Genomic DNA, 123558 nt, shown 5'->3' with positions numbered 1-123558 from the left:
AAAGAAAAAAAGTTCACTCAAATAGTGGTATAGTAGCATATTGTCGAAATGGCCGAAAAAATGAGGGTAGTCACGTCTCCACCTATGACTACCATGGAGCCTCATGTACCCGAAAAGTAAGTGCTTGGGAGCTGTTAAAATAAAAAGAACATAATCATACAAAGACTCATCTTCAAAAAGTTCATGCAATTCAAGGAATTGAAATCCAAAAGTCATGACAATATATATACTACGTGGCCAATGGTTTCTTCACAAAATGCGCCTCTCTACTCTCGGTTATCTCGTCTAGTCTAGACAGTGCGAAAGATAGCACAATGTTCTTCTGATGTGCAGTAGAAGGGCAGGGCTAGGGCAGTGGTAACCAACGAATGGTGGTGGGGATACCGTACGTTTAAGCGTACTATGTTGTTTGTTTTCGTGAATGGCTTTAGTCTTCTTCCGCTTCTTCTTCCTCAACTTCTTCTGCGACTTCTACCTCGGTCATCCCTGTGTCTACCTTCTCCCACGTCTTTCTTCATCTTCTGGTCCAAGATTTATTTATTTATTTTTTTTAAAATGATGAAAACACATAATATAGCTGTTTTTCGGAAACCAAAGCACGGGTTTTGAAAACTATATCACTGGTTTTCGCCAGAAACCAAAGCACTGGTTTCTGCCAGAAACCAGAAACCAGTGTTCTGGTTCTAGTGTTAGTGTTTTTATTTTTATTTTTATTTTTATTTTTATTTTTTTAATAGCACTCATTTTGCTTATTTATATAAATAATCCACCAATGTTCTTTTTTATACATGTCTTATATTCTCCAAGAATTGCTTGGATAATAAGAATGTTTGTGTTTAAAGATGAGTGATTATAATAGACAAAATTAAAATGTTTAATTATATTATTAGAATATTAGTATAAATGTTGTTAGATTTTAAACAAAACAATTAGAATAATTAATTATATAATTTTGTTCATTTTCAGAAAATAAATCAAACACACGAGTTCTCTGCAACGCAATCAAAAACGAAAAAAGAGAATGTTTTCTGGAGAATGATTTATGATGGATATATTAGGAACGACCCGAACCTGGGAGGAGATTTCGCGACACGAGGGTCCAAGGGCGACCCCGGCACGGGTCGACCTCGGCCCGGACAAGGTCAACCACGGCTGGGGTTGACATCGGCCCGGCCAAGGTCGACCAAGACTGGGGTCGACACCGGTTGGGATCGACCACAGCTAGGGCAGCCACGACCCGGGGGCTCGTAGCGGAAGGCGGCTTCGGTGGAGGTGTCCTAGGCCCCGGGTGTGCACGTGGACCGGTCAAAGGTGATCCAACCGCCCACCATATTCTCATGGGGCAGTTGGATGGGAGCTTGGTATAAAAATAGGCATTCTTGTCATGTTTGGGGCATCTATTTCTTGGTCTTAATATTACATTCACCTTGTAATTCTCCTACAACAATTATCAATACAAAAGTTGTTCCCGCGACACACATTGATACGCTAGCGTATCATTGTACCTTTCGAGCAAGTACGGCTCCTTAGTTACGAGCTTCGACTGCACGTAAAACTCCAAAGACAAGAATTAAGAAAAACAATGCTTGAATTCTTCTTACTGCAATAAAACAAAGGTGCATACAATATATAGAAAACTTATTGAATGTAAACAAATTAATCTTTCCTTGCTAGCATGATTCCTTCCTTTTCTGTGATACCATCCAATCTTCTCAATCCTTTAATTATAGACATAATCATTTGTCATCCATCCAGCCTTTTTCTTTTCTCAATTTGTCCTCCTCAAATTAATGTTCTTTCCTTGTATAGTGGATCTTTCCTTGTCTGGTTCAGAAGGTTCACGAGCTTCTGTCATGGTAGTTGGCGTAACACTCCCGACCCCATCGGAAACCACCTTGTCCTCAAGGTGTTGGTTGTCAAAATACTTGGCAATGACTGCGGCAGGTTCCCACGTTGCATCAGCAGGACCACCATCGCTCCATTGTGTTAATATCTGCTCTTCATGCCTTCCATTACGCAACACAGTTCGAGTATCTACCAAAGCCACAGGTTTGGAAACTGGTTTACCATCCCAGAAGTCTGCTGGGAGAGGAATGACTGTTGGTAGAGGTGCGGATTGTCTGGACCGGACGTAGCAACGACACATGAAACACTGGGTGTATCTTTGATGTTTCAGGCAGCTTTAAACGATACGCTACAGCCCCAATCTTTTCAATTATTGGAAATGGCCCATAAAAACGGCATGCTAACTTTTGAGATGATCGTTTAGTCACTGAGTGTTGATGGTATGGTTGGAGTTTTAACAAGACTTCATTACCTATTTGAAAAGAGACGTCTCTACGCTTGGAGTTTGCCCGTTGTGTCATCCTGTGTTGCGCATTTAACAGATTGGCCTGGAGTTCTTTTATCAGTCCATCCCTTTCCACAAGCATTTCGTCAATTGTTGCAATTTTACTGGTATTTGCTGTGTAGCGTGGGATTGTGGGTGGTGGACGGCCATATAGTGCTTGAAAAGGAGTCATTTTGAGTCCCTCATGGTAGGTAGTATTTATACAATATTCAGGCCAACAAAGGAAATCGTACCAGCGCATCGGGCGGGCATGTGTAAAAGCTCAGAGGTATTGTTCTAAGCCTCGATTAACCACCTCCGTTTGCCCATCAGTTTGGGGATGATATGCCGTGCTTCGTTTGAGTGTAGTTCCGCTAAGACGAAAAAAGCTCTCTCCAAAAGGAGCTCATAAAAATCACGTCGCGGTCGGAAATGATTGAGTCTGGGAAACCATGCAATTTTACCACCATGGTTGTGAACAACGCTGCAACTTTTGGAGCATCAAATCCTGTTGGCAATGGACCAAAATGAGCGACTTTTGACAACCGATCAACCACCACTAATATGACAGTGAATCCTCGAGATGACGGTAGATGGGTGATAAAATCTATTGTAACTTGCTGCCACACCATATCTGGGACTGGTAATGGTTGGAGAAGGCCTGCAGGCGGTTGAGTGGAATATTTTGTGTGCTGACAGGTAACACAAGAAGCCACAAACGGCCTAACTTCGTTATGCATATTAAGCCAAAAGAACGTTGTTAACAGTTTTGCCAGCGTCCGTTTAACCCCTGGATGACCTGTTGTTGGTGCCGTGTGGAATTCATGCAAAATACTATTCTTGAGCTTCGAATGGTGGCTAATAAAGTAACGATTGTTGTGGAAAACTATACCGTCATGAACCGTGAAAGGAGGCAACAGTGTACCAGCACGTGCTTTAGTGTGTAGAGCTCGAAGATCCTCCAAAGATGCATTTTCAGCTCTAATATCATCAATCAGGGACGGTAATGGTTGGCAAAAAACAGAGAACATGGTAGCTGCCCCATCATCCTCCCAGGATTCCACTCGTGACAAGGCATCCGCTGCTTTATTTGTGGTTCCTGGCTTATATTCAATGGTGAAGCGGAACCCCAATAACTTCCGAATATAAAATTGTTGATCTGGTGTGTGTACTAATTGTTGCCACAACTCCTTGAGACTACGGTGGTCGGTTCGTATGATGAAAGAACGACCTATCAAATATTGACGCCATTTATGCACTGCCTCCACAATGGCATAGAGCTCGCGATGATAAGTTGAAGCGGCTTGTAATCGGGATCCTAGCTTTTTGCTGAAAAAAGCTATGGGTTGGTTATCTTGCATGAGGACTGCACCCACCCCTGTGATTGAGGCATCGGTTTCCAGTACAAATGGCTTTTCAAAATCTGGCAATCGCAAAACAGGGGTCGTGGACATAGCATGTTTAAGGGCCAAAAAAGCCTTGTGTGCTTCCTTTGTCCATGTGAAAGCATCTTTCTTCAACAAATCAGTGAGGGGTGCAGCAATGTGAGCATAATGACGTATAAAACGCCGGTAATATCCCGTCAACCCAAGAAACCCACGTAATTGTTTAATAGTCTTTGGAGTTGGCCAATTGTTCATTGCAGCTACCTTTTCCTCATCTGCATGAACTGCCCCTTCACTAATAATGTGTCCCAAATACTCTACGGAAGTCTTGCAAAAAGAGCATTTTGTGAGTTTCACATAAAATAAATTCAGCTCCCAGAGTCTTGAGTATGATATGGAGGTGCTGCACATGAAGCTCCATGGATGGGCTGTAGACCAAAATGTCATCGAAGAAAACGATGACAAACTTTCGTAAGTAGGGAGAGAACAGACGATTCATTGTGGCCTGAAATGTTGACGGGGCATTCGTCAACCCGAAGGGCATTACTAGAAAATCATAATGGCCTTCATGTGTCCGAAATGCTGTCTTGAAAATATCTTCATCGTGCATCCTAATTTGGTGATACCCTGCTCGAAGATCAAGTTTAGTAAAATATTTAGCACCACCAAGCTCATCAAACAGTTCGTCAACGGTGGGTATCGGAAAATGATCCGACACTGTAACTTTGTTTAGGGCCCGGTAGTCGACACAAAACCGTGTACTCCTATCCCTTTTTTTGACCAACAACACTGGTGAAGAAAACGGGCTGAGACTTGGGCGGATAATCTCTTGTTCGAGCATGTCCCGAACCAACTTCTCTATTTCTGTCTTTTGATAGTGGGGGTAGCGATAAGGACGCACATTCACTGGTTTCGTATCAAGTAACAGATGGATTTGATGGTCGGTTTGTCGTCGGGGTGGGGGGCCCGACGGAGTCTGAAACACAGTTCTAAATTGTTGTAGCACATTTTGAATTTGAACAGGAACATCATCAGGGAATTGAATGTCGTCGTGCACTGAGGAGCTGGTTGTGTGCAAAAATAACTCGTAACCCTCCATGATTTCATTGTCTGAGAATAACGCTTGCAGGTGATGAAAAGAAATTTGTGTGGGCAACATTGGTTGGTCACCTTGCAACAAAATATTCTGCCCCTGCCAAGAAAATTCCATAGTTAGTTCGGAGTAATCATGTGTTATCTTTCCAAGTTCCTGTAACCATTGAACACCGAGGACAACATCAGGTCCTTGAATGGGTAGAACAAAAAAATTGACAGCAAATTCATGGCCCTGCAGCTTCAACGGGGTTGATTTGCAGAGCATATTACATGCCAAAGAATCTTCATTGCCAATGTAGACCCGAAACGGTTTAACAATAGTGAGGGGAAGAGCTAGATTCTCAGCTACGGCGGGCTGAATGAAATTGTGGGTGCTTCCACCATCAATGAGGACTTGCACTTGACCATTTCCTATGAACCCCATGAGACGTAATGATCGTGGCGTGCCCGATCCGGATAGAGAGTTCAAACTGGAAACGTCTCCGGTCAAAAGCTGCTCATTAGATTCCATGGCCTCCTCAATGTCTTCCTCGTGTGCTTCAAACAAGAGGAAACGGTTGGGGCACTTATGATTGCGGGACCACTTCTGATCACAACTAAAACAGAGGATTCTGGTTACTACCTTCAATGTCAATTGGGGGGGGGGTTGAGTGGTGTTTGAAGTTGACATGGTGGGTAGGCAAAAAAGAAAAAAAAATGAGAGGTGAGGACAAAAAATGAAAGCACCAATTGATACGCTAGCGTATCGTTGTACCTTTCGAGCAAGTACGGCTCCTTAGTTACGAGCTTCGAGTGCACGTAAAACTCCAAAGACAAGAATTAAGAAAAACAATGCTTGAATTCTTCTTACTGCAATAAAACAAAGGTGCATACAATATATAGAAAACTTATTGAATGTAAACAAATTAATCTTTCCTTGCTAGCATGATTCCTTCCTTTTCTGTGATACCATCCAATCTTCTCAATCCTTTAATTATAGACATAATCATTTGTCATCCATCCAGCCTTTTTCTTTTCTCGATTTGTCCTCCTCAAATTAATGTTCTTTCCTTGTATAGTGGATCTTTCCTTGTCTGGTTCAGAAGGTTCACGATTTTATGTTCATAATTACTGAATTATATGTTCATAATTATAAAGCTATATATTCATAATTTTAGAACTTTATATTCATAATTATTGAACTCTATATTTATGATTACAGAACTCTATGTTCATAATTACTGAATTATATGTTCATAATTATAAAGCTATATTTCATAATTTTTGAACTTCATATTCACAATTATTGAATCTAAATATTTATAATTACAAAATTATATGTTCATAATTATGTTCACAACTATATGTTCATAATTTTTGAACTATATATTCATAATAATGAACAATTTTACTATTGATTGCAATGCATCTTGGGTCATCTACTAAGTTGCTTATTCAAAATTTAAGAGATAGTGGATGAGATGAATTAGTTGCAACTGTGAAGTCTTTTTGTGAAACTGCAAACATAATTGTGCCGATTTTTGATACTCAATATATTGTAAGAAGAGGAGGTCTAGGCATCAACAAGATGAATTAACAATTGGGCATCATTACAAATTTGATATTTTTAAGGGAAAATGGTCAAATAGACCCTTTAACTTTTGATGAAAAAGCAATTAGGCCCTCAAACATTTCTTCAATTACACCCTTGAACTCTTTAAAGTTGTACAATTAGACCTATTTACAGGTAATCAACAGGTTAACATGTAAAAAAATTTAAAAATATATTTTTTTTTAATTTAATTTTTGCCTGCTCGTCGCCGGCGACGTTCTGGAAAGTGGCCTACGTCGCCTCCTTCCAAGTTGGAAGGAGGCGACGGCGGTTGCCTCCTCCCTGACTGGAAGGAGGAGGCAAACGTCAGCAATATACGTTTGATGATAAAACAATGGAGTTAATAATTCTCAGTTCATCGTTAGATCCAAAAGAGATGCGTATATCATTCAGAATTGATGACGTTTGCAAGTTGGTAGAGAAATTTTACCATCAAGTTATGGAGTTAATTATTCTCAGTTCATCGTTATTTTCTCTCAAATTAATATTGGTCCCCCGCACCAACAAATCCTGACTCCGCCCCTGGGTGGAGATAATGCTCCACCGACTCAGCTCGAAGCAGCTGCTGTATTACCTAATCCTCAGTATTACCATGTGCCTGCAAATTTGAATTTTCCTCCACCGTCATGCATGCATGCATGCATATATGTTTCGGTTTTTACTGTAATATATATTAAAATTAAACCTTAATTACATTTTTTTTTTGTTGAGTAATTCAGTTACATGTACCTTGAATAGATAAAAGAAAAAAAAAATTGACATCATAAAACAAATAAGATTATCCAAAACGTTCTCAATTCAAAGGTATAGACTAAATTACCTGTAGTTAATTACACAAAATCTCCCTTTAGTTCTTAATCCAATCAGGTTTCAATTGCGGTCTGTGGCAGCTTCAAGAATTCACGAGCAATCTTCAATCTAGCGTGTCTCACTACGCAATTGAAGAATCCTTCCTTCCTTCTTAAAAAGAAGAAGCTAGCCCTAATCCCACATTCGAAAGGAAAATATATTTACACTTGTATAAATACAAATTCCTTTTTAAGGGAGTTTCAATTTATAACATATATAAGGCTTGATCACACTTTGTCTCGTTGAGTGTTAATTTTCTTCTTCTTGCATGATGCGTGATTTTGTCATGCACTATTAGTGGAGTACAAGGTGACTAGTTTATAAGACAATAAAATTCACACTATTTAGTATGACTTTTGTCATGTACTACTATTAGAGTATAATGTCACTAGCCTAGAAGGTTAATAGAGTATTTTATTAATTTTGTTATCTTTGTAATGATGTGCTTACAAAGTTTCACTTTTAAAACAATATTTTACTATATTGGTCATATACAGAGACATATTGAACTTGTTGAAATCTCAAGTTCAATTAAGGGAGGATGCTCAATTGTTTAGAGTATCGTGCTGATAACGTGTTCTAAAATTTGGTGTATCCTCGCGTGAAAAGTTGAATTATCATATTCTATAGAAGTAATAAGAATAAAGTATAGTAAAAAGAATGACGAGATAAAGTGATGAACGTGTATCCTTTATTAATCACCCTTCATTCTTCTAAAAGCTGAACCCCATAGTAAAAAGAACGACGAGATAAAGTGAGGAACATCTATCCTTTATTTTTAAAACCCTTCATTCTTCTAAAGGCTGAAACCCGACCCACCGCTGGTGAGACTCGATCCCTGATCATTGTTTTAAAAATTTCACCTCTATGACCAATTGAGCTAGCCATGCGGGTAATCACCCTTCATTCCAATATATAGATGATGTACAGAGTTTATGTAAAACTAATGGCACGTTTGGTTAGCGAAATAGGTCTGGAATGGAATAGCATGTCCAGTTATAGGTCGACCTATTCTTTTGTTTGGTAAAAGCTTCTATTCCTAGGAATATTGTTCCTGGGAATGACCTATGCAAGGGGAATAGAGATTCCTGGCCCCCCTAGGTATTAGGATATTCCCGAGTTATGAGAAATAGCCTAAAATTGCTATTTCCTATTTTATCTAGCAATTAAATCTAAAATTTACATCTCTTTTAAGTACAAACTCTTCAGCATTCACAAGATATTTATCGGATTCCATGGTGAATGTATATGGTGTTTAATTTTTTATATGATTTTTCCTATTTATTAGATTTTTTTTTTATAAATAAATAAATAAATATACATACATGCATACATACATATATACATGCATACATACATACATACCATAGCATGCCTAACCCTAACCCAAAAAAATCGGATATTCGGACGGGTTGGATATAAAAATATCCTACCCTACCCGACATCCCTTATCCGGCGTCGTTCCATGCCACGGTTCGGATATTGAATTTCGGATGCAGATCGAGACAGTTGGACTAGTTTCGGGGTTCGACCGATCGGGTTTTTCAGGTTGGGTTTGCACATGCCTACTCTTCTCTAGCTTTCAATTTCTAATTTTACTCTTTTTTAATACATTTTTAATTTATACATATATGTATGAATTTATATATAAATTGAAATCCAATGAATTAAAGAAGTCATCATCATGACATGCGTTGCCATCTCTAACACCTAGGTAGCTTTAGTTTCATATATTTCGATTTTTCTTTTCTTCTTTTTTCGTTTTTTCCCCAACTTGCATGGATTCTTTTTCAAAACATGATCGGTGATTTCTTTACAAAATGAGTTTAGCATTAGCTAAAGCATCGAAAACCAACCTCAAAAAACTAACTGCCGGTGACATCCTCGGTCTTAGAACCGCTCCACGGGGCCACCGCCGCAGTGAGGAAAATTCAAGGAAGAAGAGCCATTATCAACATTATATTATATTGCTGGTCGACATCATGAATTGCTTCAAATTAAGAAAGCTAAGGTTGAAGTGAGGTAGTAGTAAATGGTGGCGGGGATTTAATATATTGCCCTCCACCTGCCCTCTTCATGCCCTACCACTGCACACGACAATAATATTTGGAGGTCAAAAACAAGTTCGGTCTCGTGGACGAAACAATTCCGAGTATAGGAAAATCCGGTCAAAAACAAGTTTGATCACGCTGGCCTTCTTCCAAGTAGTGGTAGCACATCTGTTATTGAAAACGTGATTATATTAGAGAAGACTCCTCTCCATGCACGTCTAAGATAGTGCCTCATCAATGTTCCTAGAAATCTTGAATTGCTTCAAATTAAGAAAGCAAGTGTATGTTGTATTAATTACCAGTGATGATCAATGAATGGTGGTGGGAAATTAATATGAAAGGATGGAAAGATTTGTACTTTGCTAGCCTATAATATATTTAAGCCAACTATGTTGTTTTCGTGAATGATTCAAGACAAGAATGATAAAGATGTCCTAGGTAGCATAAGTTCTATTTTTTTTCACAATATACATGCATTATTTTTCCGTGGTCAGTGGTTCTCTTATTTTCTAGTATTTTTTTTGTTAGAGATGGCAACTTGGCAAGGCCGGCATGTCATGATGATTTCTTTAATTTATTGAGTGCCCATAGGAGTTGGTCAAAGACGACCCTCAAATCATATGCCAAATCAACAGAACTCCGAGTAAGATGCATAAATTGAGATATTCTACTCCTCGAATGGTGTGCAGTGGTAGGGCAGGGGGAAATTGACTGTTATAGGACCGTCCGCTATCTATTTGACAAAAATAGGAGGCTGAAAAATTATTGACGGTCAAGGGAATCCAAATTTGAGAAATGTTGTTGGGCAGAAAAATGCATTTTCCAAACTCGATTGTAATATTTATTTTTCTTGAAATTGTCAACATCATACGCATTTGGAGAATGCGTCTGATGTATAAAATACACCAAACACATTTTCCAAATGCGCTTTTCGTATGTTGATACGTGGGTGTAATCCGCATTTTGGAGATGCTTTTCTCTTATAATACGAGAAAACGCATCTCCCAAATGCGGATTGCTCGCCAAGTCCAGATTCAACAACAACATTGGGCGCTCAGGGCATCGCCGATCAACCCCGCTTTCATATCTTACTGGTATCATTTCCCTGCCAAGGCCACGTAAACCCATTGCTTAGGCTGGGAAAACGGCTGGCTAGCAAGGGCCTCCTCGTCACCTTTACTACCATAAATTGGTTCCATTTCCTTCGGAATCAGAGCCTGAAATTGATGTTCAGTTGCGGAGTATGCCGTTGTTGAAGTACGATGAAGTTCCTAGTATGTGGACTGCCACGAGCAGATCCCCATTTGAGAGATGCGTTTCTCGTATTATAAGAGAAACGCATTCCCCAAATGCGGATTATGCCCACGCATCAACATAGGAAAAACGCATTTAGAAAATGCGTTTGGTGTATTAGAAATGCATATGATGTTACAGTTTCCCAAAGTCGGATTTTCCTTTACCGTTCATAATTTTTCAGCCTCCTATTTTTGTCTAGATAGATGACTGTCCTATAACAGTCAATTTCCCTAGGGCAGGCGGATAGGACTTAGGAGGGCAATATATTTATTCCACGCCGTTCTTCGTTTTTTTTCACTGCTACCTCATTTTAACCTTTGCTCTTTTTATTTGGAGCAATATAAGATGTAAAAATGCACCGCTACCTCCTTCCATGCCTGCCATACCAGAATCATATCTGTGGCGTATGTGGGAGGCGGTTTAACCGTCGTTAAGCACTCTTCAGGTACATGAGGCTCCATGGTAGCCCGAGGTGGAGATAATGCTTTGTCGACTTAGCCCGAAGGAGTTACTGTATGCCTGTATTGTAATGAAGCTCGGTACAACCGTGTATCTTATCTGAATTTTTCGAGTAATTAATACTCATATATATATATATATATATATATATATATATATATATATATATATATATATATATATATATATATATATATATATATATATAATTAGGTTCAAATACGGTTGGTGTGTCTAGGCCGGTGTGGTTGTACGGTGGGAGGAGATCCATTGATTTTGATTAAATCAACGTCCAGGATTATCAAAATTTAAATAATAAAAAAAAAAACGCCGTGATAATTCGTTAATTTTTGCATCTAGGTCAAATTTAAGGTGTGGGGTTTTTGTGCTTAAGGTGCGTGAGTTTTGTGTTTAAGGTGCATGGTTGTGTACTTAATGTGAGTAGTTGTTGAAACTTAAGGTGCGTGGTTTTGTGCTTAAGGTGCGTGGGTTTTGTGCTTAAGTGACGTGAGTTTTGTGCTTAAGTGACGTGAGTTTTGTGCTTACTGTAAGTAGCTGTTGAAACTTAAGGTGTGTGAGTTTCCTTCTTAAGTTGCGTAATTATATATATATATATATATATATATATATATATATATATATATATATATATATATATATATATTCAGTATATTATATTCATATTCATTATTATTATTATTATTATTTTAATTTGTATAAGGGTATTTATGTTTTTAAAACTTATTCCATTTCTATTCCTTTAACGAACCAAACACTAGAATGCAATTACTAAAGTCTATTCTTTTAGCCAACTAAACAACAGAATACAATTCCTATTCTATTCCTTACATATTCTATTCCCTGTGGAATAGCATTCTTATTCCCTCCAAATTCATTCCGTGAAACAAACGTGCTGTAAATTTCTAATCCTCCCCTAGGTTAGTCATACTTTTTGTGTTGATTATTTTTATTATTCTTGTTTCCTTATAGCTTTATTATTTTTATTAGACATTTTATTGAACAATGCAAGATATTCAACTAGTTCCAAGTAAATATAGATAATTTTATTTGAACCAAATACATATAAATGAAAATTGTCGGGTAAAAATTTTAAGTTCGTCCCGGACCAATTTCGGTGGCGGTGAACAGAGACTCTCCGTTGGCGGTAGGAATTTCGGTCGGCGAGTTATTGTATGTGGCAGTTCCGTTCAGCAGACTACGGTCGGTGGCGACATCGAGACATTTCTGGGCAGCAGCGATTCTCATACGGCAAACATTTGTTCTTTTTATTCTCAATCATTGCTAATTTGCTTTTTTTTTTTTTTTTTGATAGTCATTGAAAGAGTATGTTTTGTGATTGAATTACTGTTAATCCCAAATTGAATAGTTAATTGCATTTGCTTAGAAACATATGATCTCGGCAAATTATATTATGCACCGCGGTGCATAATCCATTATGCACCGAGGGTATGAAACGACGCCGTTTACCATTAATTAGGGCGCGGTTCAGACGTCGCCGTTAATTGTTTCCGGACGGCTAATTTCTATCAGTCGTCGTTATTTTCCTATTTTGAAGTCGTATTTCTTTCCTTTTATTAGATTTGTCGTTCTTTCCTTTTTCCTTTCTTTTTCTTATGATTCTTCGATCTGTTCCTGATTCGATTCGTCGAATTGATATAGTTTTGGTATAAGTCGAATTGTTGTATTGTTTTCTATGATCGGAAATATGAATAAAATAGTAGTTACAAACAGGATTGAGGAGATTGATTCGAATTCAATGATCGTTGATGAGAACAGTTCAGTATTTGCAGGTGTATATCATTATACTATGTATTACAGTCTTGTGTGATGTTGTTATTGTTTGAGTATAATTTGCCGATATGTTATGGTTTTTTTTTTTGTTGCAGGTAAAGATCATATTCCGGTCGCCGGTGAATGTATTTCGCCGATTGCGTTTGATGTTCCGTGTACAAATTTTGTCGACGATAATGAGTATATTCCAGGTATTAAATGCATTAATGTTCTTGTTCATGTTCTTATTTGAGTTTTATATTATTCAGGACCATGTTACGCAGTTTCATGCTGATATCGCTGTAGTTTCGGTTATTGAACAATATAGTGTCGGTTTTAGTGACCTGAAGTGTCAGTTTATATTTTATTTGGTTGCAGATGATTTTGACAATTCGATTGCTGTTGATGGTACATCTGAACATGTTATTGTTGAAGAGTCAGCTATTCCAGGTTAAATGTTTAGTTCGATTCTTAACTGATTTTGAATTTGTTGTGTTAAAGGGATGTTTTAATAAAATCACAGATAATGAAGAATTGTTGGGACTGTCTGTTGGATCAATAGAAGATGCATTTGGTAAATACAATGATTATGCGTTTCGTATGGGATTTAGTACTAGAAAGGGCAAACAGTATTATGTTACTGGCACTCGGATTTTGAAGACGAAAGTGTTTTGTTGTTCTAAGTCTGGTTTTAGAATAATACCAGACAATCCTAATAAGTGTTACTCAAAGATAGTTACTAGGTCTGGATGTAATGCAATGTGTCAATTTGATATAGATTCAAATGGGAAATGGGTTGTTACTAAACATGTGAAGGAGCATAACCATGAACTGTGTCCGGCTTCATCAAGTTATATGCTTAGATCGCATAGGAAAGTGTCTGAGAATCAGCTGACATGTTTAAAAAACATGAAGAGGAGTGGGGTCCCCTTATCGGATGCTATTCGCTTCTTAAAATGTCAGTCAGGAGGGTTACCGTTTGTTGGATTTACTCCTAGGGATGCGTATAACATGATATATTCAGATTCGTCAAAGCATCTAGATGGCACTGATTCTAATAGCTTGATTGAGATATTTAGAAGGAGACAAATGGATGAATCTGATTTCTATTTTGAATTTGAACTTGATGAGGATGCAAGGTTGTGTAACTTTTTCTGGAGGGATGGTCAAATGAAGGCTGATTATGATTTGTTTGGTGATTTAGTTGTACACGATACAACATACCGTACAAATAGATATGATATGATATGTGCCCCTTTTGTAGGAATGAATCATCATTGCATGAATGTGATGTTTGGTTGTGGGTTTTTACTCAATGAGAGGATAGAGTCGTTTGTTTGGTTGTTCAAAGTATTTGTACGATCAATGGGGGTAAGCATCCTCAAACAATAATGACTGATCAGTGTGCTGCCATGGCTGCTGGAATCGCACAAGTATTTTCGAATTCAAATCATAGGCTTTGTATATGGCACATTGGGGAGAATTCGAAGAAGCACATAAAAAGTCTGAGAAATAAAAAAGGTTTCTTAGAGCTTTTCAATTTTCTTTTGAAGTACACTGACACCGAAGTTGAATTTGAGTTTTATTGGACCAGGTATTTTTACTGATTTTTTCACAATGATATTATGTAGTGTTTTATATTCTGGTGAATTTGTGTTCTGTATGTTGATTGATAGTACCTTAGCTATTAAATGATATTATAGGTTGTATGAAATGATACTGCTTATTTGATAAAATGATACTGTGTTAACAGTTGATGATTGTATTTGTTTGTAGAGCTCAGCTGGATTTATTCGGCATTCCCTATACCCCCTCTACTTAGAAATATGATCATCAACTTAGAAATATACAGTATAGGTTTAAATTCATGTTCTTTTTGTTTCTTTATATTTTTTTTTCCAGGATGATGACAGAATATGGGTGCCATAAAAATGTTTGGTTAAATAAGCTATATTCTATTAGGGAGAAATGATGTCCTGCATTTAGTAAAGAATATTTCTCTGGTGGTATTTTATCATCTCAAAGGAGCGAGTCTACGAATCATTCAATATCTAGAAGATTATCAAAAACAGCTGGGTTGTGTGATTTTTATAATTCATTTGTTAGTGTAGTTTCTGAGTGGAGAAGTAGGGAAACCGGTGAAAATGTGCGTTGTTCACAAGGGTTGGCACCTATGGTGATGAATCATGTGAAGCTCCTTTCACATGCTAGGGACATATACACTATTGAGATATATTATCTTTTTGAGGAACAGTTTTTGAAAGGGACTTCATGCCATCAAGAATCTGTTGGGGGAAGTGGTAATGAGATAAAGTATCATGTGTGGCGTCCTGACGTTGATCTCATTCGTCATGAAGTGTGTTTCAAAGTGAATGTTTTGGATATATCTTGTAGCTGTATGTTGTTTTCAGAGATGGGTATTTTATGCTCACGTTCTTTACGCATTTTGAATGTCCACTGTGTTGCAGCAATACCAGATAAGTACATTATCAAAAGATGGACCAAAAAGGGTATTGAAGATAGAATAATAAGCAGTGATAGTTCCTTGAATATTCTTAGCACTGCGTCATCTGTTTGGGTTATTCAAATGGGTAGGAAGTTTCAGCAGTTAGTTTTATCCAGCCAAGCAAATTGCCAGGCTCGGGAAGTGTGTGAAAATGCTTTTGAGGATGCTAGGAGGAAGGTTGAAGGTGATATTGGTCCTATTGTCATTGAAGATGGTGAAGAACAGATAGCTGGTGTAATTCAAAATCCAGCACGTAATAGGGCGAAAGGTGAACGCAATAGGAGGCATATTAGCACCATTGAAAAGAAGTATAACCAAGTGAGAGGGCGGAAGTTGGGTGTCAAGATTGCTGAAATGAGTACAAAGGCTGCAGTGCAGGCATCTGTTGAAGGAGTTGTTGCTAATATTGTTGGCAGTGGTTATTTTGTTCATCCCTCTAGCGGCAGTCACGAGTTAGGTTTGGTTAAATCTAGTTGATAGGTCAATTACAATCATTGTAATTTTGGATTGGATCGGTTTGGATATTAGATAGTATGTGTGTTGTCATGGTAGCATAGTTTTTTGCAGTATGAAAGTCTGCTGCATGTTTGACATATTATTTTTTTATGTTTTTAAATGAAGTCATAGATATTTTTAAATGATACTGTAGTGTATATAGAATGATACCACAGTGTATGGAGAATGAAACTAAACAGTATGTCTCTCACATTTTCATATATATTATAATGTAACTATAAATATAATGAACTGATACTGTAGTGTATACTAAATGATACTTTAGTTTATGGAAAATGAAACTGAATATAATATCTTTAATATTTTCGTATGTTAGTAAATGAAACTATAAGTGTAATGAACTGATAATGTATAAGATACGAACTTAAAGTGTACGTGTAATAAACTGAAACTAAAAACATTTATATGGAATTGCATCATTATACTTGATTAACCAAAAAGCTTGAAGTTAAGAACCATCAGTGTGTTCAGTGAGAAAACTTTACAACCAAACAACATCGTCTTTCAGTCAACAAAAATTGTAAACAAGATGATAATCTACCCAAAATATCAATGGTATATGTCATTTGGTACCCAAAAATATTGACACCATTTAGGCGACTTATGTTCTTGTCATATCAAAAACAAACATTCACATTTTCGTAGCTGTTCCGTTTATCATAGTGATCTATTTGTTGCTTTCAAACGCTGTCTTGGCGTTCTTCAGGACTTTTGCTCTGTACTGATTGGTTGGCATCATGATAATTCTGGCTGCATATGTTGCTCGTAGAGACATCAAGTAGAGATCCTGCATTTTGTTGGTACACATCAGTTAACTATGTTTTGTGTCAGAGAATTTGAGTAGTATAAATATGTAAAGTATTATATGTACATACATTTTGATCCTGTTTCTTTGGAACAAACCCACATTTCCAGTTCTGATCCCCCATGTAGGTTTCCATATGTCTCATTGCGTACAAACCACAGTCAATCTTGTTAGCTGATGATCTCCAACTCATTTTAACTAGGTCAACAGTTAGTTTTTTCACATTTGCCTGCATATCTTTCATTCCATTCTTTCCAAGGAATAATGCAAATGCATTTTGCTGCATGTCAGAAGTAATTAGATATGAATTATAGGTGAATTGGTTTTGAGTATTGAAGTAAGTAACTAGATGACTTACAAGCAGCTGTGGACAGTCACCATACTTGCTTTGAATTTTCAGCCCTTTGAGGAGTGGCAGGTTGTCAATGATTTCAAGCTTTGATGTAATGAAATTTAAGCACAAGACAAAGAAGTGATGATGCCGGTAAATGGGAAAGAACACATGTTTTGATTTTTTAATGTTTTTTTTAAAGAAAAAAATTAGAAAACAGTAGTAGTATGTTTAACTGTAAATATAATATTTTGAAAAAGAAATGATTACCAATTTTGCATCACTAATATCGACATTCCCCATGTTCTGTATCTCGGTGGTTAGACACTGCTCAAAGTCTTCTTGTCTATGTGACTGGTGGTGTGGTGCCCAATCTGGTGGAGTGTCAAGTTGGAGCTGTAGAGTATACATTGTACATTAAAGGATGTTATTCATAAGTAAACATGCATAACGTGAAAAATAGTAATGGTGTTTGCTTACAAAAGATTGTGTTGTGAAGTATATCCTCTTTGGCTTATCAATCCCACGGCTTGGTTCCAACATATTCAGTCTTAGACACCAAACATCTAAGAATATACTCTCAAGCTCAGCACTTCTTAAGGTCTGGAATTGCTCTCTATTGATGTAGTACCCCTCATGGCCAAATAGTTGTTCACTGTCATATTTGAAAATGTATATAAATAAAGTAGGTAGCATTCAAAATTGTATATTAGAGAGTGGGTGTTAAGTGTGCTTTATACATTAATGGTTGTTCTTCTGTTGGGTCAAGGAAAGCATAGTCTGAAATCAACTTTTCCTTTGGACCGACATTCTTCAGCTTTTCAACATTTGTTGTCCAGTATGGGGACCTTAGGCGCAACGGCAGGTTCCTGATCCTCTTTGTCTTATCAATTATAACATTTTCATTGTTGTCATCAATGTCAGGCTCAGAAATCAAACTGCAGTTTCATGGAGGATCATGCATGCATCAGCATATAGAGATACAGTGCATATAATGCAGTATCACTTGATAAACAAGTCAGTTTCAGTTATATATATATATACAGTTTCAGTTATGTACACCTACAGTATCAGTTATGTACACCTACAGTATCAGTTAATTGTAACTTCGGTTTCAGTTCCTAATATATATATATATATATATATATATATATATATATATATATATATATATATATATATATATATATATATATATATATACAATATGGTGTCACTTTATGAATAATACAGTTTCATTTATAATAGGTTGCATTTCAATTGAAAATGAGTGGAAGCAGTGTAGATATAATAGGTTGGAGCATACCTATCAAACAGATTGTTTTCAGTTCCAGGTGGTGGGGTTTCCAGTTGTGGTTCACCAGAGTCTGAACTGTCAATTTCCTCTTGAATATCACTTGTATTGTTTTGGTCTTCAGTATCATCTTGTGCTTGCGTATCATTCATTTCTTCAGGGATATGTTGAGGTTGTGATGAGTTTATAGGGCTAATTCCAAGATCAAAACTTGGTGTTTGAATCGGATGTGGCGTTTGTGATTTAGCAGGAGCTTGAGTCGGGTAGTCTTTGGTGGTTTGGTAGAATGCCTGTTCAAGCGCATTGACTGCTTCAAGGAAACTTGGATGATTGTAAAGCTCATCATCATACAATAAAGTCTCATCTCGTTCTGGTTGTGAAGAAGAGACTGAAGTAATCATGTCAGCAATGTTCCCAAAAGTGATCTTAATTATTTCTCCACCAGTTCTTGTGTTTCCTATAGCAACCATCACACCAGCAAACTCAACAACTGTGTCAGCCATCCTATTCAGTACAGATGTAATCCTCCCTAGGGACTCATTTGATTGGCTGCCTTCCACTTGAGCACCGCTCTTTTCAGGTATGTTATCTTCCCTGGTCGCATGTTCTTGATGTTGAGCTCTGTCAAGTACCTTTCCCCGTCCAAATCTTCTAGACAATACCTCTGCCTTGATTCTTTGCTTAACTGCTTCTTCAGTCCAAGCAGTTATTGCAGGGGAATCCCTTTGAATCTTCTCACCCTTGTATTGTACTCTGTCAAGGTATGTTAACTGTGTTTGAAAGAATAAAAGTTATAATTAGCAGTTATGTTATCAGTAATTGTAGTAGCATATAGTGTATAGATTAATGAGAAAATTATTACAAGTGCATACTAAAATATTACCAGCAAGAACAGTGAAGGACCAGTGAAAAAGCTCTCTTTGTTATTCTTCCAAGATTCAACAGCATTTACCAAAGATCTGAATGTGTATTGACACCAATTCAAGTCTTTCAGCTTTGAAACATCAAGCATGGAGTATAAAATCTTGTAGGTTGCTTTTATGCTCTGGTTGCCCTTTACCAAGCTGGATACAAGCAGCACAATGAAGTCTCTCTTGAACATATCTCTACTGTCTCCTCTCTCAATAATGGCCGCTGGCATTGTATTCGTCACCGGAGAACCTTTTGTTATTCCCCACCTCTGTCTCCAAGCTGCCAAGAATTTCTTGTATTCAATAGATTCATTCTCAGAAGTAGCCTCAATAACAGGGATTTTCCCTTGGGGAAGGTTCATTGTGCTGTGTACATCATCCTCCGACAGTTGCATGTCATTATTTTCCAACATCAGTATGCACTCATAGACATCAAACCTTTCGACAAGATACCTAGTTAGTCTGCTATCCCAGTCAAATATGGTCAAGTTTAACATAGCAGCCAACCCAATATCTTGAACTGCTCTGCGTTGATCTGGTGATAGAGACGAAATGAGGGTCCGAAAATACTTTGGTGACATTCTGGTTTGTAGATATTGCATTTTACTCATCTCACTCTTAACTGCAGATTTCTTTATCCTCTTGTGTATTTTCTTCTCAACATTGGGGCTTGCTGTTGCTTTGCGCTTGATCCCTGGTCCCTGGTCCTTTGATCCCTGAGCAGCCGATTTTGATGCAGTTGCGTTTGTCTTAGGTGATCCCTGAGCAGCTGGTTTTGATGCAGTTGTGTTTGTCTTAGGAGCAGGAGCAGATTGTTTGGTGGCTTTAGCTCTCTTTGGTGATTTTGCTGTTGATTTGCGTTTGGGTGCCCTTTTTTTGTGCCTCTCTTCCACCTGAACAGCTGGTTCGAGTTCATTTTCAGGTGGTCCATTTTCCTGTCCATCTTCTTCTTGCACAGTTTGTTCTGGTTCAGATGGAATGGTTGGTTCATTTTCAGGTGTTGGTGGTTTATCTGCAGGTTGTCCTGTGGCAGCAGGTGTTGGTTGAGATGGTGGTGTTGGTTTGGCTGCTTGTGAGTCCAAGTCAGCCTTGGTTCTTTGCTTTCTTGTGGCTTTCTTCATCTGTATAGGTATGGTATGCAACAGTATGATAAGTTTTTAATGATGAATATTTTATAAAACAAAATGCGACACACATATGAGCACTTTCAGTTCATATACAATGCACTTTCAGTTCATATACATTATACTTTCAGTTCATATAGAAATCACTTTCAGTTCATATACAATGCACTTTCAGTTAATATACAATACACTTTCAGTTCATATACATTACACTTTCAATTCATATACAATGCACTTTCAATTGAAATAATATTTCAGTTCATATACAAATCACTTTCAATTGAAAACAATATGAGACACACATATAAGCACTTTCAGTTCATCTACGATACACTTTCAGTTCATATACAATACACTTTCAGTTCATATACAATACACATACAATTGAAATAATATTGTAGTGTTGATGAACATTTTTAAAACAAAATGCGACACACATATAAGCACTTTCAGTTCATATACAATACAATTTCAGTTCATATACAATACACTTTTAGTTGAGAATAAATGCAGTTTAATTTAAGAAGAAATAGAGTTTCATTTGGATATAGTAGTTTCATAGGTAACATATGGGACCACACATTCCGTATTATTAAACACACTTTGCAGTTTTATTTTATACACAAACATCTGGGACCACATTACATGAAAAAGACAAACATGTGTTTCTTATTTAGGGTTTACAGTAATATTATAGTTTTGTTGACTGCATGTGTTTCTTATTTAGGGTTTACAGTAATATTAAATGCATTATAGTTTCTCAATGCATGTTTGTGATGCAAAATTTGAATGTTGCTTTCGGAATGTTTGAAAAAAAAAAACATAGAATGTATGTACTGTAGAACATATTTTTCTTTGTAGGTAAATATAACATCGCATTATATACAATAGTATTATTACCTTCTCGTTGAAACTGAAATATGCAGAAATACGAAGAAGAATAGCGATGGAGACGAGAGGTAAAAAATGGCGGTTGAAGTCTAAGCTTGGAGAGAGTGCTGATGGTAAGTGTGGGTTGTTCGAGAAGAAAGTGACGACAAGACTTCCCTTTTTCGTTTTTATATTGATTTTAAAAAAAAAAAAAAAAAAAAAAAAAGGAAACAACGCGCTGAAAGTAATCGACAGCGTTAAAAGGCGCCGTTTCATTTAATTAATGAAACGGCGTCGTTTATGGGCCGCGGTGCATAATCGATTATGCACCACGGTCTATAATATAACAGCTGTATGATCTCAATTTCAATTCACATAATTTGTTAGTATATTTCAATTTCATTTGGCTTAGGCAATTTCTCTTACGGTAATTCTTTAATCCTTGTTTTTCTTCTTTGCTAATTTATTTTATGTTTAGTCTTTGTAAGATGAAATTGCATGAGACAGTTGCTCCTAATTCATTTATGCTTTGCTAATTTCTAAGTCTGTAATTTGCCATTCATGTAAGTTCTATTCTATGAATTTAAATTGCGATTAGTTGTATTGAATTTGGCCATTTGATTAATGTTTTTAGTCTTTATTTCATGCTATATTTTGTTTCGTCAATTGTCTTGCTTACTTATTTTTTTACCTGCTTTTTCATTCAATTTAATTAATTTCAGTTGTTGATTAATTCTGAGCACTTTAAATTATGAAGTCAATTACTTTTTTTTTTTTTTGGAATGAAGGGGGCTGGGTGAACCCAGCGAGCCTAAGCGAAGGTGTCAGCAGTGAAGAGCACCCTGTCCCTCCTTAGCAGCTCCGCAATGCACTCAGGCAACATTGAAGTCAATTACTTTCAAAGTCATTAAATTGCATTGTATCGATTCTCTGTGGGTTCGACCCTTGCTGTTGCACACTCTCACTACAACCGACTCGTGCACTTGCGAGGACATTATATTAAAATTGTCCATCACCGAGCCGAGCTACATGGGGCTCGAGTCGGATGGCACGACCCTACCCGAGCTCGGCCCATAGCAGGCTCGGGTAGGGGAGCTCGGTACCACCCGAGCTCGGGACCCGACCCGACCCTGTCCACCCGGGCCCGGTCAAAGTAGTGATCTAACCACCCCCGATTTAGGGGGAGGCGGTTGGGGGGTTTAGCTTGTATAAAAACCCCCCTCCTTGTCCTAACAAAGTGCATTATATTCTATCTACATTCTACATCTATTACACACAATTTGTCCTGAGAAACATTGTAATAGCCAATTTACGGCATTTAATACAATATACGGTCTCACGGCCTTACGACATCGTTTCGTTTATTTATATATTATTTATATTACGTTCTTATCCGGATTTATTGATTCGGGTTCACCCCGGGTTAATTAAATCCATCAATAAGAAATAATCGGTGAAGGCACTTCTTAGAGCCTGATCGCTGGAAGTTGAAGGAGTATTAAACAAATCCTCTATTCTCCCCTCAAATACCGAGATTAAGAATTGCATTCTCTTACATCCTCCCAGATGCTCTGTCGGGCCGGGGTGTGGGGGGCCCTTGAGGTTGGGGATTTAACCTTTTGGAAAGAAGAATTGCATTCTCTACCTCCAAAAGATCAAAGCAATAGTTACAAAAAATTCAAAACTCAAATAGTTATAAATAAAATATCAAATATGAATAATATAGCACTTAATTACCTTGGACTTGCGAACAATGACTACGGATCGGAGCTGAGGGCACAGCGGCGACCTTTGCCGATGACGACAATGGAGGCCGCAGCGGTGACAACGGCGACGACCGTGACTTGCTGTACAAAGATCGATGACGAATCCGGCGATTGGGCTGAGTGCGAAGAAATTGTTGGCGAATTCTGCTATCGCTATGTCTCAGAGATTTTTGGGATTTGCATCAAGGGAAGAAGGAGAGACGGGATAAGAGATTGACTTTTTAGTGATTTAGCTGAGGAGAAAGGAGGATATATACATCATACAAAGAGAATTTTATAAGAAGAGACACTTATTTTTAGTGACGGTTTATATAATTACCGCTAAACACTTATTTAGTGGTGGTTATAACAAATCGCCGCTAATATTTTGTTGCTAAATGACTGATTTTTTGTAGTTTGTTGGTCAAGATACTTTTAAGTATGTACACAATTGGTGTGAATAGTGAGATGGATCCAATACAGTGGCCAAATATGTAATGTTCATTACATTTTTTTTTGTAACTTTATAAAATAATTATTGACAACTCATAATGACTATGATATACTCCGCACAAAAATTACTATTATTGCATGTGAACAAATTCTAAAATCTAAAATAATATGATGGTACTATATAAAAACACACCATGCACATATGCACGCACGCACGAACGAAACACAAATGATGCACGAGTCACTGAAACAACACTTTTTAGCCGTTGGATGCTCCTAGTACTCATCAATGGCAAATTATATTATGCACCGCGGTGCATAATCGATTATGCACCGCGCGTCTTTTTTTTAAATGAAAATAAACAGTGTTTGTTTCCGCCGTTTCGCACCCTTTTGCAAAAAGTAACTCTGTTATTCAGTGTCATTTTGTATACATTGCAGTTTCAGTTGAACACAACTACAGTTTCATTTCGATATTTATAGACTCAAATATGTGAAAATGTTATTTAATTTTATTTTATATACACTATAGTTTCATTAAAACACAACTACATGATCATTTTGATATAATTACAGCTTCATTGTACAATATACACTCAAATATATGAAATGTAATTCAGTTTCAGTTTATATACACTGCAATTTCATTTCACTATAACTACAGTATCATTTTGATATAACTGCAGTGTCGGTTTGGATATACTGTAGTGTCAGTTAGTGTTTAATACACCAAACAAGCAGACTCCGTAACTCTAACGGCGGGCCATTTCTTTACTTAAAGAAACGACGTCGTTTTTTACCGCGGTGCACATGCACCGCGGTCTATAATATAACGAGTGCTCATCAATGGGGTAGAGAAGCTTGATTATCTAGTCTAAATAATGTACTAAAAAAATCTAGTCTAAATATATTTGCGGTTGTGTATTGTTGAGAGATTAACTCTTGAAATCAATCTATTATTATATTTGATCAATTAAATTTTTGACAAAAGATTTAAAAATTTTCAAAATCTTTATAATTCTATTCACCCTGGACTTATTCATTTTAACCCAGATCATCAAGGCCTACTTTTATGTGTTGGGTTGGGCTTCCCTCATATGTGGTAAATAGCTCATGTTTGGACCAAGCCAATTTGTATCCACTATATTTTGTTGGACTTTCTCTCATATTGAGCCCTAATTATTATTATTATATTTATATAATATAATAATATTTAATTAAGAATATATGGATGAATTATGGAATGGTGCGGTAGTTTGTTTACCAAAGTTGTGAAAAGGAAACTTCTCCTTTTTTTGGTTCATTCTCCATTATATATATAATGTAATATATGTGAATTGTTTTGGTTGGTGAATGCAAGACAAAGATTAAAAACGTGAGAGAGGGCAGTTCGGCGGCAGTGAAGCCTCTTCAGCTTGTTTCTTCATCCTTGACTCAAGTGATGAATTTTAGTCGTGAGTTTGTCTAACTTCTTGAGTGGTTTCTTCATCAAATATTATTGGAGGTCAGCTTATTTGTTCCAGGCATCTTTTGGGTATTCTCGTACTATTTGTATTCTTTTCATCTTGCTTGTGGTGGTTGAATATTTTAAGTACGAGTTGGTATTCTGTTTAGGCCTGTGGAATATAATAGAAGTCTTTGGCCTAGAATTATTACATTTGATGATTTGTGGATGTTTGGCTCGTGTGGTAGCCTGAAACTTTGTACCCAAGATTTATTATAGTGGATTATTTGGTTGGTGGTGGTCCCGTGGTTTTTTCCCCGATTTGGGGTTTTCCACGTAAATCGTGTGTTCTTGTGTTTGATATTTATTTTTGGGCTATTGTGTATCATCTTGTGTTTGTGCTCCTGTCGGTTCTGTGATTTTTCATTGTCACAGGTAGTGGGATTTTTCCCAACAAAGTGGTATCAGAGCCCAGGTTGTTGATTGGGTACATTTGACATGGAGACAAATATGAGTAATATGGTACGATTGAATGGTAGAAATTATCACATTTGGAAGGCCAAGATGAATGATCTTCTGTTTGTGAAGAAATTACATCTACCTGTGTTTGCAACTGCAAAGTCAGAAAGCATGTCAGACGAAGAGTGGGACTTTGAGCACCAACAAGTTTGTGGTTATATTCGCCAATGGGTTGAAGATAATGTTATGAATCACATTATCAACGAGACACATGCCAGAAGCCTGTGGGATAAACTTGAGACCCTGTATGCTTCCAAGACAGGCAATAACAAATTGTTTTTGCTAAAACAATTGATGAATCTAAGATTCAGGGAAGGTACATTGATCAATGATCATGCCAATGATTTTCAGGGTGTTCTTGATCAGTTGTCTAGCATGGGCATCAAATTTGAGGATGAGGTACTTGGTCTCTGGTTGCTTAACACTCTACCTGATTCTTGGGAAACACTTTGGGTTTATTTGACCAATTCTGCTCCCAACGGTGTTGTGACCATGGAGTATGTCAAGAGTGGTATCTTGAATGAAGAGTCAAGAAGAAGATCTCAAGACACCTCCACTTCTCAGTCAGATATTTTGGTTACAAATGATAGGGGGAGAAACAAACAAAGGGGTCAGAAGGGTAGAGATAAAAGCAGAAGTAAGTCAAGGTCATGGCACAAGGATGTTGAATGTTATCATTGTGGCAAGAAGGGTCACATCAAGAAAAATTGCTTCAAGTTGAAAAGGGAACAGAAGCAAGACAAGAAAGATGATCACACAGAGAACCAGGTTGCAACAGTTAGAGCAGATTTGCTTCTTGCTTGTGATGAGAACGCCGTCAACGTTGCATGCCATGAGACAACTTGGATTTTAGATTCAGGCGCATCTTACCATGTTACACCAAGGAAGGAATTCTTTACTTCATATACTCCAGGTGATTTTGGAGAGCTAAGAATGGGTGATGATGGTCAGGTGAAGGTGATTGGTACCGGTACAGTTTGTCTTGAAACCAGCAATGGCACAAAGCTGGAACTTAAAAATGTAAAGCATGCACCGGGTATCAGACTGAATCTCATTTCTACAGGAAAACTCGATGATGATGGTTTCTGTTGTTTCTTTGGTGATGGACATTGGAAAATCACTAAAGGCTCGCTGGTTATTGCACGAGGTAACAAGTCTTCTAACTTGTACTCTTTACAAAGCTCTATTTCTGGTGATTCAGTGAATGTGGCAGCAAAAGAATGTGCATCAGAATTGTGGCATAAACGACTTGGCCACATGAGTGTGAAGGGGATTGATTACCTTGCCAAGAAGAAGAAGCTTTCAGGAGTAAAGGAGGCTAGATTGGACAGATGTGTTCATTGCCTGGCAGGGAAACAGAAAAGAGTTTCTTTTATGAGCAACTCTCCTTCGAAGAAGCCGGAGCCACTTGAGTTGATACATTCTGATGTGTGTGGACCAATGAAGGTTAGATCACTTGGAGGTGCATCTTTACTTTGTGACCTTCATTGATGATTATTCTAGGAAACTCTGGGTTTACACTTTGAAGCACAAAAGTGATGTGTTTGGTGTGTTTAAAGAGTTTCATGCCCTTGTTGAGAGACAGACAGGGAAGAAATTGAAGTGCATCCGTACTGATAATGGCGGTGAGTACCGTGGCCCATTTGATGAGTATTGCAGAATGCACAGTATTAGACATCAGAAAACTCCTCCTAAAACTCCTCAATTAAATGGCTTAGCAAAGAGGATGAATCGAACAATTATGGAGAGAGTCAGATGTATGCTTGATGACGCAAAGTTGCCTAGTTCTTTTTGGGCAGAGGCAGTTTCCACAACTGTTCATGTTATCAACTTATCTCCCCCGTTATTGCTTTGAATAATGAAGTTCCTGATAAGGTTTGGTGTGGAAAGGAAGTTTCTTATGATCACCTCAGAGTCTTCGGTTGTAAGGCATTTGTGCATGTCCCAAGAGATGAAAGATCTAAGTTGGACTCGAAGACTAGACATTGCATTTTCATTGGTTATGGTCTTGATGAATTTGGCTACAAGCTTTATGATCCAGTTGAGAAGAAACTTGTGAGAAGCCGTGATGTAGTGTTCTTTGAAGATCAAACCATTGAAGGTGTTGACAAAGTGAGAAAACCAGAATCTCAAGACAGCGGAAGTTTGGTTGACTGTGAGCCAATTTCCAGCGAAGATACACATGATGTTGATGAGGTTCAAGAGAATGGCCAGAACGGTGATCTTGTACCAGACAATCAGGATGATACAGCTGATGTGGATGGTCATGTTGATGATGTTGTGCATCAGGAACAAGAAGTTCCTTCGCAGGTTCCAGTTGATCCTCCTAGAAGGTCTAACAGGGAACGGAGACCATCTACTCGTTACTCTTCCAGTCAGTATGTGCTATTAACTGATGGGGGAGAACCTGAGTTCTATGAAGAAGCTATGGAGAGTGAGCAAAAGAAACAATGGCTTGAGGCTATGCAGGATGAGATGAATTCCCTATATGCAAATGATACCTTTGAGTTGGTAAGGGCACCAAAGAACAGGTGGGTCTACAGATTGAAACATGAAGAGGGCACTTCAGTTCCACGATTCAAAGCTCGACTGGTGGTGAAAGGTTTTAGCCAGAAGAAAGGTATTGATTTTGATGAAATTTTCTCTCCTGTTGTGAAATTTTCATCCATTAGAGTTGTGTTGGGCCTAGCAGCTCGTTTGGATTTAGAAATTGAGCAGATGGATGTAAAGACAACTTTTCTCCATGGTGATTTAGATGAGGAGATATATATGGAGCAACCTGAGGGATTCGAAGTCAAAGGGAAGGAGGATTATGTTTGCAGATTAAAGTAGAGTTTGTATGGATTGAAGCAAGCTCCGAGGCAGTGGTATAAAAAGTTTACTTCCGTTATGAGTAAGCATGGGTACAAGAAGACTTCTTCAGACCACTGTGTTTTTGTAAACAGATTCTCTGATGATGACTTTGTTATATTGTTGCTTTCTGTTGATGATATGTTGATTGTTGGTCGCAATGTTTCAAGAATTCAACAGTTGAAACAAGAGTTGAGTAAGTCTTTTTCTATGAAGGACATGGGACCAGCAAAGCAAATTCTTGGGATGAAGATCATTCGTGACAGGCAGAACAAGAAGTTGTATATAGAGAAAGTACTTGAGAGATTTAATATGGATAAAGCTAAGCCAGTGAATACACCTCTTGGTATGCATTTCAAGTTAAGTAAGAAGCAATGTGCCTCTAGTGAGAAAGAGAATGAAGAAATGCAAAGAGTTCCCTATTCTTCAGTTGTTGGTAGTTTGATGTATGCCATGGTATGTACGAGACCAGATATTGCTCATGCAGTGGGTGTTGTTAGCAGATTTCTCTCAAATCCAGGGAGAGAACATTGGGATGCTGTGAAGTGGGTTCTGAGATATCTTCGGGGTACTTCAAGTCTGAGTTTGTGTTTCGGTACAGAGAAACCTATTCTTGTCGGGTACACTGATTCAAATATGGCCGGGGACATTGACACCAGGAAATCTACTTCAGGTTATCTAATTAACTATGCAGGGGGAGCAGTTTCATGGCAATCAAGATTGCAAAAGTGTGTTGCTTTGTCTACCACTGAACCTGAATTCATAGCATCTGTTGAAGCCAGTAAAGAAATGTTATGGATGAAGAAGTTTGTTCAAGAGCTCGGGTTTGTTCAAGACAGGTATGTGCTCTATTGTGATAGTCAAAGTGCAGTTCATCTTGCAAAGAACTCCACGTTCCATTACAGGTCAAAACATATTGACACGAGATATCGTTGGATTAGAGATATCTTGGAGTGCAAGATGCTTGAACTTGAAAAGATTCATACTGATGATAATGGGTCTGACATGATGACTAAAGCATTGCCGAGAGGGAAGTTTGAGGATTGTTGCTCTATCGCCGGGATGGCGATATCTTCCACATAGTCGGGAGGGGGAGATTTGTTGGGTTGGGCTTCCCTCCTATGTGGTAAATAGCTCATGTTTGGACCAAGCCAATTTGTATCCACTATATTTTGTTGGACTTTCTCTCATATTGAGCCCTAATTATTATTATTATATTTATATAATATAATAATATTTAATTAGGAATATATGGATGAATTATGGAATGGTGCGGCAGTTTGCTTACCAAAGTTGTGAAAAGGAAACTTCTCCTTTTTTTGGTTCATTCTCCATTATATATATATAATGTAATATATGTGAATTGTTTTGGTTGGTGAATGCAAGACAAAGATTAAAAACGTGAGAGAGGACAGTTCGGCGGCAGTGAAGCTTCTTCAGCTTGTTTCTTCATCCTTGACTCAAGTGATGAATTTTAGCCGTGAGTTTGTCTAACTTCTTGGGTGGTTTTTTCATCAAATATTATTGGAGGTCAGCTTGTTTGTTCCAGGCATCTTTTGGGTATTCTCGTACTATTTGTATTCTTTTCATCTTGCTTGTGGTGGTTGAATATTTTAAGTACGAGTTGGTATTCTGTTTAGGCCTGTGGAATATAATAGAAGTCTTTGGCCTAGAATTATTACATTTGATGATTTGTGGATGTTTGGCTCGTGTGGTAGCCTGAAACTTTGTACCCAAGATTTATTATAGTAGATTATTTGGTTGGTGGTGGTCCCGTGGTTTTTTCCCCGATTTGGGGTTTTCCACGTAAATCGTGTGTTCTTGTGTTTGATATTTATTTTTGGGCTATTGTGTATCATCTTGTGTTTGTGCTCCTGTCGGTTCTGTGATTTTTTATTGTCACAGATAGTGGGATTTTTCCCAAACATTATGATAGCCACACTTTTTTACCATTTTAATAAATTAAAAGTCAAATCAAATAATGTACAATATTTTTTTAATGAATTTTAAAATTAACTAAAATTGGATGAACATTTGCTGGGAATGATTAAAAAAAAAAAGGGATCGTTTTCATCATAAGTCAAAATAATTATACTAGAAATATATGTTTAATATTTCATATAAAATTTACCTCTAAAGTAAAATTTATAACCAATGATATTTAAAATTTAAATTTAAAACGAATCAGACTCAATCTGCAGAGTGGTGAATTATTAACCTCGTCATCGCACTGATCTTGCACAGAAACGAAATTTGATTTACATTTTCACAAAAAATTTAAAAATCTTCAAAATCTTATTAATCAATATGTCTATCCACCTTCTAGACTTGTTCGTTTCAAATGGGGTCACCAAAAGGCCCTACTTTTATCTTTTCCTCCCCAACTTAGTAATGTCATTGAGTAACACATTTAAATGTACTAACATTTACATACATTATACCTCCTTTAAAAAAAAAAATACATTTACATTATACTTAAAATTTTATTGTACATTTTTTTTTAGTACTACTGGCTCTACAGTTTTATTGTATATATACTTACAAATTCTACAATTTTTTGTTTTATTCTTGATGTGTTGATTAATTATTTACTATTTTGTATTATTAGACATTTATTTTATTGAACGATAAACGATATTCAACTAGTATCCAAGTAAATATAAATAATTTTACATGAACCACATACATATAAATTATTAATTGTTTCAACATTTTAATATATTCAAAATTAGATTTGGATAAGAGTTATGCGATGGTGTAAATAGTGAGGTGGATCCAATACAGTGCTCAAATATGGAATGTTAATGAATTAAAATTTTTAAATTTTATAATTAATTAATAACAACTCATAATCATCACATACAAAATTTCTATGATTGCAAGTGAACAATTTCGACGGCATTTATAATAAAAATTAAAATAATGAATATTGTTGTTTTCTCCGCTGACATAACAATAAAACTATTTTTATTTATTGATCATCCTAAGTAAGTAGACCCTTCTTTGTGTTTAAAAAAATGAATTTACATATTAATCAAATTAAACAAGAATATAATGTAATCAAACCATTCAAATATTTTCGCATAAGGATGTGAATATTACGAGAGTGGTGTAGCATTCCTCTAAAAAAAAAAACGATAGTACTAAGAAAAATATTTGTGTATGATAATAATTATTTTAAAGTTAAAAATTTCATACAAAAACTTGAAATAATGTCACAATTGATTATCAAGTTGAAATTAATAATAATTTTCAAATTTACATAAAATTAATCGGCTATTTCATTAAAGTAGAGTTAAATGAGAAAATAGATATTAAAAGTACAATAAAATATAGTATGATATTTTGCTAGGTGAATTTAAAATGTAACTAAAATTGGACAAATGTTTATAGTAATTTCATATTGGATATAATCATTACAACAAGTTAGTTTGAATCGTTTTCATCCTAACTCAAAATAATTACACGAGAAATATATATATATATATATATATATATATATATATATATATATATATATATTCTAATTAGTGTAGAGGTTAATTGGGAGAATTGAAATATAAAATTAGTGTAGGGGTGCATGGGAAATAAGGGTTTCTATTTCCAAAGTTTAGCGAATAAGTTATACTACATAGACTCCCAAAATTTATTCATTGGTGTGACGAGCACTGATAAGATACTTTTTTCCATAAGGGTTTCTATTTCCTAAGTTTGGCGGGTTGAGCTGTTTAGCCTGCTAGTATATGGGTTGGGTTCATGTTCCCAACATTGCATACAAAAATGTCCCGGGTCGGACCTGACCCGTTTTACAAATAACCGTGGCGGACAGCCTACATGGGTCGATGTTGGTTTGTATTGATAGCTCTGGTAGAGAGGAGTTCACGTCCAACCCGTGGAAATCCACTATGAAATGTAATGGAAATGACTAATATAGTGATTTGCGATGTGCACGCTTGGCGATAAATCCAACAAATGTGAAATCCATCGCTCTGAGATCGATCTCCACAATCCAACCCAACAAGATTAATTAGGGTTTAAGCATTTTACGGTGTTAGAAGGGCGTATTATTCATTTCATATTTTTAACCAGCTCGATCAACAACACTTGAATTGAACCTACCGCACGTGGAATGCACGAGCGGACACAACCTTTAAAGAATTCACATAATCAATCGGTGGCACCCTTTCTGTTAAGGCAACGTATCCCCCTCACCACCAAAATATAATAATTACAAAAAAAAAAAAAAAAGAATTACGCGCCTAAACTCAATAAATCACGTCCTTAATTTCATTCCCATCGCTTTATATATTTCATTTTGATCTCCCATTTAACCTCCACACTGATTACAACACTCAACTCCACTCTTCTTCATTCCTTGCCTCTTTTGTGCCCTAAATTTCCAATAGCTTTAGGAAAGAAAACCCTTGTCGCTTCTTCGTCCATGGGAAAGGGAAGCGGAGCTTCCCAACAGGTAGCTGAGGGTGTAATGGTAGCTATTTGACTATTCAGATATACTATTAGCTTTAAGAAAATTTATATTTTATACTCCTCACAAATCTGCCATTTATCAATGTCACCCATGAATTATTAGTGGTGTAAACGATGCCTCTCAATTTTTAACGCATGACATATATTGCCCCTCCCCTGAATTATTAGTGGTTTAAATGTGGTTACTGGCTATTTTCCTTTATTGAAGACCACGTTTTTCCCTCCATTTTTCTTTTTTTTTTTTTGGTTTCACAACAAGAAAAATTGTGAATTTCGACCGATTTCCGTCGCAAAATAGTAAAACTCAATCGCGAATCACGTTTTTCGACGAAATTCGTTCCGTCTTCTTTCGGCCTATCGTATTTTTGTAGGGGCCGAAATAAATCCGTCACAAAATATTGCGACAGAATAAGAGGTCACAAATTTGCAACGGAAGTTTTTCCGTTGCACTTTGGCTACGGAAATTATTCCAACACTAATTTTGTCGCCATATTTTTTTCCGTCGCATTTTCGAAATAGAATTGTTTTCTATCTCAATTCCATCGCATTTAGTGCAACAAATTTCCATCGAAAAACTCACATTCTGTCGCGATTCCGTCATATTTGTTATTATTTAAAAAAAAAAAATTAATTATAATTATTATTTTTTATTACTAATATGAGCTTTTAAAATATTAATATAAAACTACAATGACATACTAAAACACAAATAATTCTAAAACAAAATTAAAATTCTAAAACATTAGAAATCCACATTAAGTTTAAGCGGTGTTGCAAAAATCGCGCCTAGGTGCCAGTTAATCGGCGCCTAGGCGCCGCCCGGCTGCGGACGATTCGTTCGGAATCGGCCTCTTCCGCGGCCGGGCGGCTAGGCGGTCTAGGCCACCTAGCTGGTCAGTTCGGCCGTTTAAATATAATTTTTAATTTCGTTGTAAAGTGTTAAAAGTTCGGGAAGGCATAACGTTTGACTCGGTTGTCCGTTTTGGACAATTTTTTTTCAAATCGCGTATTTTTTTGAGATCTATCCACTGCAAATCCACTATGAAATGTAATGGAAATGACTAATATAGTGATTGACGACGTGCACGCTTGGCGATAAATCCAACAAATGCGAAATCCATCGCTCTGAGATCGATCTCCACAATCCAGTCCAACACGATTAATTAGGGTTTAAGCATTTTACGGTGTTAGAAGGGCGTATTATTCATTTCATATTTTTAGCCAGCTCGATCAACAACACTTGAATTGAACCTACCGCACGTGGAATGCACGAGCGGACACAACCTTTAAAGAATTCACATAATCAATCGGTGGCACCCTTTCTGTTAAGGTAATGTATCCCCCTCACCACCAAAATATGATAATTACAAAAATAAGAATTATGCGCCTAAACTCAATAAAACACGTCCTTAATTTCATTTACATCGCTTTATATATTTCATTTCGATCTCTCATTTAACTTCCACACTGATTACAACACTCAACTCCACTCTTCTTCATTCCTTGCCTCTTTTGTGCCCTAAATTTCCAATAGCTTTAGGAAAGGAAACCCTGTCGCTTCTTCGTCCATGGGAAAGGGAAGCGGAGCTTCCCAACAGGTAGCTGAGGGTGTAATGGTGGCTATTTGACTATTCAGATATACTATTAGCTTTAAGAAAATTAATATTTTATACTCCTCACAAATCTGCCATTTATCAATGTCACCCTTTTATTATTAGTGGTGTAAACGATGCCTCTCAATTTTTAACGCATGACATATATTGCCCCTCCCCTGAATTATTAGTGGTTTAAATGTGGTTACTGGCTATTTTCCTTTATTGAAGACCACGTTTTTCCCTCCATTTTTCTTTTTTTGGTTTCAGAACAAGAAAAATTGTGAATTTTGACCGATTTCCGTCGCAAAATAGTAAAACTCAATCGCGAATCACGTTTTTCGACGAAATTCGTTCCGTCTTCTTTCGGCCTATCGTATTTTTGTAGGGGACGAAATAAATCCGTCACAAAATATTGCGATAGAATAAGAGGTCACAAATTTGCAACGGAAGTTTTTCCGTTGCACTTTGGCTACGGAAATTATTCCAACACTAATTTTGTCGCCATATTTTTTTCCGTCGCATTTTGGAAATAGAATTGTTTTCTATCTCAATTCCATCGCATTTAGGGGGGTGTATTCAATCAAGACTTTTAAAGAGTTTCAAAGACTTTTAAAGTGATGGATTTTAAATGACTTTTGTAGAGATTTCGTAGACTTTCCTAGAATCTTTTAAACTTTCATCAACTTTGTAAGAGTCTTTAAAAATCCATAAGACAAACATTTATAGACTTTTAAAAACTTTTTCATATTAAAAAGTCTACAAAAGTCATTAAAATTCTAAATTGAATACACCCTTACAAACATTCTATAACTTCTACTAATACATTATATTTATAATTTTCGTACAAAAATATATTTATATAAATCATAAATAAATTAATGCATTGCAAAAAAATAAAAAATAAATATTGATTGTCACAAAAATAGATTATATTATACATAAAGAAAATAGATTAATCAATTAATATAATCTATTTTCACTAAATATAACCAACAAAAATATTTCTTGTACTAATTAAACAACTAATATTGAGTAATATAATTATCAAAATGTCTAAAATGAAAAAGTACAAATTAAAATATTCATCTTGTTAGTACAATTATCTTTGATTGGAATTGTTTTCACCTTGTTGGGTGTCTCTCCACATATCCAAAGCTATTTTAGCCCTCCATTCATTGGCATGCTCTCGTTGTTGCTCTTGAGTTTCAAATAGATGTTCAAAATTATCTACATCATTCGTCGGTAAAGGTGAAGGAGATTCATCATCATTTAGCTCAATTGGAAACTCATCGCTACGACACTCCTTGCGAAGAAAATTATGAAGCCCGGCACAAGCTAGTACAAGTTCTGCTTGAGTCTTATAAGGGAATGGAGGTGCTGACTTGAAGATCGTAAATCTCGATTTGAATATACCAAATATCCTCTCAATTACATTCCTCAAAGAAGAATGTCGTAGATTGAATAACTCAACATCATTTTCAGGGTCACGACCTTGTCCGAAAAAATCTTGAAGATGATAACGTACACCTCGATATGGAGCTAAAAATTGCTGTCGGTTTGGAAATCCACAATCCACTAAAAAGTATTTACCTACACACATTTAAAATATTAATTATCCAATATGTAAAGTTATTTAATATTATTTAAAAAAAAAAAAAAAAAAAAAAAAAACTAAACTAAACTGACCTTGTGGTACTTTAAGGCCATTCCTCCTTGATAAACTGTCACTTAGCAATTTTGAATCATGTGCTGAACCCTCCCACCCGCTAAGAACATATATGAATTCTAAATCAAAGTTACAAGCAGCCAATACATTTTGTAAAATTATTCCATGACGATTACGATAACTGCTTACATCACGCCCAGTTACCATTGCTGGAATATGTGTGCCATCAATAGCTCCAACACAATCCTAAAGTAAATTCAACACATAAATATGATTTCATATTCACATTTATAAGAATATCTATGACACGCATAAAAAATAGAACAATAATTAATCAAATAGGGTGATTTATTGCTTACCTTAAAGTATGGGTAAAACCTTGTACTTTCTCTTATTCGTGTAGGCACTGTGAAACTAGGTTTGACCATCATCTCAGGTGCTATTGTGTTAAGAGCCTTTAAAACTTTGTTAAAATTCTTACTTGTAGCAAAGTGTGACCGATAAAATGTTTCACGAGTATGGCAATATCTAGAGTTCTGGCCAACTGTTAGTAAAAATGTTGCAACCATTTCTTCAACAGTAATGTATCTTGTATCCTTTAGAAGTGTTTTCTCTCTTATAATATGACATAACTTTAAAAACACATTTGGATACATTCTGTATACTTGCCGAAAGTTATCAGAATCTTCAGCCAATACGTTTTGTATGTAATTGTATCCACGTGAAGTAATCGGTCGTCGAGCTAGTGGATGTTCAATTCGTTCACCATTATTATCAATAATAACCTCTTTTAATACTTGTATAATCATAGAAATTATTTCCAATAAACGTTGAATGATTTCATAAAACTCTACTTCTTCAATTTCTTCATCTACTTGTTCTTCCTCCACATCAACCATCTCAAAGTCGTCATTGCTATCAATACTAGAGCTTGACATTATATATCAATCACCTAAATGGTATTAAATAGTACCTACAAACAAAAGTATTTATATGAAACAATAAAAAATATTTTTTTTAAAAAAAAGTAAGTAAAAGAATTTATAGTAAAAAAAAAATAGTAATACTAACAATAATTCTATCAAACTTCATGTAAAAAATCCAACACAAATATTGTTAATGCATGGAACAAAATTTATGAAACTAATAATAGTACTAATAATAATAATAATACTATGAACTCTCATTTGGACAATTTGAACATTATCCACTTATAGCGATCTTGGGGTGACATATTTATAAATGTATCTTTCTTTGATTTCGTGTTCAGCCATTCCAAAACCTTGAAACAAGTATCACTATCCAAGTCAGGGAGTTCGTTAATAGCATCCCAACAACCACTTTCTTTTTCCCTTTTTTGCACCAAAATATGGATATCAGCCGCAATCGAATCAAGAGTATTAGATAATTTATCTAACACATTAGATCGATTTGTTTCCTCTGTTGAACTACTATTTCCTTCATATTCAGTTCTATTCCTTTTTCTCTTATAATACTTTGTTGAAGTTGCTTCCACATTTATCTCTTGAGGTGCTGATGAAGTATATTGTGATAATCGTGGATCTTGAGAATCTACTTGTATATCATTTTGTGTAAATCCATCGTTAGCAAAATCAAAGTGTAGTTGATCAATTCTACACTGATTATCTTCTTCAACACTATAGATTCTTGCATCAGTTTCATCACCCAATTCGATAGAGTTTTTTTCTACAGCAGTACTACTTCCAAATACAAATGCTAAATCGTCATAGTCAGCAATCGTATCTGTCCGTAGATTTTTATGAGTAGGATGAGACTAGAAAAGGAAAATAAAATAGTTAATAAATTATTTAAAATATAAAATTTAAGAAACATCTATGTTAATTAAACGATATAAAAATCTCACCTTAAAATAATCTTCCCACACCTCATCGCTAGCAGTAAACCTCTTTGTGATTGGATCCCAACCAAATCCAGAATTATGACGCATAAGCTCAGAAAAATTGTTAAAACGATGCTTGAACCATTTCAATCTACTTTAGTATTGTGCATACGATCTTTTACAACCAAGCTTTTCATTAAGAGCCGGAAGTATCCTCTTCTCCACAGTTAACTTGCTTAAACCCCCACTACTATCACGCCATCCATTTTTTATCGCATCAACCATAAGTTGTAACAACTCATTACTCTCCTCAGGTGCCCATAATGCATAATTTCCATTAACTTTACTTTTACCTTTACTCCTTTCTTGATCCCCCATTACTATCAAATAAATAAGAACCTCAAATAATTCAACTTAACACAAATACAAATATTAATAATTAATGAACATATAATAACATAAAATTATATTAATTATAAAAAAAATTGTAAAAATTTGAGTATATTAATTCAATTCATTACAAGAAAAATTATAGAATATTTATGCTGCGAACAGCAGCAGAGATGCTGCTGTTCGCAGCAGATAAGCGTATTTAAAATCTGCTGTGAACACCCTGCTGTTCGCAGCAAAATTCTTGGAATTTTGCTGCTGTTCGCAGCAAACAAAGTTGCATAAATATTAAAAAAATAATAATAATAAATTACAACGTATAGACGTACCGAAAATTTGATGAAAAAGATGTCTGGTTGATAGAGGAAAAAAAGTCTGTAGAGAAAATTGAAAAGTTTGAGGTTGGAGGGTCGGATTTCATCTATTTATATTAATGAAGAAAAAGTCTACAGAAATTCTATTCTGATAAAGTCTATGAAAGTTGATAAATATTTGAATACCAGTAGACTTTTAAAGACTCTATAAAAGTCTGAAACGAATACCTGTATACTTTTAAAGACTTCTGAAAAGTCTGAATCGAATACAGGTAGACTTTTAAAGAGTCTTTAAAAGTCGAAATTAAATACCACCAAACTTTGAAAGTCGTTAAAAGTCATTAAAATTCTTTAAAAGTCTGGATTGAATACACCCCCCTTAGTGCAACAAATTTCCATCGAAAAACTCACATTCTGTCGCGATTCCGTCATATTTGTTATTATTTTAAAAAAAATTAATTATAATTATTATTTTTTATTAGTAATATGAGCTTTTAAAATATTAATATAAAACTACAATGACATACTAAAACACAAATAATTCTAAAATAAAATTAAAATTCTAAAACATTAGAAATCCACATTAAGTTTAAGCAGTGTTGCAAAAATCGCGCCTAGGTGCCAGTTAATCGGCGCCTAGGCGCCGCCCGGCTGCGGACGATTCGTTCGGAATCGGCCTCCTCCGCGGCCGGGCGGCTAGGCAGTCTAGGCCATCTAGCTGGTCGGTTCGACCGTTTAAATATAATTTTTAATTTCGTTGTAAAGTGTTAAAAGTTCGGGAAGGCATAACGTTTGACTCGGTTGTCCGTTTTGGACAATTTTTTTTCAAATCGCGTATTTTTTTGAGATCTATCCACTGCAAATCCACTATGAAATGTAATGGAAATGACTAATATAGTGATTGACGACGTGCACGCTTGGCGATAAATCCAACAAATGCGAAATCCATCGCTCTGAGATCGATCTCCACAATCCAACCCAACACGATTAATTAGGGTTTAAGCATTTTACGGTGTTAGAAGGGCGTATTATTCATTTCATATTTTTAGCCAGCTTGATCAACAACACTTGAATTGAACCTACCTCACGTGGAATGCACGAGCGGACACAACCGTTAAAGAATTCACATAATCAATCGGTGGCACCCTTTTTGTTAAGGTAATGTATCCCCCTCACCACCAAAATATGATAATTACAAAAATAAGAATTATGCGCCTAAACTCAATAAAACACGTCCTTAATTTCATTCACATCGCTTTATATATTTCATTTCGATCTCCCATTTAACTTCCACACTGATTACAACACTCAACTCCACTCTTCTTCATTCCTTGCCTCTTTTGTGCCCTAAATTTCCAATAGCTTTAGGAAAGGAAACCCCTGTTGCTTCTTCGTCCATGGGAAAGGGAAGCGGAGCTTCCCAACAGGTAGCTGAGGGTGTAATTGTGGCTATTTGACTATTCAGATATACTATTAGCTTTAAGAAAATTAATATTTTATACTCCTCACAAATCTGCCATTTATCAATGTCACCCTTTTATTATTAGTGGTGTAAACGATGCCTCTCAATTTTTAACGCATGACATATATTGCCCCTCCCCTGAATTATTAGTGGTTTAAATGTGGTTACAGGCTATTTTCCTTTATTGAAGACCACGTTTTTCCCTCCATTTTTCTTTTTTTTTGGTTTCACAACAAGAAAAATTGCGAATTTCGATCGATTTCCGTCGCAAAATAGTAAAACTCCATCGCGAATCATGTTTTTCGACGAAATTCGTTTCGTCTTCTTTCGGCCTATCGTATTTTTGAAGGGGACGAAATAATTCCGTCACAAAATATTGCGACAGAATAAGAGGTTACAAATTTGCAACGGAAGTTTTTCCGTTACACTTTGGCTACGGAAATTATTCCAACACTAATTTTGTCGCCATATTTTTTTCCGTCGCATTTTGGAAATAGAATTGTTTTCTATCTCAATTCCATTGCATTTAGTGCAACAAATTTCCATCGAAAAACTCACATTCTGTCACGATTCCGTCATATTTGTTATTATTTTAAAAAAAAAAATAATTATAATTATTATTTTTAATTAGTAATATGAGCTTTTAAAATATTAATATAAAACTACAATGACATACTAAAACATAAATAATTCTAAAATAAAATTAAAATTCTAAAACATTAGAAATCCACATTAAGTTTAAGAAGTGTTGCAAAAATCGCGCCTAGGTGCCAGTTAATCGGCGCCTAGGCGCCACCCGGCTGCGAACGATTCGTTCAGAATTGGCCTCCTCCGCGGCCGGGCGGCTAGGCGGTCTAGGCCACCTAGCTGGTCGGTTCGGCCGTTTAAATATAATTTTTAATTTCGTTGTAAAGTGTTAAAAGTTCGGGAAGGCATAACTTTTGACTCGATTGTCCGTTTTGGACAATTTTTTTTCAAATCGCGTATTTTTTTGAGATCTATCCACTGCAAATCCACTATGAAATGTAATGGAAATGACTAATATAGTGATTGACGACATGCACGCTTGTCGATAAATCCAACAAATGGGAAATACATCGCTCTTAGATCGATTTCTACACTCCAGCCCGACAAGATTAATTAGGGTTTAAGCATGTTTCGGTGGTAGAAGGGCGTATTATTCATTTCATATCTTTAGCCAGCTCGATCAACAACACTTGAATTGAACCTACCACACGCGGAACGCACGAGCGGACACAACCTTTAAAGAATTCACATAATCAATCGGTGGCACCCGTTCTGTTATGGTAACGTATCCCCCTCACCACATAAATATGATAATTACAAAAAAAAGTTACGCGCCTAAACTAAATAAAACACGTCTTTAATTTCATTCCCACCGCTTTTTATATTTCATTTCGATCTTCCATTTGACCTCCACACTGATTACAACACTCACCTCCACTGTTCTTCATTCCTTGCCTCTTTTGTGCCCTAAATTTCCAATAGCTTTAGGAAAGGAAACCCCTTCCTCCTTGGGAGAGGGAAGAGGAGGTTCCCAACCGGTAGCTGAGGGTGTAATGGTGGATATTTGACTATTCAGATATACTATTAGCTTTAGGAAAATTTATATTTTATACTCCTCACAAATCTGCCAATTATCAGTGTCACCCTTGAATTATTAGTGGTGTAAATATTGGCTCTCAGTTTTTAACAAATGACATATATTGCCCCTCCTCTGAATTATTAGTGGTGTAAATGTGGTTACCGGCTATTTTCCCTTATTGAAGACCACGTTTTTCCCTCCATTATTCTTTTTTTTTTGGTTTCACAACATGAAAAATCGCGAATCTCGACGGATATCCGTCGCAAATTGTAAAACTCCGTAGCCAATCACGTTTTTCGACGAAATTCGTTATGTCTTCTTTCGGCCTATCTTATTTTTGTTGGCGACGGGATAATTCCGTCACAAAATATTGCGACAGAATAAGACGTCACAAATTTGCAACGGAAGTTTTTCCGTTGCACTTTGGCTACGGAAATTATTCCAAAACTAATTTTGTCGCCATATTTTTTTCCGTCGCGATTCAGTCGCATTTTGGCAATAGAATTATTTTCTGTCTCAATTTCGTCGCATTTAGTGCAACAAATATTCCATCGCAAAACTCATATTCTGTCGGGATTCCGTCACATTTGTTATTATTTTTTCAAAAAATTAATTATATTATTATTTTTAAATTGTAATATGAGCGTTTAAAATATTAATATAAAACTACATTGACATACTTAAACACAAATAATTTTAAAAAAAAATTAAAATTCGAAAACATTATCAATCCACATTAAGTTTAAGCAGTGTTGCAAAAATCGCACCTAGGCGCCGCACGGTTGCGGACGATTCAGCCGGAATCGGCCTCCTCCGCGGCCGGGCGGCTAGGCGGTCTAGGCAGCCTAGCCGGCCAGTTCGGCCGTTTAAATATATATATTTTTTCGTTGTAAAGTGTTAAAAGTTCGGGAAGACATAACTTTTGACTCGGTTGTCCATTTTGGACAATTTTTTTTTCAAATCGCATATTTTTTCGAGATCTGTCCACCATAAATCCAAAACGGAATGTAATGGAAATGACTAATATAGTGATTTGCGACATGCACGCTTGGCGATAAATCCAACAAATGTGAAATCCATCGCTCTGAGATCGATATCCACACTCCAACCCAACAAGATTAATTAGGGTTTAAGCATTTTACTGTGTTAGAAGGGCGTATTATTCATTTCATATTTTTAGCCAGCTCGATCAACAACACTTGAATTGAACCTACCGCACGTGGAATGCACGGGCGGACACAACCTTTAAAGAATTCACATAATCAATCGGTGGCACCCTTTCTGTTAAGGTAACGTATCCCCCTCACCACCAAAATATGATAATTACAAAAATAAGAATTATGCGCCTAAACTCAATAAAACACGTCCTTAATTTCATTCAAATCGCTTTATATATTTCATTTCGATCTCCCATTTAACTTCCACACTGATTACAACACTCAACTCCACTCTTCTTCATTCCTTGCCTCTTTTGTGCCCTAAATTTCCAATAGCTTTAGGAAAGGAAACCCATGTCGCTTCTTCGTCCATGGGAAAGGGAAGCGGAGGTTCCCAACAGGTAGCTGAGGGTGTAATGGTGGCTATTTGACTATTCAGATATACTATTAGCTTTAAGAAAATTTATATTTTATACTCCTCACAATTCTGCCATTTATCAATGTCACCCTTTTATTATTAGTGGGGTAAACGATGCCTCTCAATTTTTAACGCATGACATATATTGCCCCTCCCCTGAATTATTAGTGGTTTAAATGTGGTTACAGGTTATTTTCCTTTATTGAAGACCACGTTTTTCCCTCCATTTTTCTTTTTTTTTTTGGTTTCACAACAAGAAAAATTGCGAATTTCGATCGATTTCTGTCGCAAAATAGTAAAACTCCATCGCGAATCATGTTTTTCGACGAAATTCGTTCCGTCTTCTTTCGGCCTATCGTATATTTTTAGGGGACGAAATAATTCCATCACAAAATATTGCGACAGAATAAGAGGTCACAAATTTGCAACGGAAGTTTTTCCGTTGCACTTTGGCTACGGAAATCATTCCAACACTAATTTTGTCGCCATATTTTTTTCCGTCGCGATTCCGTCGCATTTTGGAAATAGAATTGTTTTCTATCTCAATTCCATCGCATTTAGTGCAACAAATTTCCATCGAAAAACTCACATTCTGTCGCGATTCCGTCATATTTGTTATTATTTAAAAAAAAAATTATTTATAATCGGCGCCGCCCGGCAGCGGACGATTCGTTCGGAATCGGCCTCCTCCGCGGCCGGGTGGCTAGGTGGTCTAGGCCACCTAACTGGTCGGTTCGGCCGTTTAAATATAATTTTTAATTTCTTTTTAAAGTGTTAAAATTTCGGGAAGGCATAACTTTTGATTCGGTTGTCCGTTTTGGACAATTTTTTTTCAAATCGCTTATTTTTTTGAGATCTATCCACTGCAAATCCACTATGAAATGTAATGGAAATGACTAATATAGTGATTGACTGTTAGTATTATTATTATTTGTCACAATGTTTTTATATTATATGATTATTATAATTGTGTGGCTTTAGAATAGTTGAATTAGTATAGTCTATTACTCAGGGTTTGTTAGAGTTCTGTTTTAGATATACTTTGTATTCCTATTCTATTGTTACTGTTGAATCGAATTGATAATTCTCATCTGGTATCAGTCAGGTTCGATTCTCTCACGCTATCTCCTCCGCAAATTTACCCCCCCTTTTCCCGTACCTTCTCCGACCATGTCATCTGGATCATCTGAGCGCACCGTGTCTGCCACCGGCACTCCACCGGCGACCGGAAGCGGCTCTCTAACTGGAGCACACCATTTTGTCTCCATGAAGCTAACGACCAGAAATTTTTTGTTCTGGCGTACACAAATTATTCCGTTCCTCCGCGGCCAGGAATTACTCGGGTATGTCGATGGGTCTCATCCGTGCCCTCCGGAGACTATCGACGCACCCACCTCCGGTGACTCGTCCTTGACCCCGGCGACCACAACGTCCATCCCCAATCCGGCGTTTCGTGCATGGGAGAAACAGGACCAGTCGATTTTGTCGCTGCTCGTGTCGTCTATGTCGGACGAGGTCTTACACTTAGCAGTCGGCCGGAGCACCGCCGCGGAGGTCTGGGCGTCGATCACCCAAGCGCTCGGCTCCTCCAGTCACGCCCGGTGTCTGAGCCTGTTGGGACAGTTCCAAACGCTTAGACAAGGTAACGCGACTACCTCCGACTACCTCGGGCGAGCACAGATCTTGGTGGAATCTCTTGCGCAAGCTGGCCGGCCCCTATCTCTGATGGAACAGAACCTGTACGTCCTTCGCGGATTGCGCCCGGAGCTGAAGGCCATTGCGGCGTCTCTCACTGCCACGGGTGCTCCTGTGTCTCTGGCGCACTTGTCCGACTTTCTACAAGCCCACGAGTTTATACTCGTGGACGATTATCCATCCGCAATTGAGGCAGGAGTCCCACTGGCAGCCATGTACGCTGCTCCAGGTCTCGGATCGCAAGGAGGTGGCCGGCAGTCGCAGCAGCATCGTGGGCGAGGCAACCGCGGTGGGCAGGCTCGTGGTGGCCGGGGTGGCCGTGGGAATCCGAGATGTCAGATATGCAGATCCCACGGCCACACGGCTGTCTACTGTTTTAAGAGATACGGTACTCAGCCTCCGCAAGCTCACGTCGCTATCTCCGGGGAAGCGTCGGCGACGTCCTCGACCCCATCGGCGGATGGCTGGTATCCAGACACCGGGGCCACGGCGCACACAACGTCGGACGCCGGTATGATGCAGATGTTGGATGAGTACGTTGGTCCAGACGTGCTACGGGTTGGAAACGGAGCAGGTTTAGTTATCTCCCGAGTCTGTCGTACATCTCTCCCATCTGTGTCTAGACCATTACAATTATCCAATATATTGTATGTCCCAAGTCTATCTGTTCCACTTTTATCAGTACAAAAATTTACTTCTGAGAACAAAGTTTTTTTTGAGTTTCACAGTGACTGTTTTTTTGTGAAGGACACCACCACCAAAGCAGTTCTACTTAAGGGATCCACGTCAGGCGGATTATACAAGCTGCCTTTGTTTCGGTCACATCATGCGTTTGTTAGTTCCCGGGCCACACCCACTGTGTGGCACCGTAGACTTGGTCACCCTCATAAGCAAGTGCTAAATAAGGTCTTACGACAGTGCCCGGTCTCATCAAATAAATTGGAGTCGTGCACCGCCTGCCATCTCGGCAAGTCCTCAAGATTTCAATTAGATAGGGTTCCCAACACTAGTGAAAATGTACTAGATTTGTTATTTACTGATATTTGGGGCCCGTCTCCTGTAATGTCCACAAACGGTTTTCGTTATTTTGCACTGTTTGTAGACGATTATTCCAGGTTCTGCTGGTTTTACCCATTACGGGTGAAATCAGATATATATAAAGTATTCGAGTCATTTCGTGTTTTGGTAGAGCGGCAGTTTTCGCGCTCTATCAAGTCTATTCAGTCAGATTTAGGGGGTGAGTACCGCAAACTACACACTACATTCCAATCCCTCGGTATAAATCACCGCCAGTCCTGTGTATATACGCACGAACAAAACGGCCGGGTTGAGCGTCGGAATAGACACATTGTCGAAACCGGTCTCGCTTTACTCGCTGAAGGTAAGGTCCCGTAACAACACTGGGACTATGCTTTCGAAACAGCCACTTGTTTAATCAATTTTCTCCCGTCATCAGCTATTAACTTTGAAAGTCCATACACGCATCTGTTTAAAACGTCACCACCATACACCTTCCTTCGTGTCTTCGGGTGCCGATGTTACCCATATCTACGCCCATATAATAGGCACAAGATTGAGTATCGGTCGGCCCCGTGCGTCTTCTTAGGTTACCCACCGTCCTTTAGGGGGTACAGATGTATTGACTTGATAAGTGGGAAAACCTACATATGTCGTCATGTCCGTTTTGACGAAAACATTTTCCCGTTTGCAACAGGGACTCTGAATCCAGAAGTACCGCCACCAGCCCTACCTTGGGCCGCAGGGCTGATTGTAGCTCCATCCGGGCCCACTTGTGTACCGGTACCCGAACCCGTGCTTGAGCCTATACCACTGGATAGTGCCCCACCCCAGCTGGCTATAGCTCAGACTGTTCCGGTTCGGCGTCGTAGGACTCGAGCACAGCCGCAGAGTCGGGACCATGTTATGCGTCTCCGTCACATGACTAGAGCCACTCCAGAGACATTCTATGCGTTGAACACAACCACTGATCCAACGTGTTATTCCCAAGCTGTGGGACACCTGCATTGCCGTGAAGCCATGGATATGGAGTTTAATGCATTATTGCATAATCACACTTGGCGTCTAGTGGCCCCGGAGCCGCATATGAACATAATTGGTTGCAAATGGGTATTTCGTACAAAGCGGAACGCTGATGGCTCAGTGGAGCGCTATAAAGCCCGCCTGGTTGCCAAAGGGTTCAACCAGGTAGCAGGCGAGGATTTCTTTGATACCTTCAGCCCCGTGGTCAAACCCACCACGGTTCGTATGCTTTTCTCGCTTGCCGTGTCTCACATGTGGACACTTCGCCAATTGGACGTTCATAATGCCTTTTTGAACGACCACTTGGACGAAACAGTATATATGAAGCAACCTCCGGGATACGAAGACCCGGCCACCCCCGGACATGTCTGTCATTTACAGCGTTCCCTGTACGGTTTGAAACAGGCCCCACGAGCCTGGTTCAGACAATTACATGATTTCTTACTGTCTACAGGGTTCAAGGCTTCCAAGACAGACGTCTCTCTGTTTTACTATGTTGAAGGAACGTCACGAGTATATTTACTCGTCTACGTCGACGATATTATTATGATGGGAAATGCAGCATCCCTGGTGGACAATCTCCTTCAACGACTCGCCACGGCATTTAAAATCCGTGATCTGGGTAAGCCGGGGTTTTTCTTGGGCATTGAAACGATCATGGACGGTGATACTATGGTTCTATCTCAACGGCGGTATATGACTGATCTCCTAAGGAGGTCCGGCATGGTGGATTGTAAGCCACTTTCTACACCGGCAGCCGTCACTAAAGCGGTAACTCCCTCTGACCAGCTACATGACAACCCCACTCAGTACCGTCGTGTGGTAGGCGCCTTACAGTACCTGACTATCACTCGACCGGACTTGGCATATGCCGTAAATCGCTTATGTCAATTCATGCATGCTCCGACTGTTGATCACTGGGCTCTCGTCAAAAGGGTATTGCGCTACATTAAGGGGACACTGGACTACGGTCTCCGTTTTTCACTGTCTACGTCTACAGCTATACACGCCTTTTCTGACTCCGATTGGGCAGGATGTCCTATTGATAGGAAGAGTACGAGTGGTTTCGCAGTGTATCTCGAGTCAAATCTCATATCCTGGCTCTCGAAGAAGCAGCGCACTGTGGCTCGATCATCCACTGAAGCTGCGTATAAAGCACTAGCTGACGTGTCGGTGGAAGTTACCTGGGTCGTCTCTTTACTACGCGAGTTAGGGTTACATGCAGGGCAACCGGCTACGTTGTGGTGTGATAATCTCGGGGCGACCTATCTCTGCGCTAATCCGGTGTTCCACGCTCGCACCAAACATGTGGAGATTGATTACCACTTCGTCCGCGACAAGGTGGCCTCTGGGGACTTCATCGTTAACTATGTCTCAACTACAGATCAGCTAGCGGACATCTTCACTAAACCGCTGCCGGGTCCGCGTTTCAGTGCGTTACGAGACAAGCTCAATGTTGAGGCTCACCAACCTTGTGCTTGAGGGGGTGTGTTAGTATTATTATTATTTGTCACAATGTTTTTATATTATATGATTATTATAATTGTGTGGCTTTAGAATAGTTGAATTAGTATAGTATATTACTCAGGGTTTGTTAGAGTTCTATTTTAGATATACTTTGTATTCCTATTCTATTGTTACTGTTGAATCGAATTGATAATTCTCATCTTGACGACGTGCACGCTTGGCGATAAATCCAACAAATGTGAAATACATCGCTCTTAGATCAATTTCTACACACCAGCCCGACAAGATTAATTAGGGTTTAAGCATCTTACGGTGGTAGAAGGGCGTATTATTCATTTCATATCTTTAGCCAGCTCGATCAACAACACTTGAATTGAACCTACCACACGTGGAACGCACGAGCGGACACAAGCTTTAAAGAATTCACATAATCAATCGGTGGCACCCTTTCAGTTAAGGTAACGTATCCCCCTCACCACCAAAATATGATAATTACAAAAAAAAAATTACGCGCCTAAACTCAATAAAACACGTCCTTAATTTCATTCCCACCGCTTTTTATATTTCATTTCGATCTTCCATTTAACCTCCACACTGATTACAACACTCACTTCCACTGTTCTTCATTCCTTGCCTCTTTTGTGCCCTAAATTTCCAATAGCTTTAGGAAAGGAAACCCCTTCCTCCATGGGAGAGGGAAGCGGAGGTTCGCAACAGGTAGCTGAGGGTGTAATGGTGGCTATTTGACTATTCAGATATACTATTAGCTTTAGGAAAATTTATATTTTATACTCCTCACAAATCTTCCAATTATCAATGTCACCCTTGAATTATTAGTGGTGTAAATGTTGCCTCTCAATTTTTAACAAATGAAATATATTGCCGCTCCGCTGAATTATTAGTGGTGTAAATGTGGTTACCGGCTATTTTCCCTTATTGAAGACCACGTTTTTCCCTCCATTTTTCTTTTTTTTTTTTTGGTTTCACAACAAGAAAAATCGCGAATCTCTACAGATTTCCGTTGCAAAATAGTAAAACTCCGTAGCGAATCACGTTTTTCGACGAAATTCGTTCCGTCTTCTTTTGGCCTATCTTATATTTGTTGGCGACGGAATAATTCCGTCACAAAATATTGCGACAGAATAAGACGTCACAAATTTGCAACGAAAGTTTTTCCGTTGCACTTTGGCTATGGAAATTATTCCAAAACTAATTTTGTCGCCATATTTTTTTCTGTCGCGATTCAGTCGCATTTTGGCAATAGAATTGTTTTCTGTCTCAATTCCGTCACATTTAGTGCAACAAATATTCCATTGCAAAACTCATATTCTGTCGCGATTCCGTCACATTTGTTATTATTTTTTCAAAAAATTAATTATATTATTATTTTTAAATTGTAATATGAGCTTTTAAAATATTAATATAAAACTACATTAACATACTTAAACACAAATAATTCTAAAAAAAATTAAAATTCGAAAACATTAAGTTTAAGTAGTGTTGCAAAAATCGCGCCTAGGGGCCAATTAATCGGCGCGTAGGCGCCCCCCGGCTGCGGAAAATTCGGCCGGAATCGGCCTCCTCCGCGGCCGGGCGGCTAGGCGGTCTAGATGGCCGCCTAGACCGCCTAGCCGGCCAGTTCGGCCGTTTAAATATATATATTTTTTCGTTGTGAAGTGTTAAAAGTTCGGGAAAACATAACTTTTGACTCGGTTGTCCGTTTTGGACAATTTTTTTTTCAAATCGCATATTTTTTAGAGATCTATCCACCGCAAATCCAATACGGAATGTAATGGAAATGACTAATATAGTGATTTACGATGTGCACGCTTGGCGAAAAATCCATCAAATGTGAAATCCATCGCTCTGAGATCGATCTCCACACTCTAACCCAACAAGATTAATTAGGGTTTAAGCATTTTACGGTTGTAGAAGGGCGTATTATTCATTTCATATTTTTAGCCAGCTCGATCAACAACACTTGAATTGAACCTACCGCACGTGGAATGCACGAGCGGACACAACCTTTAAAGAATTCACATAATCAATTGGTGACACCATTTCTGTTAAGGTAACGTATCCCCCTCAACACCAAAATATTATAATTACAAAGAAAAATAAACAAATTACGCGCCTAAACTCGATAAAACACGTCCTTAATTTCATTCCCATCGCTTTATATATTTCATTTCGATCTCCCATTTAACCTCCACACTGATTACCAATCATTATATCCTACACCACGGCGCACATAGCACTGTGCGCCGCGCGCCTCCCAAAACGACGTCGTTTTGGGGTCGTGTTGGGAGGCGCGGTAGGAAGTTGCTGAGATTATGTGTATTCGTTCACAACGTTATGTGTATTCGTTCACAACGTTATGTGTATTGGTTCATACAGTTATGTGTATTTTTTATACAATTATGTACATTATTTTTATACAATTATGTACATCCGAATCAGAAAATTTGTGTGTATTATGTTAAGAGTTGATGTGTATTATGTTAAAAGTTTATGTTTATTATGTATTATGTTAGATTATGTGTATTATCTTTTAAAAAGAGTATGTATATTTTGTTATAACATTATGTGTATTCATGTATAACATTATGTGTATTCAAGTATAACATTATGTACATTCTTGAACAGCGGTTTTTTTTTTAAAGAAAAGCCTACTGCCATTCACTGGGGCGGGAAATTTCAAAAAAAAAAATAATTAAAACGACGTCGTTTTGCATCTGGGCGCATAGTGCAATGTACGCCGTGGTGTAGGATATAAATTGCCACTGATTACAACACTCAATTCCACTCTTCTTCATTCCTTGCCTCTTTTGTGACCTAAATTTCCAATAGCTTTAGGAAAGGAAACCCCAGCCGCTTCTTCCTCCATGGGAGAGGGAAGCGGAGGTTCCCAACAGGTAGCTGAGGGTGTAATGGTGACTATTTGACTATTCAGATATACTATTATCTTTGGGAAAATTTGTAATTTATGCTCCTTACAAATCTCAATTTTCAACACATGACGTATATTGCCCCTCCCCTGAATTATTAGTGGTGTAAATGTGGTTACCGGCTATTTTCCCTTATTGAAGACCAAGTTTTTCCCTCCATTTTTTTTTTTGGTTTCACAACAAGAAAAATCGCGAATCTCGACGAATTTCCGTCGCAAAATAGTAAAACTCCGTCTCGAATTGCATTTTTCGACGAAATTCGTTCCGTCTTCTTTCGGCCTATCGTATTTTTATAGGCGACGGAATAATTCCGTCACAAAATATTGCGTTAGAATAAGACGTCACAAATTTGCAACTGAAGTTTTTCCGTTGCACTTTAGCTACGAAAATTATTCCAACACTAATTTTGTCGCCATATTTTTTTCCGTCGCATTTTGGCAATAAAATTGTTTTCTGTCTCAATTCCGTCGCATTTAGTGCAACAAATATTCCTTCGCAAAACTCATATTCTGTCGCGATTCCGTCACATTTGTTATTATTTTTTTAAGGCTAAAGTGTCATTCCACACCCTGAACCAATAGCGATTGTTCATTTCATGATCATATCACCGACATCCACCTCCTCCAAGAACCCATTACCCACATCCATAGGATTTCACCGATCATCATGTGATGATTTTGTGCATCATAATATTACCTTTGTGCATAAAGTTGCGGTAACCTCCTGTAAACTTGCGGTAAGAGCGAGTGATGGTGAGAAGGCTGTTGCCGACTTGGACGAGTTGGCTGGTTTACTCAGCAAAGCCGAGAAAGAGAAAGGAACAGAGGTGAGGGATAATGCACTGTGGCTGAGAACGGCGGCGATGGATGCTATCAAGGACGGTGGAGCTTCCTTCAACAACCTGGACAACTTCGTGAAACATTTGTACGAAGAGGCTTCGGAAATACCTAAGGTATCTTCGAACTCTCCGATCTCCCCACTTCCTCCCTGCTAAACCTCCTCACGGCCTCCCCTTCTCCGGCCACCACCCCCTCTTTCTCTTTCTCTCTATGTTCTTCTCCGGCTGATCTGTTTTCTCTGTATCACTCTCTCGACTATAGGAGCCCCGACGAAGGCATGGGGGGAGGCCTTTGGTCTCTACTCTCGCCAGCAGCCATGGTGTGAACGAGGGCAGCAGTGGAGTGATGGCGGCGATCAGAACCGACAGGCTTTCCGACGAAGCTTCCCGGTCATCTCCGTCCTTTTCTTCATCTGTGGCTAAGAAAACAAGTTCAAACTTCTTTTTCCTCATCGCCGGAGAAACCAATTCTGAGCATTTTTTTTTTTTAAATTCTCTCTCATATATTTTATTTTTAATTAAAATTAATAATGCCACATCAGTAAATACCGGCCCCATGTCATCAGCTAAACCGGGAGACCTGCAAAAAAGGCTAGGCGACAAAAAATAATTGGTTGGTGGATCAAATCGGCACTTATCAAAGATCAGGATGCGGGATGAATAATCGCTATTGGTTCAAGGTGCGGAATAAAACTTTAGCCTTTTTTAAAAAAATTTTATCTATAATTATTATTTTTAAATAGTAATATGAGATTTTAAAATATTTAATTATATATAACTACAATGACATACTAAAACACAAATAATTCTAAAAAAATTAAAATTCTAAAACATTATCAATCCACATTAAGTTTAAGCAGTGCTGCGGAACAAGATTAATTAGGGTTTAAGCATGTTACGGTGGTAGAAGGGCGTATTATTCATTTCATATCTTTAGCTAGCTCGATCAACAACACTTGAATTGAACCTACCACACGTGGAACGCACGAGCGGACACAACCTTTAAAGAATTCACATAATCAATCGGTGGCACCCTTTCAGTTAAGGTAACGTATCCCCCTCACCACCAAAATATGATAATTACAAAAAAAAAAAAATTACGCGCCTAAACTCAATAAAACACGTCCTTAATTTCATTCCCACCGCTTTTTATATTTCATTTCAATCTCCCATTTAACCTCCACACTGATTACAACACTCAACTCCACTCTTCAAATGATGTCACAAGTATATTATAGAGGACTGTCCGGATAGGTGTAGTCGTGTGCCATTAGTGTGTATGTCGTGTACATAGCCTAATGTAGTCGTGTGCCAAAGTTTGTATGTGGTGTGCATAGGGTTGACAGGTGTAATCGTGTGCCATTAGTCTGTATGTCGTGTGTATGGGCTAATGTTTTTGTGTGCCATAGCGTGTATGCCGTGTGCATAGGTTTATTAACTAATAGAGCCTGGTTCGATACCTGATGTTTACATGTATGCTAGTGTGCCATTGTGTATTAAATTGTGTGCACGATACTAATTTTTCGTATGCCCATTATTTATTTGCATAGTCCTCTATATATCACTGTCCTCTTGTGAACTCAACCCTATATATATATATATATATATATATATATATATATATATATATATATATATATATATATATATATATATATATATATATATATATATATATATATATATATATATATATATATATATTATTTTATACTTAATATATTTTTATATTTAAAATATAACCCCAAGTATATATATAATTACCACAGTTGTAAAAATGGGCCTAAGAGGCGCCTAGGCGCTAGGCGACCCTTGGCCATTCTGCTTTCACTATTAGGCGCCCAAAAATCGGCCGGGCGCCTAGGCGGCCAGCTGGGCGGCGAAATCGGTCAAAATTGGCCTAGTCGGTCGAGTCGGTAGATTTTGACCACTTCATCCAATGTCGTCTGGTCCAGCCGTCCGTGGACTAGTTTGATATATACTTTGGATCTTTGGATGATTAAGTATTTAAGTATTTCATATTTGAGTATTTTTATTTTTAATATTTTTTTGATTTTATGACTTATCATTATTTCATTTATTTGGATGTGTTATTTGATTAAATGTTGAAAACAACCTCATTAAAATTGTCAAATTGCAAGTGTTCAACTATTTCTTTGGCGCCCGCCTAGTGCCGCCTAGACGCTACCTAGGCCGCCTAGGAGCTAGGCGCTGTCCGAGCACCCGACTAGTGCATATCGTCTACAGCAACCATGATAATTACCAAACCCTAACCCTCAACCTCCAAAATCTCATTCTAAATTATGATTCAACTATAAACATTGCTGCTAATCCTACTATAAGTGTTCTTATTATTTAATTTTCTATTAATTGTTCTTACTATTATAATATTTAATGAAATGTCATAACTTAATTATGTGAGTTGATTGTTAACTATTTATAAGATTATATAGACTGGCAAACAATAATACAATTAAATTTATTTCTAAACAAGTTAACGAGCTGAGCATGCTGAAATCGTGACTTGTTTTATTTTATTTTATTTTATATTTTAATGTTATTATGCTTGCATTGTAGTGATATACTTATGTACTTATTATGTTTTGTATTATGTATATTTCTTAAATTATTTAGATATACTTATTAAAGTATTAACATGTAGGCTTTAATAGGCTTAAAGTCAATCACTATTGTGTGGACCATATTTTGTATACTGTAAAATAATATACATTCAGTATAAAAATGATGGACATTCAGTACAAAAATAATAGACATTATATTCAAGGATGTACATTATTTTTGTACTGAGTGTACATTATATTGTATAATGTACTTTCAGTACAAAAATAATGTACATTTAGTATATTAAAAATGTACTTTTTGTTATGATCCACATAACACTGTGTGGACCATGGTCCACACAATAATTTGCCGCTTAAAGTAGAACTTACTTTGAAGCCTTTTTAATGACCTAAATATTAAACAAGCGTTTAAAAAGGCTTCATGTCATGCCAATTGTAGGCTCAGGCTTGAACCTTGACGGCATTATATAATAAAATTAAAATAATGAATATTGTTGTTTTTCCCGCTGACATGACAATAAAATTATTTTTATTTATTGATCATCGTAAGTAGGTCGACCCTTCTTTGTGTTTAAAAAATGAATCTACTTATTAATCAAATTAAATAAGAATATATTCTAAACAGATCATTCAAATATTTTCACATAACGACGTGTATATTACGAGAGAGGTATAACATTACTCTAGAAAAATGATAGTACTAAAAAAATGTGAAGGCGTAGATTGTATATGTGGGTATCTCACTTCCTTTGTAATAAAAAAAAATGACAGTACTAAGAAAAACATTTGTTTGTGATAATAATTATTTTAAAGTTGAAAATTTCATACAAAAAATTGAAATAATGTCAAAATTGATTATCAAGTTGAGATTAATAATAGGGAAAATTGTAATTTATGCCCCTCACAAATATGTCAATTAGCAATGTAATCCCTGAATTATCAGTGGTATAAATGTAGCCCCTCAATTTTCAAAACGTGACGTATATTGCCCTCTCCTAATATGAAGATGGAGAAAAATTGTTGTAAGACGGAAGGAGAACAAGCGGAGAAAGAAAAATTGAGGAAAAAAACATGGTCTTCGAACAAGAAAGACGATGTTTAACCACATTTACATCACTAATAATTCAAGGGGAGGGGCAATATATATCACGTTTTGAAAATTGAGGGGCAACATTTACACCACTAATAATTCAGGGGTAACATTGATAATTGACATATTTGTAAGAGGCATAAATTACAATTTTCCCTTAATAATATTTTTCAAATTTACATAAAATTAATCGGCTATTTCATTAAAGTAGTGTTAAATGAGAAAATATATAGATTTTTAATTTCTAATTTTCTTTTTACCATTTTGAGAATTTAAAAGTACAATCAAATATAGTATAATATTACCAAGTGGCTTGTGGTCCACTGGTATCAAATTGCTCTCCTATGTGGGAGGTCTAGGTTTTGAGCCTTTATGTAGGCGTAGTTTGTATGGGTATCCCCTTTTCTTTGTAATAAAAAAAAAATATAGTATGATATTTTTCTAGAATGAATTTAAAATATAACTAAAATTGGACAAATGTTTATAGCAATTTTCATATTGAATATAATCATCATTACAAAAAGTAGTTTGAATCGTTTTCATCATAAGTCAAAATAATTACATGAGAAATATAGGAGGCTTAATGTTTTTGATATAAAATTTAATCCTAAAATGAAATTAAAAACCAATGGAAAAGACTAAAAATATGTAAAATATAAAAACACGTACACCATGCATGCACGCACACACGAAACACCAATGACGCACGAACCCCCCGAAACGGCAAAAGAATTCCTTTCGCTACTGGATGATCTCACTCTATCCCCCTTAGCTTAGCTGCTCCACTTTAGGCCTGACCAGATGCTCCTGCAACTCAGAAAACTCATCATTGGAAGATTTGGAGCAGAGTAGAGCTGAGGAAGAAGACTGAAAAGTATATATTCTAATTAGTGTAGAGGTTAATTGGGAGAATTGAAATATATAATTAGTGTAGAGGTGCATGGGAAATAAGGGTTTCTATTTCCTAAGTCTGGTGAATAAACATAAACTCCCAAATTTTACTCGTTGAAGTGGCGAGTTCTGATAAGCTACTTTTTTTCATAAGGGTTTTATTTCCTAAGTTTGGCGAGTTGAGCTGTTTAGCTTGCTAGTATATGGGTTAGGTTCATGTTCCCGACACTGCATACAAAAATGTGTCGGGTCGGACTTGGCCCATTATTTTACAAATGACCGTGGCGAACAGCCCACATAGGTCGAGGCTGGCTTCTTTTGATAGCTCTTGGTAGAGAGGAGTTCACATCTGACCCGTGGAAATCCATATGAAATGTAATCAAAATGACTAATATAGTGATTGACGTGCACTCTTTGTGATAAATCCAACAAATGTGAATATCCAACGCTCTGAGATCGATCTCCACACTTCGTCCCAACAAGATTAATTAGGGCTTAAGCATGTTATAGCAGTAGAAGGACATATTAGTCATTTCATATCTGTAGCCAACTCGATCAACAACACTTGAATTGAACCTACTGCATGTGGAACGCATGAGCGGCCACAACCCTTGAAGAATTCACATAATCAATTGGTTGCACCCTTTCTGTTAAGGTAACGTATCTCGCTCTCCACCAAAATACGATAATTACAAAAAAATAACAAAAAATATTTTTTTTAAAAAATATGCGCCTAAACTCAAACAAACACGTCCTTAATTTAATTCCCACCGCTTTATATATTTCATTTGGATCTCCCATTTAACCTCCACACTGATTACAACACTCAACTCCACTCTTCTTCATTCCATGCCTCTTTTGTGCCCTAAATTTCCAATGGCTTCTGGAAAGGAAACCCTCGCCGCTTCTTCCTCCGTGGGAGAGGGAAGCATAGGTTCCCAACAAGTGGCTGAGGGTGTAATGGTGGCAGCGCAAGCCAGAACCGGTTCCACCACCCGTGGAAGATCGGGATGAGGAAATGGTTGTGGCGGAGGATAAGGATTCATCGCCACCCTTGGAGAATGTGTCCGATGCAACTGAAGGGGTGGAAGGTAGTGATGCGACAATCCCACTTGAGCCAGTGCCGATTCGTGAGGTGGCGAGTGGGGAGATTGCCCCTCCAACAGGCGACCAGGCGGTCAGGGATTTCGTGTGTGATATCTGCGGCACCAGGTATCCAATGGAGAAGGCGATGTTTGGGCACATGCGGTGCCACAGAAACCGCGGGTGGCGTGGGGCGTTCAGTCTTCCCACTTTCACCACGGAGGAGTTCGCTGAGTACCAGGAACACCTACCACTAGTATCTCATCTATTTGACTATTCAGATATACTATTAGCTTTAGGAAAAATTATAATTTATACTTCTCACAAATATATCAATTATCAATGTCATCCCTAAATTATTAGTGGTGTAAATGTTGCCTCTCAATTTTCAAAACTTGACATATATTGCCCCTCCCCTGAATTATTAATGGTGTAAATGTGGTTACCGGCTATTTTCCCTGATCGAAGACCAAATTTTTTTCCTCTTTTTTTTTTCTTTCTTGGTTTCACTACAAGAAAAATCGCGAATCGCGACGGAATTTTTCCGTTGCGAAACATCAAAATTCGTCGTGAATCACGTGTTGCGACGAAATCCGTTCCGTCTTCTATCGGCCTGTCGTATTTTTGTACGCGATAGAATTGGCGACGGAATTAGGCATCGCAAATTTGCAACGGAACTATTTCCATCGCACTTTGGCAATGAAAATTATTTCGACGCTAATTTCATCACCATTTTGGAAACGAATATTCCGTCACCATATTTTTTTCGGTCGCATTTTGGAAACGGATTTGTTTTCCGTCTCAAATCCGTCGCATTTAGTGCAACAAATATTCCGTTACAAAACTCATATTCTGTCGCGATTCCGTCACATTTTTTATTGTTTTAAAAAAATTTATTTATAATTATTATTTTTAAATAGTAATATGAGCTTTTAAAATATTAATATAAAACTACAATGACATACTAAAACATAATTAATTCTAAAAAATAACAAAATTCTAAAACATTATCAATCGACATTAAGTTTATGTAATAATTCATCATCAATCCACATTATCAAACTATGTATGGCATGAGGCTCTTAAAAAGAAAAAAAAAAAAAAAAAAAAACAACTACACCATAGTTACTAAACTTGACAAAAAGAAGTAATGATGAATAGTCAGAAGAGACCCAGATCCAACATGTACTAAAGATCCCCTTCAGGAAGTCATTCACTAGTCAATTCCATGCTCTGTACTCTGTAGGAAGGCAAGAACACAATCAGAATTAAACAGAGATAGAATTACCTGTCACAGACGGAGGAGGAAGTCATAGACGTTGACGATGACGGAGTTCTGCAGCGATGGCGACGACGTCTACTGCGACGGCGACGGAGTTCGGCTGAGATGGCGATGGCGTCTGCTGCGACGGCAACGAAGTTCTGCTGCGATGTCGATGACGCTCTACTGTGACGACGGAGTGGGAGTTGCGTTCTGCGAGGGCTGCGTCGACATGAAACTTAGAGCAACGTTCTCTTAAGAGGCTCGTTTGGTTAGCAGAAAATATTTTAAAGGAAGTGAAATTGAAATTTCATGGAAAAACAATTACTAGGAAGATGAATTTCATTGTTTGGTCGGTAGAAAAAGAATTAGTAGGAATACTAATTCTATTGTTTGGTTAGATTTGAAATGGTAAAGAATAACAAGTATAAAGACATATATGCCCCTACAAATTAATAAGAGTAATAAAATTAAGAAAGAAAATAAAGGTAAAATAGTCAAATCATATCACTTTTTATTCTCATCTTCCATGGAAAACAAAATCCTTGGTTCAACTAAAGATTTTGTTTTCGTCAAATTTGAGAAATTCATTTTCCAATGGAAAATGAAATGGAAAATGAATTCCATGAACCAAACATCAAAAAACAACATTTTCCTCCACTTTAAGAAAAATATTTTCCTTTGAAAAATATTTTCCATGAACCAAACATCCCCTTAGGGTTTTGATTTTAAATTTTATTGTATTTGATTTTAAAAACGACACCAATTATATGTAGAAGAAAATAAAATTAAAAAAAAATAAAATATTGCGATGGAATAAATTCGGTCGTTAATTCCGTGGTAATATTTAGTCAATAAACAAACAACTCTCTCTTTTCCTAACGCACAAAAGCCCGTCACGCTATTTCATGAAGGAAAGTAAATCAGTCGCCTTTTCCGTCGCGAAATTAATGACGTAACTAAATTTTGTCGCAAATTCTGTCGTGAAAATTTTGCCGCCAATATTTCGTGGGTATTATTTTCTCTCTGCCCAAAGATTCGCGATTAATTTCGTCACCTTTTCCGTCGCAAATTTGCAACGGAAGCAATTCGGTAGCAATATTCGTCGCGTTTTTGCAACGGATTAATATCCGTCGCGTTTTTCCATCGCAATTCGTAATTTTTCTTGTAGTGTTTGTATTGATGGAGTTTGCACCAGCAACTGGAGAAAGCTTAGTATTTTGATCTATTTTTATTTAGTGACATTAGTTGTTCGAACATAGCAGTCCCACACTCCTAGTAAGGATGCATAGTTTTTCTTGCTAGAAGTTTACATATGGTCATGCAACCTAAGTGTTGATATGTATGGCTTTATTGTTCCGTTTAAAATGATTTTTTTGAGCAAGTAGCCTTTGTTCGTTTACATAAAGAAAGAGGACTTTTCAGATTTTTACTATTTGAAAATGTACAGGAAAAAAATTGTATATTTAATAACTTTATCTTTAAAAAAAATAAAAAATAAAAAAATTGACAGCACCACTAGTTTGGCTTCCACCTTATAGAATTTGAAACAATATAGAATTTGAAATTAACTTTATCAAACAATATCTTTTTCTGTTTATCAACTTTATCTTTTTCTGTTTATCAAACAATATAGAATTTGAAAATTCCACCTTATTCTTTTCTCACATAATTACACTTTTTTTTTTCTTTTTTTTTTTTGCATTTTGTTAATCACCTAAGACTTAGCTCCTAACCTGGATCAATGGAGGGATGGTTAATGTAATACAAATATGGAGAGAGAATAGTATGTTACTCAAAATTAAATGTATCAATATCAAACTTTAATTCGAAAATTGGAGAATTTTTTATATGATTTTAGTGGAATAAGTCTTACGTACTCGTTGAAGAAAAACAAACAAACGATAGAACATATGTACATATAAATTTGTAGTCCAGCAATTCTCAATCCGGATCCGTGGCGCAATGGTAGCGCGTCTGACTCCAGATCAGAAGGTTGCGTGTTCGATTCACGCCGGGTTCAAAACCCCCGATCAAATTCCGGTGTCAATTTTTCCCGCTTTTTGAATAATGTTTTCCCAACCAAAGCTTTCTTAGCTCAAATTTTTCCCCTTTTTGAATAATGTTTTCCCAACCAAAGCTTTCTTAGCTGAACTTTTTCCATTTTTGAATAATTAATAATGGTAATCAATTAAAATAGAAAGAATATTTTTCTGGCCTAAATATTCTTAGTTGAAATTTATTTATTTTTAAACGATGCAAATTCGTCCAAACTAAGGGTTCATTTGGTTCAAACATTGGAATCGAAATGATAATGAAAATCAAATACTTGACAATGGTAATAAGTTTAAGTAGAAAGAATCTCTTTGTTTCATGGATGATTGTGACAAGGACGGACCGGAGACCATCGAGGAAGATGGAGTAGAAAGCTACACCAAAAGGGCCTCAGCAAACAACAAATATGTCGGAAGGCAATAACCGAAGGCTTTACAATAATCAGATGCTGAATTCATGGTTTGCCCCTCTGAGAGATCTTGGAGAGAATGTTGAGGTAAATTAAATCTGAATGCAGCAAGTAAAGACTATGAAAGGCCTCAAGGGGTTCGCAACTCAACTCTACCCCTGCCATTGGATAGAAAGCTGTAAAAAGAACTAGAGGAAATTTTGTGGCAAGAGGAGGAACTATTGTTTCAGTGATCTCGCGAAGAATGGATTACATCGGGTGACTGGAATACGAGATATTACCACGCGGCTACGGCAACAAAAAACTGTAACTCTACAATAAACAGGCTTAAGAATGACCAGGGGGTTTGTTATATCTAGATTAAATTGTTTAATTGTTATTCAGGAGAGAAAATGTAATAATATTTATGACCAAAAATGTACAGAGTAATATTTTTGATAAAATTAAAATTGTAATACTTTTAACAAAATATAATATTAAGAATTAAGAGTTACCTATAATGAAAATTGCAATGCTTATGAGGGAAAATGAATTGGATAAAGAATTAATGACCGTTTTGATCCCTCGACTATGTTATAATTACCAAATTGGTACTCGATTATCAATTTTGATCAATTAAATCTTCAATTGTTGATTTTGTAATCGATTTGGTCTTCCGTCAAATTAACTAATAAATGAGGACCAATTTTGTAATTATGGAGGACCAATTTTGTAATTATGGAGAATTAATAGTTGGGGATTTATTTGGTCAAAATTGATTGTCGTGGACTATTTTGATAATTATGACATAGTCGATGGACCAAAATGATCATTAATTAATTCTTGAATAAATTACTCTAAAAATCAACAAGAAAGTGTTGATAATATATAATTAAATTCGTGATCTTTAAATACAGGAATTATGCTACTCTTATTTGCCCATCGTTTTCAAGAATTTTTTTTTTATTAATCTATTTTCAATCAATAAGGAAGTATCACCTCAAACACCCATTTCAGCTACTTTGCACATTAACTCTTCATTAATAGCAAACACTTAATTAATCACCCCTAAAACTTTATTGAGCGTCCATCGAGATTGATCATTTGGGTATAGATTTTTCAATTGATGGGGTATTCGAAACCCATAGTAGTGTTCTAAAACCTATCAACCAAACAACAACAATCACTTTCATACCCATTCCTATGGGCAAAACTCACCAACCAAACACACCCTAAATGTTATCTTGTTTTGATTATTCAATCCATAGCTAAGACTATAAATTTCTAATCCTCCCCTCGGTTAGTCATATTTTTTGTGTTGATTATTTTTATTATTCTCGTTTCCTTATAGTTTTATTATTTTTATTAGACATTTTATTGAACAATGCAAGATATTCAACTAGTTCCAAGTAAATATAGATAATTTTATCTGAACCAAATACATATAAATGAAAATTGTAGGGTAAAATTTTTAAGTTTGTATTGATTACAAAGATAATAATTAACATGAGTTAATACCCAAAATGGTCCCTCGACTATGTCATAATTACCAATTTGGTCCTCAACTACCAATCTTACCTAATTAAGTCCTCAACTATGTAACTTTTACTCAATTAAGTCCTCAACTATACAATTCTTACCCAATTTAGTCCTCAACTATACAATTCTTACCCAATTTAGTCCTCTGCATTAATTTGACTGTTTGTTGACTGTCAAAAGTCGAGATAAAATTATAATTTTACAAGATTTCTCCTTCATCTCCATTTAGCAGCGCCAAACCATGCAGCAATACACTCCGATCAGATTTCGATCGTCAAAAAATCGTTGGAAATCAAATTCATGGGCTATCCAATGCATAACCACTACTTCGATACTGACAGGTTTAGAACCCAACCGGAGTTTATTGCTACATGGTTTGGCGCTGCTAAATAATGAGGAAGGAGAAAACTTGTAAAATTACAAACTTTATTTCCACTTTTGACAGTCAACAAACAGTCAAATTGACAATGGACTAAATTGGGTAAAAATTGTATAGTTGAAGACTTAATTGGGTAAGAATGATAGTCGAGGACCAAATTGATAATTACGACATAGTCGAGGGAATATTTTGGGTATTAACTCAATTAACATTGTCTACATACTTTTTGACTCTAACTTTTATTAAATACACGGCTTCGATCAGTAATGTAGCATTTCATTCCCTACATATAAATTATTAAATTAATTATTTCAAAATTATAATATATTCAAAATAAAATTTAAATATCTTTTTTTTTTTGGTAGGGGGAAGGGGCCAAAGGCCCCTAGAGATTAATAGATCCTTCTAAAAGCCACGTTATTTGCATCACGAGCAAGAATCGGTTTCAGAGCTTCAGGCGGATGATCAAATAATCGTCGTGCCCCATGGATAGTCTTGGCCTAGGTTAGCAAGGAAATCAGCACACTGGTTACCTTCTCTGAGCACATGCATAACTTCACAGTTAGAAAAGGAGGCAATGAGGGACCTGCAGTCGGTGATGAGCGTACTAGCCTCCGGTGTTGAGTCTGACGAACTGGAAAACATTTGGGCCACCGCCATGGAATCAGTTTCAGCTTCCAGGTTGAACACGCCAAGACATAAGAAATAATCATTGAAGACACTTCTCGGAGCCTGATCGCTGGAAGTTGAAGGAATATTAAACAAATCCTCCATTCTCTCCTCAAATACCTAGATTAAGAATTGCATTCTCTTACATCCTCCCAGATGCTCTGTTGGGTCGGGGTTTGGGGGCCTTTGGAGTTGGGGATTTAACATTTTGAGAAGAAGAATTGCATTCTCTACCTCCAAAAGATCAAAGCAATAGTTACAAAAAATTCAAAACTCAAATAGTTATAAATAAAATATCAAATATGAATAATATAGCACTTAATTACCTTGGACCTGCGAACAATGACTATGGATCGGAGCTGAGGGCACAGCGACGACCCTTGGCGATGACGACGATGGAGGCCGCAGCGGTGACAACGGCGACGACCGTGACTTGCTGTACAAAGATCGACGACGAATCCGGCGATTGGGCTGAGTGCGAAGAAATTGTTGGCAAATTCTGCTATCGCTATGTCTCAGATATTTTTGAGATTTGCATCGAGGGAAGAAGGAGAGACGGGATAAGAGACTGACTTTTTAGTGATTTAGCTGAGGAGAAAGGAGGATATATACATCATATAAAGAGAATTTTATAAGAAGAGCCACTTATTTTTAGTGATGGTTTATATAACTGGCGCTAAACACTTATTTAGTGGTGGTTATAACAAATCGCCGCTAATATTTTGTTACTAAATGACTGATTTTTTGTAGTTTGTTGGTCAAGATACTTTTAAGTATGTACACAATTGGTGTGAATAGTGAGATGGATCCAATACAGTGGCCAAATATGTAATGTTCATTACATTTTTTTTGTAACTTTATAGTAAAATAATTATTGACAACTCATAATGACTATGATATACTCCGCACAAAAATTACTATTATTGCATGTGAACAAATTCTAAAATCTAAAATAAAATATGATGGTACTATATAAAAACACACCATGCATATATGCACGCACGCACAAACGAAACACAAATGATGCACGAGTCACTGAAACAATACCTTTTAGCAGTTGGATGCTCCTAGTACTCATCAATGGGGTAGTGGGCAAATTATGCCCTGGAAACGTGTTCACCATGAATGGTGAACACGGGTCTAAACGGCGCCGTTTTTATATTAAAAAAAAAAAATCGCGAATGTGGTGTTAACGGCACACGTTTGTTCAGATTATGAATTTTCTGTTATGAGATTATGAATGTACTGTAAATTCATAATCTCATAACAGAAAATTCATAATCGCATAAAAGAAAAACATTTATTAAATTATGAATTTTCTGTTATGAGATTATGAATTTATTGTAAATTCATAATCTCATAACAGAAAATTCATAATCTCATAACAGAAAATTCATAATTTATGAGAGTTGAAGAAGCTTGCGCTACAGAGGATCAACCATGGTTTCGGACGGGAATGTGTAGGCATGGTTCCAAAGTGAATGTGCAGGCATGGATTCATAATTTATGAATGTCCGAAATCATTGTTCACCTCAAATTAAAGTGAAACCGCGAAATGTGAAAATAAAAAAGAAAAGTCACGCTATTAATTAAGGAAAAAAAAAAAAAGATAACGGTGTACTAACACCGTTGGGACCGTGTTCACCATGGATGGTGAACACGGTTCCATGGCATAACGATCCGGGGTAGAGAAGCTTGATTATCTAGTCTAAATATATGTACTAAAAAAATCTAGTCTAAATATATTTGCTGTTGTGTATTGTTGAGAGATTAACTCTTGAAATCAATCTATTATTATATTTGATCAATTAAATTTTTGACAAAAGATTTAAAAATTTTCAAAATTTTTATAATTCTATTCACCCTGGACTTATTCATTTTAACCCAGATCATCAAGGCCCTACTTTTATGATAGCCACACTTTTTTACCATTTTAATAAATTAAAAGTCAAATCAAATAATGTACAATATTTTTTTTTAATGAATTTTAAAATTAACTAAAATTGGATGAACATTTGGTGGGAATGATTAAAAAAAAAAAAAGGGGTCGTTTTCATCATAAGTCAAAATAATTATACTAGAAATATATGTTTAATATTTCATATAAAATTTACCTCTAAAGTAAAATTTATAACCAATGATATTTAAAATTTAAATTTAAAACGAATCAGACTCAATCTGCAGAGTGGTGAATTATTAACCTCGGCATCGCACTGATCTTGCACAAAAACGAAATTTGATTTACTTTTTCGCAAAAAATTTAAAAATCTTCAAAATCTTAATTAATATGTCTATTCACCTTCTAGACTTGTTCATTTCAAATAGGGTCACCAAAAGGCCCTACTTTTATCTTTTCTTCCCCAACTTAGTAATGTCATTGAGTAACACATTTAAATGTACTAACATTTATATACATTATACTTCCTTTCAACAAAAAATAAAAAATAAAAATAAAAATACATTTACATTATACTTAAAACTTTATTGTACATTTTTTTTAGTACTACTGGCTCTACAGTTTTATTGTATATACATACAAATTCTACAATTTTTTGTTTTATTCTTGATGTGTTGATTAATTATTATTTTTTTTTTTTGAAAGTGTTGATTAATTATTTACTTTTTGTATTATTAGACATTTATTTAATTAATTGAACCATAAACGATATTCAACTAGTATCCAAGAAATATAAATAATTTTACATGAATCAAATACATATAAATTAAAACGAAACTCTCTCTACCTAGGGTTTGTTTAGGTCTTCCAGTTGATCTTTCGACGTTTTTCTACGGTACCAATCCGACGCAGCGAACAACCACGACTCGTCCCCTGCATGCATGATGGCGTCTTCGCCGGCGGAACCGGACGTGGCTGGTTTGACGGCCAGGTGGGCCGATATGGTGCTCGAAGAAGAAGCAGCGGCTTTCATGCCGGTTAAGGAGGCTGTTGCCGAGGAGGGGGGCGGCGAGGTGGAGGAAAGTTGGGGGGTGGTGGGAAGGTTCTTGACACGGAAGCTAGTCAGGTTGGAGTTTATGAGTCAGGTCTTGGCATCGGTGTGGCAACCGGTGAGCGGGGTCGAGGCAACGGAGGTGGAGCCTGGCCGGTTTTTGTTTGTCTTTCATCATATAACGGACATGGAACGAGTCCTGAATGAGGGTCCCTGGTCTTTTGATAATAGCACGCTCGTGTGTAAACAGGTCCCTGACGGAGTCATGCCGGTTGATGTAGTGCTGGATACGGTGGATCTATGGGTCCAATTGCATGGTTTGCCGAATGGATACTCGTCTAGTCGGATTTTGGAACAGATTGGAAATTTCTTGGGTGCGTTTGTGAAGAGTGATGATCGTTTTGATAATGCCCCGTGGAAGATGTTTCACCGTATTAGGGTTTCGTTGCCTGTTGATAAGCCCTTGAAAAGACTGTTGGTCCCAAAAGAGGTAAGGTGAAAGTCTAGAGGGGGGGGGGGGGGGTGAATAGACTTTCAAACTTTTTCGCACAGCACAACAATTACTAAGACAGAGATAAACTAAAACTCTTAACTAGATTGTTAGAGTATGGTGCACAGCGGAAATAAATAAACATAAAGTGTGTGTGAGATTGTGTGAGCAGTATATCTTCGTGAGAGCGAATATGTAAAGAGCGGTATGTAAAGAAAGCAGTAAAGAACACAAGACAATTATAGTGGTTCGCGAGGTGGTGTAATCCTCCTACTCCACTTGCTCTTTTCTCCAAGAGCCAATTCACTATATCTACCACTCCTTGGTTCCAAGATACAATGAATTTCCGTGATCTAGTGCTTTGATCACAAAGCCCGCACTAATCACGCCCAGTGACACCACACTGCTGCTTCGGGTTTCACGTCGCCGCGCTACTATCCCAGGATTTTACGACTCCGCGTTACTTTCCCCCCGTCTTCCACACTCCGGTAGAAACGTATCCCGTGATCTGGTGCTTTGATCACCAAGCCCACACCAATCACGCCCAGTGCCTCCGACACTGCTGCTTCGGATCTCACAGCTCCGTGTGACAATCCAGGATTTCACAGCTCCGTGCTACTTTCCTCCCTTCTCTTGTTTTGCTCCAAAACAAGTGTTGTCTTGCTTCCAACTTCTGAGACTCTGTAGATGATCTTCAATGATGCGCAGGTCTCTTTGATGAAGGTAAACACTCTGGAATGATTTCTCTTGACAGCTCTGAGTGTTTTCTCTCTTTGAATATATCAAGTAAAGCACTTGATATTTTGCTCTGCTTTGCTCTGTTTAAGAACTCTTAGAATATTTCTCTTTTGAAGCTCTCTGAGTTCTTTTTCTTTTCTCACTTCTCACTTGAAGATTTTTGGTATGCTCTTATAAGCTTAATTGCTCTATTCGATCCCTTTGATGGATTCGAATTTTCTGCTCTCTTGTTCGTGAGTTTGTGATCTGCTCTACTGCTCTTGTATTCTTCAAGTCTTCATATCTTCATCATTTTATAGCTGGTAATGAGAATCTGTCCGTTGGAAAGAGACGCTCTCATTTTTGAAATCTTGTATCTTTTGTCAGAGATCTTATTTTATCTTCTGCAAAAATGTCAGAAGAAGATAAGCTAGCCGTTGATGGAGTTTCATCTCCATGTAAATGAGCTCCCAAATTTCATCTGATATTCCTCTGTTTTAACGTTGAGTGGAAATATCTGGGTCTCAGTTTTGGTGTAGAATGGCTTCTCTGATCAGCTCTGAAGTGGTCCTTGTATCTTTGGGATTCAAAAATAATCTTTATTTTAATCCCATACTAGTTAGACTAGTATTTTCCTTGTGAGAATATTTTTCACTGTAAGTTCTGCTTCATCTTCTTCATTCTCACGTCTGGGTGTTCTCAGACTTCAAACTGGCTTTGAACTTCCACCCAATTTGAATTTCTCCTTTGTAATTGACACTCAATTTCAATTGGCTTGTAATTGGCACCCAATTTGAATTTCTCCATTGTAATTGGCTCCCAATTGACTTTGACTTGCAATTGGCTCCCAACTGCTCCTGGTGCTTTCAATTTCTTCCTGGCTCCCAGACTTCTCCTGGTATTGAATTTCATCTCAATGCAATTTGATCTCCATGTCTTCATCCCATACTACAACCTCAATTGGCTCCCAATTTCACAATTTCAATTCTACATTGGCTCCCATATTGAATTGATTTCCATGTGAAACAACCTCAATTGGCTCCCAATTTCACAATTTCAATTTTACATTGGCTCCCATATTGAATTGATTTCCATGTGAAACTTGCTCCCAATTTCAATTGATTTTGATTTCTCTGAAACTGGCTCCCAATTTCAATTGCTTCGAACTAGCTCCCAATTTCAATTACTATGAAATCGGCTCCCAATTCCTTTGAATTGGCTCCCAAGTGCAATTGCATCTCAATTGCCACCCAAGTGAAATCCCAATTTCAATTGCTTCGAACTAGCTCCCAATTTCAATTACTATGAAATCGGCTCCCAATTCCTTTGAATTGGCTCCCAATTCCTTTGAATTGGCTCCCAATTCCTTTGAATTGATTTCCATGTGAAACTTGCTCCCAATTTCAATTGATTTTGATTTCTCTGAAACTGGCTCCCAATTTCAATTGCTTCGAACTAGCTCCCAATTTCAATTACTATGAAATCGGCTCCCAATTCCTTTGAATTGGCTCCCAAGTGCAATTGCATCTCAATTGCCACCCAAGTGAAATCCCAATTTCAATTGCTTCGAACTAGCTCCCAATTTCAATTACTATGAAATCGGCTCCCAATTCCTTTGAATTGGCTCCCAAGTGCAATTGCATCTCAATTGCCACCCAAGTGAAATTGCTTCCCAATTTCCACTTGTAATTGGCGCCCAAATTGCTTCCCAATTTCCACTTGTAATTGGCGCCCAAAGCTTAAACTAGCGTCCAACTCCATCAGATTAATTTAATTTAACTTCTCAAATTTTACCTTGTAAAATTGTTAATGGTGAGTTTTGAACTTGAGCCATTTCGAATAATATATCAAGCATCATCCACTTTGTCCGTACAGCTTTTGATTAAATCTCCAATCACATTTGATGTACTTCTTTCTTTCCATAGATGCTTGATCTCTAAGTCAATTTCATGCATTCTTCCAATATTAATTTTCTTCACGAAAATTCTTCTGGGATATCTTCTATGAGTAGTAGCGACGTGAATATTGTATCATTCATCTTCTTCTTCAATTTGTCATTTTCTCCAGACAAATTCTTGATTTTCGGCTTTATATCTTCTTCTTCTATTTTCATCCATTTTCCTCTGTTTTTCTCTTTTCATAATTAAATAATTTCTCGATCATGGTCTAAGACTCTACTAGACCAAGAAATAAAATTGGGGGATCTACAAATACAAATTTGGCATATCAAAATCATTACACTTTATTCCTAACAATTTCCCCCCTTTTGATAATGCCAAAACCTATACTCAGTCATTGGCTTTAAGTCTTTGAAAAATAATCTTTTTGCTCAATTTTATTTGACAAAGCCAAGATGAGTTTAACAAATGGTTTTCTAGACACAATCAAAAGAAACTTGTGAATTAAATTTTTAGACAAGCTCCTAAACGCATCTTGAATTATTTTTATTTTGATCATCATCAATTTTTAATTTTGTCGTGCGTTTGACATATTTCTTGTCTTTTAATTCACGAAAGTCTAATTACATTAAACAAATAAAATTAAAGACTCAAAATAGACCATGGGAAATTATTATTGATATATTTCGAATTTATAGAGAGAAACGCAACAGAGGTTCGAAAATAGAGAATATCAGCTTAAGAGAATTTTCAGATTACCTTATGGGTTTCTTCACACCAAAGTCTTTCTTCAAAATTTCCTTGACATGTTCTCTGAGCTTGAAGAAATCATCTTTGAACTTTGCATTCTGAAATTTCTTTGTAAGCTGTCCGACCATGTAATGTCCAAAAGCTTCTTTGATATTGTTACCCGGAAGAACTCCGTTTTCCCACCATAAGACACATTCTTCGAAGCTTCTTTCTTCTCCAAGATTCATGCCCATATTTCCGGTGAAATCTCTTAGTTCATACCACATCTCGGTTCTTTTCCTTTTGCCTTCTTCTTCTTTATTCTTTTCCGAGATCCATTGGGCTTGATCGGCTGCAGGCCATTTCTTGATCATGCTTGGTAAATTTTCCTTAGTCCATATTGTTGTCTGAGTGGCGGTACCCTTAGAGCATTCGAACCAGCCACGCTGTTCAGCAACCTTTGATGTACTCGTACCAAGACTAGGATTCGCGAACTGAGCAAAACCAATCTGAGATGGTCCCTGTGAGGATTGTCCGCGGCTTCGGCCTCTACCTTGAGTAGACATTACTGGCTGTTGTTGACTTCCAAGAATAAATTCTTGTTGTTGCAAAGCTAAGTGACTGAGAATTTCTTCCCCCCTTTTGGCGTTATCAACCAAAAATGCAAGGGTCTTAAAATCTCGGTCTTGGTTTGCCTTCACAGTTTCAACACTATTGTGTGTTTCAATGGAAACGGTTTGCACGTTGTCAAGCTTATTTGTTGTAACTACGAGTTCAGCTTCAAGTTTGTTGATTCGGCTTTCTTGATCTTGAATCGCCTTGATTTGTCGCAAGTGACGTTCGTTGTGAATCTTTTCAGCTGCTTCACGCTCCTTCTTCATGAGCTGAATGACTTCAAGTAAGCCTTTCGTCACTTCTCCTTTCAAGATTCTTTCTGCTTTGTCAATCTGAGTCTTCAAAGAATTTTGATGCTCCATTAATTCTTTCAGATTGACTCGGGTATCCGTGTGTTGTTGTTCTAGCATTTGGTTTTGTTGCAAAACTTAAATTCCATCGCGATTCCGTCACATTTTTTAATTATTTTTTTTTTAAATTTTGTTTATAATTATTATTTTTTAAAATTATGAGCTTTTAAAATATTAATATAAAACTACAATGACATACAAAAATACAATAAATTCTAAAAAATAATATAATTCTAAAACATTTTCAATAGACATTAAATTCAAGTGATAATACATCATCAATCCACATTTAATAACTAATAATAGTCAATCAAATCTAAAAAACAATATAATAGTCGTCATGAATAACAATTCCACATTAAGATCAATTAATAAACTTTAGTCCGTTCTCTAATTTTTCCAAAGCAGTTTGATCGTCTTTATGAGATTCAACGTCATCAAGCGTGTTCTGTATTTCAGAAATGCTCTTTGCAGATGTTTTTAGCAGACTCGACAGCCTACACAAATAAATGAACAAACTGAAATCGACCTGGGAATGTAAACAAACAGATGTTAGCTGAGTGATCAACAAAACAACTCAATACTTACCCAAAAAGGAGTTAAAGGGTATAAGAAGTCTATCTTAATGGACAAAAACTTACTTGTCCACATTCATCTTCACTGTTGGTTTTATGACTTTTGGGCAGTCAACGGCGGGCCAACACTACCGTTAGAATAACGAGAATATAGGAAAAATATAGGAGAAATATATGGAGAAAATATAGGAACTTTGTATTAATGAGTATTGCTGGTGAATCATGAAAGTTGTCCCCTTCTCCTCTATGTGAGGGGTTTATTTATACATATTTTGGGCCTAGAGCCCTATAAGGAATATGAATTCTAGACTGCCTCATATTGAGAGTTTTAGTTACATTGTGAATAATAAAACCTAATTCTAATATATAAAAAATAATGAGTCCAATTCTGATTATATTGGAAATAATAAGCTCAATCCTTAGCGAACTCCCGAGTTGTTCCGTACTGGGTATCCTTCTTGGGCTTCTTTAATCCAGTTGCTTTCTTGGGCCAATCCATGTGGCCCAGGCCTAGTGTATTATCCATCGTCCAGTCCCCCACTTTCGTGAGATTTCGCGAAGTAGATGTCTCAGGAAAGTATCTCACTCTATAGTCAGTTAATAATAATAATAATAATAATGATATAATAATAAGATAATAATAATGAAATAATAATAATAATAATAATAATAATAATAATAATAATAATAATAATAATAATAATAATAATAATAATAATATCAGAAATGGCGAAATTGGTAAATGGCAGGAAATGCTTTCAAAGCTGCCCAACAATGTTACTATACATCTCCTAAGTAGGGAAAAACCAAAGCTAAGTACATAGAAGTCAAACCTTTTTAAAATCCTTTCTCTTCCTTGCTATGTTTTGCTTTGTCAGGTGTTGGAACTCACAACAAAATGCTTAGGTAATCCCTCCAATAAAACCTGCCAGATACGGAGCAATGCTCAAATACCATACCTTCCCTGTATCTCTTAGACCATCTCTCTCCTTCTCCTGACGATGAAGCTCGACATTAGCTTCAAGATAACGGCGATAGCGAAGAGTTCCGGCGCATCCCATCTCCTCCAAAGAAATTTCCTTCGCTGCGTGAGTTTCCAGGATTTCACCCTTACATGTAGAAACATTGGGACTGCTTTCTTTTCCCATACTCCTTTGTTTTGATCTTGCTTGCAATTCATATTCAGCCATATTCGTATCTTTTTTTTTCTTCTTTAATGATATAATAATAATAATAATAATAATAATAATAATAATAATAATAATAATAATAATGAGAATAATTATATAATAATAATAATATCAGAAATGGCGAAATTAGTACCAGGAAATGGTTGATCCAAAGGTTCTAAGCTATCTCCAAATACTTAACCTTTTGTGTTGTCTTTCTCAAGAAAGTCAAGGGTTATATGAATTCCTTCTTTTCCTAGCTATGTCATGCTTTGTCTGGTATTGGAACTCACAAATGCCTAAATAATCCCTACAAAGTAGGCCATCTTTTCTTCCTTCCCCAATTTGCTTTTGGCAAAAAACCATTTTCAAATTCCCTACTCCTTCTCTGTATCTTCTCATTTCTTCCCCTCACCCTCTCTCTCTACTCTTTGCGCTCCCCTTCCATTTTGCTCCTCTTCCGGACGCCATCACAGCAGCGGGTAAGCCACCTTCTTGGTTAGCCAATGCTTACAATTTTGACTGTGAGTTATGTGTCCTGCCCGCTCTATCTCCTCGCCAACTCCCACTCTTTTCGATGCCGGACTCTACGGTTCTCATGAAATTTTTGTCGTTGAGTGCTGTCAGGCATGGGCCAAATGCAGGGTCACCAGCTGCTCGTCGTTCGCTGTGGTAGGGGCACGAATCACTTCTTCGTGAATGCTCAAGTGGCCGGAGTCTTGGGATTATTGTTGGAGATAGTATGGGTTGTCACAGCTTCTGCCTGAACGGTACGGTTGTAAAGATCTTGGTTGCTTCATGCATTCTAGCCTTTTGGACGAATCATGGTGGCCTCGCCGGTATATAACGTCTCATAGTCAGAGATTCCATACTCCGTTGCCGTCGACCGCATAGTTCGCCGTCACCTTCCGGTGGATCGCTTATGCCACTGCCATCCATATAATTATCTAGCTTTCAGATTCCTTATTTTATTGTCCTGCTCTTCATGCTATAATGTCTACCACCATTCAGTCACGCCCACCCGCTGCTCTTCATGCTATATTTATTTATTTATTTATTTATCTAAGCCAGCTCTTCTAGCTGGCCGGTCGCTGCAATCGAACGGTCAGTCCATCTGGCTGGTCGGTCGGTCGCTGCGACCGACCGGACTTCTCTACGGCTGGCCAGTTCGGCTAGTCGTAACAACATCGCTATCTCTCTTTCCTTTTTTTTTTTTTTTTTTTTTTTTGATAAAAGTTAATTCCCGGATTATCCCAGAATTCTCCCCCACAAAGAGAGCTCATTTGCCACTTGAGCTACCCTGTTGGGTTATATATATATATATATATATATATATATATATATATATATATATATATATATATATATATATATATATATATATATATATATATATATATATATATATATATATATATAGAATCACACTTAGGTGCGGATGCATTGTCCAGACGCGAAACACTACTGGAAATTATGGAATTTTCGACCACCTGAAAGTGATCTTAAATTAAGTCGAAAGTCTTGTTCCGACCACTTTTGGTATCCGGAAAAACCTTTGTTGCTATTTCTGACCACTTTTTGGACTTTTTGGTATCAACTTAACTTAAGATCATTTTTAGGTGGTCGGAAATTCCATAATTTCCAGTAGTGAAATAGGAATGAATTTTGTTCGTCCACGTGTCCAGATCTAATGGATGAGAAATACGGGTTTTTTAAAAAAACGCGGTGGTATTTTTGTAAATAATTGAACATCGAAGTGCAAGTAAAATGTATTACTAGTGCATGTAAAATGTATTATAGGTGCAAGTAAAAATTTACACTGAGCATCAATACTTAGTTGCACCTATAGTTCTAAGTAGTTGCACCTATAGTTCTAAGTAGTTGCACACATAGTTATAAGTAGTTGCACCTAGGTGTATGAATGTTTGCGAGTGGTTTTCAGGGGTATTACTACCCGCTGAGCTCAGATCAATGAATGTTAACAAGGCAAAATTACATGCACTTATAGGTGAACGTAGGTGCACCTATAGTTATAAGTAGTTGCACCTATAGTTATAAATAGTTGCACCTATAGTTATAAGCACACCCAGGTGCATGAATGTTTGCGAGAAGTGAATGCTAACAAGGCAAAATTACATGCACTTCTAGGTGAAAGTAGGTGCACTTGTAAGTGATTTTACTTGCACTTCGATGTTTAATTATTTACGAAAATGCCACTGCGTTTTTTTTTTAAGTTATTAGATCTGGACACGTGTCGCGCGCTGATTCGTTCGCATTTCCTTCCTAGGAACTTATTCGCACCTGAGTGTATCCCTATCCCTATCGATAGTGGAGCAAAGGAAAGAAACAGGCAAGAAAGCTTGTCATGTTATGTGTGTATGTATACTGACACATGTAGAGGCTTAGAGGCTAGCTGTGGACACTACAAGTATCTTCCACCATATGTTTGTATGGTGAAAGGACAAGGTCACATGGGTCCATATACTCTTTATTCTTAATGTATTCATGCTTCATGTCTTCATGTAGAAGAAGCACGGATGTCATATGAAAATAGATATTGGATTTATGACAAAATGGTTGTGTTGTAAGCGTTGGTCATCTCCTATACGCATAACTTTCCCCTGACTTCTTTTTCATTGACGATCGCGACATAGGCGCATTGAAGTCCGACTGACCCAAGCCGACGAGTCGGCATGCAAGTTCAATCTAGTTCTTTTTTTTTTTTTTTTTCTTGGGATGATGGAGTGACGTGCCGCTGGTGCTGAGTGAGTGGTCGGTTGTAACACCCCAGATTTTCAAGACATTTAAAACTTATAATAAAGGTAGAATCTTATTAAATCTCAAGATATAAATACAAGCGTTCGGGGTGCTATGCCACACCTGGGCTAGAGAACCCAAGTGCACAGGCTAACTAACTAATATCCTCAAAGCGTAAATACGTAAACGTGGCACGCAGGCCAAAAGGGAAACTATCTACTTCTAAGTTCTAGCGCACTCCAGTGACTTAATCTTCTGTGCCTGAAAGCCAAATATATCTGTTCAGCGAGAGATGCTGGTAACCCACTCCAACGCGTTGAAATACAATACATATAGAGATATATATAGATATACGAAAACCATTTTGAGCAAGAAGATATATCCTACGAACACTAGCTTTAAAACCGGGAATGACTCGACAGATAAGGCTAGACACAAGCACAGTTATAACGAGCATATGCAGTTCACAACAGATAAGGCAAAGCATAAACAATGATCATAACCCAACATGAACAATCCCCGATATAAATCCCATAGTCACATCCCCCAAGACACTCGTAATCACAACTCGTCCATGTCACAACACATAACACACTTTGTTGGCGCCACAGGACCAATCGCATGCCCATACATGAGGGTCAGCGCATATAGCTCTGACACGGCCCCGCAGCACCCTGCCCCGTATCGCAACACGGAGGGGTCGATCACAACCGACCGATGAACCGCAGCTCATCATAGTGTTTGATCGCAACCAAACAGTGGACCGCAGCCCAAGAGAATGTCATCTGACCGTAGCCAGGAAAAAGGACGAACCGCAGCTCGTATAGAAACGTTTGATCGCAACCAAACGGTGGACCGCAGCCCAAGAGAATGTCATCTGACCGCAGCCAGGAAAAAGGACGAACCGCAGCTCGTATAGAAACGTTTGATCGCAACCAAACGGTGGACCGCAGCCCAAGAGTATCAATCTGACCGCAGCCAGCTTCTAAACCGCAGCTCAGGATAACCAATCCGATCGCAACCGAATTGGGGTAGCACGCACACATAACACATAGCAAGCACATGCAACCCACGTTACACATTGGGAAGGGGGATAAAGCGTATAACAAACCTATGCGTGATCCATCACATACTAAGAATAGTCCTGAGGGGTTCATACTTCCTTCACCTAGGTCAACGGGATACCAATTCATCTAGCATGCGATATAACAGACTCATAAACCTACGAACGGTACCCGAAACATCAAACTAGACATAGGCATGACAAACGGGGTCCGTTGGGACACCACGGGGATCGGGGAAACATCAAACGGGGAAACCGGGAGCCCGAGGTAGTGTAATTTCCAGCGGGTAGCCGGTGGGTGGGGGTCCACCCGCCGGCTGCCACTGTTCCGGGCAGCGGGTGCCCGGCGAGCAGCTGCCCGCCCGCCGGCTGCCCGCTGCCGGAGCTGCCCGAGAATGCCGCGGGTAGGTGGCGGGTCCCCTACCCCCACCTACCCCCCACTGACTCTTTTCATCACTTTTCGCCCCGGGAACCGTTGTGGAACCCGAAACCATGCTTAGACACTTTACAACGCAATTAACAACAACAAGTAGACAATTAACGGATCAAATACGGGAAACGAACGGCACATGGCCTATCATGCTCTTCTAAACATAATCAACACCCAAACATGCGATTTCCCACCCGATAATCCAAGAATCAAAGCATACGGTACAACCTAGGGTTCTAATCACTTTTATATCAACAAGAATACGATTCGTCTTCTAATTGCAAGATTCGGTAGGAACAACACATAATCATCAAGGATACCAATTAATCATCAAGAACATCATAATCATCAAGAACAACACGTAATCATCAAGAATCCCAATTAATCATCAAGAACATCACAATTATCAAGAAACTCCAAATATCAAGATTATCAAGATTCCCCATGGAATCATTAAATCAACATCAATAATAATCATAGTAATTCGCCATTTACAATCATATGGGGGAAACCCTAAGGGGAAATCATAGCTATGAAAATAGGTTTTATTGAGACATGGGTTACCTCTTAGCCTTAATTAATTCCTTGGCTATGAAGGATCTTTCTTTAAGCTTCCTTGCTTTCTTGATTTCTCCTAAGGGGATTCTTGGAGCTCTTTTGGGGTGGTGGGGCGTTATTTTTGTGGGAAGTTCTAGGTGCCTCCTAAGTCCCCTATTTATATATTTAGGAGTCCTAATTAGGGACTAATATTATAGGCTTGCTAATTCTATTCCTTTTGGGACTAAGGATTGGGTTCCATGGTCCATAGTGGACCATATTAATTAATTAAAGAGAATCTTAATCATAATCTGAATAGTAAAAGTCCTACTTCCTTTATTCCTAATAGATAACTAGGTCTAGGATTCCTAATCAGAATCTGAATAGTAAAATGTTTACTTTCTTTATTCCTAATAGGCTTAAGGCTCTAATTTAGGCAAGGGCCCACGGTTCATGGTGGGCCTTATTAATTAATTAAAGGGAAACCTAACCGAATTAAATCATATTTAATTATTATTAACGGGATTAATTAAATAATTAATCCGGGATTGAAGGCCGTAACACGGGGTGTTACACTCTCCCCCCCTTACGAGAAGCTTCGTCCCCGAAGCTTGGAAATCATTGCAGGGTTAACGAGTCAAGAGAAGAACCGTGGTCCTATAGAGAAGGTATTCCGCGGGGAAATTGTATACTTGCACGCCTATGTGTGTTGGGTTTTTGGGAACGATTAGGTTTACAGGGCTAAGAGAGTGGGTTTCAAACTTGAGGACACGGTGAATTCAGGAATTAGGATCGAGTTTCCGAGGTTGCAACTTAGGTTGTGAGGTTGCCACTTGTATGGAATCGTTAAAACATGGGATTGAGAATGGGGTCTGAAGGGTCGAAAGGGTTTTGAAATAAGGAAGGGGCCGATTTTCCGAGAGAGGGAAAGGAATTCGGCTAGGATGGGTTAAGGTTTCTCGATCCCAAGTGAATAATCTTGTTAGATGCTTTGATCACGATGCGCCGACGAGCTGATGATCCTCCTTCCTTGGTGTTGGTGCTTGCTTGACTTTAAGGTCCTTGTTAGACCTTGCTTCCCAGGCTAAGGTTTCATCCTTCTCTTCTTTCTTGAGGGAATTTCCCGTGGTGATTCAACACTTACTTCTTTAATGCGCCCAAGGTCTTGACCGGGTTGGGTCAACCAAGCCAATCTCTTAGGGCGCACTTCCCAAATTCTTCCCAAAGTCTCTTGGGAGTTGATGGACTTTGGGTTGAATTTCTCTTCTTATTGAATTTCATCTCCTCTTTAGTGGATGAAATTCTTAGTAAGACTTCATGTCTTACCCGAGGTTCGGCATTGTTGTGCCCTGTTTGTGTTATTTTTAATGATGAAGGTGTCCTTGCGTGCCCTTTTTCTTTTAAAGCGCAGTCGGTTACCAAATTTCGTTGTGGGATGACTCGGCGACTTTACGAGTCACCTCATTTCCTTGTGGGTCCTTAATGACCCTTGAAGTCTTGGCGCGAATGTGTTCTTCACCCTTTTGCTTAACACCATGGGCTACGTAGTTCTTGATTCCATACAACTTGTAAGGAGTCCTCTAATTTGCTCGAACGATGTCCATGGTTTGGAGGAGTCCCGGTCCCTCCTTAGCATTTTGACTTTTAAGGTTTTCGTGGGTTCTTAGTACGAGCTCCCAACTCGCCTCCTTGGTTTGCGCAATCCTTTACGCCAAACATCCCTAGTCGGTTGTATTGTAGGATCCGATTTCAATTACTCGTGCAATGTAATTGATTGTGATTTCCCGATGGTGTCTCGTGCGTCAAGGTCTTTTACGTAGGACACTATGTTTGGGTGGTCCATGGTTCCTTACCCAAGACTCACATTCCTCAATCGAGGAACACAAGTGCGCCACAAATCAATAAAATGAGGGGTTAAGAAATCAGCACATTGTACCAGTGGGCGCGAGGTGGGCGGTCCTCCGCCTGCCAAGCTCCTGCCAAGGACCCGCCAAGGTCCCGTCAAGGACCCGTTGGGGACCCGCGGGAAAGTGACTAGGAATAGTCAATTCCTTCGGGAAAGACCCCAAAAATGCACAGATTCATGTCCTGACAAGTCCCATGCCCTTGTGCACAATAAAAGGGACTTGGATACATAGGATGACCCATCGTACAATGTTCATCGATCCTTAAGCACGAGTTCTAGAGGTAGATATACATACATATATATATCTATGTTTTCTTGGTCTGGGTTTTAAAGGGGTGTAAGAAGTGCAAGGGCTAGGTTTCAAAGTCGAGGGGCGGATAGGGTCGATGTCTCAAGGTCGTAATACAGGAAGGAAGGTTGCCACCTTGTACGGGTTTGTCTGTAATGAGGGATCAAGAGCGAGGTTTGGAGTGATAGGACGGATTCTTTAACGAAATGGTACTTGATTGGCAAGGGGAGGGAAAGGGGCTAAGGACTCTTGGCTTCGAGTGATTATGCCTGTTTGGGGCTTGGTTGTGGCGTGCAGTCGAACTGGTGATCCCTTTTCCTTGGCTTTGTTTGATTCTAAGATTTTCGTTTGATCTTCTCTTCCCGTGTCGAAGTCCCCTTCGTCTCTATGGCTTCCAGCGGAATTCTCGTGATGGTTTCCGTGCACGTTCCCCTCGGATGTCCAGAAGTCTGGACCCAGTCGGTTTAGTGGGTCAAACCCCTAGGTCTTGACTCCTAATCCTTGCCGAGGGTTCTTAAGGGTAAGGGGGGTTTCGGGTTATTCTTTCTTGTTCTATTGGGTTTCATCCCTTCCTTGGTGGATGAAATTCTTAGCAAGGCTTTATGTCCTCCTTGAGGTTCGGCCTGTTGCACCTATTTGACGATGTTTTCTGTAGCGAGGGCCCCTGACACATTGAACGTATCTGCTTGCCCGCTCTTGTCAACGCATGGCGTTCTTCGGTGGCGTACGTACAGGCTATGGTTTCTCGTGAAACCTTCACGGTTTTCGTGCAAGGGTGGGGTGATACGTATTCGTAACCTCCACCTACTTCGCCGATTCCTATCTAACAACTTATTTTAATATTGAATCAATGAATGTCGGTTCTTCATGCCCCTGGGCAGGGTAAGGGCCTTATGCTGCTCTACGGTTTTTAACAGGGTTTCCAAACGGAGTGGGGATATGAACTTAGAGTAAGGGCAATAACAATTTAGGGTTTCCGAGGGTTTGGGTTAAGCGTAACAAAGGGTGAGCAAGGTCATGACGGTTGCGAATTTGCTATTAAGGTAATTAAGGATTCGGGGTGGGAGTTTTCAACAAATAGGGGTATCAAGATGCTGGGGTTTCAGGCGGATGATATTTTAAATTGGGGTGGTGGGGTCGCAAGGTGTCGCGATATACTTACCTTGCACCCAAGGATTCGACTAATGGTGTCGTTCTTTTGCTACTTTAATAGGTGTCCTAGTTCTCCTTCCTGTTTGTTGTAGCCGCAACCCGGGTTTGCCGAGATAAGGCAACTTGTCGGAAGGTGCATGTCATTTGTCTGACTCGGGGGTTATCGTGGTTACCCTAGGTTGGTGCGTATTGCAGTCCGTACCTTTTAGCAGTCCTGACTGTAACGCCTTTTCTTAGTAGTCATCCAAATCTTCCTTTTTTTTAGTTAGGGTCCTTGTCAAGTCTTTTGACGGGAGTTAGGACGAGGCGATTTATCGGGTAAGTGTACGTTACCCAGTTGTTGAAGTAAACTTATCTATTCGCACCCTTACCTGGTGTGGTAAGCGTAGGGGGAGGTTCCTTTAAGTTAAAGAGGGATGAAGTGAGGGGAGGTTATGTGTAGGTTTCACAATCTTACTGCGCGTCCTAAGATTCCTGGATCCTATGTTCCTAAGTACCTAGAGTTCAAGCCTAGTGTCCTAAAGTCCGGTCTTAAGAGTCTTATCCTAGGGTCAAACTTAAGCTCTGATACCAACTGTAACACCCCAGATTTTCAAGACATTTAAAACTTATAATAAAGGTAGAATCTTATTAAATCCCAAGATATAAATACAAGCGTTCGGGGTGCTATGCCACACCTGGGCTAGAGAACCCAAGTGCACAGGCTAACTAACTAATATCCTCAAAGCGTAAATACGTAAACGTGGCACGCAGGCCAAAAGGGAAACTATCTACTTCTAAGTTCTAGCGCACTCCAGTGACTTAATCTTCTGTGCCTGAAAGCCAAATATATCTGTTCAGCGAGAGATGCTGGTAACCCACTCCAACACGTTGAAATACAATACATATAGAGATATATATAGATATACGAAAACCATTTTGAGCAAGAAGATATATCCTACGAACACTAGCTTTAAAACCGGGAATGACTCGACAGATAAGGCTAGACACAAGCACAGTTATAACGAGCATATGCAGTTCACAACAGATAAGGCAAAGCATAAACAATGATCATAACCCAACATGAACAATCCCCGATATAAATCCCATAGTCACATCCCCCAAGACACTCGTAATCACAACTCGTCCATGTCACAACACATAACACACTTTGTTGGCGCCACAGGACCAATCGCATGCCCATACATGAGGGTCAGCGCATATAGCTCTGACACGGCCCCGCAGCACCCTGCCCCGTATCGCAACACGGAGGGGTCGATCACAACCGACCGATGAACCGCAGCTCATCATAGTGTTTGATCGCAACCAAACAGTGGACCGCAGCCCAAGAGAATGTCATCTGACCGCAGCCAGGAAAAAGGACGAACCGCAGCTCGTATAGAAACGTTTGATCGCAACCAAACGGTGGACCGCAGCCCAAGAGAATGTCATCTGACCGCAGCCAGGAAAAAGGACGAACCGCAGCTCGTATAGAAACGTTTGATCGCAACCAAACGGTGGACCGCAGCCCAAGAGTATCAATCTGACCGCAGCTCAGGATAACCAATCCGATCGCAACCAAATTGGGGTAGCACGCACACATAACACATAGCAAGCACATGCAACCCACGTTACACATTGGGAAGGGGGATAAAGCGTATAACAAACCTATGCGTGATCCATCACATACTAAGAATAGTCCTGAGGGGTTCATACTTCCTTCACCTAGGTCAACGGGATACCAATTCATCTAGCATGCGATATAACAGACTCATAAACCTACGAACGGTACCCGAAACATCAAACTAGACATAGGCATGACAAACGGGGTCCGTTGGGACACCACGGGGATCGGGGAAACATCAAACGGGGAAACCGGGAGCCCGAGGTAGTGTAATTTCCAGCGGGTAGCCGGTGGGTGGGGGTCCACCCGCCGGCTGCCACTGTTCCGGGCAGCGGGTGCCCGGCGAGTAGCTGCCCGCCCGCCGGCTGCCCGCTGCCGGAGCTGCCCGAGAATGCCGCGGGTAGGTGGCGGGTCCCCTACCCCCACCTACCCCCCACTGACTCTTTTCATCACTTTTCGCCCCGGGAACCGTTGTGGAACCCGAAACCATGCTTAGACACTTTACAACGCAATTAACAACAACAAGTAGACAATTAACGGATCAAATACGGGAAACGAACGGCACATGGCCTATCATGCTCTTCTAAACATAATCAACACCCAAACATGCGATTTCCCACCCGATAATCCAAGAATCAAAGCATACGGTACAACCTAGGGTTCTAATCACTTTTATATCAACAAGAATACGATTCGTCTTCTAATTGCAAGATTCGGTAGGAACAACACATAATCATCAAGGATACCAATTAATCATCAAGAACATCATAATCATCAAGAACAACACGTAATCATCAAGAATCCCAATTAATCATCAAGAACATCACAATTATCAAGAAACTCCAAATATCAAGATTATCAAGATTCCCCATGGAATCATTAAATCAACATCAATAATAATCATAGTAATTCGCCATTTACAATCATATGGGGGAAACCCTAAGGGGAAATCATAGCTATGAAAATAGGTTTTATTGAGACATGGGTTACCTCTTAGCCTTAATTAATTCCTTGGCTATGAAGGATCTTTCTTTAAGCTTCCTTGCTTTCTTGATTTCTCCTAAGGGGATTCTTGGAGCTCTTTTGGGGTGGTGGGGCGTTATTTTTGTGGGAAGTTCTAGGTGCCTCCTAAGTCCCCTATTTATATATTTAGGAGTCCTAATTAGGGACTAATATTATAGGCTTGCTAATTCTATTCCTTTTGGGACTAAGGATTGGGTTCCATGGTCCATAGTGGACCATATTAATTAATTAAAGAGAATCTTAATCATAATCTGAATAGTAAAAGTCCTACTTCCTTTATTCCTAATAGATAACTAGGTCTAGGATTCCTAATCAGAATCTGAATAGTAAAATGTTTACTTTCTTTATTCCTAATAGGCTTAAGGCTCTAATTTAGGCAAGGGCCCACGGTTCATGGTGGGCCTTATTAATTAATTAAAGGGAAACCTAACCGAATTAAATCATATTTAATTATTATTAACGGGATTAATTAAATAATTAATCCGGGATTGAAGGCCGTAACACGGGGTGTTACATCGGTGGTCTAGGGGGGGGGGGTTGACCGACCGATCCTTTGTCTGATCAGGTGGATGGCCGATCGGTCACCTGTCTGACTGGTCGGTTAGTCCCTCTGTCTTGCCTCCTCTTTTTTTTTTTTTTTTTTTTTTTTTTTTTTTTTTAGTGAGATGATGGAGTGACGTGCCACTAGTGCTGAGTGAGTGGTCGGTCGTCTAGGGGTGGTTGACCGACCGGTCGCTTATCTGATCAAGTGGATGGCCGATCGGTCACCTGTCTGACTGGTCGGTCAGTCCCTCTGTCTTTCCTCCTCCCCTTTTTTTTTTACTAGGCATCTCTCGATGAGTAAGTCTTTTTCAAGCGGTTTATCTATTTTTTGCTTCTTCCAACCCAATACTATGCTTGCTGTATTCTATTCATTTGTTTAGGTCACAACCTACTCCTGGCCCTTCTTTTCCCAGGTTCTGGACTGTCGCGGCGCTCAAGTGAGCAGCGAGAGATTCCTCTGGATCATGATTATCTGGACTCGACCGTCGATCTTCATGTGTTGCCTGATCTTTCTAATGTTGATGTGTCTTTTGGATAATGTAGAGCCAAGAGCTGATGATATTGGTTGCTAGGACGGGGCCAAGTAAGGGGATGCTTCCAGTTGTGATCCTGCTCCTTAGATGATGTGTAGCAATTGTTTTTTTTTTTTTTTTTTTTTTTTTTGGTGTGTTGTCATGGCAATTTCTATTCTACTTATTTTGCTTTCATGTTCCTTTTTAGCTCCTTTTGTTCTGTGTATGTTATTTCCAGCTTTATCCAATTCCATCTATCCAGTATGCCCATCCGCCAAATATGTTTGATTTTTGAGAACGTTGCTCGTTCTCTGTCAATATGCTACTCCGCCAATGGCTTTTGAGAACGTCGCCTGTTCTCTGCTAGTATGCCCAACCGCCAAAGACTTTTGAGAACGTCTGCCGTTTTCTGTCAGTGTATCTATCCACCAAAGGCTTTTGAGGACGTCTCCCATTCTCTGTCAGTATGCCCATCCACCAAAAACTTTTGAGAACGTCTCCCGTTCTTTGTCAATATACCCATCCACCAAAGACTTTTGAGAACCTCGCCCGTTTTCTACCAATATGCCCATCCACCAAAAGACTTTTGAGAACGTCTCACGTTCTCTGTTAGTATGCCCATCCACCAAAGACTTTTGAGAACGTCTCCCGTTCTAAGCCAGTATGCCCATCCGTCAAATATTTCTGAGAACGTCTCCCGTTCTCAGTTAGTATGCCCATCCGCCAAATATTTTTGAGAACGTCTCCCGTTCTCATCCAGTATGCCCATTCGCCAAATATTTATGAGAACGTCTCCTGTTCTCAGCCAGTATGCCTATCCGTGAAATATTTCTGAGAGTGTCGCCCGTTCTTAGCCGGTATGCTCATCCGCCAAATATTCCTGAGAATGTCTCCCGTTCTCAGTAGTATGCTCATCCGCCAAATATTCCTGAGAACGTCTCCCGTTCTCAGCCAGTATGCTATTCCGCCAAATATTTATGAGAACGTCTCCGGTTCTCAGATATGATATCTCATACTCCATTTGACCACTTCCAGTCGACCATGCTTTATACCCTACTATCTCATAGACTCTGCCCTAGACTTCACTCCTATAACCCTAGACTCTACCCTAAACCCTTCACCTGTAACTCCCTGTTATCTATTAGAATTCCCCGTCATCTGTTATTGTCAGGTTCTTTACTCCGGCAGTTATATGCACTTGTTCCACTATAATCTGATTACTGCTCCATGCGTGACGACCACTAAGGGGAGGGAAGTCCGTCACTACCGAGTCGTGGGAAGATGATTCGACCACTGGGTGGTGGAAAGACGAGTTGACCATTGAGAGGTGGGAAGGTCCGTCGACCACCGAGTGGTGGGAAGGTCCGTCGACCACCGAGTGGTGGGAAGAGGAGTCGACCACTGCGGGGTGTGAAGGTCCATCGACCACTGAGTGGTGGGAAGGAGAGTCGACCATTGAGAGGTGGGAAGGTCCGTCGACCACCGAGTGGTGGGAAGGCGAGTCGAGCATTGAGAGGTAGGAAGGCCCGTCGACCATCGAGTGCTGGGAAGGTCTGTCGACCACCGAGTGTTGGGAATGTCCGTCGACCACCGAGTGGTGGGAAGGTCCGTCAACCACCGAGTGGCGGGAAGAGGAGTCGACCACTGCGGGGTGTGAAGGTCCATCGACCACTGAGTGGTGGGAAGGAGAGACGACCATTGAGAGGTGTGAAGGTCCATCGACCACTGAGTGGTGAGATGACCAGTCAGGAGGACTAGTTTGGATGACCAGTTGAGGTGACCAGTCCAGCCGCGTAGTTTGTCCAAACTAACTGCCAGAATTCCGAGGGCATTTGAGGCAGTTTATTGATGTTGCAAGTAGGTTGTATCTATTAGTTTGATCGTTTTACTCTGAATGATTTTTATGTATATTAGAGGTCGTTGTCGTGTGACGCTCCCTATTGTCTTTCTGCGGTGCCTGTCCTAGAGAGTGACAGGACTACCAGGGTGCGAGTGACCAATAATCTTCCCTCCTTGTTGTGGCTTTTGAATGCATTTACTTCATGTAAAGGGTAGGCGTGGTAATCCTTTCGAACTGATGATTTTATTACGATACTATAATATGATAGTCTATTGTACATAGTAACTAACTATGCGAGATTATTTTCCCAACCATTGATAGTGGTTCTTAAACCGCCCTGACTTTCGAATGTGTCTTCTTGGTTTGGATTCGTAGGTTTTGCTTTCCTAGTGGATTATGGGCTTGTGTTTCCAATTTCGGTCTTCCTGTTCATCGCAGTCGTCGTCTCCCCAACTGGGATTTTCCGGCGAGGGCTCTATTTTTTGTTCAATAGGGATAGTGTCCGCATCTAGTTGCGTGGATTGCAGTGACCACTGGTTGGGGTGAGTGGCCAGTCTCCCACTATGGATGGTTTCCCCGACTGGTTGCGCGAGTTGCCGCGACCACTGGTTGGAGTGAGTGGCCAGTCTCTTTTTACAGATGGGATCCCCGGCTGGTGGCATGGGTTGCCATGACCACTGGTTGGGGCGAGTGGCATGTCTTCCTCTATGAATGAGGTTTCTGATCTCCTTCTACAGAGTGGTGCATTCTTCGGTGGTGTGTCCTGCCTTCCGATGGTAGCGACAATATTTAGGCCCCCTTGCGTCTGGTTGCATATACAATGACTGATTGATTGGCTGTGAGAGCGGTGGTAGTGGTAGGCTCGTGGTCGATGTACGGCGGGGTAATTTTACCTTGTACGCTGGTCGGGACCCTAGTGCAGGGATCGCTCCGTAACGGTGGTTGATGGGCTCCTTGTGAACACTTTGTTTATTTTTCTTTTCTGACGGTTGATCATCCAAACGTGTTCTTATATCCTCGCAAGGCAATTCTTCTTTCCGCTTCCATTTCTGCCGCAAGGCTTCCTCTACTTCTGCGTATTCATGGGCCAACTGGATGGCCTGAGTGTGGGTCTCGGGTCTTTCCCTTCACAGGTTAGTGAGTAGATCCCCAGACCTTAATGATTCCATGAACAATGTTAGGGCTGTTCGATCGTCCAAGTTATTTGCTTTCTGCACTTGTTCTTGCCAACGCTTTAGAAATTCTTCTAATGTCTCTGACTTTTCCTGTTGTACTGAAGTTAAGGCCATGAAGTATTTTTTGTTTCTTATGTTTCCAGCAAAGTGTGTTAAAAACTGCTTTGTCAGGGTCTCGAAACAATTGATAGATTGGGGTGGCAGTGACATGAACCAACGTTGCGCCGCCCCACTTAGTGTCGTGAAGAAGGCGTGGCAGCACATAGGATCTCCTGCCCCTATTATCCTCATCCTTGTTCGAAAGTTGTTCAAGTGGTCATCGGGGTCGCCTGTCCCGTCGAATGCGGGCATCGCCTGGCATTCAAAGTCTTTTGATGTGCGATATTCTTGGATTTTTATGGAGAATGGGTTGGTGGACAGCGGGGATCAAGTGGTCGGCCGGTCCTTTATACCCTCAGTTTCCATCTGGACGTCGGGGGTCTCACCCCAACTTTCTACCAGGCCATCTGGAGAGCCTTCTCTATTGCGCTCCACCCCTTGCAATTCTCCCGCGTGGGGCCATGCCATCTGAGCAGCCCTGGCTCGTCATTGGGGGTTGAGTCTTGTTTTTTGTCGCGATTGTTTAACCGTTAGATTGTCTTGTCCTAGTTGTCCGGTGGGGGGTTGTCGGCTTGAAAGTCCTAGGCGGTCACGGATTGAGACCGTACGGTGATGTTCTCTGGGTGATTCCTGCGTTCTCTCAAGTGGTATGTCCTTGTTGTTTGCTCTGTCCAAATGATATTGACGAGGGGGGTCAAGTGGGGACTCGCCTCTCAGTATGCGGTCACGCTGCAAGACTCCAGGAGGTGCTCAGCGGCCTCCACTACAGTGGGAGGAAGTTCGACCGGTTGGGTCTGTGAGACGCCAGCGACCGGTGAGTGTGTGCTCGGATGAATCGTCCCCTCTTCTCGAGGACTTTCCAGGTTGACACCTCCCTTCGGGGGCACTGACCGACCGGACAACATGCGAGAGGTAGGCCGATTGAGTGTTTCTCGCAAATCCCGAACGGACCAGCCAGTGCGAGTGTTACGGCGAGTACTCTCCATGATTAGAGTTTTGATCGTGTGCTTGAGGTTTGAGGGACGAACGTAAACTTTTCGTATCGGTCCCCACGGACGGCGCCAATGTTGGTTTTATGACTTTTGGGCAGTCAACGGCAGGCCAACACTACCGTTAGAATAACGAGAATATAGGAAAATATAGGAGAAATATATGGCGAAAATATAGGAACTTTATATTAATGAGTACAAGCTCCGCTAGCTTGGTACGACACCTTGTCAATGTTCTTAATTAGTTGTGGATTCACCAAAGGTCTAGTCGATAAAACCCTCTTTAGAATTCAAGAAAATAATCACATTTTATTAGTACAAATTTATGTTGATGATATTATCTTTGGAAGTACTGATAAATCTTTATGTGAGAAATTTTCTAAGCTCATGCAGAACAGGTTCGAGATGAGTATGATGGGAGAATTAAATTACTTTTTGGGACTGCAAGTCAAGCAACTTGAAGAAGGAATTTTCATAAATCAAGCCAAGTACACAAGAGATCTTATCAAGAAATTTGGCATAGATGGAAAATCCTCAGTCAAAATTCCCATGAGTACATCTCAAAAATTGGATAAAGATGATGAAGGAAAAGACATCGATCAAACGATGTATCGAGGGATGATTGGATCGTTACTATACTTAACCGCAAGCAGACCAGACATATCCTACTCGGTTGGCGTATGTGCAAGATTCCAATCAAAGACCAAAGAAAGTCATCTGATTGCAACCAAGAAGATAATTTGATATCTTAAAGGAACAATCAATGTGGGATTATGGTATCCCAAAGAAGGAGATTTTACACTAACTGGTTATTCAGATGCAGATTTTGCAGGGTGTAAAATAGACCGAAAAAGTACCTCAGGGACATGCCAGTTCTTAGGGGGAAGATTGGTCTCTTGGTTCAGCAAGAAACAAAATTCCATAGCTACGCGCACAGCCGAGGCCGAATATATTGCAGCTGGGAGTTGTTGTGCACAAATTTTGTGGATGAAGTAACAATTGTTGGATTATGGGATTAAATGCGAAAATGTTAGTATTTTATGTGATAATACTAGCGCAATTGCAATAACCCAAAATCCAGTGCTCCACTCGCGAACCAAACACATCGACGTCCGACATCACTTTATACGAGACCACGTCGAGAAGAAAGATTTAAAGATCGATCATGTTCCCACAGAAAATCAAATTGCCGACATTCTCACAAAACCGTTGTGTGAATCTCGTTTTGCAACTCTAAGGCACGAAATGGGAATGATCGAAATGAGCTAAGTATTTCGAAACTTTTAAATTCGAAAAATGTGTGTACGTGATTTGCATGAAATTTGTTACCTATGTGTTCAACGTGATTTAATTTAATTAATGTGTTACAATTTATTTGTGTACATGTTAGTAATTTTATCTTACGAACTTAGGTACGTAGAAATTGATTAATTGTTAAAAGGAATATAAAAGTAAGGGGGAATGCATCATGATAGTGGAGGGATTATATGACTTAGGGGGAATGACCTGATGATAAGCTATGCTAAAAGTTGATAACAGTGCATGCAAATTGATTTGTCAGTCTGAATGATCAGCAGCTTTATTTTAATTTTCACCTGCATAAGTCAATCTGATGTAATTTCTTAGAAATGTATCTGGCATCAATTTTGGTCTTATCTGTTCGAATTAAGTTTATTGGTCGATCATTTTTTTTTCGGATTTATCAGATATTAAAATAAAATTGTTAGCATGAATAGATTTATTGCACTAACAATTTTGTGTCGAAGAAATTTTTGCTCCATGAACATCTACAGGTGGCAGCCAATTAAAGCTTAATTTTTGGCGTTATGTACCCACAAATGGAGTATTAAAATCTGAGTTGGCAAGTTTAAATCAGTGAAAGTTCGAAGTTGCCCTCAATTGTTCTACAATCTCTTTCTATCCACTAAAGGGCAAGATGGTAATTTTGCTAGGCAATTTATTTTGCCTCCAACGAAGAGAGAAGAAGAAGAAAGAAGATCAACCTGCTTCTTCCTCATTCTCACCGCCGGTGCATGCAAGAAGAAGAAGAAGAGCTTGAAAATCTCCAAATTCAAACAAACCCATCCCAAATTTCCCACAAAAATATCTTCTACACACAAATACCCATTACCCACCCTCACCATTAACCTTGAAACCTCTCACAAACAAAAACCCATTCCCTTCTACCCACTTTTTCGGACTGCCGAAACCCCACCCGAAAACCCCACCTCAAAATAATCCTAATTTGTGTTCTATCAAGATGGAAGGAGCTCAAAATCCAATTGGAGCCGAAGGATCGAGGAAAACAACACGGGTGATACGAGGGATGATCTTGGACCTTGAAGATTACAACAAGTTTGCCCAAAACAGAGACTTGGGGGTAAAAATCTTAACCTCTCTTGAAACTAGTGGGTTATTGAATTTTTGCTCATTCAAGTATGATAGTTTCTATCTAAATGAAGTAGTAGAATTTTATAAACATGCATATGTCGAAAATGGTGTTATAAAATCTACTGTTGGAGGAATTGTGTTGACAATTGGGTTAGATGATGTGAGAAATAAATTTGGTTTGGAGGAGAAATTGTTGAAAGTTGAAGATCACGGATTTGATTTAAATGATTTTTGGAGTGAAATTAGACACGAAACCACACAAGTCGCGGCGTGTAACAATGGATTTAAGGTGATGTTGAAGCACGAGTTTGGAATGCTACTAGATATTGTGCATAAGACTATTGAGTGCAAATATTCTAGTAGAAACTATTTTACAAAGAAAAATTTGCCTTTAATGCATGCCATTGTGAAAAATGTTGTCGTAGATTGGGGAAGATTTATATATGGCCGAATGATTGATCAAATTAGGCTAGCAAAACCATTGGTGAATGGATGGTTTCCAAATGACATTGGGTATGATTTTGTTGTTGGGGAGTTGTTGAAGTCTAAGGGTATTGCCCTATCCAAATCAAAACCCATACAAAACCAAAATTATCTATTTCGAACACCAAACCCGATTGATCCTTCCCTAGCCAATATCCGAAAACGAAAACCGGCAAACACATCAACCCATTCCTTGACCAAAAAGCCTCTTTCTATCTGAGAATCTAGCCACGGGGAATCAAATACTCACGGGAGGGCTAGTGATGATGCTTGTAGCCATCCTCTTGTCACCCTTCCCACACCCGTAACCCACACCCCAAACCCGAATGAAGAAGTGATTTTACCAAGCAAGGTTGGGAGTGTAGATGACATTCCAACTTATGGGGCAAGTAGTGAGTTGTTGAAGGAGTATGAACGTGTGAAAGTTTGGAGGAATTGGAGATTAAGTGATCACAATTCGGTTGCTACATCAATAGGGCCGAATACTCTAGAGTTAGAGGAGTTTGCTCTAAAGTGGATTGGAACAAGAAATCTTGCTACTGCGACAAGGCTATCGGTGATTAATGAATGCTTTGTTAAGAAAGTTGCCATTAGTCGGGGCAAGAAAGTGGCTCAAGAAGTTACCGAAAATGCCGTTGAGACAATAGATGGATTTTCTCGTGATGAGATTGCCCGAGCATTGGTTATTTCAAGGGAAGAAGTACATGACACACATGGGGAAGCATCACATTTGAAGGAGACCGAAGGTGGAAGCTCGCAAGATTTGGATCCATTTCCTTCGAATATTGGGGATGATAATCTTAGTTTTGATGCTATTTCACCTCACACGGCTATGGATGTAACAAATTCCGTGAATGAAAATTTGGAAGAAATTGTTGGTGATGAAAACCGAATGGAGGAACAAGAAAATGTGCTACAAATTGAAGTATCACCATTGCCATTAAGCCGTGCCGAGCCAATTAATTTAGCCACTACCGAACCAATGGAGCATACACTTGATGAGCCCTTGTGTCTTGACAATGCACCATACGTGGAACCACCATCACATGCCGAGACAACCACGAGAGGAACCACACAAGGAGGTACATTCTTCATCCATTAATATTGATGCTTTGAAAGAAAATATTATTGGAGATGTACGTAAGGAAATTCAAGAATTGAGAGGAGATGTCTTTCAAGAGTTTGAGAAAGTCCAAAATCAATTTGGTAATGTTGATACCAAATTAGATGACTTTCACAAGAAAGCTTATGAAAGGGCCGAATCCTTGTTACTTGGACAAGGATCAATGCAAGGCGATATGGCCACAATGTCCACTAAGCAAGAAGAGCAAAATAGGGAAGTCTTGAAGATGTTCCTTGACTTAGGAAAGAAAGGAACGGAGTGTGAATCTAGGCTACGATTAGTGGAGAATCAATTGAAAGCTCTACTACACCAAGTTGGCATGAACAATGATCTCTTAATTGGAGTCCAAAGGAGCCAAGACAAAGCTTCGGCGAGTTTCCAACACTATGTTGATGCTGCCGAAAAGGGGGAAAGAGCTAGAGGAGCACCAAGCCATTTGGTGAACCACTTGATTGGACCGTCGGCACCAAGCCATTTGGTGAACCACTTGATTGGACCGTCGTCACAACGGCCACTAGTTGAGCTTATTCGACCTCCAGGAGCACCGAGAGGAGCCACACCCACACCGAAGGTTCAAGGCCGAGGAAAAAGGAGGATAATGGATTATCTTGTGACCGCTCAAAGCTCGGACTTTCCTAGCCAACAAGAATGCCAAAGATCATCACCTTCAAGATCAATTTATGAAGAAAACAAATTAAAGCTTATACGAGAGTTGGAAACATTCTTTGGGCACACAAGCAACGAAATGGTGGATGGAAGATCATTTGAAGAATGCGTTGCTTGGTACCAAGCCGGAGTGTTACGGGGTGGCAATATTCAAGAAGCTTATGGAAATTATGTTACTGAGCAAGTCACCGCACCATACCAACTCGAAGGAAAAGAACAAGACTTCAAGGAATTAAGGGCACACGTGAATGCCTTAATTGGCAAGAGGTAAAATTTTGAAGCCTCAATTGTTTTTTGGTGTACATAATGTTAGCTAGCTTGTTCGAATTATGCCTTTTGGTACATAATATAAATTGCTAGCATATGGTTTATTTCTTTATTGTGTCTAGTATGTTTATTGCTTTAAAGTCTCAAGATTTTAAATTGGACTTAGTAATTGCATGTGAGGCGTATAATTGAGAAAATAAAATTGAAAGGGGGAAGAAAAATTAAAAGATAAAAATCAATATGCAACCCCGCGTTATAGTCTCAATATACGTTTAGGACCGTCCAAAATTAAAATCTCTAGGTCTTAAATGTGTTAAACCCGTCAAATGGCTAGTCGCAATAAAATTGGACAAAAAGATTATTTTTCAAAAATTTGACATAGCCAAATGACTTGGGTATAAGTTTTGGCATCATCAAAAAGGGAGAAATTGTTAGGAATATATTGTATAAGTTTTGATGAGCCAAATGTATTTTGTAGACCCCAATTTTATTTTATTTGAGTCAGTTCTGGTTCACAAAGTATAGTGCACCACTGCCATGAAGCCTACATGATGTCTACGTGAAAGCAGTTTGAAGGAAGAATAAATGAAAGCGGGATCATAGCTTAACAAATTTGTGAAGTATCAAGTCACCAAAGGTTGAGATGGACGAGATGGTAGAAGACTTGTTGAAGCATGCTTAATGCGAGATGATCCACATTTTGATTCCTATTGGAAGCAATTTTGGTGTAAAGATGAATTGCTATCGTGAAGTAGTGCTGTCAATATGGGCTGGCGGGGCGGGGCGGGCCAAAACCCGGCGGGCCGCGGGGCGGGCTAAAAAGGCCCGCTCCTAAACGGGCTTGGATTTGGCAGGCCCGGACCGCCCCACCAAAAACCCGCGGGCTAGGCGGGCCCCCGCCCAATTAAAATGTTCATAAAAAAATGTCCAAAATTCATCAAACTAATTAAAATAAGTCATAACTCACATAAAACATGTTCATCAAACTAATTAAAATAAATTGATACATAAGTCATAACTCACATAAAACATAGTAATCAAATATTAAATATTAGTTCAAAGTTCATACTAATGAGTGATGACTGATGACTAATGAACACACTGAGCAAGTGAGCAGATTACATATTTACAAATTACATTTACACTCAAAAAAATACATTGGCAGTCTCGCACTGCTTAAACAAAAATAACAAAAATGAAATTGTTAATTTGTTACCTATTGACCTATTGTTAAACAAGAAATAACAAAATGATATATACAGAAAGCACATATGGCATTATGGCAAATACATAGATGCATAGAAACATTGCAGAAGAAACGAAGCAAAAGATAGTTGCGCTGCTGTAATGAGAATATGAGATAATGAAATTAATTAGAGATTAAATCTATAAAATATTTTATATATAAAAAAAAAAAAAAAAAAAAAAAAGTTGGCGGGCAGCCCGCGGCCCGCCCCGTCAGGACCGCGGGCTTATGCGGGGCGGGCCTAAAAAGCCCGCTCCTAAACGGTCCTGTATTTTCAAAACCCGCCCCCTACATAAGTAGTGGCGGGGCGGGCCGGCCCGGCGGGCTAGGCCCGTTTTGATAGCTCTATCGTGAAGTAGCAATATCAGGAGATGATGTCACAAAGAAAATATCATGATAGTAATACCAGGTAATACTATCATGAAAGAACAATTTTATATCATGATAGTTAAAATTATCGGATGATGATGTCACTATTATCGGGTGATGACGTCACAGTGTGGTATGGCCAGTGGAGAACACGTGGAATAGACAAGACAAAAGAATTTAAGTCTTAGATTATATTAATTGGTTACCCAGTCAAGATGGAAGAAGCCTTGCCAAGCAAAGAAAATGGTTCACAGTTTGACTCCCACTTGAAGCAATTTTATGAAAACATGATAGCTAGCTCATGATATAAAATGGAACGTGATATTTGGTCCATGATACGAGGTGGAACATGATAGCTAGCTCATGATATGAAATGGAACATGATATATATAGTCCATGATACAAGGTGGAACATGATATATAGTCCATGATGCAAGGTGGAACATAATACACTATTGGGACATGGAACTATGATAGAATTAGACAGAAACATTCTTTTGAAGCTCTGTTTCTGCAGAAGAAGTCGAAGGAGAAGAAGAAGCTGATATACGAAGGAAATCTTTTTAATACTCAAGCAAGAATCAGCAGATAAATTATTTGATCAACTTGGCACATCAGATCAATAATTCAACAAAAGTCATGCCAGAGAAATTCAAATTTGGAGGCTACCCATTCCAAGGAAAAGCTTTGTCAGATTAAAGAGGAGCAACGACAAATTTATTCAAATCTTCAGACAGACGGCGAAATGACTTTGCAGACCAAGTTGGCAAAATTATTTGATCAACTACAATTCAAAATGGACAATCAAGATCGAAAATTGATCAACGGGCAAATAGCTTTCATTGGCTATAAAATGCCCAAGCAGACTTGAAGACAAGAACGGATTTAAAAAAACGAATTCTACAATCATCAAGTGGTATATTGAGCTATATAAGATAGAATTCAAGTCTGAGAAAAAAAATCTTTGTATTTCATTGTAAATCTTCTACTGAGTGTAGAAAAGGGGTAGAGTAACTGGAGACACTACTACACAGCAGGCTTTTAACGTCGGCTAAATAGAGATTTTAACGTCGGCTATGTTCCGTAGTTGTTGTGGGCGACATTGTAAATATTATCTATAACGTCGGTTATTTATATAGCCGATGTTATATATTATTTAAAAAAAAAATTTAAAGTTTACAACGTCGGCTAATAGCATTTAGCCGACGTTGTATGGTATTTTAAAAAATAATTAAAATACTTACAACGTCGGCTAATTGCTAATAGCCGACGTTGTAGGTATTTTAATTATTTAAAATACCTACAACGTCGGCTATTAGCAATTAGCCGACGTTGTAAGTATTTTAATTATTTTTAAAATACTATACAACGTCGGCTAAACGCTATTAGCCGACATTGTAAACTTTATTTATTTTTTTTAAATATATTCAACGTCGGCTATTACTTAATAGCCGACGTTGTATGTTTTTTTTTTTTTAATATACAGTTTATTTGTCCATTTATACCCAAAAACCTGCTCAAATTTACTCACAACCACAACCACAACCATAACCTAAACCTGCTCAATTTCTCACAACCACAACCAAAACCTGCTCAATTATTGCACCACAACCACAGCAAAATATGTAGAATCTAATATTTATAATGAAACAAGTAATAAAAGTAATAAATCTCACAATTTGATACTAATTAATAATACAAGTTAACATTATCAAAAGCTAATATCAATTTGTTTAATTTACATACTTAACCATACATCAACAAAGAAGTCGGCCCATACATCTCTTACTTGATCAATTTCTTGTTGAGTGTAGCTCGATCTACCAACTCTCTCAACAATCTACAAAGTTGATAATTATTAAATAATTAGTAAGCTGGCATTTTTAAAATTAGAAAAAGAAAGGTATTATATTAAATTACATGCCTTATCCATTCCCGCACATGCTTCTTTGGAAAGAATTTCAAGCATGTATTTCATCACATAATATCCACATGCCGTACTTCCAACTTGTTGAGCACACTACATTTGAATTAAATTACATTTAAAATTTTATTTAATAAAAAACAATAAAATATATGTAGTTTTACAAATGTATAAAATACTTACCAAAACCTTAGTCCATTTTGGTGAACGAGTTGATCCATTGCTTCTCAACAACTTTGCAGAATTGACACACCTAAAATTATAAGAGATTAGTTTACATAAATACTTTATACTTTATTAATTATACATATTAATACTTATAAGTTCACATACTTTTCAACAATATCTTTGATGTCATCACGTGGCTGGCCTCCAATTGAATCAAACCAATAGATTTCATTAAGTTGAGGACAAATTACCATCAACATCCAATGATCACTACAAATCAATAATGTATTAGTTGTAAGTAAATATAATATATAATAAAAGTGTATTATATATAAGTTATTTTATTTTAAACAATTAAAACTTACTTTAAAATATATGGCGCTAGATAACATTGTTTTTGGCCATATTGCATGGTGACGTTGATATACCCTGTCCGTTCATCTATAGTATTTGAAACTGGTTAAATGAAATGCGGATCTAAGAAGCCATATGTGGTCTTGGATGCCAATTCAAATTTGTCATAAAGACCCCTATTAAAAAATACAATCAATCATATATATCAGTAATATAATAAATGAATGAAAAATATTATATAAACAAATATAAGTAAAGAACTTAATTATTACCTTATAAAGAACTGCAATATGGAAACATCTAACGTCTCCATCCTTAAGAAACGCATAATCTCCAACGGGTCAAGTTGTAAGGGATAGTCAACATCGCCCACAATACCACGCTCCATCTTTATCATAACATTTTCATCAAGTTTGCGAATAATTCTATATACCTTTAGACATCGAGGACTCAAAGAAGTCGGATCAGCTATATTCAGATCAGCAAAAGGTCGTTGCACACCGGAATCGTAAGTCATTTGTACCTGTTCAATATAACTAACAATTACTATTTTTAAAAAGTAAATTAAACACTATTTTAAAATCCAAAATTTTTTAAAATACATACCTCATCACCTTCGGTATACAACTCAACCAACTTCTTTGGCCAAATAATAAAGTTGTGCAATGCATCCCTTAACAGTTCAACCTCATCGGTAGGGAAGGGTACCCTAGCACTTGACACGAGAATTTCAGTCACAGTGACCTTCACTTGATCCGCATGTATTTGTATCCCGTGAACCCTCTCGGCCTTGTAAACTATCCCACGTGCAACTTTACGTCTAATGGGATCTTCCAAAAACAATTCACATCTGGCTCCTAACTGCATGAATTCATATTAAGAAATAGGTAAAATGTTTTTAATAAATAATAAGATTAGTTATAAATGATTACTTACGGCCGGTAAATCAGCAAAAGGGTCTGGAGAGCTTGCTTTTTCACTTTGACCATGTGGTTGGACAGCTACACGCATGTCTTCCTCCTGCCTTGATGGTACAGGTTGAGCCGCTGGAGTCCTCATACTACTAATTTCATCCCTCATCTCTCGAATGGCTGCTTGCAAGGATGTTTTATATTCCTCTCGGGCAACCGCTAACGCCTCAGCAATTGCTGTCTGAATCATATCTTTCACTTGTGGTGTAGACTGGCTTTGACGACGTTTTGCATGACCAAAGTAGCTTTTTAAGCCATGTGCTCTACCATGGCTCTAACACGTCCGCAATGCTCATCTGTACCTATGGCACTAGACAATATATCTTGTGTACCGGACTCAACAAACTCTCATTGAGAAGCTTGCAATGATAGCAAATCCTAACATATAAAAACAATATTTAATAATGATTACTAGCTATCTTAATAATGTAGAAAATTTTAACATTTTACTTACAATCTTTTCCACGACCATTCTAGTCGCTTCGTTGTTGATATTTCCTGATTTGTCCATCCTTGCCCTCTTCCACTTTTCATGTCTAGCTGGCGGAGATGGAGGAACAACTACTGATGATGGATCTGATCTTGCAGCTTCTTCTTGTTCTTTCATCTTCTCATCCATCATAATCTTCTCCAATCTCTTATAGCCTCCTCGGGCTAAATGATGTGGATGAACATTCTTACTCCGTATTTCTTGATTCCTACACAAAAAGAAAACATTAAGTAAAAATATATATCTTTAATATATTTGAGTTAATAAATAATTGATAGAAAAATTACAATATATACCTCAAACTCTACAGTTTTACGCCGCTCCACGTACGTTTTTCATGTATTTGGATCAACAAATGTGTATTTTTGACATGGAGTATTCTTTATTGGATCTTCATTATGGAATATGTAGTCTCTGTTCAATCTAGGTTTAAAATCTCTCCACTATTCACCCACATATGACATCAAAGAATCCTTCAGATCCACATCATCAGTGGGAATATCATAAACGCTCTGCAAGACAAGATTACTTATTAGAAACAAATTAAATACAATTAATTCAATAGTTTTATAAATAAGTTGCATACCGTGATATCATCCCACACCAACGCTTTACTCTCTTCTGGGACCTCTTTCCAATCTTTATATGTGATTGGAACTTTGCTCCATGCAATCAACGCAAAGTAACTTTTGAATTGGGTGCTCCCTGGCCCAACAGCTTCGTGTTTCCTATTAAATTGAACCACCAATTTTGTGTCACCACGCCCAGAAATTAATTTTGTCATAACGGTGGCACCCCGCCTCTTCTTAGCCTTGGTATTAGTACCTTTAGCTTGGATGGTACTATCAACAGGGGGGTCATTTGATGAATCCATATGCCTGTTTAGCAAAGAAATTATTAGTGAATTGACAAAAGAATAATATACATAAATATAACTGTAAATATTTAGATATAGTAAACACAAGAAGAAGTTAAAGCATTACAAATAATAATCAATTCTCCCATAGCCCTTCATGATGATCATCACGTGATGCATGCACTTCATCTATCTCATTATCTATAATAACTGGTAATAAACTTGAAGAAAAGGGTGGTATTTCCTCAATCTTATAACTAACATCTTCATTCCCTTCACCAGTAATTTGTCTCTTTCCATGAAGAACAACAGACCATTTTTTATCACTAGGATCAGTAACAAAAAATACTTGTTTTGCTTGAGATGCCATTATGAATTGCTCATTTTTGTGACCTTCCCTGTTCAAATCGACAAGTGTAAACCCTAACTCATCAGCTTTAACACCGTGTTTACTATCTACCCATTTACATCGGAACATCGGCACTTTGAACTGAACATAACCAACCTCCCATATTTCTTCAATCACACCATAATATGACAACTCTGCAATGACCGGATTTTTATCTTTCGAACTACTGAAGTGCACTGAATTTGCAACCAAAGAAACTCCACTGTTTTGCATTGTGCTCTTTTCATCTTGTTTTTTTTTTTGTATAAAAAGAAAATCCATTTATATCATATCCAGTATAACATATGACTTGCATACAAGGACCATGAGCTAACCATCGTACTGTTTTAGAATAGTTAGTAGCACTCAGAACTTTATTCTTGAACCAACTAATAAAAGTACGATTATGTTCGCTCACAATCCACATGTCTGTCTTTCTTGGATTTTGCTCTTTAATCAGTGCTTTGTGCTCATCTAAATATGGCTCGACTTCACTTGTATTATGCAAGATGTACAAATGTGCTTCCTCAATATCTTCACGAGGCATACCGGCTACTTTGCGTCCTTGAGTACCTTTCCCAACACTTCTTCCTTCATGTCGATACTTAGAAAGACCAATAGCTTCTACCCCCGCCAAATATTCCGTACAAAATTCAGTTACCTCCTCAGCAATATAGCTTTCAACAATAGATGCTTCTGGTCGATATCGGTTCCTCACATAACCTTTTAAGACTTTCATGTACCGTTCAAATGGGTACATCCACCTCAAATAAGCAGGACCGCACTGTTTGATCTCTCGCACCAGATGTACAACCAAATGAACCATGACATCAAAAAATGACGGTGGAAAATACATTTCCAACTGACACAATGTAACAATAATGCCATTTTGCAATTCATCTAGTTTGTCTGGATCAATCACTTTTCCACAGATAGCATTGAAAAAGAAACAAAACCTTATAATAGTATATCTCAACTTTTTGGGCAATATACCTCTAACAGCCACTGGCAATAGTTGCTGCATTAAGGCATGGCAATCATGAGATTTCAATCCCACCAATTTTAAATCTTGCATATTCACAAGTGTTCTAATATTTGATGAGTACCATTTTAGTACCTTGACTCCACGTAAACACTCACAAAAACTTATTTTCTCCTTTCTTGATAAAGTATGAGCAGCTGGAGGCAAATATGTCTTCTTATCCCCTTGGCGTGGAGCTAATGTTGCTCTTATGTTATTTCAATCAAGTCTAATCTAGCATTGAGTCCATATTTAGTCTTACCTTTTATATCTAAAAGAGTTCCAACAAGACTATCACACACATTTTTCTCCACATGCATCACATCAATACTATGTCTCACATCTAATGTCTTCCAATATGGAGGATAAAAAAATATGGATTTCTTTTTCCATGGACTCTTTTCATTTGGAGGTACCACAACATTAGCTCTTGACCTCTTACCTCTTTGAGATTTCAGCTTTTGAGTTTTACCAAAAGTAACATTTATACCTTTCACACGTTCATAAACTTCAATCCCCAGTCATTGGTTGTGGAGCATCTGTTTAGTCTTGTTGCCCATTGAAAGCCTTTTTTCATCTCCTGTATGGGTGAGCTCTATCAAGAAACCTCCGGTGACCCAAGTAGACTGTCTTTCTGCCATGGACAAGTTGTGTATAACATGTATTATCTTCACATATAGGGCATGCCTTATGTCCTTTCACAATATACCCAGCCAGGTTTCCATAAGCTGGAAAGTCATTGATTGTGCAAAAAAGCATAGCATACCACTTAAAATTCTCTTTCCGGTAGGCATCAAACACTAACACACCTTCATCCCACAATTTTTTCAAGTCATCAATCAAAGGTGCCAAAAAGACATCTATATCATTACCGGGTTGTTTTGGGCCAGAAATCATCAAGGACAGTAATATATATTTGCGTTTCATACACAACCAAGGAGGTAGATTATAAATCACTAACATAACTGGCCACGAGCTATGCTTGCTACTTAGGTTCCCGTGAGGGTTTATACCATCTGTACAAAGGCCAAGTCTAAGATTTCTGGACTCATTGCCAAATTTAGGAAAAACATTATCAAAGGTTTTCCATTGAGTAGAATCAGCTGGGTGTCGAAGCTTGCCATCAGAAATTTTTTGATCTGCATGCCATGTTAAGTTTTTTGCGTCGCTTGGATTTGCAAACATACGCTTAAATCTTGGAAGAATTGGGAGATACTACATAACTTTAGCTGGTGGCCCTTTCGAACTTGCCTTACCAACAACATGCTCTCTTATTTTGTACCGAGATGCCCCACAGATCGGACATGCATTCAATTCTTTGTAATCATTCCTAAACAATATGCAATCGTTAGGACAAGCATGTATCTTTTCATACTCCATACCCATGGGACACATAATCTTCTTTGCATCATATGTACTCTTCGGGAGTCCATTATCTTCTGGAAGCATATCGTTTATTAAATCAAGTAAAGTAGTAAAGCTCTTGTCGCTCCATCCATTCCCAGCTTTTAAGTTGAATAATTTCAAAACAGTAGATAAGCGAGTATATTTACTACACCCGGGCCATAAAGGCTGTTTTGAATCATTTAATAATTCATCCAACTCATTTGATCGATTTGTGAACTCTTCTCCAACATCACGGAACATTTCGTCCAACCTATCTTCAGACTCATCATCTTCATTTGCTTCGTTGTCAACATACATGTTAGATGTACTAGTCTCTCTTCCTCCTTCACCGTGCCATATCCATTTTGTATAATTTTGATTAATTCCATCACAAATTAGATGATCATATATGTCCTTGCCACTTAATAGTTTTAGATTACAACACTTCTTACAAGGACACCAAAATGTTCCATCATTATTTGGAAGATGACATTTTGCAAACTCTATAAATTCTCTAACTCCGGCATCATATTCCGTACTCAACCGAGAAGCTTTCATCCAACTTTTATCCATCACAAGTCAATCTAGGATAATATTAATTCCAATTAAACTTTTGTTAACATTGATTCAACTCTATCTAAAATAATTGTTGTGTTGAAAATAGACTAGTAATTACAAATATATACAAATAAACTCTAAAATGCAAATAAATTGACTAAAATTCAAGTATACACTCCACAAAAGTGAGAAGTCTTCTAGTCATATGTCATTAGTGTGACTTAACTAAAAATTTACTCTTAGTCATTGTATAATATCTTAAGTAATTGAAATCCTTATTAATCATATTCAACATTCAATAATATATTTACTCTATCAAATATATAAATTATATATTTTGTTGAATAATAAATTATTTAATTTTATTGACACTCAAAGAAATAAAAGAGTAAATATTAAATTTGGTTTTAACCATCACAATATTTGAGTTACAAGTTTTATATATACCAACATTATAAAAAATTATGCAATTAGTATTTATAAATATATACAAATAAACCCTAAAATGCAAATAAATGGACTAAAAATTGAAATTAAGAAATAATAATTACAAATATATACAAATAAACTCTAAAATATAAATAAATTGACTAAAATTCGAAATTAATCAATAAAAATTACAAATATATACAAATAAACCCTGGTAGGGAATATCCCGACCGACATAAACTCCCACCACGACCGGATTGCCTTTGTCTTTGTCTTTCTGTCTTTGCAGGTAACAGGTCGGGCTTTTACGAAGAACCCGGTCGGGAAGGAACTGGGAATTGCCCGAGTGATGGTGTCGACCACCGAGCGCTAGCCCTTCGGCGGGAGAGCTGACAAAGGACACGTGGCGGCTCTTCACGACGACAGGCAGGGCACCCGGGAGGATGACACGTGGTGGCTACGTGGAAGACATGCCGAACGGCTGGAATCCTATCCCCGGCATAGCGGCTATAAATACCCACAGTAGCTACAGTGTAGGAGACTTTTGGACGATCGATAGGTTGTTGTTAGAGAATCCCGACTGCATTCGGTCGGTGCTCAGAGCAACCAAGTAGATTGTACTTAGGGCCTTTACCGTGATCAATAAAGTCTTTTATTTGCTTTAAACGGTCTCGGGTATTTTATATTGCTTGCGTATAATTAGCAGTATCATTTTGGCGTCGTCTGTGGGGACCGGTGCAACAAAGCTACGTCTTGACGAGCACTCGGTCTCTTTGCAACAATGTATCCGTGGGCATACAACAACTTCGCCGACGACCAAGCCGATGCGGCGAGCTCATCTGACCATCACGCTACCCAACAGCAAGGTCAGACGGTCGATCTGAACCTCAACCTCTCGCCCCCGCATCCATCAAACACATACCCGGCCGCCCAACAACCGGTGAACTACATACAACCGGGATTTCAGACGCCCGGTCAGCAATACCCGCAACCAATGATGTATCCCGGTCAGTATCCGTACCCGGTCCCACCTCAACCGTATGGGTATTGGCCAGGCCAACCGATGTACTACACTCCTCCGGTTGGTTACCCACCGTTCACGCCTGCGTACACGGCTCCAGCCGCCGCCCCTCCAATATACCCGGCCGCTCAGGTAGAGCCGCAGCATCAGCCCACTTCCCGGGCTCGACGCTCGGCTCGTTCGCGGTTGGGGTCGGGGGGTGCTGTTGCGATGGAGGCACCACGGCAGGCCCAGCAAGCAGAAGAGGTTCCCGCCCAAGCGGAAGACCCTGAAGAAGTTGCCCGAGCGGTAGTTTTTGACCGTCTTCGACCGGAGATGCGGCAAAGATTGGGACCCCAAGATCCGAATCGCCAACCGGAAGATGTGCACATGCAGGAGGCTAGTCAGGAGGCTTCATCTGGGCATAGCGGGTCGAGATCACACCGACGACGACGCGCTCGGGAAACAGCCCAAGCCGTCCAAGCCGCCGAGCTCAATGAAACTCGAGGATTGCTCTATAACCTCCAGGTGGAAGTTGCGCAGCTCAGGAATGCGTACCCTGCAACACCCCCGGTCAACCAATCGACCTTGCACCAGACGCCTTTCACAGCAGCGGTAATGGCCCAGCCTTACCCGCTCGACTTGAAGGTCTCTGGAGAGAAGAGTTATGACGGACGGGCAGACCCTGAAGCCCATGTGAATGATTTTTACAGCAACATGATGATGAAGGGCGTTTCAGACGCCGTAATGTGTAGGGCATTCTACTCTACGCTCACCGGTCGAGCAGCAGAATGGTTTCGGACCTTACAACCGGGCTCGATCGACAGATTTGACACCTTGGCGATCAAGTTTGTGAGGAAGTTCATTACCTCCAAAGTGGTGAGAAAGCCCTACATGTATCTTGAGAAGGCCAAGCAGTTAGAAGGGGAAAGCTTGACCGATTTCCTCGCCAAGTGGAAGGCAGCGGTTGGGGAGGTCGAGCCTATGGACGATGCGACCGCCACCCATATGCTTCACATATCTCTCCGGGCGGGACATTTGTATCAAGACTTCATCCTACACCCCCCGACCAGTTATGAGGAGGCCCTTCGGAGGGTCACAGACTATGCCAACGCCGGCGAGGCGAACGCCGTAAAGCGCTTGCAGGAGGTCGGCTCCTCGTCCCGTAAACCGGCCGGCCGGGCGGAACATCGGTCGGGAGATGACAACCCCCGATCCCGCACCAGGCCTGGCGAGTTTACGGCCTTGAATCGATCCGCAGCGGAGGCCATGCAGTACGCTCAGTCCTGCAATCTCATCAAACTCCCCCATCCCGATCGAGACGGCCCTGACAAGAGTAAGCATTGTGCTTACCATCGATGCGCCGGGCATGACACCGAGGAGTGTACCCACTTGCGCCAATTGTTGGAAGATTTGCTTAACATGGGAAAATTGGACAAGTGCGTGGGGAAGAGAGAAGACAATAAGAGGAATACCGATCGGAGAGATCACAGGCGTTCTCATCACCGCTCCGATCGACCAGGTCAGGACCGAAGAGACGATCGAAGGGACGATCGTCATGATGACCGACGGGACCCTGACCCTCCGTCTGGTAGCCGCCCGTCCGGAAAGCCTACCATCCATGTCATTTTTGGTGGACTGGAAGATGCTTCCCGACCGCGGACTAATTGCCCGGTCGCTATAGTGGATTCCCGGGAGACCGGGAAGAGGCAGAAGATGGAGCCCATAACCTTCACCCTTGAAGACCAACCTAGCAGCAGTGACCACGGCATGGAGGCGCTCGTGGTCACGATTGACGTTAAGGGGACAGACGTCCAGAGGGTTATGGTTGATACGGGCAGCAGTGTGAACGTCCTATACTTGGACGTCTTTGAGAAGCTTGGCCTCGACAGGAAGGAGCTGACTCCGGTCGGTGTACCACTATCAGGATTTACCGGGGCTCTTATTTACCCCGAGGGAAAAATAGCGCTCCTGGTCGAGATTGGCGCACCTCCAAAATCGATCAAAACGGAGCTGGAATTTGTTGTGGTCAACCTCCATTGCGTCCACAACATAATCTTGGGCCGACCCGCCATTATGAAGATCGGTGGGATAATTTCTATGCCTCACCTGTGCATGAAATTCCCCACCCCCAATGGGGTCGGTGTGGTCCGTGGCGATGTCCAATCCGCCCAGAAATGTTACACCCGAGCGGTGAATAGACGCGACTCCGGTCCGTCTTCCCGGGTGAACACCATAGCCAAGGAGGAGGCTAAGGATCGGAAGGAACAACCTGAGCCTTCCGAAGAAATAGAAGAAGTTCCCCTGTCCGAGGACCGCCCGGATAGGAAGATCAAGATTGGCCGAGCCCTCACCCCCGAGCTTCGAGCGGAAGTTTTGGCCATACTCCGGGAGTATGCTGATATCTTTGCGTGGGGCCCTGAAGACATGCCCGGGATCGATCGATCGGTCATCTGTCACAAATTGGCCGTCGATCCCTCAGCCAAGCCGGTCGTGCAGAAAACACGACACCTTTCCTCCGATCGCCGCGAATTCGTCAGAGAAGAAGTCAAAAAGATGGCGGCGATCGAGCACATCCGCCCGGTGGTTTATCCCGAGTGGGTGGCAAATATCGTTCTTGTTCCTAAGCCCCCAGCATGGAGGATGTGCATCGATTTTACGGACCTCAACAAGGCCTGTCCGCTTGACCCGTATCCTCTACCGAGCATACACCAGATGGTCGACGAGACGGCCGGGGCCGAATTAATGAGCTTCATGGATGCCTTCAAGGGATACCATCAGATCATGATGCACCATGAAGATGAGAGCAAGACAGCCTTCGTGACCCCGGACGGGCTGTATTGTTACCGAGTGATGTCGTTCGGTCTCCGAAACGCAGGGGCGACCTACCAGAGGATGGTCAACATGCTCTTTGCCGATCTATTGGGCCGAACGATGGAAGCTTACATCGATGACATGCTGGTCAAGAGTCGAGACCGATCCGACCACACCCGGGATCTCCGGGAGTGCTTCCAGATCATGAGGAAGTACCAGTTGCGGCTGAACCCGACCAAGTGCACATTCGCGGTTCAGACCGGCAAGTTCCTCGGCTATATGATGACCAAGAGAGGAATTGAGCCCAACTCGGCCAAAGTAAAGGCGATTCTGGACATGCAACCACCTTCCACCGTTCGGGAAGTCCAGCAGTTGACCGGCCGGTTGGCAGCCCTCAGCCGGTTCCTCTACAAGCTAGTCGAGCGCGCTTTACCTTTCTTCAAGGTATTGCGGAAGGTTAATGGATTCGTCTGGGACGAAGAGTGCCGAGCGGCTTTTGATGAGCTGAAGGAATATCTCATGTCACCGATCGTGCTCTCAAAGCCTGAGCTCGGAGAAGAGCTAGACGTGTACCTCGCCGTGTCCGATCGTGCAGTAAGCGCAGTGTTGTGCCGAACCGATCCGGAAGGGGTCCAGCGACCGGTGTACTATGTAAGCCACGCGCTACATGGTCCCGAGCTCCGGTACTCCCGGCTAGAGAAGGTCGTCTACGCCTTATACATTGCCGCGAAGAAGTTGGCTCCCTACTTCCAAGGTCGAGCAATTCGCGTGTTGACCGATCAGCCGATCGGGCCAGTCCTCCGAACCGCTTCATCTTCCGGCCGCCTAGTCAAGTGGCCGTTAATGCTGACACAATACGCGATCGAATACCGACCAAGACCAGCTATCAAAGGTCAAGCTCTTGCTGATTTCTTGGTCGAGTGCACCGCCCGGGATACCCGACCTCCCGAGGTTGCGGATCCCGAGGCCGAGTGGTGGTCGTTGGCTACTGATGGGTCAAGTAGCAAGAAGGGAGCAGGAGGAGGAGTGGTGGTCACGAGCCCGGAAGGATTCAAAGTCTATTTTGCTCTAATGTACCAGTTCCACCCGACCAATAACGAAGCCGAGTACGAAGCATTTGTTAATGGCTTACAGTGCGCTCGGGACTTGGGGGCTGAGTACGTCCGAGCTCAGACAGATTCCGCGCTCGTGGTCGGGCAAGTTCTCGGGGATTATGAAGTCAATGGAGAGCGTCTGCAGCTTTACCGAGATCTTGCCATGGAGAAGCTCGCTCAGTTCCGAGGGTATACCGTCCGACACATACCCCGATTGGATAATGCCGACGCAGATATCTTATCTAAATTGGCTCAAGATGCCCCGGAACACATGTCGAAGATAGCTCGGATTTTAGTGATCCCGAGACACAGCATCCATCGTCTACCGGTCAATCCAATCCAACCGGTAGAAGACAATTGGATCACTGATCTGAAGGAGTTCCTCGAGCACGGTCGACTTCCCGATGACCCTCAGCGTGCTCGAAAAGCCAGACTGAGAGCCCCGAGGTTCCAAGTCTTGAACGGCCGTCTCTACAGGCGATCATATGGAGGCCCTCTCATACGTTGCTTGACCGCATTTGAGGCCGATTTAGTCATGAAAGAACTCCACTCGGGAATTTGCTCCTCGCATCAAGGAGGCCGATCGCTTGCCCGTCGTATCATGCTGATCGGGTACTATTGGCCGTCCCTCCAGCTAGACTGTGAAAAGTTAGCTCGGGAATGTGAGACGTGCCAACTGTACGCCCGGATGCCTGGACGACTGGCAACCTTCTATCAACCAGTCACGACCGCAATTCCTTTCGCTAGGTGGGGGGTGGATATCTTGGGCCCCTTCCCTCAGCTCTCTGGTCGGAGAAGGTTCGTGATTGTCGCCATTGATTATTTCTCCAAGTGGATAGAAGCCGAGCCCCTAGCCACGATCACCTCTCAGCAATGTGCTCGTTTTCTCTGGCGAAATGTGGTTTCCCGCTTTGGCGTGCCCGTACATCTCATCAGTGACAATGGCCTCCAGTTCGTAAGCCAGTACTTCCAGAACTTTTTGGCCACGATCGGGACGACTCACATCCGATCGTCGGTGGCTTACCCGCAGGGAAACGGTCAAGTGGAAAATGCAAACCGGACGATTTTGGAAGGTCTAAAAAAGAAGCTGCATTCGGCAGGTCGTAGTTGGGCCGATGAGTTGCTATATGTCTTATGGACTTATCGGACGACCCCGAGGGAAGCTACTTTGGAGACCCCTTTCGCCCTGGTTTATGGAGCTGAAGCCCGACTCCCGATCGAGGCTTGGATCCCGACTGATCGAGAGAGAACCTACAATGCGGAGGAGAATGAGCATGCGATGGCCGTAGACCTTGATGCGGTCGAAGAAAAAAGAGAGCTAGCCGCTCGGCACATGGCCGAATATCAGAAGCGTGTTAAGAGTTCTAAAGACGTTCGGGTCAACCCTCGTTATTATCAGGTTGGAGATTATGTTCTACGACGAAGGGAGGCCAGTCAACCTTTAGAGGGCGGAAAGCTAGCTCAAAACTGGGAAGGGCCGTACATCATCAGCGCGATCATACGGCCGGGTACATACCGACTGGAGACGACAACCGGTCGGGTAATCGAGGGGACTTGGAATTCCGAGCACCTCGTTATGTTTAGGCATTAAGCCTGTTTTTTTGTAATCTTTGGACGAAGAGGGGGCTTGACCTGTGTGTAGGTCCCGGTCGTCGTTTGTAGTTAAGTTCCTATGTTTGTAGATATTAACCGCCTGCGAGCGGGAAGGTTTTAATGTATATACGATCGGTGATTGCTTGACCGCTTGCATGCGGCGGCCCGGTCGGTCATTTTCTTTACCTTCGGTGCACGCAGATCAATTTATCTTCAAGCTACACCGACCGGGCGAATTTATCGACCGGTCAGACGCGCTCCACATCGGCGGACATTCGAGTCACGCCACCGGTCGGGGAAGCCAGGAGCACACAGCATAATTCCCCGATCTGATCACCTCTTGTCCACTATTGCACTCACTCGTGCCATGAGAGCACAATAGTGTGGGGGCTGGGATAAGGGAGTGTGTAGGCCCATCGCTCGGGAAAACTCGGCTATCAGGGGCTTACCTATAAGGGAGTGTCCGTAGGCCCATCGCTCGGGAAAACTCGGCTATCAGGGGCTTACCTATTTTCAAAATTTCGTCAAGGCCTGAAGATCGGGTAAACCTGATCGGGTTGGCCAATATGACGTTGACTTAAGTCCGTTGTTCGGAGATATCCTGGACGTAGAGGCTTGGGTAATCTCAAGATTTCTGACAGGCCTGGAGATCGGGTAAACCCGATCAGGTTGGCCAGTTGGACGTCGAAATCTCGAGCGTCGAGCGGGTCGAGTAATGCAGGACCGGGCCAAAAGGCCATGAGGTCGAGCATTAAGGGTCGGCCTGTGCATGAACAAAAATAAAAGATACAGAAAGAGGGACGAGCGGCGCAAGTTTAACAAAAGATGAGTTTCATTGATTTAAAGGAGTGCCCGGTACAAATCCGGGACCGGGCTCCCGATTGATATCACTTACAAAAGAAGCAGAATTGAAAACTACTCTACTTCCTCGCCTCGGCATCGCCCTTCCTCGGCGCTTCCTCCCCGCTCGGGCCGGCTTCAGCCCCACTCGCCGCGGCCCGATCCTTTGGATCAAAAGGGGCTGGCCCCGGGTCGGCTACTTCGTCGGGGAGGGTGGTCAAGACCAACTGCAGATCATCCCCTTCAAGGGCTTGCTCCATGATCTTCTTGGTCTGATCACGCATTTTCCGCTGACCGGTTTTGTAAGCCCACCGGCCAAACGTCCATATCAGCTTCTCCCCGACCTCAGTGCCCCGAACGGACTGAAGAAAGCGAGCGCCCGACTTGGTATCTTGAAATAGGTGTTGGGCGAGCTTATCCGGGTCGTTCTGACGAGCCTTGAGCTCAGCTGCCTCCCCGATCGCCTGCTGGGCGACTTGCTCGGAGAGGTCCCGTTCAGCCTTGACCTTCTTCAGCTGAGCCTCCAGCTCTCGAATCTCCTGTAGTCGCCGGTTGGCGACTTTCTTCAAGGCCTCAGCTTCGTTGGCCTGAAGGGCCCGCTGTTGAAGGAACTGGGCCGCTCGGGAGATCTGCAGTACACAACACGATCAAATGTTAGCCGGGCGGAGTTACTTAGAAGAAAATTTAGGAGACGGAAGGGTGCTTACCTCAGCCAAGTCATGGCCGATTTTCTCGGCTACCTGGCTCGGGGTCAGTTTGGAGAGGTCCTCCTTGGCCGACCCGGCATTCCCGATCCGAGCAAGGATCGAGGATCCGCCTTTGTTGCCCCCGCCCGAGGGTGTCGGGCTATGCTGTTCCCGGCGCCGTTTCAAGGCCCCGGTCTCTGCGGCGGTCTTCTCCGCCGCCTTCTCTTTCCCTTTCCCGACCGTCACTCGGGCGACCAGGACCTCCGAGGCGTCCACCACGAAGCCTTCGGTCGTAGTGACGGTCGACGCCCCGATGGGTCGGGCAACCGGGATCTCTTCCTCCCCGGCCGGCTTAGCTTGGCCCTTCTTCTTGCCAAGAGAGATCTTGGCCACTGGGCGCAGAGGGACGTCCTCGTCTCCGAAACTGGCCATTTCTGCAAAACAAAACAAAATAGGTTAGGTCGAGCTAAAGGCCCAGTCGGGCTTTTGAGTTCGGAGAAAAGGGCTAATGTCACACCTTTGCCCTTTCGTTTGCCCCGAGCAGGCATCTTTGCGATCGTAACGCCCCGGGGCTCGGGCTTGTACTTATAACGTATATTATATACGGGCTCGGGCAAGTCAGCCGCTTCGAGGGACTCGGGCGTCTTGAAAATGTGGTACTCGTAAATTTCGCCCGAGATTTTGGTGACGGCATCGATAAGGGCCTGGGTCTCGATTGGGATGACTTATCTTCGGAAACGCTGACTCCAGACCCTCTCGACCGGGAGGATCCACGGATCGTACTTCACTGAGAAGATCCGGTTTTTCCACCCCCGGTTGTTCCCGGGCAGTCCCTCGATCGAGCATTTGTCCGCTCGGGATTGTATCATCAGAAATCCTCCCCCATGCGTAGCCGCCAGCACCTTCACTTGGTAGACGAAGTTGAAGAGCTCCATCGTGCAGGCTACGTCGTGCCGACTGCAGATCTGGGGAAAGCAGGCGATGATCCGATGCGCGTTCGGGCAAATCTGCCCGGGCATAACCTGGTAGTAGCCCAAGAATGCAGTAAGGAGGCTGGAAAAGGGGAACGTGATCGGGGCCATTAGCGAATCATAATGCATCCCGATCCATTTCCCCTGGTGCCGCTCGATGATGTTTCCGAGCTGCCTGCTGGTGTCGAACTCGACCCGACCAGCGATAGTTGTTGCGATCCTACTTGCTTCTCCCTTTGTTAGCAAGCTCCTTTGGCCTTCGACGTTTTCACTATTGAGGAACTCAAACCCGTCCCCGCCCGGCGGCGCCGGCCCGGTCGGGTCCTCTTCATCCGCTTCGGCCTCGTTGGCCCGGTCTCCGCCCTCAGGCTCGGCTCGAGGGTAATCCCCTATTACCCTCGTAGGCGTTTCCCTAACGCCTTCGTCCGGGAGGTTTCGTCCGCTCGTGGACGTTTCTTCGCTCCCCGACCCGCTGGAGCTCGACCCCGAGGTCCCTGACGAGCTTGATGACCCTGCTGGCTCGGGGGCTTGGTCGGGAGTGGGCTGTGGTCGTTGTTCGACCTCTGGGGAGTAGGACATGATGTCCACCTCCTCGCTGCTGTGCTCGATTGTGTTGTCGTAGTCTGCGATCGAGACGTTCTGGCTATCCGAATCCGACATATTATCTACCTAAAGGTCGGTCGGGGTTAGTACAGGGGTCGCGAAGTTAGTTCAACGTTAGCTTTATCCTACTCCTACGCAGAGCTAAGAACAAAGTAGAAGCTAAGGGATCAAGAGCTTACCGATTGCTGGTACTTGAAGAGAACTTGAAGCTCGGCTTTCGCTCGACTGGATCGCTGAATTGCTGCTCGGGACTCTCTGAGGGTACCGACTGCTTCAGTGGATTGAGGAAAGTTCAAATGGAGGCCTCAAGGGCCTATTTATAGGAGAGCATTTAGGCGGGAAACCAATCCACTTGCGTGACACGACCCATGCTGATTCCGAGGCCGGCAGTGGCCGACACGTGGTGAGGGAAGGAATGACAGCTGGCCGGTCGGTTTGATGGCTGACGGTTGGACTTTTTCATCCCGTCCCGTTTTTTCCCGGATGGTCAAAAAGGCCCGGGCTGGGGGGCTTTTGGTAGGGAATATCCCGACCGACATAAACTCCCACCACGACCGGATTGCCTTTGTCTTTGTCTTTCTGTCTTTGCAGGTAACAGGTCGGGCTTTTACGAAGAACCCGGTCGGGAAGGAACTGGGAATTGCCCGAGTGATGGTGTCGACCACCGAGCGCTAGCCCTTCGGCGGGAGAGCTGACAAAGGACACGTGGCGGCTCTTCATGACGACATGCAGGGCACCCGGGAGGATGACACGTGGTGGCTACGTGGAAGACATGCCGAACGGCTGGAATCCTGTCCCCGGCATAGCGGCTATAAATACCCACAGTAGCTACAGTGTAGGGGACTTTTGGACGATCGATAGGTTGTTGTTAGAGAATCCCGACTGCATTCGGTCGGTGCTCAGAGCAACCAAGTAGATTGTACTTAGGGCCTTTACCGTGATCAATAAAGTCTTTTATTTGCTTTAAACGGTCTCGGGTATTTTATATTGCTTGCGTATAATTAGCAGTATCAAACCCTAAAATGCAAATAAATTGACTAAAATTCGAAATTAATCAATAAAACTTACAAATATATACAAACAAACTCTAAATTGCAAATCAATTTAATAAAATTTGAAACTAATTAATAATAATTAAAAATTATATATATATATATATATATATATATATATATATATATATATATATATATATAAAACTTACCGCAGTCCGTCGATGCCTCCGTCGACGATGGTGTAACGGCGGAGGGAGGCTGCCGGTCTGCGGTCGCGGGGAGGAGAGGTTGAAGCGGCGGCGGCAGGGGGTTGCAGTTGCGGCGGCGGAGGGGGGTTGCAGTTGCGGCGGCGGCGGAGGAATGAAGCTGCAGCGGAGACGACGTCGGCGGGGATGGACTGTGTGTCGGGGACGACGGCGGCGGGTTGCAGCGGCGTCGGCAGTGGTGGTCTCAAATCGGGGAAGAAGAGATGGAGGACATGGAGGAGAGGGGAGCAGATCGAAGAGATTGGAGGAGATGGAGTACCGCGAACGTCGTCTGAGCTGAGGAGATTTAATTTATTTTATAAAGTTTATAACGTCGGCTACCGTAGGTAGCCGACGTTATAAAGAAAAAAAATAATTAAAAGTATACAATGTCGGCTAGATAGACAGCTGACGTTGTATTAGATTTATTTTTTTTTTATTTTTTTTTATAACGTCGGCTAAAGGGATTTAGCCGACGTTATATATAAATAATTTAGAAAAAAAATAATAAACGACCTACAACGTCGGCTATTAGTATAGCCGACGTCGTAGCTTATGTATTTCTTTTATATTTTTATGTTTACTTTATAACGTCGGCTATTACTAAATAGCCGACGTTATAAACTATTAAATGTTTTTAACGTCGGCTATTTATATAGCAGACGTTAAAGACCCGACGTTGTATGTGAATTCTGTAGTAGTGAGAGAGTGAAAAACCCAGTTGGAGTGTAGCTTTGTGCGTAGCACTCGGTTGTAAAGGGTAGAGTAACAAGGGGAGCTTGTGAAAACCCGGTGAGAGCGTAGCTTTGTGCGTAGTTCTCGTGGTGTAGGAGTACAGCTTGGTGCGAAGTACTCGGGAAGGCGGAGTAACAAGAGGAGCTTGCGAAAAACCTTGGTGAAGTGTAGCTTTGTGCGAAGCACTCGGAGAAGTGTCGCTAGGCACTTATTCACTATTGTATCTGGGTGACCGAAGAATAGTGAATTTCCTCCTTGAAGTGAAAGGAGAAGAGTGGACTAGGAGGATTACGCCACCTCTGAACCACTATAAATCTCTCTCTCTATTTACTTACTGCTCATATATATTTCGTGCATGCTTATATTATCTGTGAACTAACCCGTTACGGTTTATTGCGTATCTTTATCTGTCTGGGTTTGATAGTTCCCTCGTTTGCATGCATGTGAAATTTTATATACATCATCCTACATCTATATCAAGTGTTTCTAACGTAATGCATGTATAAAATCTCTCTTTGAGCACGACACAATTAAAGCATAACACTTTGCCGTTACATTTCCGTTGTGCACACTCTAAGTTGTTATACTTGTTTATGCTTGTTACTTAGAGTTGAAGTTACCAAAGTGTTGTTTGCAAAAGAAGTTTGAAAAGTTAGAGAAGTCTATTCACCCCCCCCCCCCCCTCTAGACTTCTCGCCACCCTTTCGGGACCAACAATTTATTTATTTATTTTTCGGGTTACGGGTGTGGGGGTTGTCTGGGTTTGTCTGGTATGTGTACTGATGTTGGGTGTGGGTGGGAATTCAGGTTTGTGTTGTTTGTAACGTTTTATCCGTTACTATTATTATAACATTAGGATAAGTTATGATAATATTCAGCATTTGATATGTGGTGCAACACTAATAACCTAATAGCTAGACTACCATTATGATTAGGAGTCTGGTTAGGGTTTAGGAGACCTAAAGACACAACCACATTGATGACCAGTGGTTATATAAGGTCACTAGTCCTCTCACTGCTCACATTACATACCTCATACACCATCTAGAGAGAGTTGAGTAGAAGTTAGAGACAAAACTCTGCAGCAGTCCGGATTGCTTTATACAAGAACTAATGGCTGGAGGTTAGTACGATCCTGCTATCACATATTATATGATACATGCGATATATTTTAGTCTAACATTGTTTACTATGTGTAGCGTGAGATTTGTGGAGATGGTCACCTTTGTGTCTTCTGCTTTAGTGTGTGCGTTTGAGGTTTGGAGTCGCGTATGGTGGCATTGATGTAGAGATGTGTTGTAGTGTCCAATGTCCATAATGTAGTGGCCGGATGGCTTTGAATTCTTTATTCATAATCATGTGCTTAAAGTGATATACAGAAAGCAAAATACAACCATCATTTTAATATCCTAAATATTACTTGCTTTTGGCAAGAAAGTGCAAGAAAGAGAAATTATTCCTCTACATGATATGAAAAGACTAAATTTGGCCATTTTGCTATCTATGTAATAAATACATACACATATAGGTCCAATATATAATGGACCAAAAGAAAACTGCAAATTATAAAAGTTCTCCCAGTCATGGATTGAGAAACTTAATTAAGCATGTCAAAAGTTTTTAGTAAAATCAAATACTAATTGGGATAGCGTGTGCGCTTTGTGAACTTTGGTCGTTGCATCGGTGTGGTATGGCGTGTGCGTTTATTTCAAACTGTCTGTGTGTGGTGTTCTAAACTTGTATTATTGGTATACAGAGCTTGAACAGAGTATGAAAGAATATTGTGGAAATTAGGGAGGAGTGTATGGATTTAATTAGAGGTAGAAGTCTGAATGACTTAGGTGTGTGCATGTGTTTTTTGTGGTGGGTGCATTGGTATAAATTATATGAAAAAGGAATTAATGAATAAATATAATATTTTAACAGCATTTGCACTATTATATAGGAATTCTCACCTAATTCATGCTGTTTTTGTAATATTTTTTTAAGGTTTTACTACTTTATTTGAAGATGTAATCTAACAGAGTAACAGTGCTGTGTGCATTGCGGTGTTATGGCGTGTGCTTTATGTTGTGGTGGATTTTGCATTTTTTTTTTAAAAAAAAAATTAGTTCTTTTGTGTGTTTGTCTTTTTTTTTTTTTTTTTTTTGGAACTAACTCTTTCATTTGGATTCTTTTTAAAAAAATTATTCAAAGTGCACTTTGCCGGTTATATACTTCATGTATGTTTTATTGATTTATTTTAAAATGTAATCTCACGGTGGGGTGTGCATTGTTGTGATATGGTGTGTGCGTTAATTCATCTTGATTTTTTTTTAAAAGGTACATACATCTATATAAACCGTGTTGTTTTTTATTTTCTATTTTTTAAAAAATATTCTTGTTGGTAGAATATACAACGAGTGAATTCCATTTTTGGTCCTACTGTTATACAATCGTTATGCGTTGGACCAGTGTCCAGCATGCTTGCTGGACACGGGTAACAGTGCCGTTAGGGCACTGTTATCTCTTTTCTTCTTCTTCTTCTTTTTTTTTTTTTTAAATTTCAGACCGCTTCGTTATAGGAATATATGTTCATAATTTTATTACTATATTATTAATAACTGTACATTCATAACTCCATAACTGTACATTCATAACTCCATAACTGTACATCCATAACTCTATAATTGTACATTCATAATTTTCGAAGCTCTATGTTCACAATTTTAGAGCTCTATGTTTATAATTTTATCACTATATGTTCATAATTGTAAATTCATAATGTTAGAGCTCTTTGTTCATAATTCGATCAATAACTGTACATTCATAATTCCATAACTGTAGATTAATAATCTCATAACTGTAGATTCATAATCTCATAACTGTAGATTCATAACTCCATAACTGTACATTCATAATCTTCGAAGCTCTATATTCACAATTTTAAAGCTCCATGGTCATAATTTTATCACTATATATGTTCATAATTGTAAGTTCATAATGTTAGAGCTCTGTGTTCATAATTTCATAATTGCATAACTGTACATTCATAACGGCATAACTGTACATTCATAACGGCATAACTGTACATTCATAATCCAAAAAAAAATAACGCCGTTAACGGCAAAATGCGCGCGATTTTTTTTTTTTAACTAAATGACGCGTTTTTTTTTTAAAAACGACGTCGTTTTGGGCCTGTGTCCACAATTCACTGTGGACACGGGTCCAGGGCATTATTTGCCACTGTTATAGGGGCGTTTCCAATTTCAGTCAACTTTAATTTTTTTTGCCACTTTACAACCGCTGTTATTGAATGCGTTCCACTTTTAGTCCACCATTAATATTTCCGTCAAGAGACCGTATAATCAAAGGGTATTTTGGTCTTTTTATGTTTGTCTCTTCTCTTTTAATCCAGGCGCTTCGTCTTCCTCCTCCGATATTCGAAGATGGCTCTTCGAACAACGAGAATGGGAAGCCAAAGCTACATCGTTTCGTTCGTTCCAACATGGGCCGGCGAGGTTTCTTAGGTTTTAGGTTTAATGTTCTCATTTCTTTAGTCAAACATAGTCTTGGATGAGAAGAAAGCTCAAAATACCCCTAGATTACACGGCCTCTTGACTGAAATACTAACGGTGGGACTAAAAGTGGAACACATTCAATAATAGTGGTTATAAAGTGGAAAAAAAAAAATTAAGGTGGACTAAAATTGGAAACGCCCCTATAACAGTAGGACCAAAAATGGAATTCACTCAATATACAACACATGGTCTTTGCGTCAGTTCAGGTAGTTTTGTTTTTGTTATTCGGTATGTGCAGTGCAGTGTTATGGCGTGTGCGAATTACCGTGTTGGGGGTTTTGCATCATTTTTTTAAAAACAATAAGTGGTTTTGTTTGGGTGACTTCTTTTTATGGAACTACCTCTCTCTTCTTTTTTTGTGTGTATGTTTCTGTCTAGCACCATTTTAAAGCTTGGAATTTTTTTAGGGAACACTTCTAAGGTCGTTGAAGCCCCCCTTGGTGTAGCATTTGCCTACTGCCCAAGTAGACCCGCCAGCTCCCACCGTCGTGGTGTCTTCTCATGCTCAAGGAGATCCAACTTTGGATGATCTAGAAGATGGGCCCGATGAGCGAGGATGATGTAGATATCTTCCCAACTATGTAGAATCGTGCATCCCCAAAGCATTTAGTTACCCAAATGAAGTGCTTTATGCATGCCAACGGAAAGCTGTGAATGTAATTGAGTTAGGGTAAAAAAAAACCCAAGGCCAGGTTCCTGTATAATCTTTTTTAATTAAATCAAAACAACCGCATGAATGCACACAGATATGTCATGAATTAAATAAAAACAACCTCATTAAAAATTTATTATTGTTCTTGATTTTGAAACTTAGGAGTATATTGTTCATTCTGAAATGCCATATTATTTTTTTAATATGTCATAGCAGTTCGTCTTTATTTTAATTTAAACGACAATTTTTCGCTCCATTACATTGCAATTACTTATAAATACAAAGTGTGCGATATAGGTGCTGAGTGTGTGCACGGTTCTCTTAATTGTCAAACATGTTTCATTCTTGGCTTCGCATCCCTTCAGCGTTATGCACACGCAAAAGATGTGGTTACGATGAGGATTATGATATCTGCATATTCAATAATAGTAGTCTGTGCAAGAGTATATGAATACAAGAATATGAGTCCTACCACAACACAACACCTAGTGACAATAGACTTCCTAACACTCCCCCTCAAGCAAGAGGTAGGGAAGAAAAAGCATTGAACTTGTCACGAATGAGAGTATATCGCGGACCAGGCAATGCCTTGGTGAAAACATCCGCAATCTGATCCTTGGTGGAAATAAAGTTAACTTGTAGTTCCGTCTTGGCCACCTTGTCACGAACAAAATGGTAGTCTATCTCCACATGCTTCGTCCTAGCGTGAAAAATCGGGTTGGCACATAAGTTAGTGGCACCCATGTGACACCCCGTAAATCCAAGTTCTATTTAAGGATTAATTAAGTAATTAATCCTAGCTTAATTGATAGTTTAATTCTTAAAATCCTGAAAATTCAATAGTCGGGGACTAGAAATTGACTAGTCAACCCAAGTCAATGAGTTGTACTCTAAGCTTTGTGAATTGTTCCCTTGTCTCCTTACAATTTTCCATCTTAGTAAGGTAAAGAAGACCTTTCACCTCATGATTGTATTCCAAGCTAACCTAGAGTCATCTTTTATTCTTTTCCCTAACACCCTAAAAAGAATAGTTCATCCTTCTCTCTAGAAATTAGCTAGCTTCTTCTTCAAGCCAAGTTTGGACATTCCAAGATTCTTCAAGTTGATCTCCAAGATTCAACCTTTCTTAAGCTTGAGCATATAGGAGGGTAAGATCTTTGGTCCTTTAGTGTTTTTAGTACCTTTTAAGGTGTCTTTTTCTAAAGATGAAATCTTTGTTGCCTTTTGGTGTGTTTGTGAAGTAGAAGTTGAAGGAGAACCTTGTTAGAAGCTTGTAAAGGTGTGAAAAGTGAAGGTTTAGGCTACAAGAGGTAACCCATGCTTTACAAAATCTATTTTCTTACCTATATGATGATTTCTTGACTTCTACATGTGATTTTTGCTATGAAATGTGAGTTTTGATGCATTGTCTTGTGGGAATGCATATCTAGAGCTTGTTATTAGGGTTCTTGTATGCCATTGCTTGGCTATTCCTTTGATTCAAGTCATATTGTTGTATTTTGTGAGATTTTGGGTGTTTTGGACTTGAATTTGAGCTTGGTGTTGAAAATCCTGAAGGGATTAATTTTGGTACAGTTGTGTACCCGCGGGCGGAACGGCGGGTAGTGCACCACCCGCCACCCCACCCGCGGGGTACGTGGCTTGGGAGGATGAGTCCCGCGGGCGGAACCACGGGTGGGGGTCCACCCGTGGCCCCACCCGCGGGGTACAAAGATGGTTGTTCTGGGGATTTGTTCCCCGTGATTCTTTTGACTCAGTAATTGATGTTTTGACTTCCCGATGTTCTTTTGTTGGGCTACTTGAGTGTCTTCTTGATGTTTCGTATGTCTAGAACGTGATGGTAGGAATCCATGTAGGATTTGGTGTCTTGAATCGTGCTAAGTGTTCAACCTTGTGATTCGTTGAACCATGGTGAGTCTTGTAGGTTCTTCGGAACTATATTTTGTTTACCCGTTTGATAAGCATGTTAGTTTGATGTTGAAATGCTAGCGTGTGTGGTTTGTTCTTTCCTATTGTGGATGATAACTTGTGTTGATCATCGTTGATGTCGGATTGTAATCCTTCCTTGATTGAGTATGGTTTCATATCTTCGTTGTGATCCGTTGATTGATTCCTATGATGATGTGTGTGTTGGCTGTACCTGGATTGCACGATTAATGGTATGGGACATTAATCACCAAGGCACATATGTGGTCCTCGTGGTGGCCATGATGTGATTATGGAGTTGTAATTGGGCTTCAGGCTCATGTGATCTGGGCTTCAGGCTCATGTGATTGGTGGTTGTGTGATTGAAATGAACGGTACCCTCGTGTACTATGAAATCGCTGGTTGATGATTTGGTGGTTGTAGGTGTGGAACGACGGTTCCCGGAGGCATAAGGTTGGACTCAGAAGTACATGGGTTCTCGGAGGTAATGGTTGGAACTGTAATAAGGCCGGGGGTAGGCATAAGGTTGGAACTTGTGGCATGTAGTGCCAATGTGTGGATGTTTATCCTTATCTGTTGAGCATGTCGAGTGGTATTCTACTTTGTGATCAGTAGAATACACCTCGAGTTGTACTTGTTGTTGTTGTTGTCTTTGCCTTGATGTTTTCTGCTTTGTGATCAGTAGATTACATCTTGAGCGGTGTTGAGTTGTTCTGTTGTTGTTCTTGTCTCGATGTTGTCTTGGGATGTGATTCCCTTGTTCTTTTGAGAGTGAATAAAGTCTTTGCACTTGACTTCTCTCTTTACGGTTTAAAACTGATATATATTGTATTCCGTTTCGAAAATGATTTTGTATTATACTATCTACTTATGCTATTAAACGTGTATTGATGGGTTACCAGCAATATTCGCTGACCGGGTGTCGTCCTCTTTCTTTATATGCTTTACGGGTCCTAAGTAGATGGCAATTTATATCCTACACCACGGCGCGCGTTGCATTGTGCGCCCAGATGCAAAACGACGTCGTTTCAATTTTTTTTTTTTTTTGAAATTTCCTGCCCCAGTGTTTGGCAGTTAATTTTTCTTTAAAAAAACCCATGTTCAAAAATGTACATAATGTTATACATGAATGTACATAATTGTATACATGAATGTACATAATTGTATAACAAAATATACATACTGTTTTTTAAAAGATAATACACATAATCTAACATAATACATAATAAACATAAACTTTTAACCTAAT

The 123558-nt window shown here is 39.5% G+C and overlaps 2 protein-coding genes, 1 long non-coding RNA gene and 1 other non-coding gene across 4 annotated transcripts; 2 read left to right on the top strand and 2 right to left on the bottom strand.

Moving 5' to 3' along the window:
- The first annotated feature begins 14037 nt into the window (after nt 1–14037).
- Nucleotides 14038–34939, top strand: LOC109158434. The gene is made up of 3 exons (XR_002050380.1): nt 14038–14049; nt 26000–26005; nt 34864–34939. It is a non-coding gene; the product is annotated as an uncharacterized LOC109158434 (long non-coding RNA).
- Nucleotides 34940–35374: 435 nt separating this feature from the next.
- On the bottom strand, nt 35375–35917 carry LOC109158443. Its single transcript, XM_019306351.1, has one exon. The coding sequence runs from the start codon at nt 35895–35897 to the stop codon at nt 35397–35399; it is 501 nt and encodes a 166-aa protein (XP_019161896.1). The 5' UTR covers nt 35898–35917; the 3' UTR covers nt 35375–35396.
- Nucleotides 35918–37146: 1229 nt separating this feature from the next.
- On the bottom strand, nt 37147–37932 carry LOC109158397 (uncharacterized protein At2g29880-like). The gene is made up of 2 exons (XM_019306305.1): nt 37849–37932; nt 37147–37758 (listed from the first exon to the last, which is right to left on the bottom strand). The coding sequence occupies exons 1-2, from the start codon at nt 37930–37932 to the stop codon at nt 37147–37149; spliced, it is 696 nt and encodes a 231-aa protein (XP_019161850.1).
- Nucleotides 37933–61017: 23085 nt separating this feature from the next.
- On the top strand, nt 61018–61089 carry TRNAW-CCA. Its single transcript has one exon. It is a non-coding gene; the product is annotated as a tRNA-Trp (tRNA).
- The last annotated feature ends 62469 nt before the right edge of the window (nt 61090–123558 follow it).

Source organism: Ipomoea nil, unplaced genomic scaffold (genome assembly GCF_001879475.1).
Source record: "Ipomoea nil cultivar Tokyo-kokei standard unplaced genomic scaffold, Asagao_1.1 scaffold2818, whole genome shotgun sequence".
Taxonomy (NCBI): domain Eukaryota; kingdom Viridiplantae; phylum Streptophyta; class Magnoliopsida; order Solanales; family Convolvulaceae; genus Ipomoea; species Ipomoea nil.
The sequence above is the reverse complement of the archived record's forward strand: the minus strand, read 5'-3'. Positions and strand labels throughout refer to the sequence as shown.

What these genes read in the sequence shown, in the direction of transcription:
- LOC109158397 (XM_019306305.1), bottom strand. Translation starts at nt 37,932, where the DNA reads ATGCGTCATAATTCTGGATTTGGTTGGGATCCAATCACAAAGAGGTTT. An exon ending in TGTGGGAAGATTATTTTAAG is followed by an intron (nt 37,759 to 37,848) that starts GTGAGATTTTTA and finishes TTCCTTTTCTAG; the next exon opens with TCTCATCCTACTCATAAAAA.
- LOC109158443 (XM_019306351.1), bottom strand. Translation starts at nt 35,897, where the DNA reads ATGTGTGTAGGTAAATACTTTTTAGTGGATTGTGGATTTCCAAACCGA.